General features: G+C 35.6%; 3 protein-coding genes and 1 long non-coding RNA gene across 6 annotated transcripts; 1 reads left to right on the top strand and 3 right to left on the bottom strand.

Annotated features, from left to right (window-relative positions):
• Positions 1-607: 607 nt before the first annotated feature.
• On the bottom strand, positions 608-25,181 carry LOC129256177 (uncharacterized). The gene is made up of 5 exons (XR_010293135.1): positions 24,813-25,181; positions 24,232-24,491; positions 15,249-15,375; positions 12,892-13,094; positions 608-12,169 (listed from the first exon to the last, which is right to left on the bottom strand). It is a non-coding gene; the product is annotated as an uncharacterized LOC129256177 (long non-coding RNA).
• A 16,337-nt stretch (positions 25,182-41,518) lies between these two features.
• Positions 41,519-42,795, bottom strand: LOC129283841 (uncharacterized). Its single transcript, XM_064097505.1, has one exon. It carries the CDS (start codon positions 42,713-42,715, stop codon positions 41,594-41,596), a length of 1,122 nt encoding a protein of 373 aa, XP_063953575.1. The 5' UTR covers positions 42,716-42,795; the 3' UTR covers positions 41,519-41,593.
• Positions 42,796-45,380: 2,585 nt separating this feature from the next.
• On the bottom strand, positions 45,381-66,961 carry LOC129256872 (V-type proton ATPase subunit F-like). Of its 3 annotated transcripts, none has more exons than XM_064097508.1 (5): positions 66,876-66,961; positions 66,447-66,600; positions 60,243-60,324; positions 58,799-59,004; positions 45,381-50,108 (listed from the first exon to the last, which is right to left on the bottom strand). In XM_064097508.1, the coding sequence occupies exons 2-5, from the start codon at positions 66,492-66,494 to the stop codon at positions 50,079-50,081; spliced, it is 366 nt and encodes a 121-aa protein (XP_063953578.1). In that variant the 5' UTR covers positions 66,495-66,600; positions 66,876-66,961; the 3' UTR covers positions 45,381-50,078. The 3 variants fall into 3 exon arrangements, with proteins under 3 accessions (XP_063953578.1, XP_063953576.1, XP_063953577.1); XM_064097506.1 differs by having other exon boundaries at positions 66,447-66,648; positions 66,876-66,923; XM_064097507.1 differs by having other exon boundaries at positions 66,447-66,648; positions 66,847-66,884.
• A 22,827-nt stretch (positions 66,962-89,788) lies between these two features.
• LOC129283844 (transmembrane and ubiquitin-like domain-containing protein 1) lies at positions 89,789-94,998 on the top strand. Its single transcript, XM_054919451.2, has 2 exons — positions 89,789-90,731; positions 92,255-94,998. Exons 1-2 carry the CDS (start codon positions 89,824-89,826, stop codon positions 92,610-92,612), a joined length of 1,266 nt encoding a protein of 421 aa, XP_054775426.2. The 5' UTR covers positions 89,789-89,823; the 3' UTR covers positions 92,613-94,998.
• Positions 94,999-100,981: the final 5,983 nt, after the last annotated feature.

Genomic DNA, 100,981 nt, shown 5'->3' on the forward strand with positions numbered 1-100,981 from the left:
GTCATGGAAAGTTCATTGACCTTTGACCTTATTCAAATTCAACTCACATTTGAACTTGACCTGCACCTTCAAAAGATGGACCTCTTGTATGAATTTGGCAATCCTACCTGAAGATATAGAAAGTTATTGTGTGTACAGCACAGCACAGTGCCAGTCATGGAAAGTTCATTGACCTTTGACCTTATTCAAATTTGACTCATATTCGAACTTGACCTGTGCCTTTAGAAGATGGACCTCTGGTATGAATTTGGTGATCCCACCTCAAAGCTATAGAAAGTTATTGGGTGTACAACACAATTGTTGACGACGATGTCGACGACGCCGGAAATAGTGATACCTATGTCTCGCTCTGCTACGCAGGCGAGACAAAAACCCTCAAAACAAGTTGAATTCATACAAAGATAAAAATCAAAGAATGAAATCAATGAAAGTTTGAAGACATATTAAGAAAGTTATGAGCATTTTAATATACTGAGATCAAATGCTATGTAGATCCTCCTATTTGAAATGTGACCAAGATCTGTAATGCTATACACATACTGTACAACTTCCTAATTACTTTAGTACAAATTTCACCTAAACTTTTTATCTTTTTTTTTTTAGTCTATCATAAAATCAATTCAGCTTTTTTATGAAGAGACAGGTAATAGAGGTTTCACAAAAATATCATGGATGAATTGTTTTTCATATCCTCAGAATAAGCTTGGTCTCATCCCATAATGTCTAATCCTAGTTCAGCTATAACCAGTTTTTCTACTTATCATTTGATTCAATTGTTATTTGGCCCATTTATTTGTCTAATTTCTAGTATTAAGGCTTATATCCATTTCCATTTCATTTGATATCCACTTGATCTAACATCTTAGTGTATATGATTAGATGATCTGTTATGAATCAAAGTTTTATATGACAAGGTACAAAAAATTAGCAAAGAGGAAATTAGACTTTCTATGCATTAGACTAAATAAGAAATAGACTATTGGAAGTGGGTAAAGACCAAATGAGGTGTACACCAGACAGCAATTAGACCAAAATGTTAGTAGACCAAATAGGTATAGCCCATGTGGTATTTGACTCTACCTGAGAAAGTAAGAAGTAGACCAACTGCTTATAGACCAAGTCAACCATGGACCATCATTAGGGTTGCAAAATTCCAGGGAATTCTCGTGGTAGAAACTTTCCATGGGAATAAACAGGAATTTATTGGGAATTTTCTGGAATTTTCTGGAATTTTCAAGAAATGTTGGGAATTTTTAAACTGTAGCAATTTTCTGATATTTATATACAGGAATTGAAAGGATTACCCTGGCAGATGATGCTTGATTGTGCTTTGTTAGCAAGTTTCAAGCCAAATATTATGCAAAGACAGTCAGACAAGGCAGAATTTCATTGAATTTCATGTAAAAGTTGATTCACTGTATTAGTGGCTGAATGGTACGTGCGATGGCAGTACATGTACACCGCAAATGCTTTACACAAGGGATATACATTGTTCATGGACTGATGCCTATTGGATATTCTGATCTATTTGCAGATGATGAGAATCATTATTAATGATAATTATAACATTATTGTTATCAGCACTTATTATCAGTTTATTATCATTATTTTATTTCTCATTTATTTCTGCATAGCAGAAATGAGAACTTGGTGCTGTTTGTGGCGTTAATTTGATGAGTATGAATACAGATTGCTAAGTTTAAGGTCAAAGTTCAAGGTCAAAGGTCACTTGAGGTCAACAAACTTAGTGCATTTTTTTTCTCCCTTTGTGAAAAATTATTCATCTTGATTGTTTTCAAAGTCAGCCATTATATTGTTATTTCTCCCCCCCCCATTTTTTTTTTTTTGGGGGGGGGGTGGAGGGGGGCATCTCAGAAACAAATTAGTAATTCAACATTTTTTTGTTCCTGGACCTGATTTTTCCCATTTAAAGACTCAAGCCAGTGCCATAGCTGCTGGTGGGATTAGTCTGCTGTGCAAACCTTGTCTGCAGGCACAGACCCTGATTGAAACTTTGATCAACAAGTTGGTCTCCACTCAAAGACTAGCACATAAAATCTTGCTGTTTCCTGAGTGATAGGGCCTTCAGTACACAAGGCATGAGTAGGCTGCACATTCAGACCCTTAACTCAAGCAAAAGCTTTGAGCAGCAGACTAGTGCAAACTCAAGGAAAGTGGTCTGAATACCGCCCCTGGTTTCAACACGATTACCCTGATCGTACGCTCGAGCATTCAAGAAATTTCTTCTTTCCATGCAGGTACCCATTTACTACACCTGTGTGGAGAGTGACAAATTTAGATAAACACCTTGCCAAAGGAATCATTCACTAAGCCACAACACCACAGAGTTATATTGACAGGAATATGCTACTCGTAATAATATAAGTAAATAAGGTTTGAGAAGAAATATTATAAAGAAGAAATAATAGGGAGCTTTTATCAATCTACAATGTCTGTCTGTACCTCGATGAGAGAGAGAGTGAGATGGAAAAGAAAAACTTCTCATCTGGAGAATGTCAATCCTTGGGGCAGTGGTGTTGGTAATCATTCTAGACTAATTGCTGCAAGACAATAAAAAGCTTGTTTATCGAGGTTCTATCTTCTATCGCAGACAGGAAGTGTTGGTTGTTTAAAGCAGTCTTCAACAGAAAAGAGAGACACAGAGTAAGCCCCAAGTTTTCCTTCAGGAAATTGGATGAATTACAAACCTGGATGTCTTGTATAAAATATAGGCCAGAGCCCTTGCTCTCTCTCTCTAAAATATTTTGGAAAACGGTTACTTCATTCCTTTCTGACTTTCATGGTGATAAAAGAGAACATATAATAATCTCTATTTTGCCTTGAGAGAGAATTCTATCAAAAGGACAAATGAGGAAGATATTTTAGGTGATGTTCATAGGTTTACAATGCAAATGAATTACCTATTATCCTTTCATAGAATGATCTTTGAGTTCTATTTCCTGTAATATAATTTCATGATTATGAAGTTATCAAATTGATCCAGAAAAGTGTGGTTGTTTTTTTAGAATTGAGTAATGATGATTTTTTTTACAAAATACATTTAACCTCACAGTTCTAAAAAAACATATATATCTTCATGGAAATTTCATTTTTAAGGATGTTAGTAGGATAAAACTTAAGAGTGAGAACAATTTGGACGCTCCCTAAGCGATAAAAGGCAGAAAACAGCAGTTCTGACGCTCATTGATATAGCAAAAAATAAATTCTGTTTCCATTACAAGTTCTTATACCACAATTCACTGATTAATGCATATACAAACTTAAAGCTCTTCACTGAAACCATATCTTCATACTTAAAAATACATTTAAAATACAAATAAATACCTATTAAACACATTATGATTAAAAACTAATTACTACCAACATCCTTTTTGAATAGCTTAAATCCAGGGTTCAATTGTTTACTATCTTTTTTAGATTTCGATAGAGGGAAAATAGGCTTTAAGGACGTTCCACAGTTATGTTTATGCGCATCATGATCTGCGCATTATTTACACTCTGCGCGCTGACGTCACAATGGATGAACAGGTGATTAATCAGCTGTAGGTGTGAGCTAATTGTTCACCTTATCTGCACTAACTTTAGATCCGATGTGTTATTTTATGAAGCTAATAAACTGGAATTATTGCATGGACCATTTTTTTTAAATTCCTCTACAATTTTTAAAATACTTTACCCTGTAGTGCTGCAAAGTATGACAAATATGACCCCGAGTTTGAATAAAATGTAGAGTGGTTTGGAAATATTTTTTGTCATAATACAAAGCTTTTCAGCGCGTTCTAGGGGGTTTAGGTAAGCACATTTGCTTTAATAAAAGTGCTGATAGTTTGAAAACGAGCACATGAACCCATATTTTTTAATGTTTGCACCTCTAAGTTATACCTTCCTCTACAACTTTGTAAAGTTTGGTGAAAATGACATGGGTTTTGAATAAAGTGCAGCAATTCTTGTACTTCTACCAAATTTCACATTCTTTGAAGTTGAGTTTTTGTTGTCTTTCATGCAATCTCTGAGAATTGAGAATGCTGTTAAACTTAAAAGAGCAAATACCAATATAAATATATTATCCATCATAAAGATACAATTATTAATTATTATAATGCGAAATTTGATGAAATTTTCATGGATTTTGACTGAGTAATATAGAGCTTTAAACTCTTTGTTGTAATCTCGTGAGGTCTAAAAATGCCAAAGTCTTTTGAATGCGCAATTCTAAGAACATCCATCTGGGTGAACTTTGAAGCTATACAGTGCGTTCCACAAAAAACGAAACCGAAATTTATTGATTATTTATTATAACTTTTAAAATCACAAATACAATAGACAAATGACCTACCATTTTACAGCTTAGAATCTCCTCTTTCATCCGAAATTCCCTAGATTATTTTTCATTCACGCATAAGTGAGCAAAAACAATTTGAAGAGGGGATACCAAAAAGTCACTTGGCGGGCTGTATCTGGGTTTCAAATAGAAACCCACATTTTTAAAAAGTTCAATATCTGCTCTTTAATTTGATACATCAATTACAAAATATGGTCAAGAAATAACAAAGTTCTGGATATTTGAAATAAGGCTTGAATTTCAATAATTTCATAAAATGAAGAGGTTTTACAGGCTAGCATCCAGACTCACTCGACACTCCGTTTTGTCGACGATCAGTCATGCATTCAGTCTTTTGTTAACCGTGCGATAGCTTCTGTGGGAAACCGGTGAAAACACGTTTATTTAATGAAATTATGGAAATACAAGCATTGTTTCGAGGGAACAGAACTTTTGTATTTCTTGACCATTTTCTGTGATTAAGGTATCAAGTAAAAGAGCAGATATTGAATTTTTTAGGCATGTGATTTTCTTTTTGAAATTCAGATACCCCCCGCCAAATGAGTTTTTGGTATCCTTTCTTCAAATTGTTTTTACTCACTCATGCATGAATGAGGAATAATCAAAGTAATTTCAGATGAAAGAGGAGATTCTAAGCTTTACATTGGTAGGTCATTTGTCTATTGTATTTACGATTAAGTTATGATAAATCATCACTAAATCTCGGTTTCGTTTTTTCTGGGACGCACTGTATAGCAAAAAATCAAGCACATAGACCCATGTTGATTTCTGCATATTTGGAATATTCAGGTGCTAAAGTATCCATGTGCAAATTATGATGAAAATGACATGGATTTTCAATGTTTAGAGCAAGACCACGGAACCATTCGCATTTTAGACGGTGTTATCAAACTTTTGCTTGCTCATGTTTTTGTCGTATTTTGGGCTGTTTCAAGCCAACTCGCAATATTTCGGACACTGAGAATTTAAAAACGAGCACATGGACCCTATATTTTCAATATTTTAACGTCTTCAGAATAAATTCCTCTACAAATCTAGAGAGTGAGATGAAAATGACATGGATTTTGAGTGTTTGGGAGCAGAACTACAGAACCATTCGTATTTTAGACATTTTGGACGGTATTCTCAGTATGGACGGTATTCTCGGCGCATTTTGTGCTAGTTCAAGCCAACTCGCAACAATTTGGACACTGATAGTTTAAAAACGAGCACATGGACCCCATACTTTTAATATTCTAACGCCTTCAGAAAATATTCCTCTACAAATATGGAGAGTATGATGAAAATGACATGGATTTTGAATGTTTGGGAGCGAAATATGGAATCATTTGCATTTTTAAGGGTATTAAGAGAATTTTGCATGTTTTCGGCGCATTTTAGGCGATTTTCAAGCCAACTCGCAACACTTTGGACAATGATAGTTTAAAAAACGAGCACATGGACCCCATATTTTTAATATTTTTATGGCTTTCAAATATATTTCTCTACAGATTTAGAGAGTATGATGAAAATGACATGGATTTTGAATGTTTGGGAGAAAAACTACGGAACCATTCACATTTTAGACGGTATTATTAGACTTTTGCACGTTTTCGGCGCATTTTAGGCGATTTTCATGCCAACTCGCAACACTTTGGACACTCATAGTTAAAAAACGAGCACATGGACCCTATATTTTTAACTTCCCTACATCTTCCATATACATTCCTCTACAGTTTAGCCGAATTTGATGAAAATGACATGGATTTTGAAAAAAGTGCAGCTTACAAAATAATTTTAATTTTTGGAGTAGATTCATGTCTTTGATTTGTTTTTTTGCGAGTTTTTGCACCATTCTTGCCAAATGAGTGTGCTGCTGACTCCAAATAGATATAGTTTTACCAATTAAAAGACTTTCTCTTACTTTGGTATACACTTTGTTGTATATCTTGAAAATTTGATGAAGTTTGATGCGGTATCCACTGAGTAAAGATGATTTAAACTCATTTGGTGAATTCGTGAGGTCTAAGAGAGGCATAATTCTCATTCAAATACAGCGACTTTGAAGTCCCGTAGTAAATAAATAAGCACATGAACCTTTATTATTATTTTTTTTTTTTCATGATGCCTAGATACCAAAGTAACTCTCTACAAAATTTGGTGAAAATGACATGGACTTCATTTTAACTGTGGAACGTCCTTAATAGAAATGTTCTCTAGGAGAAAAGATGAATTGTATAATTGCAATAATGTATTATTTTTCTTATAAGAAAAAGACCCTAAAATATTTCAATGATAAAATAACAGTAAAATTATGGTGGTTTTTCTTCTAAAATAAAGCAAATTTTAAGATACATACACAAGAGAGCTTTATTATTACATGAATTTCAATAGAGTGAAATAACATAAAAAAATATATACCATGACATGTAATCTCCCCTAGGGACAGACACCCACATCACACACACACAATTAAACATACTACACATCTGTTCTCTCCTACCAACCCTCACTCTCTCTCACACACACATACATAATAAACCCTTTTTCTTCATGACTTCGCATTCAATCCAATCAAAGCACTCAGGAGCATCACGTAGATGCACTGTCTAAATTATGTGATAGGTCTGATGCGCACAGCGGAAATAAGATGCACCTATAAATAAAAACGCCCTACGCCGCCACATGTCTGCTCCGCTTCCTCATTTTATTTCATCGTTGAGGAAAGCCTTGCCGCATCGCTGCCTCCGGCTTTTGGCAGAGATGCACGAACACATTATGCACGCCTCAATGATAGAGTGCATTTACAGCTGCCCCTCACAATATAACTGCACACATGATATTATGTAATCAAAATAACATGCATATATGTAAATTGTAATCAAAATAACATTCCTAAGATCTATAAATTACTTTTCCAACCACCTGAAACACATTAAAATGAAAAGTTTTTTTTAAAAATATATTTACATACTAGTGGTAGTACATGAAAACTAGTAGCTAAAGTAGTACACATGTAGTAATAAAATTAAAAAGACAGAAGTAGTAGTAGAAAAAGTAATTGTAGTAGTAGTAGTAGTAGCAGCAGCAGTAGTAGTCGTAGTAGTAGTCGTAGTAGTAGTAGTAGCAGTAGTAGCAGTTGCAGTAGTAGTAGCAGCAGTAGTAGTAGTCAGAGTAGTAGTCGTAGTAGTAGTAGTAGTAGTAGTCGTAGCAGTAGTAAAACTACTAGTAGTGGTGGTGGTGGTGATGGTGGTAGTAGTAGTGGTAGTAGTAGTAGAAGTGGTAGTAGTAGTAGTAGTAGTAGTATAGTGGTAGTAGTGGTAGTAGGGGTAGTGGTGGTGGTAGTAGTGGTAGTGGTGGTGGTGGTAGTAGTGGTAGTGGTGGTGGTGGTGGCAGCAGCGGCAGCAGCAGCAGTAGCATGGTGCTAAATCAGGACCCCGTCTTAAAAATAGTTGCAATTGATCCCATTAATCACAACTATGTAAAGCCAGCAACATTAACATACATTTTTGCATATTTGTTTAAAATATGTTCTAACTATGATGTATATTCATACATCCATCATTTTCTTTAAAATTTGGTGGGCTTCTCTTTGTTACAAAGTACATTGTGCAATATTCCTATAGAAAAAATTATGACATTGATGGATTTCCATATAGTTCATGTTGGTCGGATTAATCGTTACACTTTGTATAAAGACGGCCCCCGTGAAATCTAAACTTCCATTATGATAATCAAAGGCAAGTCTATCCCCAATGACAAGTTAATTCAAACAAATAGAAAAAAATCAGAAAGGCATGGCACTGAAAATTGTATTAAAATCGGTTAGAAGATCTTCACTAATCTCAATAAATTATTAAAATGTTTTCATTTTTCATCAGGGCCCGTCTCACAAAAAGTTACTATTGATCCAATCAATCTCTATGGAAATCCATCAGTGCCATAATTTTTTTATACAGGAAAGTTGCACAATGTCCTTTCTATAAAACAAAGAGAAGCACACTAAATTTTTAAGAAAACAATGCATGCATGAATATACATCATAAATAGAAAATATTTTGAACAAACATGCATAATAGATGTTGACATTGCTGGCTTGCCATAGTAGTGATTGATCGGATCAATCGTGACTCTTTGTAAGACATGGCCCAGGAATGAAATTGAGTATTACATTGTTTTGGAATAATGGAATACATTTCATGTCACATAATAAAATACAAAGGAATAGTGAGAGTGTGGTGCTGTTGGTTTGCTTTAAGATGAGTTTGTGAAAATACGCAAACTTTAATTATAAAAATTCATAACTTTCTTACATGTACTTTCAGTGCAATTTTGATGTCATTTTTGTAAAAATAATTACTTACATTTTAGACAGGATTTAAACCAAACTTATGAAGTATTTGTACATGCATCATGCATGTATTTGGTCAAATCAAGATTTGATGACCCCAACTTTTGATGACCTATATTTTGTTAACACATAGGCAAATGGAAAGAAACATCAGGAAAACAGCTGCAAAAATGTCCTTGATAAACACTGCAGTTGGTTCATGTGGAATTACAATCAGACAAGGGGGGGGGGGTCTTCATGAAAAAAACCCCCCAAAAACAAGGGAAATATATTTGATCTACATAGATAGCCAATCAGAAGAGAGAAAAGTAGCTCACACTGTATGTCCAGGAATGTAATAAAGGCATTCTGAGAACACTTGTTAGGGTTAGAAAACTGCTAAGACCTAACCTTGACAATCAAATAAACTCAAGGTTACCTCCTCTAGATTAATTATAGGATTTCCAAGAGCAAACAGGAAATCGCAATTATTGATTCTGAGTAGAATAAAAGTATTGTAAATATTTAGTGTAAAAGAAACAAAACTTTGCCACATCTGCCACATTCCTAGCCTGCCCCCTCCCCCCACTCAATCTTTACTCCATGTCATCTTTTACACAGAGAACATTGTGAACTTGAATTTAGTCCCATTATTGTGCTTATCCACAGGAGTTATTCCAATGCGGCTTTGAAGAGCTTAAAGCTTCTCAAGTTTTGGTGATCTGCTTTTTAATATTTTCATTAAAATCAAAGTCAGGAAAAATAATTAATTGTTGTACATTTAAATTGTAGTGTGTGACTGACTGAATCATATTATGACCTATACAATGATTAAGCTTTACAGAACAGGTCATTAACCTTACTAGTGCCAATCATAACCTCAAATGATTTAGAGAACAATAGTAACTGACAAAAATATCTACAAATGAATGGTCAGATCATGCATGCTTGCAGATATAATAGCAATGAGAACTTGGCTTCAAATGAGTATCCACAAAAACATTGTGACAAATAAAACTTCTCAATACACATGAGAGAGAAAGGTGATTGGCTCTTTAGTGCTGAAAGAATGACTGACACCATTAAAAGACATCACTTTGGTACAAGTCCATTCTTAAGGCCTCCTTTTCAACTGACCATTAAAAAATACTGCATAAAATTGACATGATTTGGGACAAAGCTCTTTCATATCATATTTTATGATAAACTACTATTTAATCATCATTTTCTTAAGTGTACACCCTTGTTACTCACTGGGTATCGAATTTACCAGGTACTTATTATTCTATCTTTTAATTTCTTTAATTCAGTTCTGCTACGAAATGTTGTAACCTGCAACTGGACAAAGGAAATATTCCCTAATATCAAGTTGTTCAATTTGTAAAATGTATGTCGGTGAAAGTAAAATCCTATGCAAAATGTAAAAGTTTTCATTTTAAAGTTTAAATCACACATTCATTGACAGCTCTGTAATATATCCTTTTATATATTTTATCCATATAATATTTCATTCTGTATCCTATCTGATGGCTAACCTAGTTTCTGAGAGAAAGACTTTACCAAGTGACAGGTATTGATTTGATTTCATCTAATTTGACCCTAATCTTCTCAAATCAAGAACTATCTATCTTTGAAAGCTGTTTAAGCATGATGCAAACTGGTTTGTAATTCCACACAATGAAACACAAAAAGCTTTAATTCCACTAATCATTTATAATTTGTACTGTTCAGTCTGCTCTAGAAGGAATTAAAGTAGACAAGCATTACAAAACTATAAACAAATCCAACAAGTGGTTAAGATGAATTCATGAATTAAGGAGAGAAGACACATGGTTGATTGGTTCATAAGACACAGCAAAAGCTCAGAACATGACCACTTGTAATTAATGTTTTTATTTTTTGTCCCTTATTAAAAAATAATTGTACTCTAATCATTACACTCATAGCTTTCTCATTAAGATGAAAATTTGTATCTACATGAAACAATAAAAATTATTTTACACTAAAGATAAATCACTTCCTTCACATTCCATCTGCTACAATAACAGTAAAAAGTTAAAATAATTGATTTACTCTACCTTCAAAATCAAGGAAAATGAGAATAATGTGGCTGAGTTTTCATAATTAGCAGCCTTGATTTATCTCTTGAAACTCTTCTTGTCACTTTTTATATATCTGCTAGGGCATCTCAAAATATGCTTTCTCCAAAACCTTTTCTAATACTATTTCTATCCCCACCCTTCCTCTCTCTCTCTCTTTCTGTCTCTTTCCCTCTGCCACATCCGCAGTGGTGATGAGTTTGCTGGTTAACAAAGCATGATGATTAATGAGCGCTGACAAGTATCTTCCGGAATCTCCCTAGCAACGACGGATGTAAGGCTATCAACCGTCTCCTGTGATTCGCATGCATCACTAATTAATGTCAGTCTCTTGTTGCCAGGATTTTTTTTAGGCTTTAAAATAAAAGCGTAATAGCGCAATCTTTACAGTGCAAACGGCTTTTTTCAAAATTCCCTTTCATTCCATCTCCTTTTTATTCAGGGGTTTCCCCTTTTGGAGCATTCAAGCACAACTGTACAGGAAATCAAACTTCAATTGACAATTACATCATCTGTCCACTAATTTTCAACAAATTTTGACACCACCATCTTAAAGTTATTTGAGAGATACTTAGTTGATCAAACCTAAAAGGTTGAGTTTGAACTCCGATTTCAGTGTAAATATTATATGAATCCTTCAATAGAGATACCAAGATATCCCATTTTTATACACTGAAGACTAAAATCAATTCATAATTTTGCAAAGTATATACGGCATGCAAATCCTGAATAATTTGCACATTTATTATCAGAAATCAACTCAATCTCATTCTCAATTGAGATGCATTGTTCTGTTACATCATTTATATTAGGTTATCCAAAATTACATTCTATTTAAAATGTTCAATTCAAATCAAACCTGATATTAATTTTGAAAACATTTCAAATAATTACTGTAAGTTATTTCATTAGAATTAATGTGATATATCATACAAATTAAGAACAAGGTGGATATCTTCAAATCATCAGTGTTTATTGGATAGTGGAAAAATTACCAGTGGTGGAATAGCATTCTTTGTTATAAAATGGTATACCAAATAAGAGGTGATTTTCAGGAGCCTATATTCAAGATTAACTCATCTTTTAATTAGATATCTAATGGCGTCATTTGGATAGAAATTCATATTGGATAGAGATCCCATTTTAAAAAGGAATGTCATAATGTAAATGTAAGTCTGCAAGTTAAGACTATGAAACCTCACCTGTCTATTGTCCTTGACTGTACCATACCACATCCGATCACATGACCTACATGTTGCACATGAGCGCTCAAGCAAAGTGATGAAGCTGATTAATGTATTGCTGGGGTGTCACTGGGTCTCTTCCTGGCTGTTTTATTGTCAAGGTGATGAGGATTGCATCACAGGATAAAGTAGAACAAGTTCAACTATTTTTCACCTGTTTGGAGGTTAAATGAAGTCACATTACATAGATATAACAAGTGGAACGCCTCTGGCAGTCTCGCCTGCATTACGCGATTTAATATAGCAGCAGTGCTAACTTTGAAAACTACTATAAAATAATAATTCACAAAAACACCATTCATATAATGACATAATACCACATTCATTGACCATAAATGACATTTGAACGGTGACTTAAGACTTGTCAACTACACAAAAAAAATTTGTGATCCTATGAGATAGAAAACAATTCAATTTACTTTGTTATAAGTTATTTACTTTAATAATATCACCTATTTACTGTATCGCAGGTATTTGAGTCCATCATTACAAGTATTCCCAGTTCCCTTAATGGCTAATGCTATAGAAAGATGTTTGTCAAACTCATATACATATTAAAAAAACATAAAATAGTAATGAAAATATAAAATAAAATTTTGCAAAATCATTTCCTACAAACTATTTTAAACTCATCAAGCATGTAAACATGTTCAAAGATTTCTCTGAATTGAAAAGCACACAAACTTTTCGTTTACCTTCAGAACAAAACAAAATTTCAGATAACTTCTGAGCTATATACTGCTAAACGCAAACGTCCAATGATATAACTTTTCATAATAAAGTAGAAATACATGTACAGTATGAACATCGATATTTTATCATTTACAAAAAAAACCCACTTTTATCATATTACCATCATTTAATGATTAAACTTACATCTTAAACCAGTAATGGCATAATACGTGACAGGAAAGGTCAGTTGATGATATACTGTCCTCAAGGCCAAGGTAACAGAGACACACTCCACATGGTTTCATCGGCCTCCACTGAGATGTCCTCCAGTCCCAACTATCCATATCTGTGTGAGGTATATTTTCCTATTCATCATCCTCCCTATCAGCTGAGCTCCACTGTCCTTCCTTGATAAAAGGCAAATGAGAGAACAAAGAACAGATCAACACTTTACTTTATAAATGACAGCTAGCAATTGGCCATGTCTTCTTCGTTAATCCTGTTTGATCATCGGCCTGTAAAATTTGATGAATGAACTAAGGAACGTGATGACAGGCAGGAGCTAAGTTAGAATATTCCTTCAATCAAAGGGATTGGTACTATAATGGCTTCTTTAATAATCAGCTTTGTGGGGGTTTTCTATAACCATCATCCATGCATGGATACTAAACATAAAGAAAGTTGGTAATTTTCCCCCATTGCCATACACGGTCATAAAAGTAAAAGAATACAATCAAGTATGCACATTTTGATAATTTTTTTCTTCTCAAACAAGTAATTTTTTAGTTAAATTACAAATAAAAATATTTAAAATTAAGAACCTCCATGCATCTCATCCATATTGATTTATAGTTAAGGTATTCTTTATTTAGAATTGTAACATCAGCTGAGTTGTGCCATAACTTTTGTATTTTGTAACCAGAATCAATGAAGTGAATGAAGTATGCTTAAATCACATCTTACAGAGGATGAACAATTATTCATTTTGCTCTCCTTTTGTGAGTTGAGACAAAGAGTTACTGAAAAGTTTCTGATGAATCTGATAACTACTTCTAACTGGAAAATAGCTCTTGGGTAATTAATCCTAATAGAGGGTTATCCTAAGAGAGGATATCAACTTAGTATATCTGTTCTATTACGTGTAGATCACTACAGTTGCCTGGTCAAAATGCTATTCATGAAGTGGGAAAGTCAGTTTTTTTTATCAACTACTTTGCCATCTGAAATAGAAACGGATACATACATTGTATGGTGAAGTTCAGTCATTAGATTAAAAGATTAGACATATATAAATGAAGATACAGAAATGTAAGCGTGCTGCATGCTAGTAAGAAGCATGTGACTAGCTGGTAGCCTGCTTAATACAGCTGATGGTCCGCTCAATAAGCTATTTTAAGATAGCGAACAGTATGGCAAGTTCCCCCAAGTCTGCGCAGTCCCCCTTGTCTGCGCACTCGCATATCTGCGCGATTCTAGTAAAAGAAGATACGCAACGAACACAGACTTTACACATGCAATGCATAGACAGGTATTCATAAAAAAATCCGACTCAAAACAGTGGAAAAATAATGAATTTAGGGCATTTCATGTGACGGCCACAAAATGCAGCCTTTCTCATCAAAATCCCCGAATCGTGTGCAAAGTGAATGAGTGCGCAGACATGATGGGGTACCATTTTTTTTTCAATCTGAAAATGACTGCCCGAGGTTTTTTCAAGAAAATCCTATATTTTCTTTCATTTTTCAATGAGAAATTTGGTACTCTTACTCATAAAAATATAAGGAACATTATTAACTGAAAGATTTTGTGAAATAAGAAGAAATTCATGTGAAATCTTAACTCAAATTGTTAGGTGCGCAGACTTGGGACCCACCATCATACATGCTCACTTAAAGATTGCTCAATTTTTTCTCTACATGCCTATAACAAGCTTATTAAGCTAGTCACTAGCTAGCGGCTAGCTAGTGACTAGCTAGTGACTAGCATGTGACTAGCTTGAAATTTGTGTGAGGGATAATCTGAGTAAGATGGCAGAAGAATAAAAAGTAAAAAAGAAATGAACATCGGATAGTTGAACTGAGTGAAATACCAGATGATTTCTCTTATGAACCTTCCCATATCGTTGAAAAACAAGCACTTTGTTTTCCCCAACAAAGCACCAGAAAATAGGCTAACGGTGAATATGGGCCAGTGAAGGAAAGCCCTTTATTGTTGCGGTCTGGAGTCTATGGCTATGAAAATTCAATGTTACAATGGTAATAATTTTGATAAGTTTTATCTCAAACTTCTGGCAGTCGTTTCACTCGTCACTAAATTTCACAGGGGCAGCAGAATATGTCTGAAGGGGGCGCGGCGCAGCACAAAAGGGGTACATCACTTTTTACAATTGAAGGGGAGGAAGCAATTTTCTTGTTTTCCTTAAAGTGGATCACCCCCCCCCCCCCACCTATCCAACATTCCTCCGCCTCTGCTTCGTCTCATCATTTCAAGCATTTTTTAAAACAAGTCTTACAAACAGAATTCAAACATAACATTATACCCAACCATAAAATCACACTCACCGCGCATTCACCGGTAGCTTTGTTGGAAATTTTCGCTTATTAATGATACGTCCAATCAGTAGAAATCAAGCATGTTTTCATGCAACCTTTTCTCAACAATGCGTAGATCACATTTTATGCATGAGGTCTAATATGAAAGATGAAAAATGAATATTAAAGTTATAAACTTTATTTCCAAATACATAGCAGTAAAAGCCAGAAAAACTCACTCCAATTTGTAATATGCTCGTGCAAATCGAAAATAGCTAACACCACTTTCATCAATGGTTCTAACTCAGTCATGCGTGGATTATGAACGTTGAGATGCCCATCTCAACGTTCATAATGCATGCATGAAAGAGGGGAAGTGTATCTTTTTATTGATGTACATCTCATGAAGCAAATTTATAATTATGATGGCAAAAAATAACACTTGAATTCCGGTTTCCGTTTTTCTGGGACACACTGCATATGTATATTCATTCATTCATTCTTTAATTAATGTGACAACACAGGAACACCAAAAATATTTTTGAAAGAAAGAAGGAAAGAGGAGTGATAAGGGAGTGCATAACACTTTGGTGTTGATTTTTAGCTGACTACATTTTGACATCAAATGTTCAACCAGACAAAATGTGCAAAAGAAGAGATTATTTTAAATGCAAATAGTGTACTCAAATGATCAGATGGAGATCTCAGTGCAATAAATATACAGATGATGGCAAAGTGGTGCTTTAAAAAGCACAGCTCTCTCTTACACCGCCTCAAGCCCGGACATGACAACTTTCATCCGGCGCTCCTCATTATGCGCAGATTACCAATTCATCCGGTTTCGAGGAAAAAGCGATGGAAGGCAATCAGAACAGACTATCCAAAGGGATCCGTCAAGCGCTAGGTACTTGTGGGTCTGAAGTGCATGACTGCCTTTCTATAAATTCAATAATTTTTTATTGGGGATTTTATTTCTTTTCCTATGGCTACCAGAGCAGCTGATCAGACTTATCACTGACATTTAATGTGGAAACAGGCATGAAACATGAATCACAAAGTAATGAAATCAAATTGATTTTTTTTTTTAAGTTTGACATACAAAAATATACAATCAAAATAATTTACATCAATCTACTAGAACACAACACACTTTAATGACCCTGTCAGAAAGCAGGAATTACAAAAGAGGTAATCATCTATAGAGGTCTTGATTAATTAAGAGGAAATAAAAATGTGAAACAATTTATCATGAATTTTCAAAATTATCTAAAAATCAATTCACACATATTTTTTTACATTCTGGAGAACAAAAAACTAAAATAAAAATAACCCCTGATATTTCTATGTTCATATCTACTGAAGCTAGCAGTAAAACTGGGTTCCTATAGCATTCACAACTGAGACAATCAACAATAATACAAAATATTCATTAGTTAATCTACATTATTACAGACAATTAAATCCACAATGTGAGGAATATATAATTAATGTGATTTTTATATTCCATACTATGTATGTCTTTGACAAAAAAGTTGTCAGGTTGAAAGATAAAGGTTTTGAAGGAAAATTAAATAACCTTATGTATCACTTTGGCATTATTAAACCACAATATATCCCAAACCATAATGATCTTAAATACTATATTACATGTATATAGCTTCTGTTACAATTGTTCACATCTTATGAAATACTGATCCATAATAAATGAAAACCTATTATGCTGAAATCTCAACTAAGTTATAGAATTTTTCAAAGAGGAAGGGTAAAATAAAAAATGAATCAGTTGTTTCTGATTTGCATGGACACAACTTTATGCATCTTCATTCATGAATCAAGATCGTGAACTATTAAAGCCTAATGAAAGAAAATGAGAAATGAGAGTTCAATCCTAATGGAAATATGAGCTTGGAAATAATAATACGTTATTATTCCACTTTTGTCCTCTAATTTCTCTCTGTGTTTCAATTACATTATCACACTTCAATCTTGTTATCTCTTATTGCATCCATAGTCATTTGCATTCATGTACCAGAATCTTCACAAAGAGATGCTTAACCAGTCATCTATATTTGAGAAGAGCGGAGAAACAAGAGAACACTAATTGGCCTGGCTTGTGATGGTTTACCATAGGGCCCCTCTCGGTAGCAACGATCTCATTATTTCTGGACAAATCATTTCCGGAGAGCTTAGAGGCACCGGGTAATTCTTTCCCCAATCCTTATCCAATTTATGCATGGCTTCAAACAGTCTACGATATTGCTAAATGTATTCTCTTTCATCAAGCTTGGAGAGGATATTAGAATCAATACAAACTACAACTATGAATAAAATGAAATTGTGATTTATAGTCATATATATATTAAAGAAGCATCATTGTACTGGAAAGGGTTTTATTGCTAAATCATTTATAATTTGACACTGCATTATGCAATACTTTCAATATATCAAACAAAATACAAAAGATTGATTTACATTTTTCAGATCTATACAAACACAGATATATATTTATCTTATATAAACTGTCATTAAAAGATACAATCAATATCAGTCTCTCTCTATCTCTCCCTCTCTATCTCTTCATTCAGACATATATAATAGAAATATTGGTCACATGTTTTTTTGTTTTTTTTTCAGCGAGTTAATCCAAAACAACTGATGATTCATTTTGATCAAATTTCTAATAGGAATCTGCAGTGGAAGGTTAGTTCGAATTTCCAAATCTACTTTCTAGGCCTATTATGACACCACAGGCAGTGTATCTAGTAATTACTTGTCTACTAGAGTAAGCACATGTATCAAAATCCTTGCCTTCTCATTTTCTTTGAAAAAAAGTTTATTAGATGGCATCTCAGTTTTTACATGCTACATGTATGGGGGAAAATGATGCACTGAAAATGCAGTGCTGCACACTAAATGCAATGCTGCACTCAGAGTCAATAGTGATTAGTCAATTATATTTTGTCTAATTCCTTTAGGGGAGGTTATCTAGACAAACTCTATTTTGTTTTTTTTATAATTTCCCTATTTCCTCTTGTTTAAAATGTTAACTGATTGTATACATATATATTTTATGTGGAAGACTTTTTGTAATACATGTACATGAATATGATTTATATTTGCTCAATTATGTATTTTTATGAATTTCTATATTGTCATTTTTTAATTGGAAATAAATAAATTGAACTGAACTGACTCAAAAATGCAAATCTGAAAGGTTTAGAGGAATTAAAGCATGAACATGTGACTTACATACACACTCACTATAGGCTACATGGCATAAACATCTTTAACTAGAAAAGGGTACACTCATTGTGAGGGTGTTCAAGACCAACTGAAAATGACAATGAAACAAGTAAAATTATTATCTAGAAATCCATTCCACATCATAACAGGAATGAAAAGAATAAAAAATCTATTAAGCTTCCGGTACTGAAATGGACAGTTCCAAGGTAACCGAGTGACATTCAGAAACAAATTTTTGCATTCAAACAAATATACCATAAATATTTGAATAGCTATTTGCAAAGAAATGGTACCTGACAGTAGTTGCTAAAACCCACTTTTCAAAATAATAACATTTGTTATTTTGATCCCCTGAATTAATTATATGAATATTCATAAACGTGGTTACGGAGTGACGCAAAATGGACATGCATATTTGAGGAAAAACATCAGAAATATCGACACACAGGCAACGTAAATTGAACTTATATTCTAAAATTTTTGTTTGATATGATGTAAAATGATGACCTTCAGATTATCCAAAAGAAAATTTTACAAAACAATCAATAGTTTTCTGTTAAATTGAAATTAAGTAAAAACGATATATGTAGTCCCATGTATAGAATTTATTGTATGGTTTGGATTCTCCTATTAGAAGTTGCGTAAGAAAAAAATGTTGTGGCTAATTATGTTCCCCTTTTGTATTTATGAAATTTCATGAGTTTTGATAGAAAAATTTGATCCAGATTTGAAATAGAGCCAATATAAATTTTTGGAAAATGTCCACTTTTGCTTGGAATTGCCCAAATGTTGCAGAGAATGAACTTCAAATTAATCAATTTTCAGAAAACCTCATATACACAAAATTGTTAAAGGGGAAATTCACCCTAAAGAAAAGTTTGTTGTAAAAATAGCAGACAAATTAATAAAACATATTGGTGAAGATTTGAGGAAAATCCATTAAAGATTAAGAATTTCTGATTTTTTATTTGTGACGTCATATACAAGCAGCTGACCCCAATGTTATATAATATAAAATGCATAAATTTCAATTTTTTAATAGTTCGTGATGATTTTTTTTTCTTTATAGGAATGGGTGTGAAATGATTTGTCTATTGATATTAGAATGAATGTAAAATAAAAAAACCCTTTTCAGTTTTCTGAGAAAATTACATTTTATTGACTTTTTATCATACCATATGTAGGAAAGCTGCTCGCATATGATGAAACAAATCATATAATCAAAATTCTAATAACTCTTGTAATTCTTTCATGGATTTTCCTCAAACCTTCGGCAATATCTTTTATTATCTTTTAAGTTTTTTTTTTGGTCAGGGCGAACTTCCCCTTTAACATATACTTTAAACTGACATAAAATGACTGCACACCTGAAACACACATACACTTTGACGTCTCAAGCAAGGAACCTATGTATTTATGCATGCAATACATCACATAAAAAAGATAGCATCAATAAAGAATGTTTTTTCGGAATCCTGATGAATATGATATTTTATGCCAATGTTAATTTATTTTACTTAATCATGACGATAAATTTGAATATATGATGGAAAAAAGATTCCTTTTATGCATTTGACGGTCATCATTTGCAACAAGGGGAAATAAACTGATAACATTTTTCCCATTAATGAGAAAAGAAACTGTGCTCATATAACATGAACAATGCCCTCTCTTGACTAAAACATTATAGTTTCCTCAGGCTCACTACCTGGCAGTCTACTTTTGGATAAAACAATAAAAATGCAGTACATACAGTACTGTTTATCATGATTTTCTATACAGTCATGTATAAAGTGAATACTAATTGACACATGAATGTTTTTCTGATATTTCTAACTACTAAACATTTTTTCCAAGGTTAAAGCTAATAAGAACACACATATGACACAAGATCTTTTTTACATTTAGAATCTGTAATTTATGGAATAGTCTTCCTGAGCTTGTAGTAGAGTCTAATGATGTATTACAAATTTATAAGAGGATTGATTTTTGGTTTAAGGATTTTTTGGCAGAATTTGAATTTGATTACAAGGTCCCTCCCCCGGACCGCGCCAATTCTTCAGACGTCCGATCACCAGGAGCTGGACATAGAGGAACAGAAGATCCTGTGCCCAGGACTGAACCTTCTGGAACCTAAAAGTACTTTAGGACTCCCACGTGCCACTTGGAGTAACACCGGCAACACAAGATGAGTGGGAACAGAGATATAAAAGACAAAAAAGCCGGTTTGTGATGATCATAACAGTCTCTCATGATCTCATCAAAATTTATGATAGTTTGCCATGATACCACCCACAGGACTAGACAGGAATAACCGTCATTTCTGAGGATTTATTCAACAATTTCTGACATTTATTTTTACTGTCATCCCCATTTGGAGATCTACAGAGACTGAAGATTTTGGTCTACCCCAGGAGTACCCCATTCCATGCAGTTAATAAGGTAAGGTCCCTGAAGTCCATGCATTCCCCCTTGTTTGTGCTCATGCGCAATTCTAGTGAAAGAAGATACGTGGCAACCACGAAAGTATCCAATACGGTACATAGAACGATATTCATTAAAAAATCTGACTAAAAATAGAGGAAAAATGGTGGAAAAATAATTAATTTCAGGCATTTAATGTGACGGCCTCAAAATACAGCCTGTCTCATCAAAATCCACAAATCGTTTGTAAAGTGAATGGGTGCGCCGACATGGAGATGGGTAGACAGGAATAACCATCGTTTCTGGGGATTTAGTTCACAATTTCTGACATTTTACTATGTATTGGTGTGAGAAGCCAACGCAGTTAGGCGGAAACACCAAATATGATGGGGTGACCATAATTTGCGCACATTTTAAGAATTATCATGAAGTTGATTTTCAATCAAAAATTTCTCAGAAATTTCTCAAAAATTAATCAAAATCATAAACACCAGACCGGCAAGATCCCAAAGTCAAATTCGCTTGACGGAATTATAAATTAGGTCAAGGGTGTCGCTGGTATCACGTTTCAAATTTCCATGGCGATCGACTACTGCGCTCTCAGCTGAAAATTTGTCATAAAAAAGTGTGACCTTAATTTGCGCACGATCGTTTTGCAAAGCTTTAGTCGATATCAAGCAGACAAAGGTAAGATAATTATATCAGATGGAGGTTAAAAACTTAAAATGCCATAAATTTGGTTGGTATCACATTTTACTTACTTATTTAGAGACCTCTGCTTGCAAACTAGTGATTTATCATTTCTTGATGCTTGTCGAGAAGATCTATTTTCTCGGAGCGGATGCGAAAGGTAACAAAATTTGTTGATGTTTTGCCAATATTTTCACAAATTGAGACCTTAAATATACCTTCAAGAAAATTACCATACAACGTAATTTTGGGTCACTTTTTCTGTTGATGATATCAGTTTTTCAAGATATTAATTAGATATAGAGATATTCGACCACGCGCAAAACTAGGTAATACGCGAACACACCACCATACAGAGACTGAAGCTGTTGGTCTAGGCGATGGGGCACCATTTTTTGTTCAATCTGAAGACCGACTGAAATTGACTGGCCAAGGTGCAAAGTTTTTTCCAAGAAAATCATATTACTATTAGTCAAGGTACCGTCTACTTAGACTTTGATAGATCCAACCACTAGCGTAGGGGGGGGGGGGGGGGGGCAGGGGGGGGCGGGGGGCACTCTGCCCCCCCTGACGAGCCACAACCCATACAAAATACATATCACTGCCCCCCTGACGAGCTTGAAGACCTTTATTGCCCCCCCCCCTGACGAGCTTGAAGACCTTTTTTTTTTCTTTTTTTTTTTTTGCTTGTCAATTTTTTCGGCGACCGATTTTGCCCCCCCTGTGAAAAATCCTAGGTACGCCACTGGATCCAACGCCTATTAAACAGCATTATCATTGATTAAGTCACCACTCCATTCACTGCCATTTATTTCATCAGCAGCGGTGACTTCTTTCCACTCCCATTGACTTTGTACACAACGAGCGTACACACACCGACACACACGGGAAAAGAGGTGACAAATTTCACGATTTTTATTATGATTAGGGCTTAGTTAGTCAACCGCGTAGCCAGGATTTCATTTTGGAGGGGGCGGTAAATGCACGCGAAGCGTGCCAACACTTACAGAGCGCGCTCCCTAGGGGGTGGGTGCAGGGAGGGGGAGCGCGAAGCTTTCGGTGTTTCATAAATTGAATTAAAAAGGAGCCGCCTCCCTTGTCTCTAGTACCTACATCAGCTCCAATTTATTTGACTATATTGTGATTTTGAACCTTGTTTTCAAAAGTGATTGTAAAACGAACAAAAAAGGGATAAAATGGAGGAAATTAAAATAATATTAACCCCGCGGAAGCTAAAGCATTTTTTTCAATTTTTTAAAAAAGAAAATGGTCCCGAGAAAAGGTTATTTTCTAAGTTATATTGAATACTTCCCTTGGAAAGATCAGATTTGATTACAAAAAATTTAGCGACAGTGCATATCTTGACTCGCAAAACAGAGGAGAAGAAGGATATATGCCGGGAGGAAGATATTCCTCCCCGCTAAGAGCAATGAAACTCTGAAATTTCAAACGGGCGGACGTTTCATCAAATGCAGATATCTCTAATTCAGTTAATTTTCTAATATTATTGAACTTCATTACAAGGAAAATAGTGCGCAAAAAGTTGAAACTTCTGTGATTATTGAAATTATATAAAACACGATGATGTATAATTTATTTCACTTAATATCCTGATGCGCTTCACTTTGAATGATAAAGAAACTTAAGTGTCATTCAAAATTTCAAACTGAGGGCGCAAAACAGGACAGGAGATGAATGTGCAGGGAAATGACATGAAGTTGAATAGAATTTGATAAAAAAATATTGCACTTTTTTTTATTTAATACGACACAAATTTTATACCTTCCTCTTTTTAAATTAGGAACCTGTTTGCCCCCAAATTATGGTTGTTTAGTAATGAGCTGAAAAGCGGGAGAAGTTGCCTATATGGAGGTGACGGCAGAAATTGAGATAAAGATTTTACCCGCCCGGAGCCGACCCGACCAGAAGTTGCGCGATCAATTAAAAAAAAGAAGATAAATTCATATACTTCGGCCTAACCTTACTCTAATCATGGACCTATTGAATTTTAACGGGAAAGAAACACATATAGCTGAAGTGGAAAAACAGGGTTAGAGAAAGGGTGAGGGAAACAAAGGAGAACTGCAATATTGTCATTTAACCGCGCACAGCGCGGAAGCAAAATTCTTATATATAAATTTAGAGCAAGAGTCACGGAGTTTCTTTTTTTAGAAAAAAAAATAAAGAATAAAAAGAAAAACCCACAAAGCTACCTTTCTTCCCTTTCCTCTCTTCGCTTTTCCTTTTCTCCTCTCTTTTTCCCCTTCTTTTTTTTCTTTTTTGGGACTTTTTTTTTTGGGGGGGCGACTGCCCCCACCGCCCCCCCTGGCTACGCGCCTGGGCTTAGTAACTTTATTTTTTCATTTTTATGAGATTTTTGGCACACAAGTTCTACTCATAAGAATATAGGAACTTTATCAACTGACATTTTTTGTGAAATAGAAAGAAATTCAAGTTAAATCTTAAGTTAAATAGTTAGGTGTGCAGACATGTCATGGGGCCCCCAGTTAATAATATCTGGCAAGACTTCCATGGCCCTCCACTGAAATTGAATATAAAAAAATATGGAGGTTTATCAAGAATTATCTAACATAGACTACCTAACCTATCATATGTATATCTAAGAGATTTGAAGAAGGAAAAGTTGGATACATACCAAAATATGGCTTCATTCCGTCAAAATTTTGAGTGTGTGTAATTCCCAATGGCATCAGTTTATTTAGTCAGAAAAATAAATACCCAACACTCTTGGAGAGTAGACTAGTCGTAATATCGGTTGATAACCGTTTAATATGAAACCCATGTCTTTCATTCAAGTTCAACAAGTCCTGCTTGCTCAGTGAGTAAGGCGACAGACTCGACTCCATCCATGACCATGCCTCGTTCTGCAGCGAGAGGTTCGAATCCAAGTTCCAACTGGAAGAAGAAAACAAAAAGAGAACAAAAGAAGGGGGTTTGGGAGAAGTATTTTTTTAAATTAGTGGAGGGGACATATGGAAGTCTTTCCTAATATCTAGCCTGCCATTGATGACATACATAAGGCATTACCATTAAAACACGCGTGCGATTTTTACATACACTTGTCCATAATATATCATCATGTAATTGCACAAGAGCTAAATACCTAATTCAAGTGCACTCACAAGCACGAGAAATGGTGGTGACAAATATCACGATAAAATTGTCTAATTAATTAGACAAGACAAACGAACGAACTAAACACCTAGGGTATCTTACCGTAATCAATAAGAACTAAGATCATAGTGTGGTTTCGCCTTGCCCTTGACTAGACCTCTAGTCTAGACTAGTCAGTTCCCAGTTAGCTAGCTAGTAGCACTATACTAGCAGACGTTATGTACCGGTAATGAATTTTAACCGTTAGCAGGCAGGCCGCGCTCGCGCTCGCTCATGATCAGCTCAGCTATAGCTAGCTAGCTAGCTATAGCTAGGCCGCCAGGATCGATCGGGCTTAACTAGCCTAATTGATTGATCGATTGATGGATGGATGGATCTGGATGGATGGATGGATGGATTTGATTGAAGTGATTGATTGATTGACAGTGGGGTCCTCGACATATAGAATTACGATAATAAAATGGTAAAATTATACTAATTACATATTTAAAAAAACGAAGAAAAAATCAGGATTTAATATTAGCAATAAATAAATGAGATATAGAGATAATTTATATTAAACGAAGAAGTAGAAGAATAAGAAAATAAAGAAGGAGCAGAAGGAGGAGGAAAGAAGAAGAAAGAGGAGGAGGGCATGCGCGTAGCCAGGGGGCGGTCGCCCCCCCCCCCCAAAAAAAAAAAAAAAAACGTCCCCAAAAAGAAAAAAAGAGAAGGGAAAAAGAGAGGAGAAAAGGAAAAGGGAAGGGAGGAAAGGGAAGAAAGGTAGCTTTGTGTATTTTTTTGTTTTTATTCTTTTTTTTTATTCTCAAAAGAGAAACTCCTTCACTCTTGCTCCAAATTAATTCATATATGAATTTTGCTTCCGCGCTGCGCGCGGTTAAATGATAATATTGAATATCTCCATTGTTTCCCCCACCCTTTCTCTAACCCTGTTTTTCCACGTCAGCTATATGTGTTTCTTGCCAGTTAAGTTCAAATGTATACATTAGGGCATGGAATTAGAGTATAGTTAGGCCGAAGTATATGAAATCTATATATTAATTTCTGCCGTCACCTCCATAAAGTCAACTTCTCCCGCTTTTCAGCTCATTACTAAACAACCATAATTTTGGGGCAAACAGGTTCCTAATTTAAAAAGAGGAAGGTATAAATTCGTGTCGTATTAAATAGAAAAGTACAATATTTGTTATCAATTTCTATTAAACTTCATGTCATTTCCCTGCACATTCATCTCCTGTTCTGTTTTGCGCAGTTTGAAATTTTTGAATGACACTTAAGTTTCTTTATAATCAAATGAAGCGCTTCAGGATAAGTCAAAGAAATTAGGCATTCTTTTTATATAATTTCAATAAATCACAGAAGTTTCAACCTTTTGCGCACCATTTTCCTTGTAATGAAGTTCAATAATTTTAAAAAACCAATTGAATTAGAGCCGATGGAGTATTAGAGATATCTGCATTTGATTAAACGTCCGCCCTTTGAAATTTCAGAGTTTCATTGCTCTGCGTGGGTAGGAATATCTTCCTCCCGGCATAGACGCTTATCTCCTCTGTTTTGCGAGTTATGCACTGTCGCTAAATTGTTTGTAATAAAATATGATCTTTCCAAGAGAAGTATTCAATACATCTTTGAGAATATCCTTTTATCGGGACACTTTTCATGGCAAAAAAAATGTGAATAAACGTTTTAGCTACCGCGCTTTGCGCGGGGTTATTATTATTTTAATTTCCTCCATTGTATTCCTTTTTTATGCGTTCGCTCACAATCACTTTTGAAAACAATTTAGGTTCATGAAAAAAGGTTCAAAATCACAATATTGTCAACTGAATTGGAGCTGATATAGGTACTAGAGACAATTAATAGAGACGGCTCCTTTTCATTTTAATTTATGAAACACCAAAAGCTTCGCGCTTCGCGAGGGAGGGGGAAACTCCCCCTCCCTGCACCCACCACCATGCCCACCACCTAGGGAGCGCGCTTCGCGCGCTCTGTAAGTGTTGGCACGCTTCGCGTGCATTTACCGCCCCCTCCAAAATGAAATCCCGGCTACGCGGTTGGAGGAGGGGGAGGAGAAGAAGGAGAATTACGGAAGAAAAAGGATGAAGAAGAAAAAGAATAAGGAGAAGATGAACAGCAAAGCGACAGCAATAACAACACGGAGAGGAGATTAGAAGGAAGAGAGAAAAGAAAATTTAATAGAAAGAATAGAAGAAAGGACATTTCGATCAAAAAACTTCAATCAAACTATGTGAAATAAATAATAATATCTGGTAAAGAAGAGAAAAGAACGTGGTCAGGGGCCCGTTTCTCAACATCGTCATAAGTCTAACTTCTTGACTAAATCGGAGATAGTGAGCTACTTGTCCGCTAATCGTTTCACGAAGCCCTCTTTACCAAGATCGGGTACAAAAACAACCTCACTAAATATTTATGACACCTCCGAACCTGTCATATCGTAACTTCTTTCTTAATGACGTAGTGGCATCACGTGGGTAGACTCTGACATGCAAAAGTGCCTAGAAATTTTAAAATTATAATCTTACGTAATCAATCATAGAGGTTGAAATTACATCACAAAACAAGTGGGATAATGCATTCAATGATAATTGTAATACAAAGAAACTATAAAAAACTGTTGGTAAGACGCCACAAAACCATTCATTTAGAAATAGTAAAATGATTTAATCGATAAAGATTCTACCACGTCAGGCCATCCATAACTAAACTCGTATTTGTTGTTTTCAGACCCCTATTAACAGTTGGATAAATACTAAATTACTACTAACCCCCTAACACTATTTATGCATATACCCAGGTAACAATACAGCGTTGGACCAACGTTGGATCAACGTTGGGAAATTTTTTCCCAACGTTGCCTCAACGTTGGCAGGCCATGCAACGTTGCATCATCGATAGAAGTGCACGCGCATACATCGTCAGACCAACAACATTTCCAACGTTAGTTCAACGTTGTCCAGCAACAATGTTTCAACGTTGTCTGGCAACGTTGATCCAATGTTGGCTAAATATTCAAATACAACATTGCTACAACGTTGGTAAGCAACGTTGCATCATCGATAGAAGTGCACGTCCATACATCGTCAGACCAACAACATTTCCAACGTCAGTTCAACGTTGTCCACCATCAATGCTCCAACGTTGGTATAATGTCGGCTGAGTCATCAATAACAGCGTTGCTGCAACGTTGATGGGCAACGTTGAAGCAGCGATGGACGTGCACTTGCATACATCGTCAGTCCAACTATGTTTACAACGTTGGTTCAACGCTGTCCAGCAACAATGCTCCAACGTTGTCTGGCAACATTGCTCCAACGTTGTTACAACGTTGTCACAACGTTGCTCCAACATTGCTCCAACGTTATTCCAACGTATGGCAGTAATTAACAAAACATTAATTGGTTTCAAGGTGAAGTCCACCATTACAACTCTACACTCAAATCTTTATCATCATGTCTTATCCTATCCTAAAATCCTACATCCTAATCCTATATCCTATTCCTATCATCCTACACCTATCCACTGTATCCTGTCATTGACTCCTATATATAGAGCAACTTTGCTATACTTGGCAGAATACAGTTAATATCATTTTCCACACTTAACCTAGAATATTTCACTTAGAATAATATGTTTTGATTATAAATGATATGGTAATGGAGCCACATACTTTTCTGAAACTTTTCATGGTGGAAATATTGAATAAACATAAATATTATAATTATTATAGCAATATTACCTAAAATTTTGGTCATTTACTGATGTAATGAATATTCATGAGTGCATAATCATTGTCCAGATGAGGCAGGTATGGCAGCGTTGGTCCAATGTTGGTCCAACGTTGGGTGACGTTGATCCAACGTTGGTATAATGTTGGTCCAATGTTGATGTTAGTCCAATGTTAGTCCAACGTTGGCGTAACGTTGATTCAATGTTTGTCTAATATCGGTTAAATGTTGTTGTAACGTTGATTCTTTGTTGGTCTAATTCTAAACAAATCCAACGATGCGCCATCTCCATCAAACAGTTTTCAACACTGTGCCATCATCATCTGTAATCTGTTCATGATTCTATCAAAAAACATTACAACTATTATTACAGCTATTCATTTCTTTTCATTCTTTCTGTTACAAGTCTCTTCACATAATTAAGAGGAATCAAAAGAATTACGTGTGATATTTATTGAGGCCTTTGTAGCATTCAAACTTTTTTGACATCCTCTTTTTCTCAAACAAGACTAATACCAAAAAAACATATGCATATGTAATAAAAATTAAGATGTATTACATTTTCTTGCGAGTTGCAATCTCTGTTTCTGTCTACAATTGTTTAATGACTCGGTATGCAATGCCAATTGCAACGTCAGTAATCATCACAAAAACTCACATGTGTAATTGCAGTCTCTCAGTATTTACAAAATCAAAAAAGGAGGTCGCGTAACTTGGCCTCACTCAGAGTAACGTAGCTACTGCCTACTGTAACTAAAGAGTGCCTCTTTTTGATTAAGATAGAAGTCAACTTATATCTCAATATGCATGGCCATGGCCTAGTCTCGCTCGTGCCATAACTATTAAATGATATTTCAGCGTCAAGTGTAGCATGCCTCACATAGCAACTACAGGTTTGACTGCAGTTGGAAAACACTCGGTCCAGGCTAGGCCAGGCAGGACCGACCAAGTCAATTCAAGGCAGCGTATAATAAATAAGGCAGGAATGCCAGGTAGCAAGTCATTTGGGTGATTTCAAGTACGGTGTACGGTGTTGAGAGCGTGAAAGGGCTGCTGAACTGAGCTCCAACATCAAGCGTAATATTATTTTTCATTGAAATGTATTAAAACTCTAATGATTTGCTCTCATCTTAAATGCAAAAGATAATTTTACGGAGATGGTTCGTCGTGTTCGCCCCCTGTTCGTAAGCTACAGTTCATCAACACCAACACTGAACTTTAAATCACGATTCTCCCAATCCCTGGGGTACGTCGGTGTTGCTGAATGGGGAAATTGCTTGTAGATCATCAACACCATGCAGCCACAGTTCAGTGTTGGGTTCAGCAGATGACAATCAACACCAGCCTTCAACACAAACTGCCGGAAATACACCTTATTTTCCGAGGTCAATCTCAACACCAGCCTGATTCAAGTACGGTGTTGTCACAACACCAACACTAACCCAGGGAGCTCCGGCCCGCTGAGCGGGCCGGAGCCCAGGGGCTTACCGTGTAATTCACCATACCCACGGTAGTAGCGTGAAGTATGGTCTAAATAATTATCCGAATAAATAGTTAAAACAGAAATTAAGCACTTACCACGATTATATGGATGAAGGTCTAACGAGTGGCAGCTTCCTGACATCGAGGCACAGACTGGAACCTCAAAAAAGTTATGTCGCGGTAGCTCTCCTTCTTTCAGAATTCATAGCAAAATGGCCGCTCGAGACCGGTACCGAGGGTGTAGGGCGCATGCGCGAATTTGACATAGTCTATATGCACTAGTGCTATTAGTCTCGGTCTCAATCGGCCATTTTGTTTTGAATTCTGAAAGAGGAGAGCTACCGCGACAGAACTTTTCGTTTTTTTAGGTTCCAGTCTGTGCCTCGATGTCAGGAAGCTGCCACTCGTTAGACCTTCATCCATATAATCGTGGTAAGTGCTTAATTTCTGTTTTAACTATTTATTCGGATAATTATTTAGACCATACTTCACGCTACTACCGTGGGTATGGTGAATTACACGGTAAGCCCCTGAGCTCCGGCCCGCGCAGCGGGCCGGAGCTCCCTGGGTTACACTCACACGTATTGCGAGGTTAGTATTAGTATACTAACCTCGCACCACGAACCGCGTTTGGCAGTGGATTTCTTACTAGTGGGTCGCACGTGCTGGGATCTCACTTCTTGGGTCCACAACACACGACTTCTATGGCTTGATTTTTCTGTGCGCGGCGGCATGTAATGAACCCTTGGGTGCCTGGGTTACACCAACACCAGATTTCAACACTGTACTTGAATTTTGAAAATCATCCAATGACTGTTGCCTTGCCATTGGTATCGCATACTCGTTCCCACTCACACGTATTGCGAGGTTAGTATTAGTCACTCACACAAGCTAATTACGAGGTTAGTTAGTATGTTATACTGTGCAGTGACTGGTGTTAAGTACTACTTTACTACTACTTACAGTACACGAATATACTAGCGTCGGACTGTACGCGCACAGAAGCTGACTCCGGGCTCTTTCGGAGGGGATCAATGGTTGCAGTTACCGATTATCTGCAAGTGCAAAGAAAATTCCACTGTAGATTGTAGGTCCTAAATGTGCAGCTTATAAGTACTGTTCCAGATCACTAGATATTCTGGAATTTACTTATCTATATCCACTATCCAGTCCAAATTCTGCCAGATTCTTCAAGTTCAAAATTGAAGGAAGCAGACTACACAGACATGACAGAAGGAGTCCGACGTCGCGACTAATTCTGCGCATCAGAATAGTATGGTATTTTTAAATAGGCACATTTGATGCTTGTATTTCCTTCTTCAATTTCTTCTAGTTATGTGACGGTAGGCCTATGACATATCTCGTACTTACTGTGAAAGGCCTTGCCAGCTGCAAAGGACGAGGGCGTTTCTGGAAATTCTGGTCTTGAACTACATTTTTTTTCTTGTTTTTCTTCTTTATTTTCTATATTAATCGACACATTTGCATCCCCCGGTGCATGCAGCCTCTCTATTCTACCCCATCTTTATTTTTGTTTTCCCCTTAGACTTAGTTTTAGTTCCTCTTTCCCTTCCCATTATTTTCCTTCTCTCTCGATTTCTTTTCCCCTTATTGCTGGGGGATACCAAGGGTGACATGGATAGACAAGCAAACTTACTTGATCGACCCCCCCCCCCCCCCTTGGCCCCATTGGAAATTATGCGAGTAGTCTTGTCTTGTCTTGGGTTAAGTCGGCATATGCAGACTTGCTGTACTCCGCCAACTTTATCAATTATCAATTCTCCAATGAAACAGTTTCTAACGTTCTCAACACTGTGTATATTATGCCGGGACATTATGTTGACTGTCAAACAAATATCCAACAAACTATAGTTTCCAACATTGTGTCAATGTTAACTGTCAACAACTCTCCAATAAACTATTCCAATTACGCTGTCCACGTTGTGCCATTGTCCGTTGTTCAACAACTCTCCATCAAACTAGTTTCCAACTTTGTCAACGTTGTGCCATTGTCGACTGTCCAACAAATCTCCAAGAAAATAGTTTCCAACGTTGTTCCTTTGTCGGTTGTTCAGCAACTCTCCATCGAACTAGTTTCCGACGTAGTCAACGCTGTGCCTTTGTTGGCTGTTCAACACCTATCCAATCAAACACGCGTTTCCAACGTTGTGACGTTGTTGGCTGTCCAACAAATCTCCAACACACTAGTTTCCAATGTTGTGCCATTGTCTGTTGTTCAACAACTTTCCAACGTTGCCAACGTTGTGTCATCGTCGACTATCCTACTGATCTCCAATCTACCAGTTTCCAACGTTGTGCCAGTGTCAGTTGTTCAACAACTTTCCATCTAACTAGTTTCCAGCTTTATCAACGTTGTGTCATTGTATACTATCTAACTAATCTCCAATCTACCAGTTTCCAACGTTGTGCCATCGTCGACTATCCAACAAATCTCCATCGAACTAGTTTCTAGCTTTGACAACGTTGTGCCATAGTTGGTTGTTCAACAACTTTCCATCGAACTAGTTTCCAACGTTGCCAACCTTGTGTCATCGTCGACTATCCAACTAATCTCCAACCTACTAATTTCCATCGTTGTGCCATTGTCGACTGTCCAACAACTCTCCAACTAACAAGTTTCCAACGTTGCCAACGTCGTGTCATTGTTGATTGTTCAACAACTTTCCAGCGAACTAGTTTCCAACGTTGCCAACGTTGTGTCTTTGCTGGCTGTCAACAGCTATCCAATCAAACGTGTCTCCAACGTTGTGACATTGTCGACTGTCCAACAACTCTCCAACTTACTAGTCTCCAACGTTGTGCCATTGTCGACCGTCCAACAAATCTCCAACAAACTAGTTTCCAACTTTGTCATCGTTGTGCCATTGTCGGTTGTTCAACAACTTTCCAGCGAACTAGTTTCCAACGTTGCCAACCTTGTGTCATCGTCGACTATCCAACTAATCTCCAACCTACTAATTTCCATCCTTGTGCCATTGTCGACTGTCCAACAACTCTCCAACTAACAAGTTTCCAACGTTGCCAACGTCGTGTCATTGTTGATTGTTCAACAACTTTCCAGCGAACTAGTTTCCAACGTTGCCAACGTTGTGTCTTTGCTGGCTGTCAACAACTATCCAATCAAACGTGTCTCCAACGTTGTGACATTGTCGACTGTCCAACAACTCTCCAACTTACTAGTCTCCAACGTTGTGCCATTGTCGACCGTCCAACAAATCTCCAACAAACTAGTTTCCAACTTTGTCATCGTTGTGCCATTGTCGGTTGTTCAACAACTTTCCAGCGAACTAGTTTCCAACGTTGCCAACGTTGTGCCTTTGCTGGCTGTTCAACAACTATCCAATCAAACGTGTTTCCAACGTTGTGACATTGTCGACTGTCCAACAACTCTCCAACTAACAAGTTTCCAACGTTGCCAACGTCGTGTCATTGTTGATTGTCCATCATCTTTCCATCAAACTAGTTTCCAACGTCGATTCAACGTTAATCCATCAAGTTTTCCCAACGTCCAACGACTTTCAAGATTCCAACGTGGAGCCAACGTTGGCTTGTTACCTGGGTAATTTGTCAAATATCGTATGTTTCGGTATCAATGATTAAAAATGTTTCGTTAAACTATATTTTGATGACATTTGGAATCGTAAAAGACCGTATTGTCATCATTTTACAAAGAAAACCGTTATGGTTTACTTTCGTAAACTATTAAAATTGGATATCCCGGGGGTACCCATCTCAACGTCCACAAGTGATTTCTTAGTCATGTTATGTTATACCGAGGTTGTTTTACCTGACTGCTAAGAAAGCACGAATGCCTGTGAGCAAGCAACCAGGGGACCAACGGCTTAAGGTCCTCTCCGAGGGACCTGGTAATGAGGATAAATGCCTTACCAAAGGGCACTAGCGCACCACTTGGGAATCGAACCCGGGTCACTGGAATCCGAAACCCCCGCTCTACCGACTGAGCTATCGCGCCTCTCGAATGAAATGAATTATTCATAATTTAATTTTCTTTGCAATTTAATGCTCCAGTCTTCATGGTCTAAGTATGTATGTTGCATAATTCACCTGTGCTATTATTTTGAAAAGATTTATTTCCCAATTCATCACAATATTTGCAATTTTGTCATAATTTTTCTTTTTGAAAATTATGATATTTTGTGACTAAGGCTCCGTCTCGTCTGCTCTTTTTACTGATAGTATCGATATCAAGGTATTCTAGTTAGGAAGCCTTTCGAGAAACAGGTTTAGTAAGATTGGAACTAACTCCGTGGTTGGTGGATAAAGATATGACTAACTTGTCCATGTGTTGAGAAACGGGCCCCAGTATTCAGGCTAAATCAACGGCTAAATCAACCGTATAACATATCATTTGCCTCTTCTCTTTTAATCTCAAGTGAAAGGTATTCTTGCAATACCCTTCATGTCATTGGGAATAAATTCCAATGTTTTATAGCATTGTAATAAAAGGGGCTGCCAATACCTACCCTTTCTAGTAAAAAAAGTTGAAATGGCTGTTTCTTGTATTATAGTTATGTAATTCGGTACCTATGACCTGTACAGTTGTAATAATACCCCAACGGGCCCCCAACCTTGCTTCAGAGACTGAAGCCAGTGCATTTATAGGCCTCTTGACTTCGGCAATGATCTGTCGTATTTCGACGATATGATTTTCCTATCTTTTTTAAATGATTTTATTCTACAGGAAATAATTCCTTCCATTAACCCCCCCCCCCAAAAAAAAAGTCATCCCCATATTTTTTATCAGTTCTGTGATCTTTCAAACCATCCCCCCCTCTAAAAAAGTGAAGTCCATGAAGACTGGATAGGCTTACGCAGGAGGTGGTTACAAAGATTCAACCCCCCCCCCTATGATTTTTTGGAGACCTTTTTTTTCTTTTCTTTTCTTTTTTTTTTTTTTTCAACATTTCATTCAGCTTGAACCTCGGGGGGGGGGGGGGCACTTCCATTGGGTTTAGTACCACCCCACTAACCTCCCTCAAATCGGACCCTAAACACGTAGTGTTGGGGCATATAAAGTACATCCTTTATAAAGTATTTTAGTCTTTTCATATCCTTGTAAATTGGACCGTAAACACGATTCCCTGGCGAAATTTATACCCCTTTTTCATTATTTGAGTGTTTTAGACACCATCTTAAGAGATCCCTTTTATGTGTTTTTTTTTTTTGGTCGCGCATGGTATCTACTCGTCAATGGAAGTGCCCCCCCGGGGGGGGGGGCTTGAACCCGCCACCCCTTAAAAAAAATCTTGCGTATATACGCTACTGTTTCACACTATGCGTGTTCCTCGCATTTAACCTTGTTAGCTATATAGAGAAACCTTTATGGCCAACCTTAGTCGAAGTCCATGTCATTTTCACCCAATTTTGCAGAGAGTTACTTTGCCTTATACCCCTTTCATAAACCCAATAAAACATATCCTCCAATTAGCCGCCTAAGAGTAATGCGGATAATTCAATAAAAATTGCGTTCACAAACTCCATAAATTATTTTTACGAGCGCCCGTCCTGAAAAAGGCGGATAATCGTCATGACAACTGGACACGCCCCCTCCAATGCGGTTGTGTTGGAAAAGGGTGACCTTGTGACCGCACCATGGCAATTATCCGCATTATTTGGAAATACGTTCATAAACTCAAAATCTTGTCCCGATGCCGCTATTATGCAGATAATAGCAGCATCAGAACAATGCGGATAACTCTTGTCCTCCTCTGATTTTACGACCAAATTATGCTGCTATTAGCCGCATAATTGTGTTTTATTGGGTTTATGAAAGGGGTATTATATGCATCATGAATATGCAAAAAATAATATAGGTTCATGTGCTTATTTTTTTCTACGGGAGTTCAAAGTCGCCGTATTTGAATGATATGAAATGTTGCGCAATCAAAAGAATCAATGTATGCCACCCTTAGACCTGCACGAATTCACCAAATGAGTTTAAATCATCTTAACTCTGTCCATATCGCATCAAACTTCATATCAAACATTCATAATATCATATACCAAAGTAGGAGAATATCTTTTAATTGGCAAAACTATATCTATTTGGAGTCAGCAGCGCCCTCATTATTTTGACAAGAACGTGCATAAACTTCCCCAAAAAAATCTTCAAAAGACGTGAATCTACTCGAAAATAAAAAAAAGTATAGTTTAAGCTGCACTTTATTCAAAATGCATGTAATTTTCATCAAAATAATTTGGGAAAATTGTAAAGGAATGCATAGCGAAGGTGTTAATAGGGAAGTTAAAAATATGGGGTCCATATAGTGCTCGTTTTTTAAACTATCCGTCCAAATTGTTGCGAGAGTGGCTAGAAAATGACCTGACTATGCGCCGAAAACATGCATATTCTAATAATACCGTCTAAAATTCGAACGGTTCATTAGTTCAGTCTGCTCCCAAACACTCAAAGTCCATGTCATTTTCATCCTACTCTCTATATTTGTAGAGGAATTCATTCTGAAGACGTTAAAACATAAAAAAAATATATGGGGTCCATGTGCTCGTTTTTATAAAGTGTTGCTAGTAGGCTTGAAACAGTCTGAAATGCGGCTAAAACGAACAAAAGTCTGATATTAAAAATACCGTCTAAACTGCGAATGCTTCCGGAAATGCTTCCGGAAATTGTACCTGTGCCAAAGTCTTACCCACCTATAGGATTGATGAACTAAGACCCATTGCATTGACCTTGACACTGCTTATAAGTGTAGTGATAGTTTTACTATAAAAATTACAAATATTAACAAACAATTGGAATATTAAACAAAGGAAAATCAGAAATGAAGAAAGAAAGAAAGAAAGAAAGAAGGGATAAAGGAATTTTTTACGTCTATTATATAAAAATAATTTTTAATATCCCCACTTTCCTTTTTCTTATGTTACATGAAATCATAATTATTCATTTTGTCATACACGTGTAAATGATGTGTCTCCATTATGATGAAATAAGTTGCGGCAATAGATAACCAATGCACTTAATCAGTTGCCTATACAATAATATCGTTATAGTTCTTGGTAGAAAAAATTTGAATAAACCTAATGTCATATAATAAAATACAATAAAAAGAAGTGGGGATATATATCGAAAACTTGTATGCAGTGTACCGGACATGTAAAAACATAGCAGACGACGTTTGCAGACCTCGCGATCATCGTATGACTAGTGGTGCGGAATGTTCCATTGCGGCTTTATGGGGGAAATAGCATTACAGAGGGATAAGATGTATACACAGATAATGTTTCAGCGTTAATTTGCAATATTTTGAGTCAATTTTTATGAATTATTGTTGTTTGAACATTTAAACATCATTATAAAATGAAAGAAATAAGCAAAACTTAATTTTCAGACTTAGCTATGCAGTGGTAAGCTATAGGATGCACCCCTCGTATACATAATGGACCCGTCACGAGTGTAGGTTTGCTCTTCGGACATCACTATCACAAAGAAAATCTCCTCTGATTTGATGATAAAAGTGCCCTATTTCCTTATTAACCAATCTCCATGGTTCTTTCATGAGTATTTGCCTTACAATGTGCCCTTTATTATAATTTGGGCGGAAATTCATGATACCACCACCCACCGATGTGACGACGGATATAATCCACCCGGGTACTATAAAAATGTCCCCCAAACCCATTATCCCAATACATATTCCTGACTATGGATGGTTTTGAGTGATTTTAGTGTAGTAAAGTGCCATATTTCCCACCAACTGAATGTAAAAAAAATTATGGTCATCTGATAGAAGAAGTTGTTACCATTCATTTCAGGGGGGCGGAAATTTTATCTGAATCAACGCTTGTCCTTGATACACATTTGTTTGTGAAAAGAGGGTATAATGCAAGGGAATTCTGCGTGTTATAAGGGTGCGCGCGTGCAGCGAGGACCTTCTGTCCGCTAGTTTTCCATATGGACATCATCAGCCCACCTAATGAATATTTACGAAGGCATGCCTAGAACTGTTTCACCGGAATGATGCAAATCTTTAAAATTTATAACTTTGTTATCCGATTTTGATCAAATTTTCCGTATTTTGCTCAGTGAATTTTTATTGAGATATAAATATCTCCAGTCTGGATCATCCCTTTAAAGGAAACCAAAACCCAAGAAGAGAAGCAATTTTATTGAAAAGATTAAAATGGGAGGAACAATTTATAATAAGTTTCATCAAAATCGGTTAAGAAATGAGCAAGTCAGGGACGCTTAAAGAGTATTATTCTACTTCTATGGGGTTCCTCAAATTGGCCACACCATGGTTTAGAATGGCATATTTTGTGGACAACTCTCCATTTGTTTTGCGCAATTTTTCAGATTTTCCCCATTATCTTTCAAATTTCATCTTGCCTCCTTCTGAGCCTAACATAATTATGTCATGGGAATTTTTTTGACACCACATTTTTTAAGGTCAGGACAATGTGAAATATTCAAAATAAAGGGGGAAATCTGAAAATTTGTGTACAAAACAAATGGAGAGTTGTCTACATATCAGCCATTTTGAAGCAAGTTTGCCAATTTGAAGATCCCCATAGAAAGTACAACAAGACTTTTAAACGTCCCTAACTTGCTTATTTTTAAACCGAATTTGATGAAACTTGTCTTAAATTGTTGCTCTCATTTTACTCTTTCAAACAGTTTTGCTTCTTCTCTTGGGTTTTGGTTTCCTTTAAGTATTTAATAAAACCACCTCCACCAACCCGGTTCTCAGTTCGAGCCGCTGATGATCGGGGGGAAGCTGCATCTGCCCCCGAACGGTGATAAACAGAACCAAACAATGAGGGGAATAGGCCTTTTGTTTTGCCATTTTGATTAGCTGCGCTACGAAAAAAAAATAGGTCCTTCTATTATTTTGAAAAAGGCAGATATCATTACCACAAATCCTGTATTCTCCACTGAATCCAATTATGTTTTGCCACTGGAGCAGTAAATGGTTATGCTTTTAAGGGTGGAGTTGTGTCGAAGAAGATATATATATATCCCCATAATTATGGAAGGCCTAAATGAAGATTACCATGCACAAATTCCTTGGCCCCATCCACTTTCCTCATCTCCCTCCTCCTCCTCCTCCTAACCCCTCTTCCATTTATTCCTCTCTTTCTCCGAATCCCCCCTGTCTCTCCCTCTCTATGCATACATGTCGGTCTCTCCCCCCTCCCTCCAACCCCCCCTCTCTCACTGAATCTGTCTCTCCCTCTGTTCCTCTTTCTCTGTTCTCTCTACCTACATATTTATTTCATTTTCGTTCTAATCTAAAAATTCCTCGCCAGCGGGCAGAGATGTTATACAATATAACGCAATTGGAAAAGAAAAAGCAAAAAAAAATTAGAATTGCCTAAAAACTCTGTTTCATTAATAACTAAATGTAGGCATTTTTTGTCTCTCAGCATTCAATCATTACCAATGCAAAGCATAATTTGTTCACGATAATATTGATAACGATATATTTAGAGAATGCATCCAACAAAAAGTATTGCATTCTACAGTGCTTTAGCATGAGCTTCAACAAAACTTTATTTTAGCAATCGACTGTTCGATGGCAGATAGCTGTATATAATACAAATAATATGAAATTAAATATTTAAAAAATGATTCCCGCCATTATATCGGAGAAACAATCAGATAAAAACAACTTAAGTGACAAGTCAAATACGGACAATGCAATGAAAATAACCCTTTTCAGAAACACGAGTGAGGAAACATTTAATATTCACGGCAAAGAAAAAAAAAAGAGGATGATTAGATTTTTGTATTAAAAGTTTCTTTTTTATTTCATAATATTTTGCCCCATACGCAATTTTTTCGCCTCCTCAAAATTTTTGGCTCGTTACACTACTCATTGGCAGCAGCAGCAGCATCGATATAATCATCATCAGCAGCAACAGCAGTAGCTTCTTCATCAGCAGCAGCACAGCAGCACCAGCAACATCATCGGTATAATCATCATCATCAGCAGCATCACCGCCACCAGCAGCAGCAGCACCAGCACCAGCAACATCAGCAGTATTATCATCGTCATCATTAACACATCACTACCACCACCACCACAACCATCATATTAATAATTAACAGCAGTCATGTAGCAAAAGCGACATCAATTATCATCATCATCATCATCATATTCATTATCGTCATTATAATCACAATCATTCTCATGACCACCACCACCACCATCATTACCATCGTCGTCCACGGCCGTACGCAGAAATTTTTCACCTGGGGGGGGGGGGGGCAGCTTTTTCAACTTTTAAAAGAAAACTCTAAAGCGAGGGAGAGAAGTGACCGAGCTTGTCATTGGGGCGCTTTTGCCCCTTTTTTAAAGTGGAATTGAAAAATTTCTTGCATACTTTTGGTGAATTATGTGAAAATTTTCAGTAAAAAATTGTAATTTTCAATATATATATATATATATATATTTTTTTTTTTTGGGGGGGGCAACTGCCCCTTGCTGCGCATGGCCATGTCGTCATCCTTGAAAGTAATGTAATGTAAATCCTCAAAACCACAGATACTTATCTTTAACATAATATCTAGTTTTTGAAGAATTCATACAATTTTTCTCATAATAAATATTCTCATAATAAATTTTTCTCATAATAAATATTCTCTCAACAAAATAAGGTTAATTATTGAGCACATCCAAGAAGTAATATATTTGTTCTGTGATCATGGTGATTCAATGGCACAAAGTATATCGCAATAATGAGAAAACGAATTGTGCAGTAATTATGGATACTATACTTTCCACCAAGGAAGCCGTGAAGAAAACGTGAAGATGAAAAGAGACGACAGTATCTTCCTTATTTTCTTAAAATAAAAATTTAACTTAGTTTCTGCTTCATATTAGTGAGTTTCCTTTACTTGAATTCTTCGTAAGTTATACTTTAGGCATGTCAAAAGATACAAATCACACGAATTCAGACGAATAACCATATAATTACCCAAGGAGCTAAATCCACTTTGAGTGTTTTTCTGTAAACTAAAGTTGGTTTAATTTACCACTTTCCTTTATATTATTCACAGCTGTTTTATTTTGAAATATATATATACAGTGCGTCCCAGAAAAACGAAACCGAAATTAAGCGATGATTTATCATAACTTAATCATATATACAATAAACAAATGACCTACCAATGTAAAGCTTATAATCTCCTCTTTCATCTGATATTACTTAGATTATTTCTCATTCACGCATGAGTGAGCAAAAACAATTTGAAGAAAGGATACCAAAAACTCATTTGGCGGGGGTATCTGAATTTCAAAAAGAAAATCACATGCCTAAAAAAGTTCAATATCTGCTCTTTGATTTGATACCTCAATTACAGAAAATTGTAGAAATAAAGCTGCTAAGATGTGAAAAACCAATCACCTAACAGGCAATGCGAGCGCGAGCGAAAATTTTATATAGTGACATGAAATATTTTTTATTCTTTTCCAAGTCTTCCCCTCATCTTATTTTATTAACTTGTCTTCCTCCTCTTCCTTTTCTCCTCTCTTTTCCCTCCTTGTTTTACTCCGCCAATGGGGGGGGGGGGGGGGGGGGGGCTCGGCTCCCTGGATCAGCCTATGGTCCTGTATTATTATCATCATGATATACTCACTGATGACAATGTAACTATTAAAATAAACGACAACATGTCTGTCTGAAACGACGGAATGCCAAAATATAAACAAATACATTGGTGATATGACTAATATACTTGACTTGAAGAGTGAAATAAAATATGAGAGATCCGTTGTCTTTCGCCAAGAGAATGCGAGTGATTTGATCATTAGGAATCTGATCGATAACAATATTCGGGAGCCAGAGAAGAAAAAACAAGACGGTAATAATGATGACGACTTGAGTTGTTTTATGGTCTGATTGGTGGCTATGGAGCTTCTTTGATGATCCTTTCATCTTGTGACTTGTTGCTTTCTGGAATGCCTTCTTCAATTTGGCTGGTTTGATATCTACTGAAGATGTCATTTCAGTAATTCCGATGGATTCTCCTTCTGCTGAAACGGTAATATCTGATTTTGATATATCGCCACTTACTGAAAGGACAGAGTCGGCTTTTGTATCTATATTTTCACCTGGACGTCCTTGGCAATCGGAACTATATATGTTGGTCATTTGTTGACGAATGATCTGATGAGCACGAATGAACTTGTAAATACGAATATATAAAGCTGTTATAACCAACGCAGAAACAAAGAATACAATTGCTTGAGACTTGGCATATACGTCACGCCCCCAAGAAATATCACCGTATACATTGCATCCATACTGCCCACGACGTTTTAGAGACTTTGTGATGAAAAAGAACGGTATATGAAGACCGAAGGCGATGATGGGACAACAGATAGAGACCAGTGTGGAAGCTCGTCGTCCGAATCGTCTGTCAAATGGCTTACATACCGCTTGGTAGCGATAAAACGCTATCGAGATGGTCAAAAACAATCCGGCATAGAGAGGTGATCTCGCTCCAATCACCTCGATATAACATGCCCAAGGATGCTCATCATGAAAGAAAGCTATGGGTATCTTCATCCCGTTCATGATACAAGCAATGACGTCGACAACTGCAAGGGCGATGAAGGTAACATCGGTAGCATTCTTAATACCTTGCTTTGTAAAGACGACGACAATTGCTATGTTACCAGGTATACCAAGTATGCAGGCTAAACACCCAACAATCAAACGGATTATAAATAAAGTAGTGAACATGCTGATTAACCACTTCTTATAGACAATCATATAAACTTTAAAAGTATTTGGAAAAACTTTGAAAATTTTCCTTCAGAAGAAATTAATATGCAAGAAAGGTCTAGATCAGCTTTATCTTCTTAACGTGGAAAATTCTTTCTCATCAGATCTGCATGCTTCAATAAGATATAGGCCTACATACACTTGTGTTAAAAATCTGGCATTATAGGCTTTATATATTAGTCAATAACAGTGCGACGTGACAAGAAATACTACCCACTGTGAACTTTTCTTAGGGAGGAAATAATGGAGGGGGGGGGGGTGATGGATCATTAAGGGAAAATGGGAAAGAGGATGAGCGACTACCTATATCTCCTTTTAAGAATGAAAAGTTGGGTCTTCTTTCCCCAAATCAAAATACCCTGATGGCGTCGCCACTGGATGGTAAACAAATCTATTTTTTAGAGGCGTAGGTATATAGAAAAAGAATAGATGGGTGAATTATCGGATCGATCAACAAGCGTGGAGGCAAGAAAAGATATAGTCAGTCGCAAAAATTTGAGATCACATCCAGGTATATGCAAGGTCAATAATGAAAAGATTTGTTCAAGCCATGTAGGAAAATAGAAGGGGGGAAAAGGAAAAAAAAGAAACGCCATGGATATTCTCGTGAAAGCCAACTAGATTTCTTTCAAACAGAACAGAATTTTACACAATGTTAAAAGTATCTGGAAAGGTATTTTATGGATTGTGAACAAAACAACTTGGAGTACCGTCACTACCGTGACCTATTCATCCACCTCTCATCCAAATCTTGGAAAAAAAAACATATCGACGATTTTGCATCAGATCGATGGTACAAGAGGGAAATGAGACCTTTTTAATCGATTTCTAAAACTTTTGTACAAAATACTTTCTACATGTTTTAGAACTATGGACAAACTGCCATTAATAATTTAGATCAAGGCTGTTTTTGTGTATTATCTTTTATTTGCATTATCAATCAGACTATTCTATGAACTTTTTATGATTAAAAACACCTTTATGGGAGAAGTCCACCCCGAATAATAAGTACAGCGCGTCCCCCCAAAAATGTCCCTCTGACATAGGACTGAATTAATTCTAAAATGTGGTAGTATTCTCAAATAAATATTCATGAGTAAAAAGTTCATTTCATGATCTAACTTCTATGAAAATTTAATTGGTCGTGCTTCATCGGTTTTGAATGCACACTCTGTTACGTAACAGTGTGCATTTTAACCCATTCCAAGTTTGCAGCATTGATGCATATCTGCATTGTCTATGGCACGTTAACCCCCATTCTTACATCCAGGATCTGAGTAGGGATATTTCCCTAATCATATCTAGGCTCATCAAATCATAAACTCGGGCATATTCAGAAGGACAAGAAACATAAAAAATAAGTTTGTTTGATGATTGATAAGAGGAATCAGTGCACCAACTTGAAAGAAAATGTGAACGGTGGATGAGTAAAATAAGCTGAAAAATAAAAGGGGAATCCACAAGTTAATCACCCTTGGCGAAAAAGGAACTTTACCAGAGAAATATTTTGACTTCTTTACTTTAAAAAGTTACATTGAATTAACTTGACCACAGTAGCTCATTAACTAAAAAAAGTAATAAAAACAAAAATGCAGTATTAGGCATGAATTAGGCATCAAACAAACATTACCCATTGTCTTATCATTGTGCATCTCCCGTTATCAAACATGAAATGAACTGTCAAATATTGTTTTTGCCCTTCTGAACATGCTCAAGTTTGTGATTTGATGAGCCTGATTAGTTCATGGAGATTTCCCTGGTCAGATCAGGGAATTCCTTGGTCAGAATGGTCAAAGGGGGTTGATAATGCTAGAAAGTGCAGAACACACAGTAGTGCTGCATGCGTGCAAACTTGGAATGGGCTGAAAAGCACCACTGTTACATAATAGACTGTGTATTCAAAACCACTGAAGCGAGAACAATGAATTTTTTTAATAGAAGTTAGAACATGAGATGAGCTTCCTATTTCTATAAATTTTATTGAGAATAATATTTATTTTTTGAAGTAATTTAGCCGCAGATAAGAGGGACATTTTTGGGGGGACGCGCTGTTTATTTGAATAGAGCAAACACTGAAAATTACACCAAAATCGGATGTAATTAAAAGACTGTTATGACAATTATTTTATGATAATATCATTATGACATGACAAATTAATTTATGTTTTCAAATTACAAAAAAAGTCCCCAAATCAGATAAAACAAATATCCATCAAGGCATAAGACAAGACTTTTGGGGGTATATTTTCTTACTTTGTGACGTTTTGAGCAGATGACATGTATATCGTGTAATAAGATATAATTTATTCCAGAAATTTCCATTTTGTTATGGTTCATCATGACTGGAAATATTTTCCTCAAAGAAGCATGTATAAATTGGTGAGTCTGATGATTATTAACAGGTTTAAAAAAAAGTTTAAATTTTCTGAGAAAATTGCGTATGTATCACAAATCATGCCGTTTAAAGTGCTGCCAATTTACGATGCCATGATACTCAATGGATTTTAGCCCAAACTTCCTTAATGTTTCTTTCATTTCTATGCTCATTAAAACCATTCTTGATTCAGGGTAAACTTTCCCTTTAAAGCTATTGGCTATAAAAAACAAAACCAAAACAAATATGTGAATAATAAAAACGCTTCAAACCATCATATTCAATAATTTCTTTAGTTTTACTGACATTCAAATACAAATATAAAACATTTTATAACAGTATAACTTTCAGTACCATTGATTAATAAAAATGCATGTAATAATGCATTTGAAAATAGGACTGGACAGGAAGAGAGAGAGGGGGTAGAGGCTATTTCAAACATACTCCATGTATCAGCCATCAAAATGGGCAATACAACGTAATTGTAGATTTATTTTTATTAATATAGCATGCAACTCATAATATCCTTTGCGACTATATATTCATATCAACAAGGAATAGATATACCAAATGACGAAAAATAAATGTCGTGAGGTTCCCAAAGATGAAGAATTGTTCATTTTACAAACTGATTTGCCTACAATTGAAAAGGTAATTTTGAAACCATAGTTTGAAACCATGATTCCTGATTTCATGCACCGATTACGCTTTTTCAGTGTGATGTATATATGGAGTTGTGATTTTATTACAAGGAGCTAAATTCATGCCTGTCACTAAGGATACTGTTTTGATGAACCCACCGTTTATGTAATAAACAGTGGAATCATCAATAAAAAGTAACGGTCTCATTAATGATGCAACCTTAGTAACACACATCAATTTAGTGCCCTTTGATAAATGTGTGCATTCACTACTAGAGCTTTCTTCATTTCTTATGTGCTAAAATTAGCTTATTCAATGCATGAAATTTGTATTAACTGTGGTTTCAAATCACCGTTTCAAAACCACCTTTGTGAATTCCAGCCATTGTGTTGTAGAAATAAAGCTGCTAAGATGTGAAAAACCAAAGACTCACATGAACTATAAATACAGTGTTGCTAAGGCGAGCACATAATACGCCTGCCTGTAACACGGGAAATGGAGTTATTGGTCAAGCAAGAAAAGTGGAAGGTGACGACTTCACCTTTGACCTTCTGATCTCAAAATCAATAGAATTCCTGGGATCTATGCTAGTATCATACACACCAAATTATATGAGCCTAGGTTAAGTTAAACTTAAGTTATTGCGTTTACAAGGACTGCAGAAGGGCAAGATGAAAACATGTGACTGTGACCTTGACCTCTTGACCTCAAAATCAATAGACTTCCTGGGATCCATGCTAGTATCATACACACCAAATTATATGAGCCTAGGTTAAGTTAAACTAATGTTATTGCGTTTACAAGGATTGCAGAAGGGTAAGATGAAAACATGTCACTGTGAACTTGACCTTTGGACCTCAAAATCAATAGTCTTCCTGGGATTCATGCTAGTACACACTAAATTATATGAGCCTAGCTAGAATATCAAGTTTACAAGGATTGCAGAAGGGTAAGATGAAAACATGTCCCTGTGACCTTGACCTTTTGACCTCAAAAGTTCAAAGCATGGATCCAAGGAAGCCTATTGAATAGGCTTCCTTGGATCCATGCTAGTATCATACACACCAAATTATATGAGCCTAGGTTAAGTTATCGCATTTAAAAGGAAAAGTTAACAGATGGATGGACAGACAGGACATCGAGCGTGATACCATCATACGTCCCGTATAGGACGGGGGGTATAAAAAATAAAACAAAATTACAACTCATACATTGATCTATTTTAAAAGCACTCTCATTAAATTTACACAATTTTATTATTTGGAGCCTGAACATATCTATTTCACAAGTACTGGTAGATGACAAGTTTCTGGTTCACTACATTCAATCCAACAACAACACAAACTTTGGTAGGAAAAAAAGATAAACAAGTGGAATGCCTCTGGCGGTCTCACCTGCATCACGCAATTCAATATAGCAGCAGTGCTGACTTTGAAACCTACTATAACTCGCACAGGATGTGCAGTGATACTTGACTACTCTTATGTCCAAGTTTCATGAATCAGATCTATAAACTTTCAAAGTTATGATGGTAATTCAACAGATACCCCCATTCGGCCAAAGTTCATTGACCTTGGTCATGTGACCTGAAATGCGCACAGGATGTTCAGTGATACTTGATTACTCTTATGTCCAAGTTTAATGAACTAGACCAATATACTTTCAAAGTTAGGATGGTAATTCAACAAATACCCCCAATTTGGCCAACGTTCATTGACCCTAAATGACCTTTGACCTTAGTCATGTGACCTGAAACTTGCACAGGATGTTCAGTGATACTTGATTACTATTATGTCCAAGTTTCATGAATCAGATCCATAAACTTTCAAAGTTATGATGGTAATTCAACAGATACCCCCAATTCGGCCAAAGTTCATTGACCCTAAATGACCTTTGATCTTGGTCATGTGACGTGAAACTCATGCAGGATGTTCAGTGATACTTGATTAACCTTATGTCCAAGTTTCATGAACTAGGTCCATATATTTTCTAAGTTATGATGACATTTCAAAAACTTAACCTTATGTTAAGATTTTGATGTTGATTCCCCCAACATGGTCTAAGTTCATTGACCTTAAATGACCTTTGTCATGTGACATGAATCTCAGGCAGGATGTTCAGTAATACTTGATTAACCTTATGGCCAAGTTTCATGAACTAGGTCCATATACTTTTTTATGCTGTCATTTCAAAAACTTAACCTTAGGTTAAGATTTGGTGTTGATGCCGCCGCCACCGGAAAAGCGGCGCCTATAGTCTCACACTGCTATGCAGGTGAGACAAAAAGGAGTATTGCTTAACCCTTTCTAAAAATCGTCTTTCATTCTTCAAATTGGCAACTTTTATATTCCCTTTGATGTTTACTAACTTAATTAATAAGAACAGATTGAGTGAGAATGCCTTCAGAATTCAGTCACGTGGTGTGGAAAACAGTGATTTGGGCATTTCCATAACAATTGAAGGATTCGGAGTGATTTGTTGTTCTAAAATGTTTTTCAGAATATAATTGAAGATAATAATGCAATAAAAGCGAAGTTTGTGTAAATTTTGTTTCATTTTCATCCCAGATATTTTGTACAATATTGCTCTTCATAGGAAAACCCATACCAAACCAAAATGTATGGTCACTTTGTCTCAATAAAAAAGGCCAACAAAATATGAAAATGGAACCATTAAAGACAATATAAGGATAACATAAGCTTTATTCTTTCCCACATTGTTCATTTTTTTCCAAAATATCAAAATTGATGTAAACAGTCATTAAAAACAAATCACCATATTTTTATGATTCTTTGTAGAATGTCAAAATCTTTATAAATAAAAAAAATACATAAAAATTATTTGCCTCCTACTCTGTGGATATTTTGATTATTATTAATTTGAAGATAATTATCAAATTCATCAAAAATACAAAAATCAAATGAAGTTTGATTCCACTTTCTAAGTGATACATGTAAATTTGCACACAATAGGTCTATACAGATATATTTTTATATCCTTGGAAATATATTTTCAGTAAGCACCAATGAAGTGTATGCATACAAGCAACAAATCGTGTACCTGCATTTCAAAAGCTGACATGTGCTGGTATGTACATGTAGCAAACCATTCAATCTTAATCAACTGTAGTGATCTACAATAAAGTATATGAATTTACAGTAATCTTAAATATATTGCTTTTAATGCTTTAATTAGGATGTTTAGTAATATTATCCTCAAATGACATAAGATGATAACTCATGAATGATCTTAAGCAGGGAAAGTTCACCCTGATGTCAATCAAGTGATTTTGATAAAAAAAGAAAAGTGAAGGTTTGGTGAAAATAAATTAATGAATATCAGAGTTGTGGATTCGTTAAATTCTAATTCATTCTGCAGTGTAATTTTGAAGCTGCTCCCATTATGTTGATCAATCAAAAGATTTGTTTTAAAAAAGGCATGTATTAAAAAAGCAAAATTTGATAGCTAATGCACAGCTAGAATTTTTTTTAAACTGAAAATGTGACATTACCTTGAATTTGTAGTACACAACATATGGGAGGACAGCAAGCGACATCACAAAGAGTTAATTCAAAATCAAAGACTTATCTTTGGGTGAGTTTTCATGTATTACTGAAAATTTTCTTTTTTTTCTTTTGTTGAACTTGGAACCAACTGGACGTCAACATGGGTGTGGACTTCCCCTTAAAATGCAAATTATTGATACACATACATCAGATAAATCATCATATACTTAATAAAATTGTTGGATATATAAATATTTTTTCATATATATTTAACACTATGGAGTTTACAAAAACTACTATTTTAATCTAAAACTGGCAAACTATACGAAAGAAATGATAATACAGCATCTATCTAACCTACAGAAAACAAAAGAAAAGGTGAAGTTGAAGTAGGGAGTATTACAGTTCTTATTGATTATGTGTAATGTGTACCACATTTCTTTATTCAATATTCATAATAATGAAAATGAAATACAGACAGAAATTTCAAAAGAAAAGCAATGATTCAGTTTGGAGGTGCATTGTATTTTTTTTTTATTCACATGAACAGTATCTATCTGTATCAAAATAGTTTAGTCTCCAAAATGTAAAGGATAGCAGTACAATTGAAAACTTTGATTGGATGAATCTGGTACAAGAAGGTATTTAGCAGGAGCATGCCCGTATATATTTGCACGAAGAATTACTATTCATTGGTGGAAAAAACCATGGGACACATTGCATAAAACAAATCTTCACCATTATAACTATTATCACCCAGTAACATGTATCATATATATATCTATATACTTATATGGAATGAGAAGAGAGAAATATTGTTCCGATGACATCAGCGGAAATCCTCAGGGCTGAACATACCCTGCAATAAAGTAAAATAAAAAGAAAAGACTTTCACATATCATATCACAATGAAAGATTATATAAAAACAAACCTCCCATTGGAACTAAAATGATTTGTACACACACAAACCTTTAACTAATCTTAATACTCCCATAGTAATAAAAGAAAACAGAAAATGATATATTTCAGTGGTGACAAAATAACAAATAAATGCAGCCTGCAAGGGGGTATGGGTAATACATGCAAATATACATTTACATGTTACAGGTGTTCACCTTCATTAAATATTTAACAGCTTGATGACTATTAGAGACTTTAAACATTTCTCAGTAATTTTACTATCATTATAGAATACAAAAATACATTGAAAAAATTCAAGGTTGATGGAAAAAACGCATCTGGCTCTGTCTTGTTTTTGCTATCCAGGCGAGACAAAAATGTACTGGTGATTAAAAGCTTTTACCAACCTGAAATCAAATGAGCTATAACAACCACCCCACCAAAAAATGGAAGCAAGAAGAAAAGAAATGAAAAAAAAAACTAATGATGAGACAACAGCACTGTATATAGGAAACAACAGTATAAAACAAGTGGAACGCCTCTGGCAGTCTCACCTGCATTTCGCGATTTAATATAGCAGCAGTGCTAACTTTGAAACTACTATAAAATAATCATTAACAAAAACACCTTTCATATAATGACATAATACCACGTTCATTGACCATAAATGACATTTGAACGGTGACTCAAGACTTGTCAACTGTTGTTGTTGTTATTTTAATTAGGCAAACTTGTCAGTTTTGACTATTGTTGCCTTGTTAATTTGCTTTCTTTTTTTTTCAAAAGGAATAATTTCTTTGTTCAATCTATATCAGTTAAAAAAGTAAAGGAAAGATAGGAAAGAAAAGTTCTTAGGAAATCGTGGAAGACCACCTCTCCTGCCCTGTATTAGTACGTTATCCTGACAAGCCCGCTCGAGGTACATTTCGAGGGCGTCTCAGGAGTACAAACAAATTGTACTCCCTATGTCTCTCAAACGTGAGCAGGTGGCGCTCTATCCGATACCTCGTAGAACTCCATTTAAAATCTGCAGGTGAAAATTTATGTCAAATCGATCAGATCAATATCAACATTTTTTTTTTAAACAAAAAACATTTACAGTAGAGTAAATACTGACATTCAAGGGCCATATGATAAAGTGCAAGTGACAAGAAAGGTGCACACATAGACTATTTAGGTGAAAACATCATCGATTACATCATAAACAATTACCCCCCAAAATGAATAATTATATACACCTTGCTCAGAAAAGTATTATGGTCACGAAGTCCTGACTACACCCTGTTGTAATGGTTGCCATCCTGGCAACCAAATTGAAATCTATGAGTCCTTTTGAAATATCTGATAAGTGCACTTTGGGTCTTTACTGCGAGATTATCCACTTTACGTTCCGCATCAGAGATATTGCTAACATTTAATTCAGCAAGTAATAGGGCTCGTTGAATTTATAAATCTAGGGTAAACATATAAGAAGTGGTATATCGTTTCTCTTTCATTGCAGAAATCACACTTTCCAGTTGTGTGTCTTCCCGTCTTAAAAAGGAAGTCATTTAAACCCAAACCTCCCAAACGTAATCTGTGGATCATTTTTTCGCCACTTTTGTCTGTGCAGAGATAATCAAAGGGTGTTTTTTCTGATACAACTTTCTGGTATTTTTTTAATTCTGAAGTTGACTTGTCCCATCTCTTCTGCCATTCATTTCTTGCAAGGACTCTTACAATCTTTTTTGTTTCTTGGATATTCAAACCATTTTTTATCTCTATTTCTTGTTTTAGGGCTGCCTTTGCATAGAAGTCAGCCGTCTCGTTTCCATTAACCCCACAGTGAGATGGAATCCACTCTAAGCAAATCAATATACCTTTATATTTTAGACAAGTAGCGGTATTTATGATTTCTCTGACAAAATTATCATCGTTGTTTTCCTTCACTGCTTCGATAGCACTCAGAGAATCGGTAAAAATTACCACTTTATTATAAACATTCAAATTTTCCAACCACTGCAGTGCCAGGACAATGGCGACCAATTCCGATCTATACGATGATGTAAAATTTTGCATTCTTTTACATTCGATTACCCGCATAGCAGGCACGTCAAAACAAGCAGAGGCATTGCCGTGCGCCGGGTCTCTAGAACCATCAGTGTAAATATGGAGATTCTCTTTCCACTTTGTATTAATATACTCCACAGTTGTGTTATATTGATAAAAAACGTTATCACTTTTGGAAACAAGCTCATGCAGCTTCAATGACACTCCTGGTGGAGAGAGATGTCAAGGAGGCATGGGCACTAGCGTACCTACGGGGGGGGGGGGGGGGGGGGGGGGGGGCAGGGGGGGCACTCTGCCCCCCGACGAGCCACAACCCATACAAAAGACATATACCTGCCCCCCTGACGAGCTTAAAAGACCTTTTTTGCTCCCCCTGACGAGCTTAATGAACTTTATTCCCCCACCCCCATGAAGACATTTTTTTTTTTTTTTTATTGAAGACCTTTTTTTTTTTTTTTTTTTTTTTTCCCTTGTCAATTTTTTTCTGTTACGAAAACCTTAATTTTTGTATTGAAGACCTTTATTTTTTTTAATTTTTTTTTTGCTTGTCAAATTTTTTGGCGGCCGATTTTGCCCCCCCTGTGGAAAATCCTAGGTACGCCACTGGGCATGGGTGTATAAGACTGAAAAGATTCAGTTGTGTAGTATATCTCATCTTCCAAAACTCTTAAACCAAAAGGTTTTCGTGCTGTCTTATTTTTTCAAATTGCCAACAGTTCTTCAATGAAGATTGGAGTGGGTGTTTGGCGTTTTGTTTTATTTTTGCTTTGTAAACCTTGCTAAGCATGTATCTTCTCAGATCGAGTGGTAATTCACAAGTATCTACCTGTAGGGATTCCAGGGAGGTACCCGGCAACGCCCCTGTGCACAATTTTAAAGCCTGGTATTGAATAGTCAACAAGAAGTTTTTCACATGATCATGAGCTGAATCATATGCTTCTGCTGCATAATCCACTTAGTTCCCACTAGTCTTTTCATTATATTTATTTTCTTTTTGGCTCTTGTTACAACCATAGTTATATGTGGTCTCCATGTTAACTTTCTATCCAGTACTACTCCTAAAAATAGATGTTTGTCCTTTTGTGGTAAGGGGACCTCATCTAATTCAATATGTACACATTTGTTAGTGTTACTAAAAAGCAAAGTAACAGATTTTTCTTTAGTAAGGGTAAAACCCCATCTGTTGAACCACTCATTTAGGATATTCACATAGGTTTGTACTTTTCTTTTTAGAAAATCAATGTTTTTCCCACTTTTCCATATAACACAGTCGTCTGCATATATAGAAATATTGACAGATTCGTCCATTGGTATGTCCGACAACATTAAATTGAAAAGGATGGGACTTAGGGAACTATCCTGCGGTAGCCCTTCCTCTATGTCCTGTATAACTGAGAGGTACTTATTTGCCCTGACCTGGAAAGAATGCCCTCTTAAATAGTTCCATAAGAACTTGACTATGTTGCCTTGGAAACCAAGTTTATTAAGTTTATAAATCAAGCCTTCCTTCCATAGTCTAACATAAGCCTTCTCCATGTCAAAGAAAACGGCCAGGGTATGTTCTTTATTCCCACTACTTTTTTTGAATGTCATTTTCAAGTTGGGTTATATTGTCTTTTGTGCTTCTTGCCTTTCTAAAAGCACTGTGGCAAGATGGTAACAAACTATGTTTTTCCGTAAACCATACCATTCTTTCTTTGATGATTTTCTCAACTATTTTGATGAAACAGTCATTAAGAGCGATAGGCCTGTAGGAAGAAACGTCTGTAGCTTCCCTGTGTGGTTTCAATATTGGGACTATGAGGCAATGCTTACGTTGGAGGGGAACAATTCCTGTTTCCCATATGCTATTAATTATAGTTAACATTATCACTCTCCCTTTGTGTGAGAGATTTTTATATACTTCATACCCAACGCCATCTTTACCTGGAGAAGACTCTTTACATTTTTTAAATGATATTCTCAATTCGTACATGGTAAAGGGATCATTAAGGACACTACTACCCTTAGCATCACCAAATGATGATATGATGTCCTCATATTTTCTAACAATATCTATTTGTTCAGGGGTAAAAACTTTGCCCTTAAAACTATCGTTTATGTTTTTAAAGTGGTGAGCGAAAGTATCCGTAACGTCATTGCCAGTAACAACGGAACTATTCTCTCTCATGAGAACAATGTTTTTCCTGGGCGAAATACCATCATTATTGATCCTCTTAATCATATTCCAGATCTCGGATAAAGGGGTAAAACGATCAATGTCTTGACAGTACTTTTCCCAGTAAACTCTTTTGGCTTGCCTTAAAGTTTTCTGGGCAATAGATCTTTTCTTCTTAAAATCCTCCAATAAATCTGGAGGGGGTATTACATAACTTTTCAATTTGCTCCTTACTCTATTTCTCTCCTTTATTCCAGAGGAACATTCTTTATTCCACCATGGTACTGGGTTTTTCTTAATATTCTTGGTAGCTGATGTCCTTTCAAATTTTCCAGGGTAATCTTAATTGATTTCATGAAAGAATCGAACTCTATGACCTTGCCTCCTTTCTGTAAGGTACTCCACTGCTCATCAGTTTGCCGCCTAAATTCATCCCAATTTACATTCTTTGTGGATAACATTGAACTGATAGACTGGGAGTGGTTGATCTTTGTTTGCGTACCATCCCCTTTCAGTATGTTCAACTGGCTTAACAATGGATAATGGTCACTTCCAAAACTGTTGTTCAGGACCTGCCACATTGTTTTGTTTGCTGTACAAGGAGGGGCTAATGTTAGATCCAAACAAGAAAAATTACCCGTGTGGTAGTCTACTCTAGTGGCTCTTCCATCATTTAAGATAACAAGATTTCTCTCGTTTGCAAATTCTTCCACTACTTTGCCATTAGCATCTGTTTTTTTACTGCCCCATAATGTATTATGGGCATTAAAGTCTCCCAATATTACAATGTTTTTCCCCCTCACATTTTTGAAAAGTTCATTCAGCGAATCTGTGCTAAGTTTGCTGCACGGGTTGTAGAATTTAACTACATTTAAAACCTCATCATCCAATAAAATTTCTAATATGATCTCCAGATCGCGTTTAAAAACACTTTTGTAGTTTAGTGAGTAATGGACGTATATGGCGCAACCCCCTTGGGACAAATAATTTCTAAGGGTATTTTTTGTTGATTAAAAAATCTAATTAGCTCATCCCCGTGGCATTCAAGACCCTGTGCATTCCACTGGAGAATGCTGAATGCCACGAGGGTGATCAGACTAGTAGAATAGGCTGCGAATTGACTGTAAATCAACGTCTGTGGGATGTAAACCCAGAGTATCTTTCAAAATATGTGTTATTTCATCAAATGGATTACATTTCAGGCTTTGTTACTATTCTGATTAGTCTAATAAAGAAAGAAATAAGTGTGATGTCTGAAGCACCTTTCAAGAAATTACTATGCGTTTGGCCTACATTCTCAGACATTTTACTTGTCACCTCTGTTTTGGTAGAAAATTGCGAATCCGAGACGATTTCCATTTCGGTTTGATCAGAAACTGCATTTCCTTTCTGAGTGTTTATTCTATTAATTGGATTTGTTACTTTTTTAATTTCTGCCTTGTTTACAAAATGTTTTCCCTGCTTCATTTCCTCGTTTTGTTCAGAGCGTAGTCTCACTGCTTGCGCTTATGAGATGCGATTTTGTACTTTAATTTGCTGCACTTCTTGTGCTTCTTTTGATGCCTCACAACCTTTATAAGCAGCCGAATGATTACCATTGCAATTTACACATTTGAAATGTTGTCGCTCCAGTTCACAATTTTCTACCGAATGTCCTAGGCCACATCTGGGGCACCTTTCCTTAGCACTACATCCACTTGCTAAATGCCCGTATCTTTGGTATTTAAAGTACCTGGGTGCTGGTGGAATGTATTCCTTGACTCTTATTTTCTGGAAGCAAAATTCAACATGTTCTGGAATTTGGGGGGTAGAGAAGAACAATATTACTGTCTTTGGGGGCTTCAAATCACCCTCAATTCGTTTCTTCATTCTCTCAACCTTCACTACTCTGCTTTGTTCTAGCTCCTTCAGAATATCTTCCTCAGAAGTTTCTAGAGAAATTCCAAATATGACCCCTTTCGAGGCATAGGTTTTTTCCTCTATTTTGACTGGAATATTGCCATTCTCTGGTATCTGAGTTGAGGCTTTACGTTGCTTCTCATTTTTACACTTTACTAAGAGACCCTTCCCACCTCGTACAAACTTAATGAAGTCAGGGGGAGACCTGCAAGCCTTTCCAATATCCTTCTTGACAGTTAGTTCATTAACTACACTAAGGTTTTTATTTCTATCAATGGGTACTAAGAGTACCTTTAGGTGGTCTGCTTTTGGGGCATTTATTCCTGTTTTGAAAGGAGTTGACAGCGGTGTGCCAAAATCGGTATCAGCTGCCAGCTCTTCAACATCACTTAAACCACCTTCTCTCAATCTTTTCTTGGCTAATTTTAGTTTTCTTATTACTTGAAAACCTCCCTCCTCTTCTGGAGGCTTGCGGTGAGCTAGATTCTCCGCCACGTTAGTGGCGCCCGCCATTGTGGTTTGGCGGGAAATTCAAACCCTCGCTATATCTAAGTGCAGAGTGCGTGAAAGGCCCAAAAATGTCAGCTTACCCTTCTGCAATCCGAATTTCCCCAAAATTAGCAATAGCAAAATCCAAAAGGATCCAAGGTATAAATCCTAATTCCTATATACATCTAAAAGATAGTCCAAAATTGAAAATGAAACAGCATTATAGCACAACAACTCGACTCGACCCGACTCGCTTCCAGGCGCCACTACACCCATGTCCACATTTCATTCACTCTATCCATAAACTTTCGGTTATGATCACTCCTAGTACCAATGAGGTCCAAACATTAGCATGTATGGACCTCATAGGCGACAATGCGTTAAAAACAGGTTAGAACTTCTAACCGTACTGTTTCCTGCACCCAAGTATGATATTACTCCCAAAATATGAGTTTTGTCCTCGTTTGTTTATCATTTATTAAAAGATTGCCCATTAAATATATTCCTATTCCTAATTTGAATTTAATAAAATAAAGGAAAACTTACATTTGAGTAATTTTTCGATCTTTTTTGGCAGTCAGTCCGGTCACCGTCGAGTGCGATCAAAGCGGTATGAAGCTGATTTTCAGATCACGTGATACGTGTGGTCATCACCTGATCAATCGACTATCCTTTTTTAAAGACCGCAACAATTATAAATTTTATTATAAAATATATATAGAATAAATTATTGCATAATATTATGTATATTTCTACAATTAAAAAATATTTTGTGATATAAATTTAATATTTGACGTAAAAATCGCTATTGAACAAAATATTTATTAAAAAATAAAAAATCAAACAAAATAAAAAAGCCTTGGACACAGTGCAAAAAACCTAACGATTTGGCCGCGTTGTTAACAACTATCGTAAGGGGCGCTTTATTTATAAATAAAAAAAAATGTACAGCTGTCTACCGCGACGTGGTTTGTCGCAAGATTTGGGACAAATCCGTGGGAATTCTGGAGAAAATACATCAAAAGAACTGGTGAGTACCGTTTAAACATTATCAAATTACTAAATAGATTATACATACCTTGTAGATTTAGTTTTTAAGGGGATATTAGTGCTTAGTTCTAAGCTAGGGAGGCCCAAACGCGCGTGAGCGGAGTCCCACTTTATTAACACGGGTAAGTATTGCGGTGTCGCCTAGAGTGGTTATGATGGCAATTCAACAATTACCCCAACATGGCCTAAGTTTATTGACCTTAACTGACCTTTTACCTTGGTTTTGTGACCTGAAACTCACAGAGGATGTTCTGTGATACTTGATTACTCTTATATCCCAAGTTTTATGAACTAGATCCATAAACTTTCAGAGTTAGGATGGTAATTCAACAAATACCCCCAACACGGCCAAAGTTCATTGACCTTAAATGACCATTGACCATGGTCATGTGACCTGAAACTCGCCCTGGATATTCAGTGGTACTTGATTAACCTAATGTCCAAGTTTCATTAACTAGATCCATAACTTTTCAAAGTTATGATGGTAGTTCAACAAATACCCCCAACTTGGCCAAAGTTCATTGACCCTAAATGACCTTTGACCTGGGTCATGTGACCTGGAACTCAGGCAGGATGTACACTAATACTTGATTAACCTTATGTCCAAGTTTCATGAACTAGATCCATAAATTTTCAAAGTTATGATGGTAATTCAACAAATACCCCCAACTTGGCCAAAGTTCATTGACCCTAAATGACCTTTGACCTTGGTCATGTGACCTGAAACTCAGGCAGGATGTTCAGTAATACCTGATTAACCTTATGTCTAAGTTTCATGAACAAGGTCCATATACCTTCTAAGTTAAGATGTCATTTCAAAAACTTAACCTTAGGTTAAGATTTGATGTTGACGCCGCCGCCGCCGGCGCCTATAGTCTCGCTCTGCTATGCAGGCGAGACAAAAATGCAATAAAGAAATAGACATAGCAATAGACCGAGACGAACAAAGATACAGACAGAGAGAGATTGAGATGGGAAAAACAAATGAGGGGCGAGGACAAACCTTAGCTCTTCTAAGAATTGAGTCTTTGCTAGGATCATAAGGACTGTCTTTGGATGGGATCTCAAGTACAGATGGAACTGGATCAGTGTGATTATCTAACAGATGACGTATATGCTCAGCAATGTTCTGGTTGATGAGGATGATTGCAATATCATTGCGTGCAACAAAGTTCTTGAAGCTCTCTTCAATCTCATGAACTGCAGTTTCTGGTATACATAGAAAAAAAAGGAACATAAGTTTTCTCTAATACAAGTAACAGTCAAGACAGAGTCATGTGTCTATGTTCTTGTTACTTTCCGCTTTTAATTTGACACACTAACTGTGTTTTATTTAAAAAAATAACATTTTTATTTTTGAAATGGTTTAGATATAAAAAATTTATAGTTTTGAAATACTTGTCTGAAAGTTTCAAAGCAAAATATGGATGCAAATGATTTTTAGATTATGAAATGTAAACCAATTCAACCAGGCCTGGTTGCACTTAGAAAACTTCAACTAACTGCATTGTGAATGGATGTGCATGTAAATATGTGGAGGTCATAAAAAAGTTTTAGGGGCATAGGCTATGCTGCCTGCCTATTTACTTCTATTGACCTCTCTCTGTATACTAACACTAACAGTAACAATTATTTTTTTTAATGTGAGAAGTGTTCTGTTTGAATTAATCTATGGTGGAGATTATACTCCCAAAGCCTTTTTTGAAAACTACTCTTAAGTATTTCACACCAACTTTGGATTGGTTTCATTTTTTTTCAATTTCAAATTAAGAAGCCATCCACAATCCCACATACATTCCTGATTTTTAAAAATTACAATATGTTCACAATGTTAATATGTCTCTAAATAATGTGTACCAAAATGTTTTGAAATGCTTATTCTTCTCCACTACATTACTTTCTCTAAATCATTTGAAACCATTCCCATTCCATTCCTATTCATATACAATACTATATTATGGGAAATATGGACATACATGTAAAAAAGCCACTAAACTGAAAACTGATAGTATAGATAATTGACCATGGGTGTCGATCAGTATTCATGGTAGGGAAGGGGATAACTGACACAAATATTGTTCTCTATGAGGGATTTTTTGTTTTATTTCATAGAGGGAGGGGGGAGGGTTGGGTCAGAGGCATTATGAACCAATCATTTTGAAGCAGCCAGATATGGCATATGAGGCAAAATTTACAGACCACCCCCCAAAAAAAAAAAATTAAAAATCTGCAAGCGAGTGAATAAAAAAAATAAATACTTTTTTAATATCTATATCTACCATGATCATCATCATCTCCCTCCTTATCATTCAAGTATTAACACTACTAATCTACCAATACATTTCCCTGTTAAAATAGCAAGATATAAATGTATTTTACAGAACATACAGATGTCATGAAACAATTTATTCATACTAGCATTCCTCTACAATTAATGTTTCACCTACCCTTCTCAACTACCATGAAGTTTGGCTGTCTCTTGTTATTGATTTCCCCAATACCCCCAAGAAGGAATCCTGTGCATGTATCCTGTAAGAAATAAAAAATTTCAGATGTCATGCATAAAAGAAATAACAAACACATTCAGAAAAATGGCTTCTTTTTCCATTTCCTTTCACGCAGAGCCTATCAGACAAATCATAATCTTCAGCTAATTTGCTAGCATAAATGAAGATAAACAGAGATGTGGAATCTTCACTGTATATCACAGTGGATTTGTACCTTGCTGTTCTACCACATTAGATTCATTTCAATGTCCTTGTGCGGCTTTAAATATAAGTCTATGGGAAATAAATATTCGAATGCAGGAGAATAACATAAGCTCAAACATACACATCAAATGGAACAGCAAACAGAAATTAAGTAGAATCAACTCAGAAGACACAGGAACATAACCGAACTTAACTCAATGAAGTCTGGTAGTGCACTGATTAATCAAGATGGCTTCTTTGCCTAAGTACATGTACATATGTAAAACTCAGAATCATATTAAAAAATTAACATACGCTGTAGCTGTATATTCAAATTAAGTAATATCAACCAGTCAAAATAAAAATAATGGAGGAGCCAACTAATAGAAGTCTAATTCATAAAATAACAAATAAAGTGAAGATGAATATAAAGATGTTGTGATGATTTCATAATAAGAATGTTTAACAAAAGAATCACTATCAGATGTGAGAATATAATGAATGAACACGTCTGAATAGGAAAGGAATGATGGGAGAAGCAGGTTGAAAGTCAAATGTCCTTGACAACAGAAGCATCAAGAATCTAAACAAATTGAACTAAATAACAAAACTGTAGAACAAAAAGGGAAACGAAATGTTAAAATAACAGTCCTACATTATATATGATTGGAAAAGTTGCCAATAATCTTCATTTAAAAAGATTACGGAGCAACCCAAAACGAAAGAGAGCATAGATAAATTAGAAAAAAAACGAGCACATCAATGATGTGGAGCTCATCCGGCATCTCGCAAAGAAATTTAACACAGTTTTTAATTTCAGCCCAGTTGACACTGTAGTGAATTATATTGGTGACATAAATTGAGGAAACAGAATTGAAATTGATGAGTAATGACAGAAGCATTTTTGTGATTTATGAATGTATTTTGTATAAATAAGCATAAATAATTTTCTAGTCAAAATTTCTAAATTCTGTGTAGAACCTTGATGAACCTCGTGTATAGCTCTCAGATGGAAGAAAAAAAATCAAAATTGGTCAACAAATTCATAAGCATTTTTTGTGAGTTTTGAATAATATGCAAAAATTAGCATGTTTAATGAGTTTCAAAATTCTGTGTAGAAATTTTGTATTCCCATCTAGAGCTATCATACAAAGCAAACACAAATTGAAATTGATCAACTAATGAAGGAGAATTTTTTGTTGTTGTGATTTATGAATAAATTTCTATAAATTAGTATTATTTTCAAGTTAAAATTTCAAAATTCTGTGTGGAAGTTTGGTGACCCTCATGTAGCTCTACCAGATGGAAAAAAAAAAAATCAAAATCGGCCAACAAATAAAGAAGCATTTATTTGTGATTATGAATAAATTTTGCATAAATTAGCATAATTAATTTTCTAGTCAAAATGTCAAAATATTGTGTAGAAGTTTGGTGAACCTCATAAAGCTCTACCAGATGGAAGAAAAAAATCAATATCGGTCAATAAATAAAGAAGCCTTTTTTGTCAATTTTGAAAAATGTGCATAAATTAGCATATTTTATGAGTTTCAAAATTCTGTGTAGAAGTTTTGAATCCCCCACCTAGTGCTATCATTTAAAGCAAACAGAATTGAAATCGGACTTGAAATGGCGAGGTAGAAGCATTTTGAAATTGTGGACGGACGACAGACGACACGGCATAAGCTAAAAATAGGCATAAATTAATTTCGCATAAATAAGCATGACAATTTCTCGAGTCAAAATTCTGTGTAGAAGTTTGGTGAACCTCATGAAGCTCTACCAGATGGAAGAAAAAAAATCAAAATCAGTCAACAAAAAAAGAAGGTGCATTTTGTGTGAATTTTATAAATTAGCATAAATATTTTTTTGTCAAAATGTCAAAATTCTGTGTAGAAGTTTGGTGAACATCATAAAGCTCTACCAGATGGAAGCAAAAAAATCAAAATTGGTCAACAAATGAAGAAGCACTTTTTGTGAATTTCGAAATGTGTATAAATTAGCATATTTAATGAGTTTCAAAATTCTGTGTAGAAGTTTTGAATCTCCCAGCTAGTGCTATTATATAAAGCAAACAGAATTGAAATAGACTTGAAATAATGAAGAAGAAGCATTTTGAAATTGTGGACGGACGACAGATGACACGCCACAGCATAAGCTCATCTGGCCCTTCGGCTGTCGCACAACTCTCACTTCCCTGACCAGTTTATCTGAACTTGATACATAAACATATGGCCATTGAGTACCTGTACCCCTGGGGCCCGTTGCAGAAAGAGTTGCGTTTAAACGCAAACCAAAAAATCAATTGCAAGTCCCACATGCGAGCTGTTGATTGGTTGAAAATCAAGTTGCGCATGATTTTTAGAGTTGCGATTGATTGCAACTCTTTCTGTAACGGGCCCCTGGGGCCCGTTACAGGTAGGGGGTACAGGTAGAGTTAGAACTTCGGCCTCTGTAATTGGTGAGTGGAACCAACGGAGTTCAGCGGAACCAATAAAACAGAGACCGAAGCTTTTGGTCTAATTCTTTATTAGCATTATTATCACAGACATTACTCAAAACTTACCCCAAAATTTCTTAAATAGTGAAAAATAAAGCTTAAATTCTCCATAAAATCATGTATGCATATTGGTCCATCACTATATGAATATACTATGTGGGCTAGTGGCTAAAAATAGGCATTTTATTTTTAGTCTGTATCCTGACTGAGGCCTGTGTGAGCCTCTGAGTGAGACTGAGAGGAGCCGTGGAAATATGTCACATCAATAGATAATCAACTTGGCTGCCAGAAAATGTGAAGATGTCGCTAAGTTTAACTACATTGTTCACTCAAAATATAGAATGAAAATTTGAGGCCAACTCACCTATTGACTTTTTGCCTAGCCTATACTATAGTCATGTTGCTGTTGTGTATCTTAGGTCCTAAAGTAAAACTAAGTACAAGTATTTACTGAGTAAATCAAGACTAAATTAAATTTTTAGTTTAACAAGAATCACGCAGATACACGTGTGTGCACATAAGGGAGACTCACACGCACCCATGGGTGTATTACTGCCGCCGTGTACAGGAAAATTGAAGGCACGGCGCATGCAAAATTGCAACAAACTCCTGCAAATTTCAGAAGAGGATTTATAAAATCAAGTCTTCCTACTAAACTAACCGAATGATGTGAAGTCAATTAATCCTACTATGATGAATATCCCTCAAATAGCGTCATTTAAGTGTTGAATTTTCTTCTCGTTGACAAAATACGGAGTGAGCTTGCGATTTTCCAATTTTTTTGTCTAATTACATAAAGAGGGCGCACGATTTATCCTCATATCAAACACACTACAAGGGAAAGACTAGGCACAAAAACTTTTTTACACGTAAATCAATGCAAAGCGTTACGCGAAGTCTGCAAAGTGTCCCATCTTTTTACTGTAAAGACTTTGGTGGAACGTTAATTGACCAATTTAATACATGATTATAAATAATTATTATTATTATAATAATTATTCATAATCACATATAAAATGTTAGTACTTGTTAAATAATCATTTTTATCTACTATACATTGTTCTTCAAAACGGCATTTTGTAACATCGCTTATCGAAGGTAAGTCATAACGAAGCAGTTCAAGGGTCAGACCCACTCACACAAGCATGCGAGGTTAGTTGTACTAACCTCACACAACGCATGTCATTTCATAATGAATTTTGACGTTTTCATTCATCACACGAATGTGAGAGAATGAAACACGCCAAAATCTTCAAAATATACTAAATTTATTAATCTAAATCTTATCATCTAATTTAATTTAAAAAATGTGCTCGAACTTATTTATAAAAAGTGATTTTAAATGCTTACCTCCAAATCTCAACCAAGATAATCTGTCCGATCCTTAATACTGCGGTGGAAATTACGCAAACAACAATCGAAATGCAAATTTTTCCTATCGAACAGTCTAGATTCAAGTCGTTGGCGCATAATAGGAAATTGCACCAAAAAAATCAACAGGTTGCATCTCACGTATAATCGCTGATGGCGCTACATCATAAAATAACGCTGAACAGCAAAAAAAATGCGGAGCGCCTAGAACGCAACCAGCAGTACAGCTGATCTGACGTGAACGACGTAAACAAGCAAGTTTATTAAATTATATCGCGCGCCCTCTCTGTGCGTATAGAGAAAACTAGCGAATTAGGTCCATGCCTTCTTCGACATCAAGAAAAATCATCGATATAAAGTACCAGAAAGACAGAGGAAATGAAATTGGCTTCATATCGTTTGATAAGTTTCATATCCAAAGCTTATCTAATTTAATATATCTATCTACATGATCTATTTCTAATTTTAACAAAATAGCCATAAATTTATTGCAAGTGCCGTGCCAGTGAGTGGTTATCCTGTGCACGGCGGCGGAATGTACCCATGGGTGGGTCAGACCAGTGGGTCAGACCTAAGTATTTGCTTTGTCATGTTTGTTGACAAACGGATCGAGGGATCTACAGAAACCTTCAATTTTTCACCTTTTTATGAACCAATTTTTGTAACCTTCATACGCATTAGGCGTATGAACTTAATGAAGGTGTAAAAAAAAAATAAATAAAAATAAAATCACAAACATTTGTTAGTACGTGATTTCGGTCAACAAAGATGGATTTCCTAGGGAAATCCATCTTTGTTTTGATGTATCTCTTATACATATATGGGAGGCGGTACAGGCTCCATGATGAATATGTCAAAATATTAAAAATATCATCACGGGGCCGATTGCACGAAAGGGTCTTTGCAAGGACAGTCTTTCGTGTCGCCCATTTTTTGTCATGCGCCATGTGAAACGCATTTTAAATAAATTATCTGCAAACATATTTTACTCGTCCATTAAAATAAACAAAATATTTGTTTATAAAATGTGATATCTCATGAAATTGTATAAAATTTGATTTAAAAGCAAGCTTACGAATTGTATGGCAGTGAGTCCAAACTTCGCGCGTGTCCATACTTCGCGGACGGTCATTATCTAAAAAACTAGCCAATATCCTTAAAATCTGACATCATCAACGTGAAAAGTGACCTAAAATTATCCTTTGGTGTAAGTTTCTTTCGGATGAGTTCAGTATTCATGAAAATATTGACAAAAGATCGGCAAATTTGTCACTGTTAGCGCCCGTTTTGAAGAAATCTGATATTCTCAACAAGCATCACGATATCACCATTTTGCAAGCAGAAATCATCAAAAATGTGAGTTAAATGTGGTACTAACCAATTCTATAGCATTTTGCCGTCAATCTGATATAAATATTTCACTTTTTGAGCTTGAGATTTTGTTTACATCTCCACAAAAACTTTGGTCCGCGAAGTTAGGTCACACTTTTTCAGATTAGTTTTCCAGCACGCGCGCATTCGCCAATCGGAATAGAATTTTGAGATCGCGATACCGGCGAAACCCCTTGACCTACTTTACATTTTCGTCCATGATTTTTTAATTAACGATCTTGCCGTGAACGTTGTAACTATTTCTTGAATTAGTTTTGTATAAATTATGAATATTTTGTGAACAAATTTAAGCCTGATGAATATTTTTGAAAAGTCTGCGAAGTTTGGACACCCCATCATATTTATTTGTTTATCATAAATTTCAGAAACACTCCGCTTATACAAGTTATAGCGCATCATAAAAGATGGGCGACACGAAAGACGGTCCTTGGAAAGACCCTTTCGTGCAATCGGCCCATGGAGTCCTCAAGCCAGGAGTCAAGCCAGGCTACACAAAATTACATTGTTCACGTTTGCACTCAAAATGACTCATCCACTGCACTGCATGGTTATGAACGTGTGGGACTTTACGTCTGGAATGGAATATAGTGCGCCAATAGCATCGCGCATCAGCTCTCTCGTTCATCACACTCACAGTTCTAGTCTAACGTTAGATCTGTGAAAGCAAGCTTAATCCTATATGAAAATAATATTGTACTCACTTCATCGCCAATTACAGCTACGAGTTTCCCTTTCGATGAATGCGCCATTCTTGACGTTAGTAATGCTCTCTTTTTACTTTTAGCCTAGGTCTTACTTACAGTCTCAGCTAGCTCAGCTAAGCAGCCTCAGGTACTATCAGGATATGAGTAAATTCTGTAAAATAAAGTGCTATAAAATCTTGCACAGTCGGCCATGTCCATTCTGTTTAAATAGGGGACATCAAGAACGTGAATGTTGTTAAATTTAAAGCAGCTTTAAAGTTAAACAATAACTAAGGTACAGGCACAAATCACATTTGATATTTCAATAAATTTTGATTGATTCAAGCTGGTTAATAATCGATGCGATTCTTTTATAAATAAATAATTAGTAGACCCTATAAGTTTTCTTTTTAAATACATGTATTTCAGTCCTAATTCAAAACTCACCCTACAAATAATGGGCCGGAGTAGAGTCAGCCAACAATAAGCTAGCCAACAGCAAGCCAGCCAACAGTTCCAGCCAACAATATCGCGATGTAAGATAGATCAGATACAGGATTTTGCGCAGGAAGAGAAGCGTGCATTCTGGTACAAATCAAACATACGGGGTCAGGTGGGGTTTCCCTTCTTTCAATTTGTAAAGAAAAACAACGGGCTAGCATTAAATTTTAGTAGCCCACACCCCTATATACTCTATGTGTTTTCGTATATTGAGGAGTAAATTTCAACTAAAAGTCCTCTTTATAAAATACAATTGGAAGATTGCTCCTGAAATTTATTTTGGGTGTGTGTAGGGGGGTTTCCCTTCTTTCAATTTGTAAAGAAAAACAACTGGCTAGTGCTTTAATTTTAGTAGCCCACACCCCTATATACTCTATGTGTTTTCGTATATTGAGGAGTAAATTTTAACTAAAAGTCCTCTTTATAAAATACAATTGGAAGATTGCTCCTGAAATTTATTTTGGGTGTGTGTATGGGGGTTTCCCTTCTTTCAATTTGTAAAGAAAAACAACTAGCTAGTGCTTTAATTTTAGTAGCCCACACCCCTATATACTCTATGTGTTTTCGTATATTGAGGAGTAAATTTCAACTAAAAGTCCTCTTTATAAAATACAATTGGAAGATTGCTCCTGAAATATATTTTGGGTGTGTGTAGGGGGGTTTCCCTTCTTTCGATTTGTAAAGAAAAACAACGGGCTAGTGCTTTAATTTTAGTAGCCCACACCCCTATATACTCTATGTTTTTTCGTATATTGAGGAGTAAATTTCAACTAAAAGTCCTCTTTATAAAATACAATTGGAAGATTGCTCCTGAAATTTATTTTGGGTGTGTGTAGGGGGGTTTCCCTTCTTTCAATTTGTAAAGAAAAACAACTGGCTAGTGCTTTAATTTTAGTAGCCCACACCCCTATATACTCTATGTGTTTTCGTATATTGAGGAGTAAATTTCAACTAAAAGTCCTCTTTATAAAATACAATTGGAAGATTGCTCCTGAAATATATTTTGGGTGTGTGGAGGGGGGTTTCCCTTCTTTCAATTTGTAAAGAAAAACAAGGGGCTTGTGCCTTCGTTTTAGTAGCCCACACTCATATACACTCCTATATATTCCTCGTTTTTATATATATTGAGGAGTAAATTTGAACTAAAAGTCCTCTTTATAAAATACAATTGGAAGATTGCTCCTGAAATATATTTTGGGTGTGTGTAGGGGGGTTTCCCTTCTTTCAATTTGTAAAGAAAAACAAGGGGCTAGTGCTTTAGTTTTAGTAGCCCACACCTCTATATACTCTAGGTTTTTTCGTATATTGAGGAGTAAATTTGAACTAAAAGTCCTCTTTATAAAATACAATTGGAAGATTGCTCCTGAAATATATTTTTGGTGTGTGGAGGGGGGTTTCCTTTCTTTCAATTCGTAAAGAAAAACAAGGGGCTAGTGCCTTCGTTTTAGTAGCCCACACTCATATACATTCCTATATATTCCACGTTTTTATATATATTGAGGAGTAAATTTGAACTAAAAGTCCTCTTTATAAAATACAATTGGAAGATTGCTCCTGAAATTTATTTTGGGTGTGTGTAAGGGGGTTTCCCTTCTTTTAATTTGTAAAGAAAAACAACGGGCTAGTGCTTTAATTTTAGTAGCCCACACCCCTATATACTCTGTGTGTTTTCGTATATTGAGGAGTAAATTTCAACTAAAAGTCCTCTTTATAAAATACAATTGGAAGATTGCTCCTGAAATATATTTTGGGTGTGTGGAGGGGGGTTTCCCTTCTTTCAATTTGTAAAGAAAAACAAGGGGCTTGTGCCTTCGTTTTAGTAGCCCACACTCATATACACTCCTATATATTCCTCGTTTTTATATATATTGAGGAGTAAATTTGACTAAAATTCCTCTTTATAAAATACAATTGGAAGATTGCTCCTGAAATATATTTTGGGTGTGTGTAGGGGGGTTTCCCTTCTTTCAATTTGTAAAGAAAAACAAGGGGCTAGTGCTTTAGTTTTAGTAGCCCACACCTCTATATACTCTAGGTTTTTTCGTATATTGAGGAGTAAATTTGAACTAAAAGTCCTCTTTATAAAATACAATTGGAAGATTGCTCCTGAAATATATTTTGGGTGTGTGGAGGGGGGTTTCCCTTCTTTCAATTTGTAAAGAAAAACAACGGGCTAGTGCCTTAGTTTTTGTAGCCCACACTCATATACATTCCTATATATTCCACGTTTTTATATATATTGAGGAGTAAATTTGAACTAAAAGTCCTCTTTATAAAATACAATTGGAAAATTGCTCCTGAAATATATTTTGGGTGTGTGGAGGGGGGTTTCCCTTCTTTCAATTTGTAAAGAAAAACAACGGGCTAGTGCTTTAGTTTTAGTAGCCCTTACCCCTATATACTCTATGTTTTTTCGTGTATTGAGGAGTAAATTTGAACTAAAAGTCCTCTTTATAAAATACAATTGGAAGATTGCTCCTGAAATATATTTTGGTGTGTGGAGGGGGGTTTCCTTTCTTTCAATTCGTAAAGAAAAACAAGGGGCTAGTGCCTTCGTTTTAGTAGCCCACACTCATATACATTCCTATATATGCCACATTTTTATATATATTGAGGAGTAAATTTCAACTAAAAGCCCTCTTTATAAAATACAATTTGAAGATTGCTCCTGAAATATATTTTGGGTGTGTGTAGGGGGGTTTCCCTTCTTTCAATTTGTAAAGAAAAACAACGGGCTAGTGCTTTAATTTTAGTAGCCCACACCCCTATATACTCTATGTTTTTTCGTATATTTGAGGAGTAAATTTCAACAAAAAGTCCTCTTTATAAAATACAATTGAAAATTGCTCCTGAAATATATTTTGGGTGTGTGTAGGGGGATTTCCCTTCTTTCAATTTGTAAGAAAAACAACGGGCTAGTGCTTTAGTTTTAGTAGCCCACACCCCTATATACTCTATGTTTTTTCGTATATTGAGGAGTAAATTTCAACTAAAAGTCCTCTTTATTAAATACAATTGGAAGATTGCTCCTGAAATATATTTTGGGTGTGTGGAGGGGGGTTTCCCTTCTTTCAATTTGTAAAGAAAAACAACGGGTTAGTGCCTTAGTTTTTTTAGCCCACACTCATATACATTCCTATATATTCCACGTTTTTATATATATTGAGGAGTAAATTTGAACTAAAAGTCCTCTTTATAAAATACAATTGGAAGATTGCTCCTGAAATATATTTTGGGTTTGTGGAGGGGGGGGGGGTTAATATCTCTCAATTTGTAAACAAAAAGAAAGGGCTAGTACTTTAGTTTTAGTAGCCCACACTTCTATATACTCCAGTTTTAAGAATATTGAGGAGTATGTAAAAAAAAAAGTTCCTGATAAATGAAGAAAGCTATCGTATTTTTGAAGGGGGTGACCCTTTTTATTCAATTTTACAGTGCGTATCAATAAAAACGGGACAGTTATGAAACGTCTATCAAAATACCCTTTTGAATTATTGTTATGTGATGATAAGATATATCTCACATATTCAATAATATATCAATACATAATCAATACTTAATCAATGCTTCTACAGAAAGTATAACAGGAAACTTCTACCAATTCCAACTTTCTTAAGAAAGTATTACTCATCCATCTTTCAGCTAAACTTCTGACCACACACATTTTATGGGTTTGTTATTCACATTTCATGTTCTCCCTATAAGGTCAACTCCCCCAATTCAGAGTAAAGTTATGACGCACAGATTGTTTTGGTCAAGCGTCCAAGGTTGACCAACACCTGTTTGGTTGTAAAGAGTCTAGACCAGACCAATATAAAAGGGGTTCACTTCTGAACCCAAAGGAGAATGCAGATTGGTTTACAGATTACTTTAGAGATTGTTCCAGCATACAGACAGCTACAGAAGAGTTTATATTTTATACTGCAGAATTTATATTATCTTCATCTTTAGAGTATAGTCACCATCAGACTTACTCATGTATTTGTCATCATCAGCTTATTTATAATCTTCAATAAATGTATATATGAACTGTACAGGCTTTGTATTGCTTCGTCTCATTTATAAGTCTGGTTGAAAGTTAAAAAGCGCAATCGATCCAACCCAACACAACATGGTGGAGAACCCGTATTTCAACCAGCAATAGTCATGCCATACATATATGACAAGAGATGGAGGATTGCTTTGAATGCTATCTTAAACATTTTACCAACTGCCTCTACCTCCTCCTAAATCGAGTTGGCCCGAAATGTTTTTGAATGACAGGACAAAAAGAATGACAATAGAAACCCTCGATGATGAGGACGACGATGACGACAGTGATCATGGAAAGAGACATACAGACAGGCCGATGTACCGTCAAGGCGGAAGAACAGATGGACGAATAAGGACAGCGACAAGACAGCAACAACAACAAAGACAAAACCTGATGGCACAAGGGACATCGACAAAGGTAACGACAACGACGATAAATAGACTGGTACATGATGTAGAACATGGAGATGGCAGAGAGACTGCATCCAGCTTCAGCTATTTATGTTAATGCCAAGACTGGACAGAAGGAAGAGCATGCCAGATTTATTGACTGTAAAGACTGTGTTCAGACTGAGGACAATGTCTATTTCTATTTCTTTTGATGTTTCATGCCTGTTTAATATTTCTTTGTTTCTAAGCTAAGATTACTTCTGATATTTGGAAGGCTCTGGTAAGTCAGACCACTTTTCGTATATATTTTGTGATAATGTGTGTATAATCATGTTTGAAAAAAAAAAGTAATATGCTATATTTAGAATTTCACTTTCTTAAAGATATTTCAAGTTGTATGAACTTTAAAAATTTCAACATGATTTTTGTTAGCATATATTATAGTGTATACTAGAAAGAAAAATTAATAACTGATTCTCTATACATCGCTATGAATTAATTCAGTTATAAGTACTTGTATCGTAGTTCAATTACGACTGGTTTTAGTATTAATGATTTTTCTTTCATGTATGTAACTTCCTTTATAGTCAAGACAAGGTTATTCAAAATGTTCAAAGAGAATATAAATCAAAGTGTTGAAGGATTGACAAGTGAAATAAGCGTGAACTCCCATATAGGGGAAATTTGAATGCATTTATGAAAATAATGCTAACACGCAAGCTTGACTTAATTTTCTGATATGATTTATGTTGTATTTGAACTGACAGTTCAGGACAAAATTACATTATGATATTATGAAAGCATGTATTACAAAACGGTAACTTATGTATTTCAGTCGAATCTTTATAATGTCAAATGGTTAACATGTAAAGCAAAGTATTTTTTCCAGTGAGAATGATATGGACTACACTATTAATGTGTAAGGAATAATACCATAATTACATTGTGCGCTCCAATGTTAGAGTATTTCAACGCTTTGTGTATAGCATGAATATAAATCAAGTTTGAAAGTACTTGAAATGACCGATAGGCGATAAGAAGACATTATCCGAGCAAATTTGGAGTGAAACTCATACAGAGTAGGATGATTTGGTTAGTGCGTAAAACTATTGTTTATATACTTCAGAATTGGAAGTGAAAATAGTTGCACATCTCCCTAAGTTATGAGGATGCCCGCAGCTCGAAAATGATTGATTTATATGAATTTATTGTGGAGTAATATACTTAGCTGTACTTATCATAATGTACTGATACTGTTCTGAGACATCTCAAATTGCCCAAATCTTATTGACATATTTATTGTTTGTAAAAACCAAATATTGTTTTATAAGAACATTTTGTTTCCAATTACAAATCAAACATTTCATTGATTATAATCTGAGAATATGATATCTTTAATTCAAATTCATTTAGGTTTATTAAGGTAAAAGTGATATGACTAAAGTTTGTTTGTGTGTAATATTTTACATCTTGTATTTTTTATATGTTATATTAGTTTAGTTGATGTAGGATAGTTATTGTTGCTATATTGTAGAGTGTTAAAGGAAATTAGTATTAGTAGAAGGTAAATTAAAAAGTTTCACAATATTATTATTTTGTTTTATATGAATTTTAATTGTTAACTCTATTGGACCATTATTTCAATATGTTTTCTAAACAAATGTGGGAAAGCCACATTTTCTAACAAAAGGGGATGTTATGTGATGATAAGATATATCTCACATATTCAATAATATATCAATACATAATCAATACTTAATCAATGCTTCTACAGAAAGTATAACAGGAAACTTCTACCAATTCCAACTTTCTTAAGAAAGTATTACTCATCCATCTTTCAGCTAAACTTCTGACCACACACATTTTATGGGTTTGTTATTCACATTTCATGTTCTCCCTATAAGGTCAACTCCCCCAATTCAGAGTAAAGTTATGACGCACAGATTGTTTTGGTCAAGCGTCCAAGGTTGACCAACACCTGTTTGGTTGTAAAGAGTCTAGACCAGACCAATATAAAAGGGGTTCACTTCTGAACCCAAAGGAGAATGCAGATTGGTTTACAGATTACTTTAGAGATTGTTCCAGCATACAGACAGCTACAGAAGAGTTTATATTTTATACTGCAGAATTTATATTATCTTCATCTTTAGAGTATAGTCACCATCAGACTTACTCATGTATTTGTCATCATCAGCTTATTTATAATCTTCAATAAATGTATATATGAACTGTACAGGCTTTGTATTGCTTCGTCTCATTTATAAGTCTGGTTGAAAGTTAAAAAGCGCAATCGATCCAACCCAACACAACATTATGATGTCTATATTTTGATGTTCATAGATGCTCTGAAATCTTATCGATCAAATTCAAAATGTTTTTTTTTTTAATTTGTTCATGCTTGAGTGCACACGAGATGGTTTTGTCGGGGGTTCAAATATAGGATTGCGCTAAGTGGTAGGAAATGAAGTGTATGGTTATAAGACTTCTTGCCAATCAGCAGATTATTTTTGCCATAGTTTTCAGATTTTGGTCGCAAATGTCACGTACAAAGCTGTATATTTACTTTACGTTTTCATTTCAATAAATTATTTTTTTAGCAATGAATATTCTTTCATACTAACATTTTTTGTCAACCAAGAATGACCCAATTTGTAATTAGGAATTTGAGAGCTTGTAATCAATTCAAACCATTTTATTTTATGCAACAAGCAGATAAATCCTTTTCTGTTAGAATTGATAATTTAATATCCTATCTAACACACAATTATAATGATTTGAATAAAGTACAGCAAATTCACCCTATTAACAACTAACAATTAACAATTAGGGGTTTGGTAAATGATAACATCTGTTCTCGTTGTGAAGTAGAGGAAGATATTCATCACGCTTTCATTTCTTGTGATTTGAACAAACCATTCTTTGAATTTTTGAAAAAAATAATCCAGCAAATATTTCATAAAGATTTAGAAATCAATCATTAAAATTTTGTTTAAACACGAAGTAGACGAAAAATTAGTTTTACTTCTGACTATCGCACTTTGGTGCATTCACAAAGTCATCGTTTTAAGAAACATGAGTGGAAACGAAAAGAAAGGCAATCCCAGAAGGAAAAACCAGTAAGGCTGGACCAGTTACACCAGTAAAATTTAATTGGTAACTCTGGAAATTGGAACAAAATATACTGGTCTGCTATAAGCTGGACCAGTAATTTTTTGATGGTCAAATTTAACTGGACCAGTATAATTTTAACTGGACCAGTAACAAATATACTGGTCAAACTAACTGGACCAGTAATAATTTTACTGGTCCAATTGAACTGGACCAGTACAAATTGTGGTGGACCAGTAATTTTACTGGTCAAATTATACTGGACCAGTACAATTTTTGCTGGACCAGTAATAATTTTACTGGTCAAATTAAACTGGACCAGTACAATTTTTGCTGGACCAGTAATAATTTTACTGGTCAAATTAAACTGGGCCAGCACAATTTTTGCTGGACCAGTAATAATTTTACTGGTCAAATTAAACTGGACCAGTACAATTTTTGCTGGACCAGTAATAATTTTACTGGTCAAATTAAACTGGACCAGTACAATTTTTGCTGGACCAGTAATAATTTTACTGGTCAAATTAAACTGGGCCAGTACAATTTTTGCTGGACCAGTAATAATTTTACTGGTCAAATTAAACTGGATCTGAAATTCATATTTTTAAGAGAAATAGAAAGAAGAATAGAAATGAAACCTCGGTACAGGAAAAGATATGTTCATCTACCCAAAGAGATTATGGAATATATTTGAAACACTGTGAATTTCATGTTTCCATTTAATGTTTTTTTTAATTTATGTTAAAGATTACGTAAGATTATTGCACAATTACATTATTATGTAAATTTTTGTTTTAATTTCTGAAATTTCCTGTAATGTCATGTATGCTCATTTTCATAATGTGTTATGTTGTTTTGTTGTAAATAAAATCCTCTAATTGAGGCCAAAAAAAATGCAATTAGGCATTTCTTGGGTTGACTTTTATCAATTATTAAATATGCAATCCTAAAAAATACCTTTTTTTTTTAAGTAACTAAATAAGTTTGTGAGTGAATTTTGAAACATAATTTTAAAAACAATGGCAAAACTAATGAAAATGTTAAGAGGAAGTTTACTGCTTAGCAGGAAGTCTAATGACCATATATTTTGTTTCCTCTCATTTCTGCACAAACCTATTTTTGAACCCTTGACAAATCTCGTGTTCGTTCAAGCATGAACAAAATTTATTTCTTAAAATTGCATTTAAAATATAAGGTTTCAGAGCATCTATAAACATCAAAATATAGACATCATAATTTGAAAAGAATTTTTGATAGACTTTTCAAAACTGTCCAGTTTTTATTGATACGCACTGTATTGATAGAATGAAGGGGCTTGTCCTTTGATAAGGTTCACTGGCCCTCTCTTATTATTTGTGCCCTTTTAAAAAGTATTTCTTTTTTACTATTGAGGGGTGAATACAAATGAAAGTATTCTTGACTGAAAAGCAAAAGTGAAGATTGCCCCTGAAAGAAATTTCGGGTGTTTGTGGAGGGGAGTTTCCCTTCTGTCAATTCGTTTATAAAGGGGGGGGGGGGGGGTTAGTGCCTACATTTCAGTAGCCCACACTCCTATATATTATTTATATCCTTGTTTTGTCCTTATTTTAGTGTTGACAGTAATTGGGGATTAAATAAAATTAAAAAACCTCCTGATAGCAAACGGAAATATAGCTCCTAGAAGACCATTCGGTTGTTTGTAGGAAGTTTATGAAACCTCATTTCAATTTTTGGATACTAAGAAGGGCTAGGGCTGATTTGTTTAGTTGCCCGCACTCCTATAATATACTCGATGTTTTACAAATATTGAGAATGATATAATGGAAAAAGATTGCCTGTTGAAAGCAAATAGAAAGATTGCTCCTGGTAGAGCTTTCAGTTGTTTGTAGGGGGTTTCACATATTTGCAATCTAGGGAACTTACAAACAAGGGGCTAGTCCTAAAGTAAAAAAAAAATAGTGATCCCACCCTCCTGGGAAGATTGATCCATAAAGAAATTTCGGGTATGTGGAGCGAGTTCCCTAATTCCTTCAATACGTTTGTATTAACAAGTGGCAAGTGCGCGTACACACACACACACACACAAACACACACCATCACACTGACACACCCTCACACGGACATATATACATATATATATATAAATTCATATTTTTTTGTATATAACTTCGAGGGAATTGAAAAAAAAATGGTTGGAATTTATGAGGGCTCCAGCCCACAAAAGCCATCCCCCTCTCCATCTGTACGCCAGTGTTGATAACAAAAGAGAGTCAGAATAACAGCTATAGAAACAAGTGACCAAGCGAGAAAATTTATTGGGTATTGAAAGTTAATTTGCATTATACACCACTTAAAAAGCCTATACAGTGCGAATTATATTTCTGTTTCACAATGCTCTTTTTCGCGTATTATCTTGCTTCAAAACAAAAATAAGTGGGGTTAATGGTGGAGAAGGCCGTAGCCCCCTTAACCCTATCTAGCCCGAGGAGGAGGGGGGAGCTTAATAAGCCTTGACATTTTTCGCTAAACGTCTGTAATGGGCTAATAAAAGTAAAGCACTAACTATTTGTTTTTGTTTACAAATTGAAAGAAGGGAAACTCCCCTACACACACCCGAAATTTGATTTAGGAGCAATCTTCCAATCAATCTTTATCAGAAAGAAAATTCATTCTAGATTACTCTTCAATATACGGAAGAAACATAGAGTATATATAGGGGTGTGGGCTACTAAAACTAAAGCACTAGCCCGTTGTTTTTCTTTACAAATTGAAAGAAGGGAAACCCCCCTACACACACCCAAAATATATTTCAGGAGCAATCTTCCAATTGTATTTTATAAAGAGGACTTTTGGTTGAAATTTACTCCTCAATATACGAAAAAACATCGAGTATATAGGGGTGTGGGCTACTAAAACTAAAGCACTAGCCCGTTGTTTTTCTTTACAAATTGAAAGAAGGGAAACCCCCCTACACACACCCAAAATATATTTCAGGAGCAATCTTCCAATTGTATTTTATAAAGAGGACTTTTAGTTGAAATTTACTCCTCAATATACGAAAAAACATCGAGTATATAGGGGTGTGGGCTACTAAAACTAAAGCACTAGCCCGTTGTTTTTCTTTACAAATTGAAAGAAGGGAAACCCCCCTACACACACCCAAAATATATTTCAGGAGCAATCTTCCAATTGTATTTTATAAAGAGGACTTTTAGTTGAAATTTACTCCTCAATATACGAAAAAACATCGAGTATATAGGGGTGTGGGCTACTAAAACTAAAGCACTAGCCCGTTGTTTTTCTTTACAAATTGAAAGAAGGGAAACCCCCTACACACACCCAAAATATATTTCAGGAGCAATCTTCCAATTGTATTTTATAAAGAGGACTTTTAGTTGAAATTTACTCCTCAATATACGAAAAAACATCGAGTATATAGGGGTGTGGGCTACTAAAACTAAAGCACTAGCCCGTTGTTTTTCTTTACAAATTGAAAGAAGGGAAACCCCCCTACACACACCCAAAATATATTTCAGGAGCAATCTTCCAATTGTATTTTATAAAGAGGACTTTTAGTTGAAATTTACTCCTCAATATACGAAAAAACATCGAGTATATAGGGGTGTGGGCTACTAAAACTAAAGCACTAGCCCGTTGTTTTTCTTTACAAATTGAAAGAAGGGAAACCCCACCTGAGGTCTCACAGGCCTAATTCATTCCCCATAGACTCGTGTGTTAAATTGGCACTTTAAAAAATTCATAAAAAATAAGGATGAAATTCGGGGGTCGAATGTTTACTACCAGTGGATAGGATATATATCTGGCAATCCATATCTGACCAGAAAAGGGTCCTTCGACTGGCTCATTTTAAAAATAAATTGGCGTGTTTGAAGACATCGTCGGGGGGAGCAGATTCATCACCTCAAACAGCAAAATAGCCCTAATCCTTCCGCCAGTCAAAATACAGTCCAAAATTGGTGATATTTCTTCCCAATTTGGGAAAAGGAAGTTCAGTAATTACCAAAAATAGAATCAGTGTTAGATGGAAAATCATATGCATACACTTTGTCAATCAGCCATATCAAAATTAAAAAAAATGGCAATGGGTTGGCTCGAATGAATATCTATGGCCTGCCACTAGTGATTAGGCCCGTGTAGCCCTGACCCCGTTTGTTTGATTTCTACAAGAATGCACGCTTCTCTTCTTGCGCAAAATCCTGTATCTGATCTATCTTATATCGCGATATTGTTGGCTGGAACTGTTGGCTGGCTTGCTGTTGGCTGGCTTATTGTTGGCTCACTTGACATTATACAAATAATGCATGCAGCCGAGTGCGTTAGTGGAAATGCAGAGCACGCGAGGTTTCTTTAGATAGGAGTCGCACTGTGCACGAGCCGCTTGCGGCGAGTGTCCAGTGTGCTCCATCTGAAGAAACCGAGCTTTCTCTGCATTTACTTTTACGCACGACAGAGCAAGTGCATTATTTGTTTTATAAAATAGCAACACAGAAACAATTTTTTTTAAGTTACAGTACAGTTTTGTTGGACTTCTACCGCACTGGTTTGCTTGAGCGTGCAATGTCAATTTTCGTTGCACACCTTTTGCACTACCGTGCAGTGCACAAAAAAAGTTGGATGTCATGTGACGCGTATTGACCAATCGCGATGCTTGAAATAATACAGCTATTTTATAAAGGCAAATAATGGCATGAGCCACCCAGGAGGATATGGATGCGATGTGTGCCGACTGCAGTATACTGTACTGCCGAGTAAAAATAAAATCTCTATATTCCCCCAAAAAAGTGGAGTGGAGGTAAGATTATAGAGATCTAATTTAGACTATTTCATTTCTTTTTATAGAATCCGTAGACCATTCACTTCCTTGTGTATATATGTGCTTGAATTTAAGAGGCCTAATTTGGTTAGATAAAGTTAGAATCGTAACGTAAGCTTATGTCTTCATGTCATGACTGTCGACTGTCGTTCGTTTCCCCGGCCCCAGTTCCCACACAGGTCACAGTCAACAGAATCCTAGCAAATTTTAATGTGGGACTGTATTGACAGTATTTATATAGACTTCCATAAAGTATATAAGTTAACTGGGCTAACGTGTGATGGGGTGTCCAAACTTCGCGGACATTTCAAAAATGTAAAATATTCATCAGGCTTAAATTTGTTCACAAAATATTCACAATTTGGCCTTTTTGTGAAATTTGTCTCCTCTGTCTAAATTAATGATTTAAACATTTATCAATCATGACCTCTTTTCTCGTGTGTGTGCGTGTGTGTGCGTGTGACGTGCACTCCGGGCGTGCACTCGTCATGCTTGTTGACGTTGTGTTGGAAGGTTACACTTCGTAATTCCGAAGGTTCGTAATTCCGAAGGTTCTTTATTCCGAAGGTTCGTAATTCCGAAACACGTAAATTGCCTATATAGGCCTACCTCGATGTTCGTTAATCCGAAAACGTAAAAGGGTTCGTTAATCTGAACATTTGTGGCATTATTCCGAAGGTTCATTTTTCCGAAGGTTCGATAATCCGAAAACGAAATAAGGTTTGATGTTCCGAAGGTTCGTTAATCTGAAAACGAAATAAGGTTCGTTGTTCCGAAGGTTCGTTAATCCGAAAACGAAATAAGGTTCGTTGTTCCGAAGGTTCGTTAGTCCGAAAATGAAATAAGGTTCGTTAATCATTTCTTTTTCGGACTAACGAACCTTCGGAATTACGAACCTCATTTCGTTTTCGGATTAACGAACCTTCGGAATTACGAACCTCATTTCGTTTTCGGACTAACGAACCTTCGGAATTACGAACCTTATTTCGTTTTCGGATTAACGAACCATCGGAATTACGAACCTTCGGAATTACGAACCTTCGGAAATGCAAACCTTCGTAATAACTGAACCTTCGGAATAACGAAGCTTCAGAATTACGAATGTATGCGGTGTTGGAACTAGGCCTACCCCTTATTATCGACCACCTAATTTCTAAGCATCGTATTTGCAAAAATATTTATCAGTTTTACCTAGTTTTCATCTCATTTGTGCAGAAAATTGAGCAGATCAGATTCCCATTTTTTGATCGGCGACTCCGATTCAATTCGCGTACGGTATATATCGGCGAACAACGAATACGACGATTTTACATTTGCTCATTTGCACCCTTCTTTTGAAACCGACCACCTGCGATACACTAGGTTTATGGCCGAACTTGTCGCGGTGGCGAAATATTTTGACTCTTCCAAATCAGTTCTATGATGTCAACATGCTAAATGATCGTCTCACTGCTGCCAGCTCCGGCACATGATTCGACGATTGACGACGGATATTTGTTCTATCGGATTTCTTGGTATGAACAACTGTTTTTTGGCGGGGTTCGAATCTAGTCAAAACAGTTTTTATAAATTCTACTAAATTTTTACTTTTTTCCCCTCCGTTTTCTCTCGTAAAATCGATTCTTACTGTTCCTATGGATACTGCGCCTACTCTCCCGCGCGTGTGGTTTGTAATACCCAATAATTTTAATGCGCGTAGCCAAGGTGGTCGGTTTCAAAAGAGGTGGTCGATATGTGGTGGTCTCAGTCTTGCCATTCAATCAGTTCAGTGAAACTAAAGAAGGCACCAACTCTGACGAAATAAACGGCAGTGAATGGACTGGTGACTTAAACCAGGATAATGCCAATTATACAAAACCAATTTTAAAAATAGTTACCACATTGACCGCAAGATCGTAAACTAAACAATAATTGAGGATAATGTGAAGTAGTACTACAGTGCGTCCCCCAAAAAACTATACACTTTTGAAATGGCTGCCAAATAAAAAGTATATCACTTTGGGAGGAAAGACTTACATGGAAAGCCAATAAAGTCATCTTTCAAATGACACCAAAATGTTGGAAAACTATTCTGAAGTATTCATGCTTGAGTGAGCACTACCCACTTAAACAAGTATGAAAATTAGGGTGGACAGGAATTAGCCTTTCGGTTTCTTTCATTTTTTGAGAGGCGAGTCCCTTGCAACTTGCAAACTTGAGGGTGTTGTGATGAATTAATGGTCATTCATTATCAATTTAAATTGTTAGAGCAAATTTCATTAACTATCAAATTGAAATTCCATGCATGAGTGAGTGTGAATTGCAATCTTTAGTGCAGCATTTTAACTTTACAATGTGGGTCTCAGCCACTGAACTAGAAATACGTGGAATACGTGTCCCTATTCCCAACGTACACAAAGCCCTGCGGAAACGAAGAGCATCGGGCTTCACGCTCGACTGAGCGCGCCGCCATTTTGGTAGGTCATTACCGGTACTGGCTGGTCGACAAACGCTGAGAAAGGAACGCAAAGAAAGTGTTCCTTGTGCTGTTTAAAGTTTTTGTTTGCTTTGTTACATCATGAACTATATGTTATTGAATACTTTCATAACTGAAAATGTTGATTTAGTCACATTTTTGTATTAAAGGGGAGTAAACATACAGACATGAAATCATAAAAAACACGACCTTTTTCACGCGCACACTGTGACAAAGAAAGGCCCCACAACAAATATGCTTTCTGAGTAGGCCTCCAATTTGTCTGAAAAATTAAGGCCTACTAGCTGGTTGCATTAAAAAAAATCTATTAACGATTAGAAATCATGTCCTTTTTCTCTAGCTTTTTTTTTAACCTCCCATTCAACTATTCATCTCATCTCATTTTCTCTGATTTTCCTCTTCTATCCATCTCTCTTATCCTCCCTTTTCTCCATCCCCTTCTATTTCTTCCATTTCTACTTTCATGACCCTCTCTCTCTTATTTCTCCCCTTTATATCATCTCGATCTCCCTCTTTATTATTTTTTCCTTTCTCTTTCATTTCTTCTTTTTCTCTTATTTCTCTCTTATTTCTCCCCTTTATTATCTCGATCTCCCTCTTTATTATTTTCCCTTTCTCTTTGGCTTCTTTCTCTCTGATTTTCCTCTTCTTTCTCATCTCTCTCTCTCTCTCTCTTACCTTCCCTTTCTATCTATCCCCCTTATATCTCTCTTTTATTTCCCCATCTCCCTTATATCGAGCCCTCTTTTATCTCCTCTATCCTTTATCGCCTTTCTCTCCTCACCTCTTTTTCATTCCTCGACATTTCCCCCTTTCTCTCTCTTTCTCTTTGATCTTCCTCTTCTTTCCATCTCTTCTCGTTGATCGTCTGTTTCTTTATTTCTCTCTCCATCTTTATTTTGCCTTTCTCATTTCAACTTTCTCTATATAAATTTTGAGTAAATATTCCCTTCCCTCCCTCTCATACTGTTCAATCACACATTCAGGGTGAAAAATTGAATAGAAGTTTGAGGACAAGAAGGTTGTTACATTTAATGAGCCTTCAAAGCTGGACCTTCGTGTGCTCAGCCATGAAATATCTACTAAGTACAGTGTATATAAAAATGGGCACAATAGAATTTGAATTCTTATGAAATTTAATTTGGAAGAGCATGGATGTTGCACGACATGTGCTTATACATCAATACACCTTTTCATAAAGGAATGGGTAATGGGTAAACAAAACCAAGTCAACTCTAACAAGTTTACTAATTAGAGCACAAATCAGAAAAGCATAGCAATGGTAATTCCATTTAAAAAGTTGTGGCACTAAATTTCGCTTATTTTCACATACCAGTTATATGCATATCCTGGTCAGTATGAAATATTCCACGTGTCAAAAATTGCACAAAAAGACCACTACCTCTTGTCAAATATTTAAAACCCTTTTTTTAACTGCATGAATTACCAGGTACCAGTACATTGTGCATATAGAAATATGTTTGTACATGATTGGCTTAAAGGACAAGTCCACCCTAACAAAAAGTAGATTTGAATAAAAAGAGAAAAATCCAACAAGCATAACGCCAAAAATTTCATCAAAATTGGATGTAAAACAAGAAAATTATGAAATTTTAAAGTTTCACTTTATTTCACTAAACAGTTATATGCACATCCTGGTCGGTATGCAAATGAGGAGACTGATGATGTCATCCACTCACTATTTTATTTGTATTTTATTATAATATATGAAATGTGAAATATTCTAATTTTCTCCTCAATGTAAAGTGAGACAACAATTAATTCCTCATGAACATGTGGAATTAGCATTGTTTAATACCATATGGTTCAGTCAAGTTGGTCATTACTGTCGAATCTGTAAAAAATGAAATATTGTATAATTCAAAAAATAAACAAAAGAAATAGTGAGTGAGTGACATCATCAACTATCTCGTTTGCATGTCACTGAGTTGTGCATATCACTGTTTTTATGAAAAATAAGCGAAACTTTAAATTGTCATAACTTTCTTATTTTACATCCGATTTTGATGAAATTTTCAGCATTATGCTTGTTTGATTTTTCTCTATTTATTGAAATCAACATTTTTCTGGGGTGGACTTGACCTTTAATGACATTAAAATACACTTTGCCACACGAAGTACATCAGTATTAGTTTTATATTTATAGAGAAAACATATTGCATCTTGCACATACTTTCAATTGCCTTCTACGGCGCGTTCTCGAACAATTGACCTAGCAAAATGGCGGCGGTCACGTGACTTATCGAGTTCGCCAGCGATGTTTTGCTTGGGTGAACACGACTTCCACGTATTTCTAATTCAGTGGTCTCAGCAGTGTGTTCAATGGAGTCAGGAGAATAGGGGTAAGAAACTACTTCAGTGGGTGAAGTATTTTGGGGAAAAGGGTCAACAGAGCGTTTAGCCTCCCTCCTACAGGTCCGTCCCTCCCCCCTCCTGTTGAGATCGAGACTGATTGCTATTACATGTACGCATTAAGTGCAGAGCGGACTGTCGATTTGATAATAAATTCTGAAAATTAGGTCATCAACTTTTACCTATCAATCATTCAATCAACAATCTGCTAAAAATCAACTCAATCAATGTGATCAATCAAATACTCACATTTTTCAATAAATTATCAATCAAACATTAAGCTTTTTCAATAAATCATTTCATAAATCATCATAATTAGTCAAGTTCTTAATAATCATTCAATGGAAAAGAAAGACCCATCAACCATAAGTCACTTGGCATTTAAGTTTTAAATACCATCCAGGAGAAAGAAAGGGGGTAGAGGGCGGGGATGAGTACATGACATGTAATTTGTAAGAGAACACAAAGAAGAATGCCCCTTTAACCCAGTCTTACCCTATCTCACCCCCTTGCATGTTACAGGTACCATCACATTACTCTGACTCTCACAAGCACACTTGCTAAGATCCTCATAATAAACTGAAAAGGCTACACTAAAATTACAATTCCTGTTTACTCATGCATTACATTTCAATTTAGTAACTCATAAAATTTGCTTAACAAACCAAAACTGATCTCAATTCATCAGTAATTTAGCATAACACCCTTAACTTTGCAAGATCCAAAGGACTCGCCTCTAAAAAAAACTGGAAGGCTAATTCCTGCTCACCCTAGCAAAGGCTAGTCTCTCAGGAGGGGTGAAAGGGGTAGAGAGAGAGAGGGGGGGGGGGGGGGTTAAGTGTTCTGTTGACCCATATCCCATCAACTTACTTCCCCCGCCTAAGTCCTATCCCTATTTTGACTTCCATGAACACATTGCTGAGATCCACTTGAAAAAGTGAAAAATTGTATTTCATGTTCACTCATGCATTAAATTTCAATTTAATAATTCTTGAAATTTGCTCTAAAAATCTAAATTGATAATGCTTGATCATTGATTTATCAAAACACCCTCAGCTTTGCAAGTTCCAAGGGACTCGCATCTAAAAAACTGAATGAAATTGGAAGGCTAATTCCTGCCCACCCTAATTTTCATACCCTTTGTTTCAGTGGGCAGTGCTTGCTCAAGCATGAATAGTTTTCAAACTTTTTGGTGTCATTTTAAAGGTAAATGCTAGCTTTGGTAACGATATCAAAATGAGTTCGTACAGAATCCAATGAAATGACCACCAAAGTGTCTGTTTGTATATAAATAAAACGCATGTGCAAAAGGATTCTGGAAGAAATTGTGTAATTGCTGAGAAATCAACAAATAAGCACAGGATTCGGGTAGAGCGTCGGGCCCGACGCTCAAAGCAATAATTATACACTGTCCCAAGTGCGCTTATCTGTGTTGGGGAAGTTCAGTCTGAACATTTTTCAGCGTAGATTTCAAGATTTCACAAAGTTCAGTTTATGTAACTGTACCAGATCTAGATCCTCGATGATATACTGACAATTAAGCCTGGTTTTACAGACCTTGCTTCTCATGAAATCATTGTTTACTGCAACTACTGGAATTTCTCTTTAAAGTTGACTTTATTGGCTTCCATATAATGTAAGTGCTTTCCCCCAAGGTGATATATTTTTTATTTGGCAGCCATTTTAAAAGTGTATAGTTTTTTTTTGGACGCACTGTATTATAGGTCAAGGGGTTTTGCCGCATGCTGGTATCGCGATCTCAAAATTCTATATTAATCCAAATCCAATCAACGAATGCACGCTGTGCTGGAAAACCGTTCTGAAAAAGTGTGACCTAACTTCGTGGACCAAAGTTTTTGTGGAGATTTAAACAAAAACTCAAGCTCAAGAGGTGAGATATTGTATCACATTGGCAACAAAGTGCTATAAAGAATCAGTCAGTCTCACATTGAACTCTCATTTTTAATGATATCTGCTTGCAAAATGATATCATGATGCTTGTTGAGAATTTCAGATTTCTTCAGAACTGGTGCTAACGGTGACAAATTTGCTGATATTTTGTCTATATTTTCATGAATACTGAAGTCATCCAAAAGAAACTTACGCTAAAGGGTACTTTTAGGTCACTTGTCATGTTGATGATGTCAGATTTTAAAGATATTGGCTATATTGACACGCGCAAAGTTTGGACTCACTGCCATACTGACGGAAGGAAAGAATTCCTAAGTTTTGCGACAGCCACCCTAAAGTCCTTAACCCCATAGGCCTAATATATTTTTCACTTTGGGTGGCCTTCGCAAAAGGAACTCTTCCTGACTGGAAGTGGAATGCTGATGGATGAAGAATGTTTGCCAAAATGTCAGGGAATAAGGTACCTCAGGCGAGGGTTCGGATAGGCTCCACTACACTTCACTACCGCTACCCTCCGCTTCACCTATCCGAACCCTCGGGGGACAAACATGATAAATGCTCGCTCACCAACAAACTGTGGCACTTTGTGTTGAGAAAGCCACCACATGAAAACCTAAACATACATTCAGCTTGTAAACTCTACAGTTACTAAACTTACCATCAGACACAGATTCACTCCTTGCCCTTTCTTCAAAATTTCTCAAAACTGGTGATTTGAAGCCGAATCGTGGTACCCTACACGTATTAAATTCTCTGCCGAATCGAAAATGGCGAAGACGAATTCCGCATGCGCGGAAGTCTGCAGCACTTTGTACCTAAAATTGCTGCTGCAGTCCACTTACAATAATATTTTATGTTTACAACAATTAGGTTTTAGAAAAAAATATTCTACTTTATGTCTTTATTCTTTATACATGATTACATAATGCAAGAAATTGACAAAGGTAATTACACAATCAGGGTATTTTTAGATTTGTCCAAGGCCTTTGACACCGTTGATCACTCTATACTTAAAAAAAATCATGTCATTACGGTATTAGGGAGGTGGCCTATGAATGGTTTCACAACTATTTATCAGATCGAAAACAATATGTAGGCTAGTGATCAACGTTCTCAAATCTGCCACTGAAAATATTTAAAATGGCGTATTGCAAGGTTCCGTCCTCGGCCCGTTGCTCTCCATTAAAACTTTTATGCAAATGATAAAAATATACTTATATCACACAAAAACTATGATTCCCTTGCCTCATTAAATTCTGAATTAAAAAAGGTTATTTCATGGTTACAATTAAACAAGTTATCTTTGAATATTGTTAAATTTTTTTTTATTGTATTTTGATCTAGAGGCAAAATAATACTTACTTATGGCTACTTATGAATGCTTCTGAACACAGTCTAAATTAGACTCTGTATTCAGCTCCAAATTCTGTCTCTTTAGGTTGGCTGGATCATGTCCTGGTCACCTGGTGGGTCAGCGTCAAACTTGAACGTCACTGGTTCACATCTCCAATACTTACCAGTCTATTCTCGAAGCTGTGGACACTGGATGTATTTACTAATTCATTACTTACACTATTCCAGGGTTTCCTCATTCTTATGTGAAAACAATTTTTTATCATGACCTCTGGTAGGCCCATGCACCTGACCCAAATCTTGCACTACCTCCTGGTCATACATGTGAAATAAATTGTATATTTTCGATCATATCTCCTCGCGCACGGCGATATGCTAATGTAGGAAGTTTTAGTTGAATCAATCTTTGTTCATATGGAAGTTTCTTTACATTAGGTACGGTACCAACTTAGACTCCAAATGAGGCCTAATCAATGCTTTTTATAGGAGTAAAAAGTTCTCCTTGTGAAGATAAACAAATGTTCTTCTAATTAGATTCATTAGCCTATTGGCTTTATTTATCTTTGACTGAAAGTGCTGATCAAAACTTAGCTTTGTGTTGACTATCACTCCTAAATCTTTACTAGTTTCAACTTTTGATATATTATGTGAGGCATTCTAATATGTCATTGTATAGTCATTAGATTTATAATTCTTTTTACCTATTGTAAGTACACAACATTTATCCGGATGGAACTTAATAGCCACTTGTCAGACCATGAAACAAGACGATCTAAGTCTGCTTGTAATAACTCAGCATCTTTGTCACTTTTTTCATGCTTGTATAACTTGGTGTCATACTTAACGAAATCTGATCTGGCAAAAGCATGCGTCCGAGGACACTCCCTTGTGGTATTCCGCTGGTTACATGTACATCAGCCCAGTCAGAGAACAAGACATTGACACAAACACATATGAGCTTAGATATGCCAAATCCCTCAATTTTGGCTAAAAGTCTGTGGTGTGGGACCTTATCAAAGGCTTTCATGAAATCTAGGTAGATGACATCAACTGCACCACCAACCTCCAACATACATGTATTTGTCCAATCATCTAAAACATTGAGTAATTGCACATTGTTGATCGACCTGATACAAATCCAAATTGTTTTGCACTGAGAAGGTTGTTGCTCCTCATATATTTCATCCCCCCGGATAGACTCCATGATTTTACATACAATACAGTAAGAATTATTGGTCTGAAGTTTAAAGGGAGTTTACGATCACCCTTTTTGAATACGGCAGTAACATTGGCTTTACCTATCCTCCCAGAAAGTGGATATTATACTTGAATAGGGTTGATAATGCATCTTTTTTAGGAATAAAAATAAATGAGTTTCTTTCTGGGAAACCTCACATTGAGGATATATGTTCACATATAAGTAGGACAGCTGGAATATTACAAAAATTGAAATTTATTTTACCAAAATATACTATAACTTTATATAATAGCCTTATTTTGCCACATCTTATGTACACTATTGTAATGTCATATGGGGTAATAAATTTCAGTCACATTTTAATAAGTTATTTATTGCTCAGAAAAAAAGTGGTAAGAATAATTTCTAATGCTCCATTCAATTATCATACTAATTACCTGTTTTTAAATTAAAAAATCTTAAAGATTAATGATTTGATAGACATGAGTGTTGCTACTTTAATATTTAACTGTAGAATTAATATACTTCCAAAAATTTTCAATAATATCTCTTAAACAAATGACTCTCACCATGCATATCCAACTCGCAAGAATAAAGATTATCACTCATTTTTAGCACATAAAACCACTTCTCAACAATCCTTACTATAAAATGGTCCAAAAATATGGAATAACTTATCACAAGATTTTAAGGAATGCTCAACAGCCACTAGATTTACAAGAAAAATAAAAGATTTACATATTCATAAATATAAACAATTTACCCTTAGGTGCGCCGGCGCCCTTGTAATTTCAAAATGAATTAATTTTTAATGTTTTTGTTTGTTTAACTTTTTGTCATTTGTTTTAATTGTTTTGTTGTGTTATAATGATCATGTAACACTTATTGTTTAAGTTGTACCATTGCTTTCCTGTTTTATGTTATTATTTTCAATTGTATCTTATGCTCGTTTTGGGCCCCTACTGATAGGCTCTTTGCTTCTTAAAGGGGTCCACACGTTATGTATCAATACCTAATTTTATGGTACACATTAAATTGTAAATATATGTTTTTTTATTGTTTTTACTTTTTACACATGAAGGTGAAATAAATGTAATGAAATGAATGAATGTCATACACTGTAATGCTTTGCTAATTCATTACCACTTTTTCATAGTTTAATGTCTTTTTTTAACAGTTAATGCAGTTATTATCATTACAACTACTTTTCTTTCTACAGATACATGTATGGCATTAAATCATGTCTCTGATTGAGGGAATCGGGGATGAGGTCACCATCTTGGTGACTGTCATTGTTGCAGTAACAACTGTGGTAGCTGCCTGGTTTTCAACATCTGTAACTGAACAGCAGCCTTATTGGCAAGATGAGCCTGCTGTTTCAGGATCTTCAGTAGATCCTGAACCATTGTCTCAGCAGTCAACAACATATTCAGATGATGGCCTTGGAGAGGTGAGAGAAGCTACTGAAGGTGTTACTTCAGGAATCTCCAGTGAGGGATTACAAGTTTCTTCAGAGGATAGTGTAAGGAATGTTCAGTTGGCAGAGACTGAGTTACATGTAAGTTCTGAAGACCAAGCTGCATTAGAAGAAAGAGTATTTGCAAGTTCCAGTGCTTGTACAGAAAGTCTTCTGAAAAATGAGGAGAGTCGGTATGAGGAAGGACCAAAGCAGAATACCCCAAGTCAAAATTCTAGTTTTGAATGCATTGAAGCAACAGATAATTTGAGTGAAAGCAGTACTTTAAAGATCAGTGTAGACTCCCCTGGCTTAGAAAGTGTAGATGGAGTAAGTAGTTCTGAGAAATCTTCATCTGATTTTGCAGAGGAGAGAGTGGAGGATGTACAAATTCATTTGGAAGAGCAGAGTGTCAGAAGAAGGCAAATCCAAAGTACATGTACTGCTGCTGAGAATTCAGATATCCAAACAGCTCAAAACCAAACGGATCAATCGCCATTAATCTCTGGAACAGAGACCCATAAAGACAACCACCCAGAGAACACTTCTCATGATAATGTTAGGACAAATCAACCGCAATTGATGAGAGATCAAGCATCAAGTGGTGTGATAACCATTAAGTTGAGGTTTCTAGATGAAACAGAAAGGCTTGTCTCAACAAATATTGAAGATACTCTTGGCAATTTTAAAAGGTAAACATTATATATACAGTTATTTACACAATTTTTTTGCACAATATGTTGATAAAAGGAGTACTGACTACTTACCCATATAGGATACATGTTTGAAATTTGAATACTATCTGTCAGAAAACCTGTATTTTCCACTAAAATGGGAAAAAGTGATATTGTACAGACTACAAAGAACACATCATATGATATTGTTGTCATTTTTTTTTCAATTCAATTCACTTTTTTTTCAGTATAGAAAAAATATTTAAAGGTAAAGGAAATGTACTTGTACAAAGTGGAAACTAGTTTTGTGGAAAAGTCTGTACAAAGGTCAATTATCATATGGGCTATTCCACGGTTACTCAAGTTACATTTGGAGACACCTTGACTCATACTTGGAGCTGTAACTCCATTATTATTGATAGGAACTAAACATCTCTTTATCACAACATAGTATGCAGTCTGACTATCCTTTGTATAAAAACAAAACTTGGGAAATTTCATTATGCTCCTGGCAAATCTTTGAAATGTGTCGGTTACTCATGTTACATGATTTGGACATGCATAAAATGAAAAGTGGACATATGTGAAAAGTGTCCTCATGCAAGGCTTTTATGAAAGTTGATTATACCAATTTCAAAGAAGTATATTAGGGAGACAAATTTGTATATAATTAAAAAAATAAAGAACACATGGTTTTTACTAGGGGTGCAGATAAAGTGGGTTACTCACGTTACGGTTCAGATGGGCTATATTTACAAAGACACATTGAGCTCATGTCCACCAACCTATGGAATTGCCCATATCATGGTAGATCAAGATCTTCATTATTTTTTCTCAACTCTTTACGTGTCAATCTAAGGTGAAAAAGATAGGCGCATGTGGAACAGAGAATTATTGCTTGGAAAAGGAACCAGCATTTAGATGGAATACCATGATTGTTTTATCAATAACTCAGCAATGACACATGGTACCAGAATCATTTGGCACATTTTTTATTCATACATAACTCTTTGGTGGTCATTTTATTGGATTCTCTTCAAAATAATTTTTAAGATTATTACCTCAACTGGCATGTTTATTAAAGCACTATGTTAAGTCATTACCTAGTACAAAACTTTAGGCTGGGATTACCGGTAGTTTTCCTCACCAAATTTGATTAGCATTTTTTGGTCAGAAAAGAAATGCTCTTAACTACACTGTACATGTTTATTTAGTTGAGTCTTGTTAAAAATCTGATATGCAAAATACTTTTTGTGTACATGTAGCAGTCTTTAGAAATATGTGGAGCATATTGCCTTGGCAAATATTACAATGGAAAATTTGTAAAAATGTTCCTGGCTAAGAAAACGAAACAAAAAACAAAAAAAACAAAATGGCAGCGTGTCAGTGAGAAAGAAGCATTTTGATAACCTAGGTGTATTATGATTAAATATCTGAATTTTTATATTATGAATCAATCTCCCTTGTCAGGTATTCCTCCTTTTCTGAAGCCAGATAGATGCAATTTATTTTCTCCCTATTTTTTTCCTTTTCTATCACAGAGATACCTTTTCATCTGAGCTTCAGTCAGGCCAGACAGTTCGTCTAATCTCTAATGGTCAGCTGTTATCAGAAGAAAGCCGAACATTAGCTTCATATGGTATCACCAACCAACAGGTTATCCATTGTCAGATATCCCAAGCTTCTTCTCATACTCATCAAGAGCACCAGAATGTAGACACAGGAGATGGTGACTTTGATCTTGGCAGATATATGGTCCCCCTCTTTGCTTGTATTCTTGCCTTCATGTGGTACCTAAGGTTCCAATACAGATATATGTTTAATGCAACCTCTACACTTTCCCTTACAGCTGTAACAGCCGTTTTCATTTTGGCTTTATTGGCTGTCTGGCGGGCATAATTTTTCTTCTTTTTAAAAATCTTTCCCTCTTTTCTGTTGATATGTTTCTGAGTGAGTTCTGTTTTCTATTCTAAGCTTAGCAGGTATTTGTAGAATGAGTGGTCAAGAAAGCATCTAAGTCCTTCGGTCGTGCTTTTCAACAATTTGACTTGAGTGCCTCTGTTGAACTATAGTTAGACATTTTTCAAATGGCACTCAATGCTTCAATACAGCCATGGGAAATATCCTTGAGAAGATGTAGAAGAATTACAGATTACACTTTGTCAATTCTGTGTACGATGGAATATGGATGAGAAGACACAATGCCTGAAAATGACATTACATGGCATTCTTAATTTTGATGGGCAAATGTAAAAAAGTCCTCGTAATACTCCAAATTTACTGCTGTTACTATAAACCACGCCTCTGAATTTTAGTTGTATCCAGATTTGATTTCAATGTTGGTGAATTTGTGTTAAAATACTAGTCATTCTTTTTTTTTCTGTCGGTGTATTATTGATGAATCAACAAGTTTATTTTATATAACCATTAAAGAATCTATCAACAGTATTATGCAGAGTTTGCAGACCATGAGTTGTGACATGAATGAAATCATTGATGTTTACCCTTGTATAAAAGAGCAATTTCGCTATGGATTATTTCACCATTTTGTATTTCGTGTTTAGAAACAAACATACTGATATCTTAGTTTCATTTATGGGACAGTCTTTGATTGTCAGATCAGACAATTATTTTGTAATATTTTCCTCATGCATTATTACCTTCTGTGTTGCTGTCAGTAGTTTTATCAATTAGTGTGGTCTGTAAAAAGATTATCTAAAAGCATTGTATGCAGAGGTCATGATCAATTCATCCTTTGTAATAATCATACACTCAGAATTCACAGTATTTTACTTTGACAGGGCATAATTATTTGCTTTTAAGACAGTTTGGTATTATACTTTTAATTTCATCAGAATATTATGTATCAATTACCAATCTCTATTTAAAAAAGGGATAAATTGTCCTTCTTGTACTTTGTTATATGAATGTATGCACAGAACTAAGTGTTAACTGTAAGTGTGAATACAGTGTTAGGGAGGTGTCTGGAGAAACATGTAGCAGTTTGGTAGGGGAATGCCCAGTATACATGCACATCTTCTTGTGCATTCATTTTTATAATGCTTATCCTGGAGTGCTCATACAGACCTCCCACCTATTCTTAATTTGGAAGGAAGAATCTGAAATTTGAAAGCTTTTCTTAAATATATTTCCTTGTACTTGATAATTTTACCACCGGAACTGTGACCCCGGAACTTAATCCTATCAGAAATGCTGTTCCTTTACATTTTTTTTTATCAAAAGCACCATATTGTTAGAAGGGAAGTTTGCATAGTCTGCCCCTATTTATTGAGCCTACAAACACTGTCTAATAAGCTAATGGTTTTTTTTCCCCTGTGGGAGAACTAGTCAAGGGTTATTTCTTCAAATTGTTTGTCAAAACTAAACTTTAGCCTACTTTAATCTAGCTTTCATTATTGCTCTATCTGGCTTGTCTTTCTGAACCTTTCATATTCTCAAGAAACCTAATGGCCGAATTCACAAAGGGGGTTTTTAAAACCATCGGTTGAACCCATGGTTAATGCAGATTTCCTGTATAAATTACACTTATTTACCGCGTATATTAAAAAATGTGCGCTTTTGTCACAGTGCGCCAATTTGACGCCTGTTGCCATGGTTAAGTACGCTCTTTTATTCATGAGTCCACTGTTTGAAGAGGTAAATAAGTGTTATTTTTACAGGAAATCTGCCAATGGTTTTAAAAACCATTTTTCTGAATTTGGGCCAATATATGTATGACCATTGAATAAATAGTGACATTGCTGGACAGACAGTTTTTTGTACAAACATATACTTACCACTGATGTTTTTATTGATAAAAATATATGGTTCATGTTATCAGTGCAATATTTTCAATTATCAAATGTTTGTACTAAGATTTGAAAAGGTTCAAACATTTATTTTATCGTATTTTAATTACTGTTACTGAAATGAATGAATTTTGAATTATATGCCAATTTTTCCTTTCATAATTTTTTTTTTCCTTTTTACTAAATCCTTTCATCATAGCAAAGATTAATTGTATTCCAAAGCACTCAAAAACAATGTAATCGGCAGAGTTGATATAGAGGGTGAAATGAGCTCCAATGCCTACTATTCATCATTTATTTCTTCTAGTACTACATAAAATATTTCAAATCTTTACTTTTCTTCTCCTTTTTTAGAATCTTTTGTCAATTTTCCCTCTCTTTCATGATTTCATTTCAGTTTCCTTAGAAATAAAAGTGTTAATTTTACTTAAAATATCAAGATCATAGTTTATATAAAAAAGCCATTTACATGTGAATGAGAGCATCACTTGTCTTTGTGTGAATGACTAAAATGAAAAGATTCACTTTTCTGGTTTTACAATGCATTCCCGACAGTCTGTTGTTAATCTGATATCAATATAATCTAACAACCATAAATTGTATGAGTGAAAGTGAATATTCATATCTGAATTGAGCTTTTAAAGTTTGTAACAAACATTCAAACACTCATCTTAACAGGAATTCAATCGATTATTTAACGTGGAAGGTGAAAAATTATAAGTCCTTCAAAAAAGTTCTGTAACTCAAGTTTGAGCAGTAATAAAATTCTTTATGCCATCATCTATTATGTAAAAGTGGTATCATTGGAAAGCAAGATTATTCCTCTTTACAATCATGCATCATTTGTAATGCTAATGTTATCATGGAATACGCAGACATGATAAATATGCAGCAATGTAAAAAATTAAATGTTACAAAATTTGTTCTTTCCAATAGCGAATTTCCAATTTTTTCTAGGATGAAACAAGTTTCAATGATGTTGATACATTGATGCCTGAAACCACACGATGTGTATTCTCATTTGTGCAATAGATTGAATGTGTCTGGAATAATGTTGGACCTTGTCGTTTAAAAAAGTTTAGGATGTTTAATTGAAAAAAAAGATGAGAAGTTAGTTTCATTGTTACCAAATTTTTATTCACCACTGACTCTTACAAAACATTCACTGTCACCCGCCTGCATGGTAAAAAAAACCCTATAGAAATGGAGGCTGGTTAGAATACAATGCATTTTGTAACATTCCACTTCTGACTTTTCCCTATATTCAGGGAACTGCACATTCCATGATTACATAATCACAACAGATGGCACATCATTGTAAAGAGGATTAATTAAGCTTTTCAATGATATCAGTTTCATCTTTTATACGTCAGTAATAAAAATATATCATCCCTCAAAATTGAGTTGCAGAACTTTTCTGAGGGTTTTATATCATACAGTCAGATGGCAGGTCCCAAGAAAGTGGCTTCTTTCATCCAAGTGATATTCATGACTTGAGATGTTTTGCATATTTAATGAGCTTGATGCGGACCAAAACACCTCTTTTCATTCGGTCATTGCTGCTCTAATTGTGCATCGAATTTCATGAATTTGGTATTATGGTATAGAAGAAGAATCATTCTTTCAGGTCATGTGTTTGAATTTATTCAAAAATTTTGTAATATAGGTAAAAATTCTGATCTAAAATATGCTACAAAATAATTTGTTTCACCTGACAAAAGCTGCTATTTTCACACTTTATTTTTATTTGAGCCCGAATGATTTTTAGATCATGATAAAGCTGAATATGTATGCTTTAAAATGATATAGGTTTCAAAATAAGAATTGGTTTAATCGGGTCAAGATCACACTTTTCATTTGCCAAGTACATAAAGCAGCTTGAAAACAAGAATACTGCACTCTGATTGGTCAAAGAGACCACACACTGGGAAATTCCACTGGTTCCAGTGCCTGAGTTCATAGGAAGGTCACACTTCCCATGTGGTAATCTCCTCAAATACCCCGCGCCTGTTGTTCTGTGAACCTTATCCAGCCAATCAGAACTCTGGATTTCATGCAAGTGCAAAATTTCAGAAATCTCGTCTTGTACCTTGAAGGGAAAAGTTTGATCTTGACCCGATTAAAAGGTGCCGCATATCAAGAGTGGCATTGTGAGAAAGTACAGAAGTTCAGCTTTATGGTGATATAGATATCACTGAGGCTCAAAATAAAAAGTTTTGCACAATTTGTATAAGAAAACAGAGGAAGAAAATTCAGTTTTGAGGCACATTTTCAGGCCAGAAATTTACTTATTTAACAAAATATTGTATAAAAAATAAATGACCAATATGAAAGAGTAACATTTACTCTATCTGATGGTGCAATAATATGTCATTTAACTTAAGGTTAAAACAGGTAAATTCTTAGAGAAAGAAAATCTCACGAATCACGAGATTTTGCAAGGAGGAGGATTCAGCCACCAGATGATTTGGATGAATTTGGCCTTTTTGCTCGTTAGCATAGGGACCTGCGATCTGACTGCATACAGACATCATCAGCTCTTTCCTTTGCATATTGCTCACGTTTGTGCATAAAACCATTTTGTGGACTTAAATTGTAGGCAAAACTTTGAAATGTAATAGCTTTCTTATTTCATAGCCAGTTTTGATGAAATTTCCAGTTTTATGCTTGTTTGATTTTTTCCTCAATTTTGGATTTGAATAAGGCATGCATTAACACTTATTTTTTAGTGCTTGTAACCTATAAGATTTCCTTTGATGAATAGTTTGTCAATATCAGTTTGAATGGGATCTTTAATGAATTAACCAGTTATGTGTAAATAATGATGATTTATACATTTCCCTAGAATGTTCCTTTATCTGATTGGTCCAAATCGGATCACATGATATTCAACGAATTGCACTATGGCATCCAAAATGCACTCTCCTGCACTCTGATGTTATACCAAATGTACTATCCTGCACTCTGACGTCATTCCAAATGCACTATCCTGCACTCTGACGTCAGAGTGCAGGATAGTGGAGACCTTTCGTTTTCTGTGACGAGCCATGTGGACGAAACGAGATTAAGGAATTTGGGAGCGCTGCGCATGCGCGAAGTAATCTGTGACGATCCTTCTCGTTCACTGCCCAAATCTGTGACTCGAATTTGAGGGTTTTGACGTTCGGTGTCATAGTGCTCGAACGAGCGCTAGTTCGTACATGATGCCGTCATCCAAGCTTAGCAAAAATGAATGAAGCCGCCTCAACATTCGAGTTTCGTTGATTCAGCAGGGCTGGTAAACTGCAAATTACTGCTTGTTACCAGCTTTTCCATTACATTTAGTGTGTCCTGTTTTCAGACACTACATATCCGATACTAGGGTGTCTGGAGAAAAAAATTATTTTTCTTATTTCAAGAAAATATCACATTTTCTTTGTGAATTTGAAGAGAAATTACCTTCAGACTGACAGAAATGTAACATTTTTGAAAAATATCCAATTATTGGCTGCAAAAAAGAAGAAAGAAATTAGGTCAATTTTCAGCATTTCTCTGCCATAGACTGTGTAGTTAAGAAATGGACACACACAAATCCAAATTTTTAGCTTCCGAGAGCTGTTATAAATTTATTATTAATGCCAAAAACTTGTCCATAAAGAGTCCAATAGGATTTTTTATGCTCTATCTGATGGTATGATTTTTATAAAGATTTGGAAACCAGATCACAATGAAAAATTGCGACAAAGTGAAAAAAATTGTGCAAAACAGAAATTTCATTTTCCCATAGAAAACGCATGGAGAAATGGCAATCTCAACACACACAAAAATAAGGGTTTGCAATTTATCTCTAAATCCTTATTTAAAATGATCATATAAACTTGTCCTTACTGTCAAAAGAAGCCCCTGAATTTTCTCTTTCCATACATGCCAAACACAAGTTAATAATCAATTCAGATCACATTTTTCTAGTAGCCTGAACTTCCCCCAAAATATGTGCCATATTTTCCCCTAAATCAGCCTGTTTTATGCTGACACTTTTCAGTGTGGCTTCAGACACCATACCGATAGGTAAATGATGTTCTATTTCCAAACAACTGTTTTTTTCGGCTTTTTTGCAAGAGTGCAAATGTTGCACCCACAGTCGCCCCACTGGTTCGTAGCGTGATGCTACGCCTGATTCTCCGGCCGAGCATCGGCCCACGGCCCGCTCGCTATCAAGCTGGTATATGCTGTGGCCTGGTACGGGTACGTTGACTTAAATCGAAACTGTTTTCATCAATGTATATGTACGAACGTGATCGATACTGAACGAGCGGTGTCACCACTTCCGGTGAACTAGGACTACGTTGCAGTCGCAGACAATCGAAAGCTCCTTAGTGTGAGGTCTGGAATTATCTAGAATTTAGATCAAATATAGCATTCGCGGCCACTCATTAACATGGGGGGGGGGGGGTTGTATAAAACAAACAATGCACGCATTCTTGTGCATAGAGGACCTAAATAATGGACTCTGTGCTCGACTTGCCAAATGGATTTACCGCACTCAGTCCTGCGGACCTCGGTGTGGTATATCCATTGGCTTTTCTCGCACATCGTTCATTATTTGGCCCTGCATGCACGCGCGTGCGTGCATTATTTGTATGATATTGCTTACCCAGGTTATTCATTAGTTTAAAAAATGCTGTTCGAGCAGGCTCTGCATAGCATGATATGCAGTGTTATGATTATAACACAACTAATTTCTGAGGTTACTAGTTTTGACATGAAGGTAGATCCTTATTGATTATTGTATCACATTTAGTTTGATATTTGCAAGGCAAGTACTAAAAATAGAATTGCAAACTTGGACAACAGTTTCAGAGTAATTCCTGATTTTATTCCAAAATGTATTAGACTTGAAAGTTGGACATCTTTTGTATTTTGCTAAAAGAGTTAGCAGGTCAATAATTATTGGTATTAAAACAATGTATTCTGAATATATTATTGTAGTATATATGAAATGTCAGTGTTATGGTGTTTTTTTTTTTTTGGTATGTGTGAGTATATGTGTTTGATTCTTTTCCGTGTGTGATTAAAAGTGCTTAAAGGAAAATGAAACCCTTGAAACCAGCTGAATCCATATCAAAGAGAAAAATCAAAGAAACATATTGTTGAAAGTTTGAGGAAGATTGAATGAATAATAAAAAGTTATGAGCATTTGAATATTGAGAACACTAATGCCATGTAGATCCTCCAATTGTCAATGCGACCAAGATCTGTGATGTCACACACGTACAACTCCCTCATTACTTTAGTTCTTATTTCACTTATATTCTCACTTTTATAGAGTCTATCACAAGGTGAGGTGTTCTATTTATGAGAGGACAAGTACAGAGGTTTCACAACATTATATCATTGATAAATCGTTTGTCATATGATTAGAATGAGCCAAAAGAGATGTTTTGGGGTATATTTTCAGTGTCCAAAAGGGGAGAGTTGTTCATCTGTGACATCATAGATCTTGGTCGCATTGCCAATGGGAGGATCTCCATAGCATTAGTGATCTCGACATTTAAATGCTCATAACTCTTCTATTGCTAGTCCTATTTTACTCAAACTTTTGTTGATCTTATTCTTTGATTTTTCTGCTTTCACAAAAGCTAACTTGCTCCAAGAGTTTCATTCTCCTTTAATACCTTTTTTATATTAAACTGAATATTTTAAAAAAGGAAAAAAATGAAGTTAAAGAAAGATGATCAGGAGAAGATCGATATCCTGTGAGTATGCTTCATCTCAACTCACTGCACCAAAAGTTTTGACTCCTGATACCTGTAATTATGAGAGGAAATAATGTCAGCTGACATACAGTACTGTGGATGGGGCATTTCCAAGGCTCTCAAGAAAATGTCGCCTTCTACAGTGTAATATGCCCCCATTGAGACAAAAAAAAAATGAAAGAACTTGAGAACTATATAAGCCATTGACACTCTGGTGGCCAGAAAGAGGCAGTTGATACTCTTTAGAATTGCCCCTCCTTCATTATCATATCCAAAGCATGTTTTATTTGCATCTTTTAAGTTGTATTTCCCAGGATATTCAATTAATTCCACAGCATTTGCTCCTGCAAAAATTGCTCCACTCTAACTTCCACACATTAACTGAATGACTAACTTGAACCCTGGATCACAAACGTAACCCTATATCTTTGAAGAAAGGAAGTCCGGAGTCATTGTCGCAGGAGCAAATGTTGTGTCACCATTTGATAGGGCAGATTTACCTGTGACCTTTTTTTAAAATTTAAATCTTTAATCTCTCTCTTAATTATATTTATACCACCTCTTGTACTATTCTTTTTTTTTCAGTTTATTCATCTCTCTCTCTCTCTCTGATCTTTCTCATCTTTCTTTGGTTCTTCTATTAACCCCTCTGTCTACTTTACATTTCTAATGGCACCATCACATTCACATTATACATTCATTACCTTCTGTTTTTTACTTAAAT

The sequence above is a fragment of the Lytechinus pictus genome, chromosome 3, assembly GCF_037042905.1.
Source record: "Lytechinus pictus isolate F3 Inbred chromosome 3, Lp3.0, whole genome shotgun sequence".
Classification (NCBI taxonomy): Eukaryota; Metazoa; Echinodermata; class Echinoidea; order Temnopleuroida; family Toxopneustidae; genus Lytechinus; species Lytechinus pictus.

Excerpts from the sequence above, each read along its gene's own strand:
- LOC129283841 (XM_064097505.1), bottom strand. The coding sequence starts at position 42,715 with ATGATTGTCTATAAGAAGTGGTTAATCAGCATGTTCACTACTTTATTT.
- LOC129256872 (XM_064097508.1), bottom strand. The coding sequence starts at position 66,494 with ATGGCGCATTCATCGAAAGGGAAACTCGTAGCTGTAATTGGCGATGAA. Across the intron at positions 60,325-66,446 it reads TAGCTGTAATTGGCGATGAA|GATACATGCACAGGATTCCT; the intron begins GTGAGTACAATA and ends TATTTCTTACAG. Across the intron at positions 50,109-58,798 it reads CAATTCTTAGAAGAGCTAAG|GGTATGTTCAGCCCTGAGGA; the intron begins GTTTGTCCTCGC and ends ACTTTATTGCAG.
- LOC129283844 (XM_054919451.2), top strand. The coding sequence starts at position 89,824 with ATGTCTCTGATTGAGGGAATCGGGGATGAGGTCACCATCTTGGTGACT. Across the intron at positions 90,732-92,254 it reads ACTCTTGGCAATTTTAAAAG|AGATACCTTTTCATCTGAGC; the intron begins GTAAACATTATA and ends TTTCTATCACAG.